Genomic DNA, 114,477 nt, shown 5'->3' with positions numbered 1-114,477 from the left:
CTACTTGAAGCCTGAAAACGATCGCCCATAAAAAAACAAAACAAAACGAGCAAATAGCAGTAGCTGACGTCCTGACTGGGTTCTACGTTAGCATAGATCCCTCCAGAGTTTTGTGCACACGGTTTAGGTAAAAATGAAAAAGGTTGAGGTTTTACATTTAGTTCAGTATTACCTGTTGCCTGTGTCTTTGTCTTTTGGGAAAATACTTTACACAAGTAATGGCTCAAAGAGGATTCCTTTTTTTTTTTTTACTGTGCTGCAATTGTTTACTGGATTATTTGTGCCGTTAATTAGTGTCAACTAATTTTTATTCGATCTCCGCACAGGATATGCTTGTGAAGATGGAATATGGGGGAGAGCAGAAGTGCGTTGAAGTTCCACAAAGGGATGAATGAAGGACATGCATATTGTATTGAAGAAATAAGTGATGAGAATGCTGTTATTTGCATTTACCATGTCAGACCTTTTGATAAACAAAATTCTAATGAAAGTGAGAACATGTATACTGTTACATCTTTCAGAAAATGTTTTGAAATTGTGGTGCACAGTTCAGAATAAATGTTTTTCAAAAACCATTGCATCTTTTTAGTAAATGTTTATTTCCAAAAGAAATTTCTAGAAGTTCAGAACAGTAAAATTCCCGCTTTTTAGAATGAATTAGAAGATAACTCTTACGTAGTTAAACTAAAATACTCTTTGAGAGTTAATATATAAACTCTTAACACCAAGTGTTAAATTATCAACTCCAGACAGATTTGGTGTTTAACACTAAATCAGAGTTAACGTACCAACTCTCCAAAAAGAGTTAAATTAACACTCTCTGGTGTGGACCCATATAGACACTTTAATAGTGTTGAAATCAAATCCGACAGTGTTAATTTGGACATGCTGGATTTGCTGTGTAGAAGAACGAGTTCACCTTAAATCTGAGTTTTGGATCAGTAGCTTTGGGCGTAATTTTGTGATGTTCACATGTATGCAGCCTGATATAGAATCATGCTAATAATGATTATTATTTTTTTTTTATAAAGTGGGGTATATTTGATGTCCAGCGTAAAGCAAAGACATTTGAATACATTTTGTTTTTAAAAGAAGAAAGAGTTAGACGATTTTTAAAAAAAATCGTTACAAACACACTAAAATTGACCACAAAGTGATCAAAACTGCAAATTTAAAAAATAGCAGTTTTGTTCGGGTGTCTCAGAGTGAGCTCAAAACTGCCTCATAGTCTCCTTATGAATTATCCTTTCCTTTCCTGCTTCTGTTCAAATAAACGTGACAGTTGTGTTGCTTTTACGGGGAAAGCTTCCTAAAGAGTTAAACATCAAGTGCGCTCACTGCGCCGTGGTGGTGGCACTAAACCAGTCCTGGGGCTCCCAGAAGGAACTCTTAAGATTCTTTCATCTCAGCGAGGGAGGCAGTGCGTTGGACTCGGACCTGCGACAGTATCGTAAAAAGAAAGAAAGGAAAAAAAAAAAGAAAAAAGGAGCCCTTCCTCCTCACGGCTCCATTCTTTTGCCTCCATCACTTGGCGGAGTACAAGCGGCGTGTGAGCATCCTCTTCCTCCCTCCGCTGGGCACCGGCCTGCCTCTGTACACTGTGACAGCGAGGCTACTCGGTGCGGCGCAGCGCACCGGAGCGCAGCTGGAGGAGAGCAGAGGGGAGAAGCGAACAGGAGAGCAGAAGAAGGGGAGGAGGTGGAGGACGGACGGACTGCTACCCTCAGACAGGCGGGATTATACCCCACAGTATCCCGTCCCTTCAACATGCCTCGAGGGAATAAAAGACTTGCTGGGATTATCGCGCTGATCGCCTCGTTGCTGCTCGGCTCTTGTGGGACAGGTGCAGGTGAGCGGCTCCGCGCGCCTCTGGCACTGTTTAGGAGAGATGTAGAGTGGGGTGTTTTCTTGAAAGTCATCCCTGTGGTTTACTATTCCACCTGGACTCACTCAGCTGTAATGAATGAGAATAATATGTTTGGACGGTTGTAAACACGCCCGCTAATTAACCTGCCAGCTGGCAAAAAAGAAAGAAAAAGTCTTCTTCGTCTTTGTTCTCATATATTCTGCAGATTGTTAATTCACAAAAAAACCCTGAAAAGGCTATTATAAATAACTATAATAACTCATAAAACACATTACAGTTTGTTTATTTGGATTTAATTTCTTGATTATTTTTTCGAGTCATTATGGTACAAATGATTTTAAAAGGAAGAAATATTTCGTGTCTGCCCTGCGAAAGCTTTAACTGATCTGACCTGTTTTTCCGGGTTTGCCAAGGAGAAGCTCAGCGCAGTAAATTTAGTGAATTAAACAGTTGACTGGATCTAATCCGACCACCACAAGGGCTTGTTGTTGAAAGGGAGCGCATATCCTCTGGGGATTTACGGCTGTCAAGTTTTAAGAGATAGTGAATTCCAATTGCCTTCTTATTTTATCATTTTTCAGCATTTGATGTTTTCTCATGAGAAGGAGAGTGGGAGAGACTGTGGGCTCGTCCTGGAGAGGCAGGGAAGCTGTGTAGGATCCTGGAGCTTCTTTAAGGTTCAGAAAAAGATCCTTAAAAAGTGATTTCATGGTGTGAGGAGATTTCTTTAAAAGAAACCACTGAACATGTCTGTATAACAGATATAGAATTTTTGTCTGCAACAAGTGTGCTACATCTCCTGTTCACTGCTGCTGTTCAGTCCATGAGTGCATATGAGCTGTTAGTTTTTGATGGGAGGAATTTAGTGAATGGTTTCAGGACCTCCACAGTTGAAGTGGTTCAGTAAGATGTCATGGCCCCCTGCTTCCCACTGTAATTACTGTAGTCTACTTCCATGATACTGTAAATAAGGGCAATCTTGTATGTGACATCTCAGATTAAAAAACAAAACAAAAGGATCAGATGGTTTTGTGCACGCAACTGGCCAAAAAAAACAAAAACAAAAAACAATCAGGAGGACGACTGTAAAGATGGGCATCCACAGGCATAGCACTTTCTCAGCTGCATTGATTGTTTGGATAGATAGTGGACGTATTTATATTACTGCCTGAAAATGACCTAAATTTGGATGAAAAGACAGTGTTGGTGCAGACCCACTTTGTTCAGGTTCATGAAGCCTAACAATCGCAAAGCCAGCAATTTCACTTTGCTTCAAATAGTTGATCTACAGAGTAATGTGTATTAGTGGGAGCCTTTATCATCCGTCTAACAATCTGTCGTCTGTCCATATTATGCTTCCTAAGCAATGAGCAGGTGTCAGCTCAGTAAAGAACTGCCATCTCATTCATCATGTTTCCTACAAGGAGGATGGGATGCTTCTGTCCATTCTGTAATAGTCTCTATCTGTCAATATACCCACTTTGTCACACAAGCACGCACACACTGAGCCAATTTCTCTAACGTTTCCAAAATGACAATATAACATACCCACATGACAAACTAAATGAACAGCTGTGTGATGGTGAGGAAGTGAACTGCTGAACTCGTCACTTTCCAGAACAGCTATGAGTCAGTTTATTTCCCAATGTGGACAGACAACATGTTACACAAACTAATTCTTTCTTTGGCGACCCAGTCCTTACCCTAACTAACTCCCAGCTCAAACAAAGACTTCAGCCTTGGACACAACAAGATGTTTCAGGCTGTGTGTACTTAAAGTCAAGGTATCTGTGATGACACGGAAGGTGCTGAGGTAGAGGGTTTTAGATGCCATTTAATGACCAAACAATGAGTTTGATTGAAATCGTCTTTGCTATTTGTGTGTAGCATCAATTTAGGCAGAACAGGTGATCTCAGTGCCAGCACACATAAGCCGGTGGCTGAGCTGCTATTCATCTTTAAATCCAATTAGCATAAGTCATATCAGGCATGGTATTTATGCTGCTTTAGCCTGCATACAGCTGCTGCACATCTGCAAGCTGCTTTGCAACCCACCTCCACCACAGCTGCTTCATTCCACGGTGCTTCTGACCTCATCAGCGTCATTATCTGATGGCTGCTCTGTTCTCTTTGAGCTCGCTTTGCGTGTATGCACAGAGAAGGACAGAGAGGTCCCAGAAAGAGCAAATGTGAACAAATGTAAATTGCTGAAAATGAAAATAAAAATCTTTTGACTGCTGTAGTCCTGACTGAAATACATTTTTCATCCACTAACTCACGATCACAAGCCTAACCCGAAAGATGGTGATACCTAAAGCGAAATTACAGTACAATACAGAGTCACTTTAAGGTGAGAATAATGCAGACAAATCCAATGATTTTTCATACCTAAGTTGGAAAGTAGGCCAAGAAAAGTGTTTTGTGTCGTGATTGTCAACAGCCACAGTGGAAATTAAAAGTTTTACTTTCTCGCCCAGCGCTCATCCTCTGCTAATCAATTCATGAAGAGGAGAATTTATTTTTAAGGCTCTCTTACCATTAAACGTACATTTCTAATTGGGGGTTTAATGACCATTTAAGAACATTATGCAACTGCTGCTGCTGCTAGTAACAAAACAGAGGTCACCTGCTGGATAAATATGTCATTTTAAACATTTGAGTAAATGACCAAGGCTATTATTTTTTCCCCAGCGAAGACTCTTCACCCCTTAGATCATTAGCATCATCAGCAGCACCACCATTATCATCTGTGAGAAACAATCTGGATCTCCTTCCTCCCACACACACCCTCACTGTTTGCTTTGTTTCATTTCACAATACAGGTAGACACATTTCTTTTTGCATTTTTCTCAAACTTGAAAGAAAACACAAATTTTCTTTATCTTCTTTTTGATTATTGCACCGACAGGGGCACCAAGGTAGCACAGGATGCATTTCATCTCTCAGATGGCTGAGGGTAGATGTTTGATTATTTAAATAGCCGAGGCTGGGACGACAATGACTTTAAGGTGTTGTTATTTTCTAAGAGTGCTGGAAATTCATCTCCACCAGTCACAGCCAGACAGAGAATAAAAAAATGTGCTGCGGGAGAAGTTGATTTAAATTTGTGGCTGGCTCCCCGCTTCATATGGGAACAGCCCTGTCTCATCAGAATTTATTACTTTTCAATGAGCTGGTGGTTTGCACAGAGTGATCTAAAACCACGGAATAAAATCAATTTGATGCGAATGTGTCTCTGCAAACCATCCCTGTCCTTTATGCTTCATGAGGTTTAGAGAGCCAGTATGTGGCAAAAGAGCAAAGTAGTTAAGTATAAATTGCCCTTATTTTTATGTCATGTATTTAGCAGATGTGGAGTCATGAAGAGGTTCTGATTAAACCAAGGTTGCACAAAGGTGGCAGTACCTGGTGGTGTGAGCCTGGAGCTGTCAGTCATGAATCTAGATTTATTAATCCAGGGACAAGTAGTTAAGCCATAAAAGTGACAGAGAACTGCAGTCCATCCATCTGCCTTTGTAACCTCTGGGATTTTGTATTTGCCCAAGGCCAGCTCCCCAGCGGACGTCTGCCTGCCTAAAAACAGACCCATTCATCAAATGGGCCTGTCATTATATCAGATGACTTGTTATCGGTTCAAGAATTGGCCACATTCTGCTGAGGTCACTACTCACTGTCACTCTCTGGAGCAGCAGGAAAGCAGAAACTGTAGTCATCAGCTATTAGCAAAACCACACTGTGATTACCATCACTCTCTACAAGAAAATCTGCAGAAAAAGCTGCTAAATGGAAGATGTGATGAGATTCTTAACTGCTGTTTCAAATGAGTGTAGTCTGAACCTTTTGATCAAACATATTTTTGAAATTAAACAATAATAAATAATTAATTAAACATCCTTTTTTTTTTACTCCAGTTTTTTTTTCCTTACAGTCCTTCTTTTATATTGCAGCACTGACCAGGAAGTTTCAACCATGGTTGCTGGAAATAAACCTACCAAAAACTCATGTTTTCTGCTTTGTTGCTAAACAAAGATTTCAAGCCTACATTACATTTTAGCCACCTGGGGGCAGTGCAACCCTCATAGACTGTATATAAAAGATGGCTTTACCATCAAAGTCTGAAAACTGAAGCCACTGCAAAAGCACCTTAAAGCTGCACTCTGTCCAGCATATTATACTAATAATAATGACACTAATGATAATTTGTTATATTAAAAACAAAATAAACTAAGTAAAAAATAGCAATACAAATAGTAATACATAGAAATAATATCAATAATATATTACACAATATGTTATTGTACAATATATTATTGATATTATATATCTGGTAGATAATTCTCTGTGTTTTATTGTATCATAGAAAGTCACAGCGTGTGCTATAAAGATTCCCTGTATCTGTCCTTGGAGTGGAGTTAATCAGTCTGTTACAGATGCTTCTCTGCTGCCCACCCACTAAGTGTTGTGCAGGGTGGTCAGGATAATCCATGATAACAATTTTCTGACTGCTTCTTCATAGAAGACTCTGGGAGAACAGCCTTAATATTGCTTGTCTATCAGCTCAGAAGGACCATAATAAAGATCAAGTTGGTTGCAACCAAGCCCATAAACTCATCAGGTGTTTTGTTAGTGACAAGAAAGGCCCCAAAGTATTCTTGCCTTGCTGTTGACAAGTCGCTACTATATTAGCACGCCGTGTACCTTGATTTGTCAGTCAGATCCACCACTCTGCTACATCCCTCACTTACATACAAAAAACTATGAAAGTTACTGTTATTGTGTTCTTGTCTGTTCTACACATGAACTTCATGTAATGCGAGTAGTTTTAATGACATAAAGACTTTCCCTGTGTCACCTCACCAGCTGAGCCACCCATTAACACTGACACGGAAGTATGATTAGGTTCCTTCAGTTATCAGGTAGCTCAAGAGGCACAGAAACTGTGCAAAAATATTGGGATGTGCTCTGCTGTTCTCGGGTAATATAAATCAAAGGTAAACATGTTAGGATTTAAACGGTGGCTAATTGTCAAAAAACAATTCGTGATTAACAGATTTGTTGACCTGGAACTTCCCAGAGAGAGCATGAACATGTATTTGGCCACTTTCAAAATGTAAACAAAATTTCTCTGGCTCGTACCTCAGCTTTGCCATCCTGAGGAAGCAGTTTTAACCATTTAATGCCTAATGAAGTGAACTGCAGGGTTTTTCTGCTTTGTTTTGCTGAAACACTTGTTAGTGACAAGCTAAGAAACCAAAACAGTGACTTAAAAGGTGCTAAAATATTCCTTAGAGCTGAAGGAAACAGCTTTACATAACTCCCTGTGGGTTTTGTCAGCATACGCAACACCTTTGACATAATCATCTAAGCCATTGCCATCTTAACAATATCGATTATTGCAGTGAGTAATGCAAGAGTTGCATCAATATTTTAGTGGAATTAATGTTTATGTGCTTGCTTTGAGCCCAAGATCTTCCCTACTGCCCTGCACAGTTTTAAGGTTTTCCAACTGCTTTTGACAATCTCATGTGGAGAATAATGTGTTCTTCCATTCAAATTAAATACATGATATGGCTACAAAGTCATTTATTATTAAAGGAAGGGTCATACGAGCTGATCCTTAGAAGAATACGCTGTATTTCTGTTAACGTAATGGAGGAGAAGCTGAGGAGATCAGCATATGGTGGTGGAAGGCACAAGAAATCAACAAGAAAGTGGAGGAGTTTGGTTCACTGCCCTGCATGGACATTCTTTGCCTGCGCCCTTCGTCTTTAATCTATTCAGTGACACTCCCAGGTCCTTCTCTCATTTCATCCATCAGTGGGTTTTCTTTGTGTGTGTATGTGTGTGTGTGTGTATTCGGATTCATTTGTCTCTCCTCATCTCACCTTCACACAGCTGCTGCTCTGTGGTGCACAACAACACAAGTCCCAGCAATGAAGTCCTGTTCAGTCCTGCATCACAATCTCTCTCTGTATGGTATTACTGTAACAAAGGCTGGGGGTGGAGTAGCAGGGTGGTAGGTGAATAGTAACCTACTTAACTGCTTGTATTATTGTATAAATCCACTTTGAACTGCCTCGAGAAAAACAAACTGAATTTTTTGGTGAAAAACAAAAAACAAAAATTTGACTGTTAATCATGTTACCCTGTGTGCAGTATCGCATGTATCGCATTCTCCTTTGTTCCTCTCTCAACCAGTTAAACAGGAAATCATCGTCACATTGAACCTAATCATAGTCGGTGACCTTCTCTGTTTTCAGTTTAATGAATATGTAAGAACCTCTTAAAATATGCTGAATACCCCAACCGGCTGTGGTAGATGGCTGCTGCTCCCTCCTGGAAGTTTTCTTCCTGTTAAAAGGCAGTTTTTCCTTCCCACTGTTGCCAAGTGCTTGGTCACAGGGACATCATCTAATTGTTGGGGTTTTCTCTGTATTATTGTGGGGTCTTCCTTTACAATAGAAAGCACCTCAAGGTGCCTGTTGTTGTAATTAGAATTATTTAGAATTATTTAGATTTAGATTAGAATGATTAGAAACTGAATTGAATTGAACTGGACTGAGTCATCAACTGAAATGATTCCTTTGTTGTTCTCAGTAGTGCCTTTTTTGTTGAGTGTGTTTGCTTTGCTTTGTAGTAGTGTTTACTCATAGTTACAGTAATGTGTGTTTTTATTAGCATGTTCTGTTCTGTTAAGTTTTGTTAAAACTGATGGAAGGCTGATGGAAGGTGAAAACCACAAAGAGAAAAAAAGATTGTGAAAGGAACCCTCAATGTCACTTTGTATGAGAAGCAATATTGTCATTGTGGGCTATTATTTATCAGACAGGCCTTGAGAAACAGAAAGGTTTTTCAGTTGCAGGATGTCATCCAAGGAAAATCTGCTTCTCACAGATCAATATATACAATAAAATATAAGTCAAAGGCATGTCGATAGAACATTTTAGTGTGAAACATTACAATAAAACGTTATTTAGAAATGATTGCCTGTCACACAAATTATTGTGCCTGAATATAAAAGAATTCACCCCTCGCTTCTGGAAGTTCACATTTTATATGTGATTTAACACCTTTTTTTTCTTCTTCTTCTTTAGGCTCCTCATATTTGGGGTCACCACAGCAGCCCATCTACCTCCATTTTGCTATATCCTTAGCAGCCTCCTCTTTCATACCAACCTGTCACTACACTAGACTCCATGACATTCGTGAATTTATTTCCACATTTTTTCCTCATGTCGGGCAGCTACCCATCCAACATCCTTTCTATTCATCTTTCAACGCATATACACCTAACCTTGCCTCTCTAACTGTGTCTCCAAACCACTCAATCTCAGCTGTCCCACTGATGTACTCTTTTCTAATCTTGTCCGTCCAATGAAAATCTCAACATCTCCAGCTCTGCCTCCTGTTATTCTTTAGTGCCACTGTCCTGAAGCCATACATTATAGCAGGTATCACAACAGACTTGTAAACCTTCTCTTTCAGTCTATCCTTCTGTCACGAATCACCCGTAGCACTTTAGCACTTCCACCCACTCCTGCACTCTCTTCTCCACCTCTCTTGTCAATCAATCAATCAATCAATCAATCAATCAATCAATCAATCAATCAATCAATCAATCAATCAATCAATCAATCAATCAATCAAGGCTTTATTGGATAGGTGGAGAAGAGAGTGCAGGAGTGGGTGGAAGTGCTAAAGTGCTACGGGTGATTCGTGACAGAAGGATAGAGTGAAAGAGAAGGTTTACAAGTCTGTTGTGATACCTGCTATAATACCATCAGCCCTTTTGCACATCTTTCTTTAACACCATACCTACCCAACACATCCTCATCTACGCCTGTTCCCTTCACCTACATGTCCATTTAAATCTTCTCCAATTCCTCTAATTTTTCTGAACGTCCAACCTGTGGGGCATGCATACTAACAACATTCAATATCAGCACTTTGATTCCCAGCTTCAAGCTCATGATCTTTTCTGTTGATCTATTCATGATCTATTCTATTTCAGTTCCTTTCTATACCATGGTAAGATGCACCACTGATGCTCCTGGCTTTGGTTCCCTCCCATCTGATCTCCTGCACACACAATATACAGGGTGGGCCATTTATATGGATACACCGTAATAACATGGGAATGGTTGGTGATATTAAAGTCCTGTTTGTGGCACATTAGTATATGTGAGGGGGCAAACTCCTCAAGATGGGTGGTGACCATGGTGGCCATTTAGAAGTCGGCCATCTTGGATACAACTTTTGTTTTTTCAATAGGAAGAGGGCCATGTGACACATCAAACTTATTGGTAATGTCATAAGAAAAACAATGGTGTGCTTGGTTTCAACGTAACTTTATTCTTTCATGAGTTATTTACAAGTTTCTGACCACTTATAAAATGTGTTCAATGTGCTGCCCATTGTGTTGGATTGTCAATACAACCCTCTTCTCCCACTCTTCACACACTGATAGCAACACCGCAGGAGAAATGCCAGCACAGCCATCCAGTATCCGTAGTTTCAGGTGCCGCACATCTCGTATCTTCACACCATAGACGATTGCCTTCAGATGACCCCAAAGATAAAAGTCTAAGGGGGTCAGATTGGGAGACCTTGGGGGCCATTCAACTGGCCCACGACGACCAATCCACTTTCCAGGAAACTGTTCATCTAGGAATGCTCGGACCTGGCACCCATAATGTGGTGGTGCACCATCTTGCTGGAAAAACTCAGGGAACGTGCCAGCTTCAGTGCATAAAGAGGGAAACACATCATCATGTAGCAATTTTTAAATATCCAGTGGCCTTGAGGTTTCCATTGATGAAGAATGGACCCACTATCATTGTACCCCATATACCACACCAAACCATCACTTTTGTTGTTCCAACAGTCTTGGAGGGATCCATCCAATGTGGGTTAGTGTCAGACCAATAGCGGTGGTTTTGTTTGTTAACTTCACCATTCACATAAAAGTTTGCCTGATCACTGAACAAAATCTTCTGCATGAACTGAGGGTCCTGTTCCAATTTTTGTTTTGCCCATTCTGCAAATTCTGGGTCATCCTCGTTGAGATGCTGCAGTAGCTGGAGTTTGTAAGGGTGCCATTTGTGAGTAGCTAAGGGACCGAAGGGATGTTCGACTAATGCCACTCTCCACTGACATGCGGCGAGTGCTACGCTGTGGGCTCTTGCTGAATGAAGCTGGGACAGCCACTGATGTTTCTTCATTAGTGACAGTTTTCTTGCGTCCACATTTTGGCAAATCCAACACTGAACCAGTTTCACGAAACTTAGCAAGCAGTTTGCTAACTGTAGCATGGGAGATGGGTGGTCTCGTAGGGTGTCTTGCATTGAAATCTGCTGCAATGACCCGGTTACTGCGTTCACCAGATATCAACACAATTTCGATCCGCTCCTCACGTGTTAACCTCTTCAACATGTCAATGGCTGTAAACAAAGAGAAACTTGTAAATAACGCATGTGTGATGGCATGCCACACATGGTAAGCTCCACACCTCACCACCCGTTGATTCACTTTAGTTTAATTTACAGTCACTACTTTAAAATATTCTATTTATTGTTCAATATCGTTTCTTTATTAAATGTATTCATTTTTCCATCACACCTTCCAATGTTTATATGGCGTGCACACATATTAACCTTGCAAGGTCAAAGTTCTGTTTTATGTTATATTAATATATCTTTCTTTGTTTGAGTTACCTGGGGGTTGGTGTCTCCTCCTGTCTGGCAAAAGGTGTGGCAAAGGGCTGGGAGACCTGAAGTACTACTGACAGCCTAATTGGATTGCACCACATGCTTCATTGCCTGGGGAGTGTTTCATGTTTGTTTAAATGTTTTGTATTAGTTGGTTATATGGCAGCCATCTTGTTTTCCCCCGTGTGTGTCATTTGGTTTAGCTAAACCAGTATTTAAGTTCCCCTGTGTGTCATTTCAGGAGGTCAGTTTGTCATATGTTTGTTTGAGGTTCTGTTAATTATTATCTTGAGTTTAGTCTATTGAGTTGACCTCTTTTATTGGTCGGCCTGTTTAAGTTTTGGCTTTGTTAAATATATTTTCATATTTTTGGGTCAATAAAACCCGTTTTTTGAATTAAAACCACCTGTGTCCTTTATGCTTTACTGCTTGGTCCCTGACAGCATGGAAGAATAAAGTTACATTGAAACCAAGCACACCATTATTTTTCTTGAGACATTACCAATAAGTTTGATGTGTCACATGGCCCTCTTCCTATTGAAAAACCAAAAGTTGCATCCAAGATGGCCGACTTCTAAATGGCCACCATGGTCACCACCTATCTTGAGGAATTTGCCCCCTCACATATACTAATGTGCCACAAACAGGACTTTAATATCACCAACCATTCCCATGTTATTACGGTGTATCCATATAAACGGCCCACCCTGTATATACCTTTCTCCATTATAACAGACACCTCTGTCACCTTACTAGTAATAAACCGTGCATTTAAAGTCCCTACTCTCACCTCAGCAAGCCTGCCTTTCCTTCTTTCTTACTACCTCCTAACACACTTTTCCTTCTCATCTCTTTTATTTTTGTCCAACAGTAGGAGATTTTCCGCTGACACCCTGTTGGCCAACAGCACCAGAGGCGGTCGTTGTTAACCGGGGCCCTTAACGATCCTGCACAGACATTCTTTATTATCTGCATGTTTGACTTGGTAAAGATTTTATGATGAATGCCCTTCTGATGCAACCCTCCCCATTTATCCAGGCTTGGGACTGACACTATGAATACGCTGGCTTGTGGCTCCCTATTGCTGGATTGTGTGTAATTTGACACTGATCAGTAAAAATGACTGGTTGAAGTAGATGAACTTTTTCAGTGAAAAAAAACTTTTCTGTGGTCAAGATATGTACTGTCTCTGGAGGGTAAATGTCCTGCAAGAACTGAGAAAACAGAGGAACATGTCAAGTAGCTCTTAGGCTCCTAGTGTGGACAGTGTTTAGCAGTGCTGCCTTGCACCAAGAAGGTTTGACCACACCAGTTGTGGAGTTTGCATATTCTCCTTGAGTGGAGTTTTGGGAGTAAAAAATATAATCAAATCAAATATGAAGTATACCATCAGTAAATGTCTCTATATTTGCAGTTAATGTCAATGGAGAAGTTCCAACCCAATCGAAGGGACTGTGCTCTCAACAAAATAATAAGTCTTGTACAGCAGTGCTTCCCAACCTTTTGAATCCACGGCACATATTTCACATTAGAAAAATCACACGGCACACCACCAAACAAAACATCACAAAAAAACATAATAATTTTCCCCGTGCACCAGGTATAGCGGAATTGGCTCCGTTTGTCCCCAGTATACCATTTTTGCTTTCTTCTGTCTACTACTCATGCTAGGGCCTTCATCTAGAATTAAATTGATTACTTTTTCTTTTCAAATATTTATCTATTGCTATTACATGCTGCATTGTCTCACTCACAGCACGACTATTATATAAGTTCTTGTTCATCTTCTTCTGTTTTACTGGCAGTTGGCAACCTATTTAATTAGAGCAGGTAGTTGTACTGCCCTCTACTGGAAGAGAATGTAATTGTTCTGCACGCTACGCTGATCGCTTAGAGCAGCGGTCCCCAACACACCAGTCCGTGAGTCGTTTGGTACCGGGCCGCGAGAGTTGAGGCTCAGGTATGAAATTTATGGTTTTCAGGGTTTTTATCGGTTTTCAGCATTCTTTTGTTATCGTTTTTATCGTTAACTGTTTTCCTGGGTCTTTTCACGCGTGTTATGAATAAATCTTCTTTTTTTCGGTACCGGTACTAGTTTTATTTTGTTGTATTTATCCGCGACACCTTAAAGGCCGGTCCATGAAAAATATTGTCGGGCATAAACCAGTCCGTGGCGCAAAAAAGGTTGGGGACCGCTGGCTCAGAGTACTAATCAGATTGAACCAGATTATCTTCCACGGCACACCTGATCATTTCTCGCGGCATAGTGGTTGGGGAACACTGTTGTGCACAGTGTAATCATCTTCTAAGGCCATGACCATATGTTTTTTTAGAAAGCTCTTCAGGTCCACTTTAAATTTCTTTTGTTTTTTTCTTTGTCCAAGTTCCACCATTTTTTTGTGAAATTCAGCTCTGGGTTTTGCAAAATCTTGCCGATAGAGAAATGAACAAACACCACAGCAGACAAACTTGTTTTGAGGCTCCATCTTGGCTCCTCATCTTGGCAGAGGAACAACAGTCATTCTAGCAGATGCCCAGTAATGATGTTCATTCAAGTGACAAAGCCTTCTAGTGGCCATAGGGACTGTAACTCTTGTCCATTGATAACTTCAGAGGGAGTGGTGAATCATTGCCACTGTAGTTTATAAAGGCAATGGTTACTGTCATTAAAATGTTACAAACAATAGTTGTTTTTAGATCTGTATGAGTTGTTGTAATACATCCAAATTGTCTGACAGAATTTGTGAAACTTCAGGTTTAGATAATGTACCTTTAAAAGGAAAAAAAGAAAGAAAAAACAATGCTTTGCAAAAATCTTTAGGACTAACTTCTTACCCAATGCTGAGGATGAATGCTGGAGGCAAAAAGGAAAGGAGGAAGCAGATAATAATTTGTAAGTCTGTTTGTTTGTTTTTAATATCACTTAATATTCTCTCAGGGAGAATGTCTATAAAGACAAGTATGCCATTCAGTGTATTTGTCCCTATTTTGAAATGCAAAAATGATCCATTAATGATATTTGCATCACATAATCCACATGTCTCCTTCTGGGTCCATTAGTAAGTGTGATGTAACCAGCAGCAATTCTTCCAATCTACATAAGACTGACATATTTCATAGTGAATGGTCTTAAGTTTTCCTGCTTACTACCAATGTGTTCATTCATTTTTTTTTAAATTACTAGTTTCAGCATGTGCTGTAATGTGGTAAGGGTTAAAGCTTACAGATACATGTTTTAATTGTGGCCTTGTTGCAGCACAGTTCCTTTTGATGATATAATTTACTGATTGGGTCTGCCTCCCATGAATCCTCACATCAATGCAGTTAACACAGCAATGCCAAACAGCAGTGATGTTTTCATGCCGTGTCAAAAAAGAGCGGTTAATTATGTTGCATGGGAAGGTGAATTTATGAGTGTTTTATAGCTTAATGTGATTTTGTAACTTTGGAGGGCTTCGATCATGAGTCAGCAGAATTACTGGCCTGGTGTGTTGCTAATAGACAGATGAAGGGCTGGTGTGGAGGAACTAACGTTTCTCTCATTGTTAGCAGTCAGCCCTGCAGCACAGCATCTCACTTGAGCTGTCAGACTGTCAGGCTGTGGTCTGCAGCCAAAGAAGACACAGGATTCATATCGTTCTCAGCCAAACTGCATTACCACGCAAACTTTTCCTTTGACTTTCATGGCCACGAAATAGTAATGATTATGGATGACTCAACAGAATAGTCTTATTTCACAACTTCTGCAGGGAAAAGAGAGATAGGAAGACACAACAGGAGAAGTGAGCTTGCTCCAAAAGGGTTTAGGAAAAGATCAATTGTAGCTCAGTTCCGTTCAATGACAGCATAAGTTGTTCTGGTATCAGTTTAGTAGCTGGAGCTTAGCAGTTACCTCGACTGTGCCAAAGAACACAGAGAGGACTTAAAGAGGTATGCTTTGGTTTGTCTGGGCAAGTTCATGATTTTGTGGATTATTTGGGGCCATCTTTAGGAATGGCGACATGCTGACCTCTCATATCGCATGTAGTGATTAACTGTGCAGAGACACATATTTAACTGAACCAACTAAAGTTCACTGAATTAAATTTCCAAATGAACTGAATACATAAAATTACAACTAAGTATGATGTACAAAAATGAGTGGGCTCGGTAGTAGGTTGGTTGGCAAACAAGCTTTTGGGCCTCTCTGTGTGGAGTTTGCATCTTCTCCCCATATCTGTGTGGCCTTTCTCCAGGTACTCTGGCCTTCACACTGTCTCAAGAACATCCATGTTAGGTTAACTGGTGATTCTAAACAGGCTGTGAGGAAAGAATGTGATTGTAAATGTGATGCTTTTTCTGTGTCCATGTCACAATACAAGCAAATATTAAATAATCAAAACCTGCAACGAAGAAATAAGAGACACTAATAAATATAAAGACATTAAACCTAGAAGTATAATGAATTCCAATACACATAACAACAGCAACTAAGCACTAGAGCTAAATACTAAGGAAAATACAAAGATACAAAAAATAAAACAAACAAATAGTGAACATGTTCAAGAACTCAAAAGCTCTGGGTCAGACCCAGGACCACGACAGAAAGTATTTAACTTGATCTTTCTTATCTGTCATTTATTAAAATGTTAGATACCACTCAGTATTCAATATCTTGAACTGAAGTGCTTTGGATGCCTAAAACTAACTAGATAGGGAGCTGTACTCTGGATGCAAACACTGGTCTCTGATATTATAGTTGTATGTTTTACATACTTACCATCCACTCCAACCACTGTGTTATCTCTGATATAGTCTATAAATGCCAGACTTCCTTATTATTCACAAGGTAATCCGGCACAAAATAGAAGAAAAAGAATATTTAATTAAAGTGTGCAAAATGATTTGCTAATGTTTTTGACACTCAGTCTACTACTAATTGCACCAATATTTAGTGCAGAAAAAAGCACGTCTTAGTTTTTGCACTTCATATTGAAATGGACTGATTGTGCTTGTGTTTAGAAAGTGGTGCAATTAATCACACCTATTAGCGCTATTCAGGGGTTGCGCTCATACTTAGATTAGTAAATCTGGCAAAAGTACTGCATATAAAGATGCCAATTGTTGAGACACACAGTGAGTAAAAGTTGCCAACACTCAGCTCTCTGGTATTAACATTAGCACATAAACTATGCACTGGGAGCTTCATGGCAAAGGAGCAGGGTCTGTAGGTGTTATGTGTTTGATTTGTGGGTTTGCTGAGAGAAACAGTGTTCTTGAAACAGCCTTATTCCACTTCTTTGTGGAAATTTACTAAGTGACAAAAACATACACTTAAATAATTAACGCTCAGAATTCAGGGACTCAAAATAATAGACTTATTTCAAGCATAGCTTTAGTTTACTTGTAATAGTGTTATATTAGGTTTCCGGTAGTACAGGCTCTATCAGTGTTTGCATTATTGTTCCACAATCAAATCCAGTTAGTCCTTCTGTCAGTTTAGTCCTCAGTAAAAGTTCTAAGCAAAACTTGAAGCTGTTTTTTAGTCTAATAAAGTTAGTTAGTGGCTGGGATTTCAAAGCATCTTATATATGATTGCTATATCATGTTATATCATGTTTGCCTGTGTTAATCAGTACTTTTTTCCCCCTCACAGCCACCTTTCAAATGTCACAGCAACTCTGAAGAAAATCAGACTTGCTTATTCAGAAATCTGATGATGTTTTACAGCACTCATGCCCTTTCGGTCATCATCTATATCTTGTTTAGTATCTCTGTCTGCTTTAGACTAAGCTAGACGCAGGTGAAGCAGCATCAGAATGATATGAAATGTGTTAGGTTGCATGGGTTATATGTTGTTTCCATAAATGAACTGAAATGAAAATCTGCAAAGATTCACTGCTTAAAAAACAGCTGAAATCCCCAGTTATTGATGATGACTGTGCACATTTAGTGAAATAGAATCAGAATCCAGTCGCTCGGGCTTGAGTCCATGCTCACCCACTGTAGGTTGGCTCGAGCAAGTATCTGCTGAAGCAGGCACACACGAGACAACTGTACTGTTTCCTTGAAGCCTCTGGAGTGTCACATGTGTGCCTTTTGCCACAGTGGATGATGACACGAGGTTATTAGGCCAAGTCTCACTGCCAACTCGTCACATATGGATGCTTGCAGAGGACCCCTGGGTGTAGGGTTGCCAACTCCCTGAAAAATAAATAAGGGACACCTCGTGGCCAGGGCCGGGCGACCCAGTTGTCTTCACCCTTCCCAGTGTGGTGAATTTTCTAGCTCTTTTTTTGTGTGTGAAATTATTTTTTTTAACCCTTTGACTTGAATTTGATTTAAGTAGATGTGTATTCTTTGTGATATGAACACATGTGAAACAAATGATCATTTAGCCATTTATTTTTAGCTCAAAATGACAACATTAACACATAAAACAGGTCTCTTTCTTAAACAGAAGCCTGTCATGCTTAACTTTTGAGAATATAAGTAAATCTTTCTTTAAAAGCACTCTGTCCTGCTTAACTTAAAATAATAGAAAACAATAGAAAGAAAAATATTCTTGTAACAGTGCACATTTAGTGCATTTAGTACAATTGGCTTCAGCTGAGGTATTATTTCAGCTTTTCTAATGCTAATCTGCTGCTCCCGTTTGAAAACCCGCTTGTTCCCATGATTACGCATCTTAACTCATCATCATTATTCATCTATGTATTACTTTTATGTATTAGTCATCTATTTGTTGTAATCATCTATCCTTGCAGTCGTTTATTACACAAAATAAATTATATTATCACACTTCTGGCCACATAGCGCTGATATTCACTGCACATGCCCATATTAACTTTTTCCAGCCAGGTGTTTTCCTTTTCCCATTCTTCCCTTTCTCTGAGGGGAACAAACATTGCTGCTCTAATGCTGGGCTTACACTGTGCGGTTTTAGGCCCATTTTGAGCCGATTTTTGAGTGATCGGACCGATTTTGGCCTTCATCGTGTAGTATACGTTGGGTAACGAGAAGTGATTAACACCTCACGACCAGCTCCCGATCATCAATCGCTCGTGAGCCGCTCACACTGCTCGCGCGCAAACACGTAAACGCCGTGAAAAAGACGGAGCAGCACGGCTGTGCAGCGTGTGATCTGGACACAAGCGATGGAGGCACAACTTGTAGAACTTTGAAAAGCTCATCCGAGCCTTTTCGATGTGGCCTCACAAAATTATCACGACCACAACAACCGTGAAAATAGTTGGATCTACATCGCTGCTAAATCACAGCTGCCTGATCATGTTTTTCATTAGCAATTTAGCAAAGTTGATGGTGGTGGTGTGTCTGTGTGAGTGAGAGACAGAGAGCGAGCGACAGATTTTCTGTTATAACCTTCATTTTATGGACGCACAGTGTGAGCTCTCAGGTCGCATCAGAGCATCGGGCGGTATAGTGTGAGACCTGCATCGTGACCTACCAACGTCTAACCCCTGCGAGTCAATCGTGCAGTTTGAGCAGGAGCTGAATAACGCGACTGAAAAAATCGCACAGTGTCTGCCCAGCTTTAGGTGTACTGTCGTCCGAGACTTGCACCGCAGTGACGGCGTTTGTTTCCCTGTTGGCCATGCTTCTTGTTGTGGTCATCTGTTGTCTTCCGGTATTTTCTCCGTAAGCGACCTTTCCTCGACCAATGAGATGAGCGGTAATCTGAATTGTCATACTCAAATTGTCATAAGTGTGCTGTCAGCTCATTGGTCACAAAGCAGGAGAGGGGCTGGGAATTATGTTTTCAAACAAAGCGTTAATTCCATTAACATTTATAGACTACTTTTGATTCTCACTGTATTACGGGACAAAGTGCGTCCCTTATTAGCTCAATACGGGACGTGTACTTTTGTTTCTAAATACGGGACGATTCCGTATTTTAAGGGACGGTTGGCAACCCTACCTGGGTGCTGCATTTAAATGCACTGAGTAAGCATCATTTTAAGCAGCAGGGTTAATGTTGTGCAGCATAGTTTAACTCTAGGGAGTAAAAACTGTAGATTATTTAGCAAGTGAAAACTAACTCAAAATGCTAAGATTCCAAACAGGACACAAACTGCAGTCTTCTGACTGACAGACTTGTGATTTACTGCACATCTATTCTTCCAAACTACCAGTCTCTACTGTTTATGATGGGATTATTGACGTTTGTTGTCCAAGAGTTCATGCTGCCACATGAACAGCACAGTTTTATCCATTTGCTAGATTAGATTAGATTAGATTAGATGAAACTTTATTTATCCCTCGGGTGGGTTTCTCTGGGAAATTCAGCTTTCAGTAGCACAGCACCGACAGAAGTTGCAGAATGTGAGCAGAAATATACCATATATACACATATACACATATATAAATAAAGATACATATATAAATACAGAGTATACAATAGGGATAAATAGAAATAAGAATATACAAGGGAATTGCACATTTCAACTATTGTGAGTCTATTGCACTGTTGGATATTAACACAAAAATATTGCACAGTGAAAAAGGCACTATAGATTAGTTGTTCCCGCCCTCCTTTGTATCCCTGTTTCCCCTCCCTCTCCCCTCCAGCAAGGAATTAAACATAGCCATGACAGTAGTTGCATGCCTTTCTTTGTACCTTTATATTACTTTATTTTGTTAAAATAACGACCTGCATAAGAAATAAGTTTGTAATATAATGGGTCATTAAATTAGTCTGCTTTGCTAACCTGACTGACTAAGATATTCATTGATTATTTTGCTAGCTATACCTAGGCTAAAACTTTAGTCTGTTAACAAGCTAAAGCTAGCTAGCTACATGTAACTTAGCTACACTACGTAATTGCTGTTCAAAATGAGAAGTTAGAAAAAGCTCTTTAGCATAACTAGCAAAATCCACATCCATAAGGTGGGAAACAACAGCTTTTTCACATTCTTTATTCAGTATTGCAGACACAAATTCTGGTATCTGTTAAGTTATTTACGGATATGTGGGAGAAAAAGGCAGTTGGAGAATGTGGCTTACTTGCAGGGGGGTATAAATATGAAAATCAAACAAGTTGGGATTTATAATAAATCTTTTTTTAAAACATAGATGTTAATATTTGCTTTAGGTGTGACAATGTTGTGCAAAGGTTTGTTGAGATTTGGCTCACTTGTTAAGGAGGACAGATGAACAAGGTTATGTAATATTAGTAAACTAAGGAAAACATCCTGGCATTTTATACTGCACAGCTTATAATCTTATAGTGAGATTATACATTTCCTGAACACCTTGTCATTCCCACTGTCATTTTATACTGCACAGCTTAATTATCTGTTCTTGAATCTTCATTTTTCTGTAGGTGAGAAACATGTTTACTGTTTCCTATGTTATGAAGGGCTTACAAGTCACTGCTGTCCATATGGGATCTGCATCAGTGCATCACGGCTTCAAAGAAAATGCCTGGATGTTTTCCTGTTTTCTGTAGTTGACTAATATTACTTTATTACTTTGTGCAACTGTTTGGTGGTGTAGTATTTTTTTTAAGTATTGCTGTTGTTTTAAAACATGGACTACTGAAAGAAATGACAGTTGTGATTATCCAATTTCTTGCACAGGGCTGCCCAAAGTAAAGAATAGATTTCCGACAATAAATTCACCTGAGCTTGAATAGAAATGCACAAACTCTCAAGTACTTGCAGGGAAGAGCGGTTTTAGATGGAAAAGGCTTAGGTGGATATGACAGGCTATTCAAAACTGTCAACAGTCTCTGGTTTATAGTCTCAGGTAATGAAAATCCCTCTGTGCTTGAAATGAAGTACAATAATGTTGACAAAGTAATCTCAGAGGAAGCCTTGTTGTCATGGTTGGGAGACAGGACCAGGCATCTCTGAAGGGATTGTGAATAATTTAGGCCGACTCTTCTTGGTGGTGGAAATCCATTAAAAAATGTTAGATTACACAATAGTCATAGAAATGAGTGAACATTTGTAATGATCTAATAGTCAGGTGTTCTGGGGAAACGGCTTCCCTGTGAATAAATGACATATTAGTCACAGCCTCTGTCTTATAAGTACTTCAGTCATGAGGAGAACAGCAGTTCTTCACTAAAGGGTTCTTCAGCATGACATATTCTGACAGACAGAAATATCGAGTCTGGGTCCTCCACCGAAGGGTAATCCTGTTCACTAATGTGTTCTTGCACTTCAAAAAAACAACAGCTGTGAAGTAGCATTGGCAGATATACGCTACAGCAATTTAAACACAGGGAGCCACAACATTAAAATCACTTCACTGGTATTGTTTATATTTCTGACATATTTTAAAATTTGTCCTGGACCACTGAATCATGGAAAGAGGATCTCTGGTTTCTTTTGGCATCTTGCCTTTGGCAGTGAATCCTTTGGGTCTTAAAGGTTATCAGTTTAGAAGCCCAAGCATTTTGTGGCTGATTTGTTGCTAGAACTCGCTAGACGCACTTGTAGTGTACGTACATCAGACAAAATGTCATGGATACCGCTTATAACTGATGATGAGAAACAGCATTTATGATGCTGTTCGTCGTAAATGTATACGATCAATTACAAATAAAAGTATGTGTTACATATGTTGCAATAACAAGACTTTTTTCTGATATGGTTATATCTAGTATTTCTACTGAATACCTGTTGGCATTAGTGCTGAATTTTTTTAATAAATTTACATCACTAAGGTTCAGTACGCCAGCATTTGACCTTGTTCGGTAACAGAGAAATGATTTATTTTCTGTGTTCATTGATTCAATATTTAAGATTCATCCTAGCAGCGTCAGTATTAAAGCAGAAAACCAATGAAATTGTATAGTTCATATGCACACTTCACTGCTGCAAGTTGTAGTAATTGTGTACACATTGTGTAATTGTGATCAATGTATCACAATCAGATTTTTCCCCTTTATTACTTTAAACCCTGTATTAATGGTCTGGTAAAATTTGTCCAGTGTTTCTTTAATAAGCATAACACTGATTATATTAAAGACTGAATGAATATACTCAAACATTTGTCAGTATTTTATATACACTTTATATTACTACTGCAGAATTTACATTTTCTAATAAAGGCCCGTGGACAAACTCTTGTCATAGTGTAGATCCTCTGATCATCAAAGCCATTCATAACATCATAATAAGCACTTCACTTTATGATATAGTTTTTGCATTGTATCAATGACTCAACTGCAGGTACATAAGTCACTAATTCATATAAAATTTGAACGTTGATGTATTGCTTGTCCTTGATTTCCATAAACATTAGAGTGTATGAGGCATGTAAACGTCTCTCCATGAAACCAAGCTGTCTTATTGCCTGAAAGAGCATTTTAAGGCCCCATATCTATCCCCCAACCTAGGATTACATATATTTTGGGTATCGGGCAATCCAAGTTTAACCTTTCAGGTGGAATGACACTATCATATGAGCAAAACACACTGAGATATTAGCCTATGAGACTGATTGAAATGGGCTAGTATAGATCACTTTTTCTAGTCTTACTGACCATACAAAGCATCCTACATTATGTGCCTCACTTACACAGCTCTAAACTCTTAATCTGTACTTTCCTTTAGGCTAACTGTTTTGGAAGAGTGGATGGGGTCCCCCCTCCCCCCTTGACAGTTATGATAGATCTGATCATTTTGTTGAGGGGATGTGACACCTTACCAAAGCCAGTTCCTGGGAAAGTGAGATACATACAGACTTTAAGTGCAGAATCTTTCCCACTTCCAAACCCACGGTGGATTCAGGATGAACATTTAGCCTAAATGTCTTTGGACTGCAAGAGGAAACCAGAGCACCTAGACAACACTAACATAGGCAAAGGGAGAACATGCAAACTCCTCACAGAAAGTCCTTATGAATGTCCAGTGAAACAGACCGTGAGTGTAAACACTGATCTCTGTCTTTTCTGCTGTGGCTGGATAACAGATGTTTGTGACAACCCACTGATGTCCAGTCTTCTACCATCATCCTTCAGAAGCTCCTCCCAGCTGTCCAGTAGTCATGGGCCAGTCTTTGCTAAGGTCAACAGGAGAGAAGGTGAGTAGTTATTCATTGTTATTGTTAAACTTAGACGTTTCACCATCTGCTGTTAGTACCCTGGTAATTGTCAAAAATGCTAACAGAGACAATCCAAGCTGGTTAGCCGTGCACCACTGCAAGCCCAAGTGAAACTGTGACTTTATTACCCAGAATTCATTACTCAAACTTAATCCCACACAGCAGTAAAGGTTCAAACATAAAACTGAACTCATTGGGAGTGCTCTCTTATTGTAAAGGCAATTATTTTGTTTTTGTTTTATTTGCTACCTTGTGAAGAAATCCATTTGGCTGACCTTACAGAGCACTCGCAGTAAAATTCAATTATCCTCATGGTGTAGTCATCGTACAGCCCACAACTGTGGATGTCGCAGAAAGATAATAGGTACACACACTGTGGGCTTCATATGTATTTTGCTATACTGTGCTTCACACACCTTTCGCCCAGTTCTTGTAAGATGCTGTTTTTGCTGGTTGATCTTTTTTGTGTTGGCTAACAAGAATAAACAAAGAACTGTATCCCCTTCTGTCAGATGGTTCTCATCATGTTTTGTGCATGTGGAAGGCATCTGCATACACAGAAACCAGATTTCAGTACTCCAGCAAACATTATGACGTTTGAATTACTGTCGCGACTGGCCGACTGTCTTTTCTTGGTCTTGATTGGATTGAGTTCTTGCTCTTGGTTTAAAAAAAATGTTCCAAAATTAAATTGCCATCTGGTAATACTAGCTTGTGTATGTGGAGCAGATGTCATCTGGCTGTCTACACTCGGTTGGTAACCAAATAAGTTGACAGTCGGATGAGACATGCATTTCCTGTTACTATTGCATTTTTTTTTTTGCTGTATGTGGAAACAATGTCAACATATGTCTGTCTGCAGTGTAGCTTGTGACATCATGCTGGGACTTTGTATGCTTCTTGAATCTTATCTGACCCAGATTGTGTGACACACTGGATTTACCTTCCAAACCGCACACGTTTTTCATGTTTTTAACCCCCCCCCCCCCCCCCCCCCCCCTTACAAAAACTATTGTCATGAAGTATTCACTTGTAAAGGATCAATCAGTGGATTTAGTTCCTTTATTTTTTATCTTTTGTTAATAATAATGTCAGTAATAAAACTTTATAAAGATCAAAATGCTATTGATGTCATGGTGAGCTATGTGGCAGGCTAGGTCAGGACCCAAACGCCAGTTTCGGAGACAGAAAGCTTAACTAAAGGCGGCAGCATTATTGCTTGAAAATGCAAACTAAAAACAAGATACATGAATACTAATGAAACAAAACAAACTCAAACTAGAACTAGGAAACTCCTGACTGGTCATTAGTCACTGGACAAGACTTGACATGACTGAAGAAAATGGAACTACACATGACACACAGGTAACGTAGAGAACGTGACAACAAACGGAAAGGTGGAAACACAGCAGGGACTAATCAGACATACCAAGACAAAGGCAAAGCAAAACTGAACACACTAACATAGGACATAAGACTGTCAAAGTGAAACGTGAAGCGTGCACAGAGACACAGACTTGACACTGAGACGCGACTGACTGGACACGAAACTTGGAACACATGGAAGACACAGTGGCTGAAACTAAAAGCTGGAACCACAAATATAACGTGAGCAGAAAACAACATGAATAACAATCATTAAGGAATATAAATTTAGCAACACAAAACACTGGGCCACTGGTCAGTGCTGTGACAATTGAGACTGAACGTTGATGGCTGACCCCAAAGCACCTATGAGAGGCCACAAAGCAACTTTCGCAAACTTTCTTAGAAGAAAGTGTATAAATAATAATATTGGGTTAAGACTGAGATAGTTCTTTTTATTAAAAAAAACAAGTTTCATTATGTACTGACCCCCCCAAACCCCCATTCAGTTAAATATCTCCTTTACATTCGTCCTGTACATCCAACTCAAACATGGTGGATACACAAAATCGAAAAGTCAAAGAACAGTAAGTTTACTCTGTGCTTTTGTTTCCACTGCTTACCTCGAGTTCTTAAAAAAACAAACTAAAAATATAACAAAGGTCATTGATCTAATCTGTTTGATCATCAGTTCTTTAAATGTTGTTGGTAAAAAAAACAGGAACGGTTTCATATTTCCTGCAACTATTCTGTCGAAAAGGGCTAAATATAAGATTTGTGTTAGCTCAACCTGCATGGTTATCATTCTTCTCTACCCTTTTCCCTTACAGCAATGACCTTTTCCATTTTTCACATTTGTGTTTGAAAGTATTAACAGTGAGGGGTTTGAGGTGCAGGCTATCCATAAAAAAGTTTTTACCTTGTGCAGCTTTACGCTTCATACATTTGGTCAGTTGTTGACATCAACCGTCAAGAAGCACCTTCAGGCCAATGAAATGGTAGGAACAGACTGAGAATTAAAAAACAACAACAACAACAAAAACAGTACTCCTTGACCGACTCTCTGTCTTTTTACTGAGATGTGCTCAGTTCTGTGGGTGTCAGTGGTGCAGGAGAGTCTTTGCCTCCCTACAGGGCACTGAGCACAAAACATCAAAGGCAAGCCTAAGCTGGATTCACAGAGTGTGAGAAATACATTCGCGTTGGCTGTAGGGATATCGAAACAAAGAGAAGAAGATGACATTTATCAATTTATCATTTGTTTTATAAATGACTCTAACATGTGAGATAGATAGATAGATAGATAGATAGATAGATAGATAGATAGATAGATAGATAGATAGATAGATAGATAGATAGATAAAGAACAGTTACTGCTAACAATTTGTACTGTACAACACACTGAAATTATATTACACTAGTACCGGTACATCAAAAGTCTCTACCGGGCCACCTGCTCGCAATAGAACCAGTGGACAACATCGTCAGTGGGAGCGGGAGACTTCTTCATCTTTTACTCAGACTGTAAGAATAATTTGATCAAGCTGGAGAAAAATGGAAGATGAGCCACCAGAATGTTGTTTTTTAAATAAGGTTGTTTGTAAACGATGTACACACATGATCGATATTAGACTGAGACAGAGGAATTATTGTTTTCGTTTTTCCACTGAAACACTAAAGCCAGGCACTTATTGGACCACTTCCAACTGCCTAGTGTAACATGTACTGTGTCTGCTCAGTTTGTAATTTCATTCAGGGCAGGTTCAGAATATGTCTTGGGAGGTAGAAAATATCTGCAAAATACATAATTCATCTGCCACATTAAAACCACTGACAAGTAATGTGAATAACACTTATCAAAGCATTATTATAGAATAAAACAGAATAGGCCTTTATTGTCATTGTACACGTACAATACATTTATGGGACAATGAAATGCTACATTGTGCTGGAAAACCTGGGCTCCTGCCATTTATGTGCATGTTATTTAGAAACCAACATTTACCTGGCGCATTGTTGCACACCTGGCACATTGCAGAAACTCCTCAGGAATGACTTGTGGGACATAATGAACCTAATGAATTGATCCAGCCTCCAGACTCCCCACATCCTAGTCTGATCAGACATCCGCAGGATTCACAAGGTGATCAACAAATAACGTTAAGGGATCCAAAGGCAACATCCTAGTGCGAAATACCACAAGGTACCATCTCAGGTCCCGTGTACTTTTAGTGGCAGAAGTAGAACTCGGTTTGAGGTATGATTACAAAGTGGTGGGAATAACTCATGAAAACTAAAACCCTTCAAAGTCAACTGTTAGGCATATCTGGACAACGCTCGGTGAGGCTATTTTTAGATTAATAACAGGAAGTCCTGTTCTGATGGCGTCTCTATGATGTGTCTCTGAATCTCCTTCATGTGTGTCAAAACAGCAACCCTTCAGCTTTTTTGGGTCTCTCCTGCTGAGTATTCTCCCTTTTTTAACTTTAAAATAGAATTCACAATGCACAATGTTGTAAATTTCAAAAAAATACATGCATACATCCTGAAACTGCTAAGTTGAGCCCCAAACTACGATCTTGAACATGGAAGTCTGACCAGTCTGACAGAGAAACCCACTGCTCATTGCACACATTTGAGATCTGTGGTGAAATGGTCATAACAGGATTGTAAAGATCCGTCTGAAAGTGGCCCAGACCTATACAAGCCAAATGTAAATAGTTTTGGTTTTTACAAGCAGATTCCAGGAAGTTCTTGATCCCACCCTCATTTGTTGTTTAAAGGAACAACAGAAACAGCGTCCTGTCATTTACTCAGGATTCTACAACAGTGATTGTCAGTTTCCACTAGTTCCCTCTTGTTGGTGAACAGGGGCAATAAAAAGTGAAGAGCAAAGCACAGTGAAGTGTCCTGTCCATCACAAAGTAGTTAGAAGTCTACTAGAAGCCAAGCAGCCGGATTAGATGAAGGTGACAGAACTCCCACGTGCTTCCTTGGGCTCCTTTGGCTCTCATTCCCACCTCTTGAGTTGCATCGTGGCTGCTCAGCCCATATGGGGACTGGTGCTGGATAGGCTGCTCACACATGGTGCCCTGTTAATCCCACTCAAGGATCACAGTACTGCCTCCACTCCCAGTACTGTGCCTCACTGTATGCATTATTTGGCTGAACATTGAACGTGGCCAATTCATTAGGCTGGGAAATGGCCCTGGCACTGAGAGTTGCTCCTTCTGATGAAGCTATAAAAAAAGGGTCTTGGGAGAGGCCAGAGAGAGGCTTTGACACAGAATTCAGCAGAGGCCCTCAAGCAGAAGGCTTTAATTTAAAGGCCAAGGAGCAACAGTCCTCAATATGTTGAGCAAGTTTGGTTTTTTTTGCCATCAGTTATGCAAGAAAGACACTTTTGTAGGACTAAGTTGAACTACTTTACTGGAGGAGTGAGACTAGTGCAAGTGGTGCAGAAGCTTATCAGAGCCTAAGTAAAAACAAAACTTATATTGACCCATGTGAGTTCAGACGCCTAAAGCAATACAGAGGCACAGAGTTGGGGATAACATTTTTGAAATTTCTGTTCATAAATGAGGAGCAGTGTGGTGCCATCTGTCCAGATTCAACCTGTTATTTAATGAAGAAATATTTTCACACCGCTGATAGCACCTGACGGAAAGTGAATCCAAGGCAGAACGGGGTACAAGGTACACCTTTCAAATCCAGAATAATGAGGTCAGTCACGCTCAAATCTTCTGTACAGTGGCAGTTTGGTTCTTGAGGTACATAAAGGTTAATAGATGCCAGGACTCTTTGTACAAGCTGATCAGTGCCTTGCTGTTACTGCCTTTAGGCTTGACTTTTTCCACCTCATCAGGCCTAGAACTGGAACTGAGGGTCTTGTGTGGAAAAAAAGCAAAGTGAAGTCCAGAACAGGGCTTTAGATTTGAAAAAAGCTATTTTACTGCTATTGGCAAAGTCAGCCAGTTCTCACTCTCACTCACACACACACACACACACACACACACACACACACACACACACACACACACACACACACACACACACACACACACACACACACACACACACACACACACACACTGAATTTTCATCTATCCTAGTGGGAGTTTGCTCCGTGACAAAGCATTTGAAAAATTTGAAAATACATGATGTATGCCTGGAAACCTGCGATTCTTCTTGAGTTAGTTAACAGTCTCATCTTTGTGTCAATGCTGTTACAGGACTAAAGAAAAGCACAGGGGAAATTTCCCACAGGGGTGATCAAGCTGATGTTAAATGGGTGCACTCAGGTGTTCATATTACAGATACTGAGCTGAAATCTGCCTCCATATAAGGGGAATGACAATAGAGTTCTTTAGCCCCTCCCTCCTCTCAAATCCAGCAGTTCCTCTCTCTTGCTGCTCTTCTTTGTACAGTGTGGTCAGCTGTAATTATAATTTAAACTCAGTCTCATTAGGACTGCCAAGAAAACATTAAGATAACTCCATTTCATCTTAAAGCCAAATGTTAATGGCCGCATTTAACATTTATAGGCAAATGTTAATGGCAGTATTTAACTTCTAAACAGTTTCTGTTTTTCAGTGGTCCATACTGATAATTGCACATTAGAGTCACTTTAATTATGCTGAAACAGGCTTGGAACACTCCATCAGTCCCCAGTAATCATTTTCTGGAAGTGCTCATTTAGAGTTCAAGGAGGGGTGCAACATTAGCAGAGGGGGGGAATTAAATGTAGAATCAGATATTGATTTAAGTGTGATATGTTTATGTGTCACCTTTGCCACCCCAGGTGCCCACTTACTGCTTACTGTTAAACACCCTATCTAATTAAATTCCACAGCTCCTCCATTCAGTTCCTTCTAATCTGAGGTAGTCAGCCTCCCCATAAATCTTATTATATGGATAAATATATATAAATATTGCCTCATTCCTTGACAAAATGCAGCTAAAGAGCCTCTAATCTTAGCATTCTGTCTACATTGCTTCTACATCCTTCAGTCAATTTACTGAAAATAGCCAGAGTAACTAATCCATGACAGCTCATTAAAAATCACATTTTTATGCTGTGACTAACCCCAATTTACTGCTGATAATAAACTATCTGGGACCCATAAGTCTTCTTTAACTGTGTTCACTCACATGAAATATCATATATTTAATAACATCCTGTATATTATTAATGGATATGCATGGCCATGGTCACACACGGTTCAGATGGCAAGTATCCGTGGATGAAGACTCCTAATGGAGTTGTCAAGAAGGTTAATTTCTGATATACACTGCTCATTGTTAATGCTCACTTCTCAACATCTGCAATATGGAAGTGTCAGTACCATCACTGCCAAGCTCAGTAACTGAGGGTCATGCTATTAATGGGAAATACGACAGTTTGAAATGAACACAAATTACATTTTAAGCTAAAAGCTTCACGTGCTTAAACTTGATCAAAACTTAAACCGCACGGCAGCAATGAAACCAGGTTGCACATGAAAAATCGTCTTACGAAATATTTACTTTTATACATTCAGCACTTTTGGGTTGATGTTACCATTTATTTCACCCAACTTAGCTAATGTTGGTCATTAATAAAGGTCTTTTAGCTCAAATTCATCCTCATCCACTAGAGAAAATGCCCAGCTCTAAATTCTCGAATATATTCAATGGTATGGAAATGATCATGAGCCCAGGTTAAGCCCAGCATAAGCCCTTCATGCAGAAAAAGTAAATCAAGAGACTTAAATATGTTTTAAAAGTGTTTGATGCATCTTGAAGCAGAATAAAGGCAACCAAGCATCGTAAGTTCTAAGCACTGTCCTTTCACAGGGAGTATTCACTTATAAAATAATAATCACAGGTTCTTTTTCTGGGAATAAGGATCCTATCTTCTCATTTTCGAGATGAATTAAGACCCCCTTAGGATTCTGTATAACTCAAAGATCAGCTTTGTTACATATTTAAAAAAATCACATTGGTTTTTATGATTTTAAGCTCTTTTCTTTGCTGCATTTGGACACTAAAAGTGGTTTTGCTATACCTGTATTAAAGGCTTTCATAAAAGATTTCAGTGACCTGGCCTCTGTATCTTTCAGGTGTTTCTTTTTTCTTTTTTTCTTTCTTTTTCTTTTTTTTTTTTACTTCCAAGACTGTTTATTTGCTCTGGTGCCCGGTCAGTTTTATATATAGCTGCATATTATCTCCCAGGTTGTCAGAAATACACCTCAAGCTCTGTCTCATATTTGACTCTCCCACTCAAATCAGTTTTAAAAACCAGACACAGACACATTTACAGATCTTGGCCTGAAATACTGCCATGCGTCTCTGCTTAGTTATCTGTGACTTACTGCATCTTTGAGACCCGCTGACTTTGGGTGACTTTTTTCCCTTGTTGTAATGGCTCGTATCCTTTCCCCTCTACCACAGTTCTGCTTTTGTCTTCTTGTTCCAACCTTCTGTTGACATGAACAACTGTGCACCAGTGCTAACCAAACAGTACATTTATCTGGCAGACACATCTATTCCTCCTTGTAAAGCCACTGCCCTGACAAGCGTTGTGTCACCATCTATTTCCCAATAGACACTAACATGGTGGAGATAGCAATTAGAACAGAGAGGATAGAAATAGATTGCAGGATGTTGAGTTCTTTTACCGTCTTATTAGCAGAGACAAAAGCTGAAGTTAATTCTGCAAGTGGAGATGGCTCTGTCTAGCACCAGGGGCACTGCTCCATTATTTGTTGCAACAAAAGCTGTGTCACCGGCTTGATTGGTCTCTCTGTGGTCAAGCCACAGACTTTGGTCATGAACATACAGTAACTGCAGCAGCAGGTATTTCTCAGTAAAATTCCTAGTGGCTACTGCTAGTTTGAAACTAGAGATTTACTAACACGAGCTTCACCATTAAAAGATAATAAATAGCATAGATAATAAAGATTTTATAGGGACATGTAATTGGGTTGCTGAGAAAATTTATAGCTCTCCAATCAAAAGCAGTCAGCTATATAAACAGGACGTGACTGCAGTATCATTAAGTCTAAGTGACAAAATGAAGGTTTTAGGAGGAAAACTGTAGTGCCCATCCTTTGTAAATATGGTTGTGCCATCAGAGATCATTGCTAGCACTCAAATGCACATAAAAAGAAGCAGGTTCTGATACATAAGCTCACATATGCATAGTTAGTTTTTCTTACATAAATTTGCAAAACCAGGCAGGTCAACAATAGCAAGCAGAGGGAAAAGCCTCTAAAAAACACCCCTTTGATGCTTTCCTTCTCCTCACATACAGGGTCTTAAATAATCAGACCCCATGTTATCTTAAAAACATCATAGTACCATATCACCCCAACGAAGGCATAGCCTTCAGCCTTCGGACTTCACTCCTGAGGAACAAGCTCCCAGTTTTGATTTGGGAGACAGATACCCTCTCTACTTTTAGGATTAGGTGACCCTGAACTCCCTTCTCAGTTACACAGCAACAGACCTCGGGGGCTTCCCATGATGCACTTAGTGTTTCTTCTTCACTCACCTGTTTTCACTCAGTACGTGTTTATACACAACTCTGCATTTAATCACTAGCTATTATTAATCTCTGGCTCTCTTTTGTCCTGTCTCCCTCGCCTCACCCCCACCTGGTCATGGCAGATAGCTGCCCCTACCTGAGCCTGGTTCTGCTGGAAGTTTCTTCCTTTTTAAAGGGAGCTTTTCCTTCCCACTGTCGCCAAGTGCTACTTTATTGGCGGTTGTCTGATCGTTGGGGTTTTCTATAATAATTTTATGGCAAACAAATGTGTGTAGATATGTTGGACTATTTCCGTTTTACTTCTTTATCCATATGAACTAAAATATGATCATTTTGACAATGTTTCATGTTTACTAATCACAGAGTAAGATACTGTACGTGCATGGGTTTAAAGAGTGTAAAGATTTTGTTTCTCTTTTTTTTTACGTAACAAGTGTTTTGCAGTGATATAGCTTGTTAATTCATATGAGGCTTTTATCAAAAATCTGTTCCACATTTCCGATAATCCCAGTCATGTGTGGTTTCTCAGTAGTTTTTTTTTTCTTATTTTGATCTAAATCAATCTTAGGCACTAAGATGGTGTTCTTATTTGGTGTGACTCAAGGACACTTGTGAAACATTTGCAGTTTCTGATGGGCACAAACTTGGTGCTGTGGGAACTGAACTTGTTATCTGTGAGTTTCTGTTCCATCTCCCACCCCTGCCCACCATGAAAAAGTCATAATCCATAGCTGACACCACGTGTCCTTGGCCTGTATCCTAGCTCTGAGCCAGGAGGAAGCCTCTAAAATAACACCCCCTTTGATGCTTTCATGCTAGCCCAAATAAAACCATGCCCGATTTACCGCAATGACACATATTAACTTATATGAAAGGATGTGCTTGTTTATGGAAGAGTAGAACTTGAATCCTACCTAAACACTAGGTACTCTCAGTAGATTATCACACTCCTAAGACAAATAGGTGGCTTTTCAAAATCTACCAGATGCAGATGAATACATTTTAATAATAAAACATTGTGCAATCAATACTACAATTTATCCAGTTTTTTATTGACCAACCATGAAGAAATCAAAACTGCACAGTCTCCCAGTCTCACCTCAAATCTAATTTCCAAGCAGACTGTTTGGCATTAACTTACTCCTAAATTCTCAAAGAGCATTGCACCTGGGTACTGTTGTTGGTACAGATGTAAAGGTGTCTGTTTTGTTTTTAAATTGTGCAATGAAAATAAAAGCTAATTTACTTTGTGACAAAAATTCAAAACTCTTGCTTGAACTTGTAGTTCTTATATAATTCTGCTGTGCGTGCATGTTTTAATTGGAAATTTGCTAATTACATTTGTTTCTTATTTGGCCAGTGTTCTACAGTAAAATCTAAATGTCTCAAATCAATATTTTAATGTAAACAAGGCAAACCATAAACTCAAAGGAATTACTTGTAGCAACAAAGTACAGCTGCTCTACAGTGCTTTTCAATCATGTCAGGATACGAGCATTTTAATAGTTGGCACCAGTACCAATAAAATACATAATTTTCAATACCCAAATGCAATAACAAAAAATAATTATCTCATGTTCTTAAATAGAAACTTCTTTATTAAAAAGTTTGTTCTATCACTCTTGGCAGACCATTTATTTATTTTGTTGATGGGACCCAGACTGAAATGTTAGGATGGCTGGTGTAGGCTGTGTATTTGTTTAGCATTAGCCACTACATTTTCTCCTGGAACATAGCTGCTTTTGCAAATAAAATACTAGCAGGTATTTAAATCCATCCATCCATCCATCTTCATCCGCTTTATCCGAGGCCGGGTCGCGGGGGCAGCAGCCTAAGCAAAGAGGCCCAGACTTCCCTCTCCCCAGCCACCTCCTCCAGCTTATCCCGGGGAATACCAAGGCGTTCCCAGGCCAGCTGAGAGATATAATCTCTCCAGCGTGTCCTGGGTCTGCCCCGGGGCCTCCTCCCGGTGGGACATGCCTGGAACACCTCACCCAGGAGGCGCCCAGGGGGCATCCTTGTCAGATGCCCGAACCACCTCAGCTGGCTCCTTTCGATGTGGAGCAGCAGCTGCTCTACTCTGAGGCCCTCCCGGATGGGGCCCGGCCGGGCACAGCCCGAAGAGGAGACATGGGCCCATCCTCCCGCAGGCCCACCACCCGCAGGAGGCGCCATAGGGGTCGGGTGCATTGTGTTCCGGGTGGCGGCCAGGAGCGGAGGCCCTGGCGGACTGACCCCCGGCTGCCAAGACTGGCAATAGGGACAGGTATTTAAAGATTACATAAAAAAGGATAATGCTGTTGATGTTGTTGGATGTGGAACTCAAACTCATTCACCTTGAATTCTTTGAACAAATCGAGCTGCTGCTGTTTTTTTAGGTGCTTTTCTTTATTTGAAGTCTTTCCTTGTCTGAAAACTATGATAGGACTATTTGCATGTCTGTTTGTTGGTGTCCTTCTTCCTTCCTTTTACACTGTGAAGCACTTTGTGCAGCATAGACTGTTGGTAATGTGCTATATAAATAAACGTGACCTTGAGCTTCCTTCAGTATAGGTGTATGGTGCCTCCTTTCAGTACTGGAAGGAATGCAGCCTTGGTACATACCATAGTCTGTATAAAACAGGCTATACAGAGAAAACAAACAGATATGCTGGATTAGAACTGACAGAAATAATTATGCTGCTGATCAAACAGGTGATATGTGAGAAACATGGTCATTAGTTTTTTTTCCCCAAACACTTTATACCCAGTTCTCCCCTCTTTTATTTAGACCCCTTCAGCGCTCCTCTCTTCCAGGTGTTTCTTCCTTTCTTCCTCTCTTCTTAAGTCTCCCTCCTCTGCAGTCCTATAGATGTCAATTGATCTGCCTTCTTCTGTCACTCTGTCAGTCTCTTCCTTTCCTTTGTTTGTGTTTGTCACTTCTTCCCTCTCCACTCCAGCTGTAATGAGTAAAGGTCAGCCTGTCTGCTCTCTCCTCTTGCGCTGTCAGTGTCCATGTCTGTTACTGAGGTACTTATTAGCTCTGGCCTTTAGCTGCTGCCCTAACAAGCAGGAAGCACAGCAAGAGAAAAGAAGATGACCTCAGACACGGTTAATTCAAGTGAAGTCACAAGTTTGTCAGCCAGGAGACTGCTGCTTTGTTTCTCAAGCTTTGCTTTATTCCCCCACATTTGCTTTTAGCCTTGGCTTTCACTCACTGCTTACTTTTTAGGCACCAAAAACAGATTAAATCTAGGAAAAAATCATTTCTTGGGTTACAGTATGCCCCTTCTAAAACACACATTGATAAATAATGATTACTCACATGGGTTAAACGTGACGCCAAGGTGTTCATTTGCATGGCTCTACCCATGAATGTGGTTTTTAAGTGCAAAAAAAGTTTATTTTTATTGATACCTGGATGCTTCTATCTTGCTGAAAACCAAAATGGGAATGACATCACACCCGAGTTCTGACATCAAAGTTCCAAGCTATCTGGATTGCAGCATTAGTTGTGGTTATACCACAGAGTTTCCTGCAACTTTCTACCAGGAGATTTTATTGCATGCTTTTTATTCATGCTTCTGTCTGCTGACAAGCTTTACTGAGATGCTGATTTCCTTTTCCAGCAGGACTTGGCATCTGCCCATAGTGCCAAAACTACTGCCAAATGGTTTGCTGACCATATTATTACTGTGCTGGCCAACAGCTCACCTGACCTGAACTCCACAGAGAATCGATGAGTGATTGTCAAAAAGAACCCACCCTAAAAATACAGAGAAGCTGAAAGCTGTTTTTAAAGCAACCCGGCCTTCAATAACACTTCTGCAGAACCACGCACTAATGCAGTCCACGCCACACTGCAGTGGGAATTTGCGGTACTAAGTACTAACGGTATAAACGAGTTGCTTTTCAGAGGTTTTCAACGCAGAACAGATTTCTCTGTTGAATTTTTTTTTCTCTTTTGGCTGATTTTAGGAAATATTATGTAAGCTATAATCACCTAAACTAAAACAATAAGGGCTTGAAATATTTCCCTTGTAATATATTTCCCTTTTAAGTTGTGATGAATATACATGTTTGCCTTTTTAAAATTAACTACAAATTAAAATAACTACTCTCTGTAACGTTGCTCAGCTGAACATTGACTTCTCTACTGTTCCTTGAGTTGAATGTTAGCATGTTGCCATGCATCTCACTTCATCTCATAGCAATCAACCAATTTGATGAAGAGATTTCAACATGCTGGCAGCGTGGATACTTTCTCATTGACACATTATACTGGGAGGCAGAATGGAACTGAGCCATTATTAAAGTTGTTAGATTTGTTTCTCCTTCAAGCTACAACTGAAAGTGTGGGCTGTTTTTTTAAAGGTCCATAATCTCTATGATCAGTTATGATGCTGACTGACATTACCAATCACTGCTGTACTTTAGCAATCTGTTCTGCAGCGTGCTATGTTGAACAATTCAAATGAAGTTCATGGCGGGTTGTGTTAACACAGTAAACTGATATAAGGAGGATTAATAATAGATGTGATAAAAAGACACTGTGTCCACTTTGGCAGTTTGAAAGAGTTTGTAGTATTGATTTACATTGTCCTAATAGCAGCATGACATCACTTTGACAACACAATCTCAACTGCTCTTCAGGGTGGCTGCGTTATTGTGTGTGTGTGTGTGGGTGTGGTGTGTATGTGTGTGTGTGTGTGGGTGTGGTGTGTATGTGTGCACCCTCAGTAGGGGAGAAATCCCTCCATCTGCTCCTTGGGCACCATGGATTTGCTTTGCCCTGACTCAGCACTTTTTATCAAGCTTACACACATGTAGACTCACAAACTCAGACACAGCCACTCAAACACACACACACACACACACACACACACACACACACACACACACACACACACACACACACACACACACACACACACATACTCCATTGAGTCAGGGATACCAGCAGCATCCAAAGTAAAATAAAATCAGATTGCAGCTGTGTTAGTTATGGCAATGTCTCTGCAAAGGTTAGCAACTGCATCAAGGCACCACTCTTTGTGTCTGTGCCTTTCAGTCCTTTTCTGCCTTTGTTTCACTTTCTGGGCTAGTTCACTTCTTCACTCCCTTTCTCCAACCTACTCATCCTCTGCGACATGTTCCTAAATTTCCCAAATACAAACCCACTTGATTAACTGCAGTATTTTATATGACACAGTTCACACTCCTGCTGTGTGTTCCTGCCATCTTTCCTGTTTCAATCTACACCATTCTTTTTTCAAATCCAGATATTTTAATCTTTTCCCAAAACATTTCATTTGAAACATGAGCTTGAGGTGATTAGAGGTGATTGGATGCAACTAACTGTACTTATAGAAAAACAAATCATGGAGGCTCTCAGACTCAAACATCCCTGATGGAGTCTGGTGCATAAATATTCAGCAGCTTATTTCAGATAAGATATATTTTGTTTATGCCAGAAATTTTGAGAAATTACTGTGTTACAGCAGGCAAAACATTAAAAACACATACTAGCTCAATAAAATTGAGTACCACAAAACAAATATGTTGTTTCTCCTTATATGCTCTTATATTCAATATTCTAATCCAGATTCATTTAGATTTTTGCTTACTATGCATGACAGTGAGTTTTTCTTCTTTGATTAAGATGCCAAAGGATATTATAATCTGTGTGTGAATACTCCACGTTATTCTTTGTGGAACATTTAGTGAAATCAACTTTCACCTACTTTACTTTTGATTTCACTTCAACAACGAAGCTTGATAAAAACACTAAACAGTGATACATTGTCAAATATACCCCAACATTTTGTGATACTTAATTGGAGGGTGTATTGCTAGCTCTACTTAAACAGGTTTATTGCATTATATATTTTTTATTTGATTAATTTACTTGGATATTAAAGGTCCTTAGTTTTGAAAAATCCACCGTGATTTTTGTTTGTAGCTAAAAAAAAAATCAACACTGGCAGGCAAAAAAAAGAAAAAAAGTCAACACTAGAAGAAATCCAAAAACGTATTTTTATAGCTGTACTTTTTGCACAAATAGCTGAGTTCAAAGGCTTCAAACTGAACAGTCATTTCCGTTCAGTTCAATTCAGCTTTGTTTATATAGCACCAAATCACCTCAAAGTGCTTTATATTGTAAGATAAAGACCCTACAGTAATAGAGAGAAAACCCCAATAATCAAATGACTCCCTATGAGTAAGCACTTTGTTGTCAGTGGGAAGGAAAAACTCCCTTTTAACAGGAAGACACCTGCAGGAGAACCATCCATCTGCTGCAACAGGTTGGAGTGAGCGTGACAAAAGATGCTCTATTGAAGAGAGCCAGATTAAAATTAAGTAATGATTAAATGTAGAGTGGTGTGTAAACACAAAGAGAGTGAGGGAAGAAGAAACACTCAGTGCATCATGGGAAGCCCCCAGCAACCTAGGCCGTTTGTAGTGCAGACAGGAGGTTAATCTGATCCAATCCTGAATATAAATATTATAAAATAGGAAAGTTTAATCCTAATTACAGTAGAATCCAAACTCGGAGCTGGTTCCATAGACGAGGTTCCGGAAAGATGAAGGCTCTCCCTCCCATACTCCTTTTAAATATCCTAGTAACCACAGGTAAGCCAGCAGTCCAATAGTAAAATGCTATGTTGGAGTTATATGCTACTATTAGGTCTTTAAGATTAGATGGCGCCTGACTGTTCAAGATTTTTTGATTCTAAATTTTAGAACATAGCTCAATAACCTTAGTTTTATCTGAATTCCCTTTGAAACAAGAAAATGTGCAGATCTAACTATAGACTATCAGCCTTCATTCTAATGAGGATTTCTAAATGAGTGCATTTAGGTATTATGACTCTGTCCTTCCAGTGTGCTGCTACCTCCACACTTGCATCTTCTTAAAAAAAATGGTATAGCAGTGTCAGACATACCACAGTGCTGATGGAAGTACCTATTTTAGACAACAGCATGAACACAGTGTGTGTTAGTCCCTTACATCCCTGAGTGTCCTCTCCAGCTGTTGCAACAGATGTTGCCCAGACAAAAATGGAGCACGTTACCCCTGGAAAATATGATAGTACTCTGCATGTCACTGGAGAACAGACAAAAGTTTCAGCTCAGTGATTTGTCTCATGTCAGAGAAGATATTTTAAGTGAAGTTGAATCACATTCACTTTCTCTCATATTGTCACCTTGGTGAGCTCATAAAAACCAGAACAGATCCATTAAATGGCAGGACAAATCTTGACACTTACTTGTGGAGATTCATAAATACCATTCTGGTGCTGCATCATCTAATCCATTTTTCTTCAAAGGGTTTGTGGCCCAGATATATCCCACTTAATGTCTTGAGGATTTATTAGTTATCATCATGAAACCAGGCAAATGTTGACATATTCTAGGGTTTTATGTCTGTGAGCATCTATGTGGACTTCAATCAAATCCAGAAAAGGGATGCACTATAATTGTACTGTGATTTGCAATATTTAAAGTTCAAAGCAGGGTCTCCTTATTATGAAGAAAATATTTACAAATGGAACATTAACTAATATACCTTTCCAGTAACTTAAACGCTCTCTGTGATGTTTCTGTCATCTCTGAAGGGATCTGCATTTTTGGCAAATAGTTTTTAAACTTCCCTTCAAGTCGATTAAAGGGAGCCAATGGCTTCTTGGCATCTTTGACCATCGTGACATTTTGTGATATGAAAAACCTGAAGATTTCATACTAAAGTGGCTGCCATGCTTGGATCCAGATATTTGAGCTGTTGAAGTACGCAGATTAGAAAACACCCATTTACCATTTTATAATCAATCTGAAGACTTAAGAATATCTAAAAAAAAATGTATTGTACAAACCAAGAAATGCTTTAAAAGACAAAAACAGAATAAAATGGTGTGTTAAATCTTAATTTAGATACCTGAAGGCATCAACAGGCATTAGCGGATTATTGGTAATTTATGTTGCTGTCTTTGATTTCTTGTTCTTTAATGATTTCTCCAAATTGGCTGTTTGAACTGGTATTATTTCCATTCTTTTCATTTTTACTACTCACACTCATACAAATGTCTCAAGTCAGTCAAAAGTCACACAGCTCAGAGTTAATCAACGCTTAGGATGGTTATAGGCTGCAAACACAGAATAACAAGTGAAATGATTTTGACACCATTTACAGAGCCGTGGCTAACCAAACAGTCAAATAACACATGCTTGGATGGAGTATTAGTAATACCGTTTTGCAAATGTGATCCACAATACTAACTTATGCATGTGAACAGTGGTCAGCTGGTCAGATTAGTTAATCACCACCTGACTGGTCAAACCTTACACCAATGACTTTTTATGCTAATGTTTTCACACACAAACACAGAGCATTTTTTTCACTGTCGACCGTAACTGCTTTTTGCCTGAACTTCATCTTGATCTTAAACCAGGTCTTCTTGTTAAAATATAATATTTACCTTATGATAACCATAGTGCCTGCAGTGTGACTGTGTAAGAGTCGTGGTCCCACAACAAGAATAATACTCACACTAAGTTTACACTAACCGCGTATACCCATTATTATAATCCACTCTTTGTTTTTGTCCCCTGTGCAGGAGCTGGAGGTTGGTCTCCTCTGGTCTCAGACCGATACCAGTGGTTGGAGGTGGACCTGGGGAGGAGAACCCAAATCACTGCTGTTGCCACGCAGGGCCGCTACGGCAGCTCTGATTGGCTCACGGCCTATCTGTTGATGTTCAGTGACACAGGACACAACTGGAGACAACACCGGCAGGAAGACAGCTTAGGGGTAACTCTTCTTCCGGTGGCAGGATTACATAGTAGTGTTGGGTGTGCAACATATTTGTGCAGTCACCTGATGGGAGTATGGATGTCCATGTCGATCCATCATCTTGTTGTAGAAAAGTACATATTTTTTAACTGATCGTGACAAGATCATAGATATTTAACAAAAAGTGCACACAAAAAGAAACCCCCCACATGTGTTATATAATACAGATTTTAACAGCTAAAAATACAGTTTGTCCAGGCAGTGACACTCTACAATCACACACAGTTGACCTAACTGTCATAGACATTATTTAACATTATCTGTGGGGACTGGTGCTGCCTGCAGCAACATGGCGTGCACACCAGGAGCCTTTCACTATTTATTAATAATACATGGAACAATGAAAGGAACTTGGGCAGGAGTCTGTTGACGGTGTGGGTCTGCTGTCAGACAGTTTAGCCTGTGCTGACAGGAGGTTGGTGCTGTTATGAGAAAGACCGCCTGGCGTAGAAAAACTCCCAGCTTTGATGCCTGAAAGCTGTCCATCACCAGTCTGCAAGCAGGTCGCTGAATGGGCGCTTTCGAGCTCAGCCGCTTTCGATAAGTGTGGCGGCTCTTAAAATGTAAATGTGCAGAAGAAATTGGTGAGAAAGCTCGCTGAGAAAAGCACGCAGTGACTTAAGTACCTAGTGTTGCGGTTGCTTTACGTCTAAATATATTCCCCATTTCTTTTTCTCTCTTTAATTTTTTATTTTTCCAGTGTTGTTTCAATAAAAAAGAGAATACTAGACTGGGAGAATGACTGATCACCAATGAGCAAAGTACAGATGTCAGAATGACAGGCAGCCATGCAAACCTCGACTGACTGAACAACATTTGATATGTCACGCGTATCCTCCCTTCTGTGTGGAAGAAAGTGCAGCTTTCACTACAGCAGCAACCCAAAGAAAACTTTTTTTCCCCTCACATTTGACTGGGTACAACTTTTTCACAGTGAAGGATACAAACTCTCCAAAGCCCTTCAAGTCATCACTAAAGAACACACTCCTTGTAGCTTAAAAACATGTTGATTTGACAGTCAGCATGAAAGGCGGTGAATCCACATCAGCTTTTAGAGCACTTTTAAAGCTTCGTCAGGCTTGCTTAGCGTCTCTGTGATGGTGAGAATTTTACTGCAAAAACAGCTGCATCAGTCACAGCTTCTCACTGACTTGTGAGGTAAAGGTAGAAACAAAGTCTCTACTCAGGTTACTTTCATTTATTTGATGGTTAGAGTCACTAACTACTTCATGGATTAAAAATAGAATAAAATTAGATCCCATCATCAAGCAAGTTGCATGTGGAGTCTTACTTTATGATGCCACATGTTTCAAATGTTTTAAAGTGTGATTCAAAAGGAGACTGTGCCTATAGAAAACAAACACAAAAATGACATTAATTAACCTTTTATCATTCACTCTTACTTTTTTGGATGTTTTCTTGAAGTCCCAATCTGACCATTTGCATTTCACCATTTTTCTTCAAACTTGAGTATGCACTAACTTGTTGTGGGCGGGTCTTCCATCCATGATCATGACCTATCCTTCCCCATCATTCTGCAACAAAGGAGTGGCTAAAGGAGAAGCACATTAAGCTCATGGAGTGGCCCAGCCAGTCTTCAGACTTCAGTCAGCTAGAAAATCTGCAGAGAGAGATGACATTTTCGGTGACATAAAAATCAAATTAGAACTTTCATGTAATGTGTTTTATTTCTAGGTTTTTTCACTGATATTCTGTCTCTCTCCATTATGAAACTACCAAAGAGACTGTTCATTCCTTTAGAAGTAAGCAAACTTACAAGTTCAGCAAGTGATCAAAGAATTGTTACCCCCACTGTACAGTATATCTCTGGCTTCAACCCAGATACCAAACAGCAATCTCAAATCCTAAAGAAAGCACATCATGTCAGAAGCATGACCAAGACAATACTTGTCATTAAATTCGACCTTTAAGGAGTTATGCACTATGAAGGCATCCCTCAGCATCCCCAGGATTTCCTGTGCCACAAACATGCTTCTGGGATGCGATCCAAACATTGCCGGAAAACCAGACCACCATAAGAGGTATATCTGATTTTGGCCCATAGGGTGGCAGGCACAAGAGTTTGGTTGAGATTTAAAAGTCAGTGCGTCATTTAGAAGTTTTTTTTAAAGCCCACTTATGATAATTTACCTCCCTGATAAAGTAAAGAGGAGTAAATGAGGTTAACAAAGCTGGCAACTCTCCTCAGAACTTCCTAAGGAGCAAAAGTCATTAGCATGGCAACAAGTATATTTCAGCAAACACCCTATTTAATTTAAAGTGAATAATCTAGCTTCACTGTGGGCAGCTATGCAGTGAAATTCCTATGTTGACTGACATGTCACTTGAATAACGTGTCTGCCAACATTATTTTACTGCCGATTCCAAACGTTCTTTTCTTGTAGCTCCTTTTAATGAAAGACTTTATTGCATAATTCAGTATTTTTATATTGTCTTGGTGGTACCAACTACGCCAGGCACAGTTCCTCTGCGATTCCTTTGTCATGCCCTCTCATCCTCTTCTTCGACTCATTCTCTAGCCATTCCTCTCTCCTTGACTGAAGGCTTGTCAGAGGCTACTCATATTTCAAAAGATGCTCAGGCAAGTAAATGAGATGCTGCTCTCCTCAGCAGGAAACAGAGCCATTTGTTGATCTTAACGCTCTGCTGGCCAGCCGGCTCAGCCCTTGAAGACGGCACTGAGATCACAATTATGCAGTGCCAGAGAAGCCAATTTCTCTCACACAGTTACATCGGTACACCCTCAGCTGAGTTTCTCACACAAACACACAGGTAGCATCACACAAGCGCTCCAGATAGGACACAAGCAAATGACATGCACAGGAACACATGGACACCTACTCTATACCGTATATGCAGCTTGTTCTTCTTGTTTTCTTCTTACACATATTATTGCAGGTGTTTCTCTGTGTGTGTGAGCCCTGCTGGATTCCCACAGGCAGCTGATTGGGAAAAATAGAAGCCATTAGTCTTTTAAAGAGAGGCTTGCTACGGAGACAGAATAGGTCCAAGTTATTGATCACTGGACAGAGATGAGGGAGAGGGAGAGACATTATCATTACTTAGGATCAATGGCTTCGGTGAGTTCAGAGTTTGAAAATGAAGATGGTCTCAGGGCAGAGGAGGTTTGGGAGACTTTTTCTTTCCACTGACAAAGAGATTTTCAGCCCTCGAATATGTAAAACTTTCAATGTATAATGGTCCTATCTAGCTTTTAGTCACCATTATGAACACTTGATGAGAAGCATATCTATCTGCTTTCCTGATAGAGGCATCACCCTTTAGTGTTTGTTATTGCTATTACATCATTATTACATTATTACATTGTTGTTGCAGCAATCAGCTGACTGAGACAGAGTGTAAGAATGAAGAAAACGGTAACTGTAACAAACATGTAACTGTATTGTTGCAGGCTTTTCCAGGTAACAGTAATGCTGACACTGTAGTCCAGTACAAACTGGAGCAGCCGGTCATAGCTCGCTTTCTTCGTTTAATCCCACTGGACTGGAACCCCAGTGGGAGGATTGGCCTCAGACTGGAAATATATGGATGTCGATATAGTAAGTAACTGTGAATTAAGTGTTATGTTATAGCAATTATAAATATATCCAATGTTTATTTTATCATAGAATATTTTGACCTTAAGTAACATATAATTATGTTATCAACAGTTAGTTGGTCTTGATTGCCTGTCTTGAAGTCTTTAATGCCCGACTGGCTTCAACTCATTTTGAATGCTAAAAATGTAAATGTGTTGTGGCATTAAAAGTGTCTTCTTTTAAAATATTACAAATGGCAGTTTTGGCTTGTTATTGTATTACAAGTATTTTGCTAGCAGCTAGTTTTGTATCTTAGAATGTAAAGTCAAACTTTAGTCAATTAATTAAAATCTTGATTTGTTGGATTAAATCTACACAGATTATCTCTATCAAATTTGGATTATGGTGTTTAAATGTGGTGCGGAAAAATAAGAAATGGTCCCTGGAACACCTTGAAAGTTATATTAATCCTGTAGCATTATATACAGAACAAGATTGTTCATTGTTTTTTAGAAAAATAGATTTAAAATACTCCCACACACATAGGCTTTGGTTTGATTTTGCTCTGGTGTGTGATGTGAGTCATACAAACCTTTTGCAGTCAATTTAGAAACCATTAGTTCTTAGAAAAATAAGCAGTGCTATTCAAACACTAAGCCATGCACTAGAATTATTGGGTGTTGTGTGTGAGATGTACAGAGAACACATGGTTTTAATACAGAGTGCAATACGAATTGAAACAATAGAAATGTACATGCAAAATGCCTTCAAGCAATCCAAGCATTTCAAGGCAGCAGCAGCAAGCTTTGCTTCTTTGTAACTGACTTAACTAAATGTCAGCCCTGTTACTTTGTGTTGTACCCTACCTATAATAAAGCTATGGTTTGTAAAACTGTACTTCTGTGACAACAGGGCTTAAATTCAACTAGTGAAGCCTACTGATCAATCGCAATCGCCTCTTTATTTTAAAATATACTAAAGAAGTTTCACAAATCGAACATAGCATTGAACATAGCACCAAAAGGAATGGTCAACTCTGGGCTAAATCATATGGAAAAGTGATGTTAATGGAGTTAAATGTGCTTGCTGAGTAAATAATTTCACCAAGAGATCCAAATCTGTCTAGAAATATCTTACAATTCTGTGAAATTCATGATGTTAGAAAAATGGTGGCAAAGACAGAGTTTGCACAGTTGTGTTAGTATTTGGTGCTAGTATGTTATTTAAAATGAATGAAATGTAAAGAATAAAACTTTTCCCTCTCCCACTTAATTTTGTTCTGTAGCTTCTAGCGTGGCAAGCTTTGATGGGAGCAGAAGTAGCCTGGTCTACAGACTGAGTGTGAGGGCAAGCTGGACTGTGATGGAGACTATTTCTTTGAAGTTTAAAACCCTGAAGAATTCTGGGACACTGCTCCATGCAGAGGGACAGCGAGATCACAGCCTCACGTTGGTGCTCGAGAAAGGAAAGCTACTACTCTACCACCTACAGGGTAGGACACCGGTCTCAAAGAGCTACAGACATAAATTAATGCTTTGTTGTGTTTTCTTACATGATAAACATAACCCCAATAATGCTGAATCATTCTGCGAAATTGCAGTTTATAGTGATATTGCCTAATTGGTTGTGCAAGATAAATATATTCACTCTGTTTAAATCAGGTCTTTTATGCATATGTAGCTTGTCATGCTGAGACACACATTGTTGGAAAGGTGTGACAATGGCACTGCCAGCAGAGATGTAAAACATACATTTTCCATCATTTGAACAGGCAGCGGTAGCATCACATATACAGAAAGTCTGTGGTCCCAAAGGACTAGCACTAGCATTAGCTGCCAAGCTCTCTAAGAAGCCTCCTGTGACAACATTAGTTTAAACCCCAGCACGAGTCCTTCTGTAGGTATTTTCCCCGAGTCTGTGTTGTCCATCTGTTACTGCTGAATGTTTGTAATTTACATATATATATATGTGTGTGTGTGTATATAGTGTGACCCCTCAGCTTCCCACTGGATGTACTGATGGTATAAATTTGACCTCTAACCTGTAAGGGTCCTATTAGTGTCCAGAAAGACATAAAGGAGGGTACGCTTTAGGGCAGTCCAACTGATTTAACAAATTACTTGTTAAGATTTACCCTTTTGGGAAAAACCGTACCTGTCAGAGGGACTTTGTCTGCTGTGATGACGTGTGTTTTGATCTTAATAGTGTGCCTGATTGTCATGTTGTCATACTATATAATCAGGGACTATTTTGCACTCCTCAAACAGTTTGCAAGCAACATATTCACACCAACTGAACATGGTAATGTTTTTGGAAGGACCAAATCAGCAGTGATCGACTTCCTGAGGACAATGACTGAAACTCTGTGCTGGAGAGTGAGTGAAACTTCCGATGTTTGAATTGAATTCAATATTTTGGAAGTTCCTTGAGCCAACTGCACTGGCAAACTCTGCAGCTCCACTCATCTGTTCATTTATTTTTCTTTCATTGTTTAGTTCTGCGAGTAAATGTCAGCTAAACACGCAAACTGTACAGCATAATTATGCACTCACTCAGGGTCCAGAGCTTCCAAAATCCCTTCTGTGTATAGCAAATTTAATATCTTGCATGTTTTGTTCCTATAATGAAATGGAACAAGCTTGAAGTCACTCTCAACCCATCTGCTGGTTCACTTGCATGTTTGTCAGAAACAATTTTGGGAAATACCTCTGATTCAATTTTGATGAAACTCAGGGGAATTATGGTTCTTTCTACATATGCCTTTTAGCTCACTACAGTGCTTGTTTGTTTATCCATATGTCTCAAGCTAATTAGAAAGAGTGCTATATGTCTAACTCTGAAAAAGTTGGGATGCTTTGTAAAATGTAAATGAAAACAGAATGCAGTCATTTGAAAATCTCAAAAGCCATATTTTATTCACTGTAGAACATAAAACCATATTAATTGTTTTCCAATAAATATTAGCTTATTTTGAATTTCATAGCAACTAATTAAAATAACTGGCAACTGATCAGTAACATGACTGTGCATAAAAAGAGCATCTTAGTAAGGCAGAGTTTCTCATAAGGTAAGATGGGCAGAGGATCACTAATCTGTAAATTGTGTATTTCACAATAATGCTCATCAACATAAAATTGACTATGAATATGTCATCATGTACAGTACATAACATCATAAAAATATTCAAAAAATCTGGAGAAATCTCTGTGTGCAAAGGAAAGGACACAAAATCAATATTGGATGCATGTGATCTTTGGGGCTTCTAGGGCACCATATTAAAAACAGGCATGATATTGTTATGGAAATCACTGCACAGCTTGGGAAGACTTCCAAAATTCATTGTCTCTGAACACTGGTTACTGTGCTGTCCACAGGTACAGGTTAAAGCTTTATCATTCAAAGAAGAAGCCACTGCCTGAACAGTAGTGATGGGTCGTTCGCGAACGAAATGGCTCTTAGAGCCGACTCTTTGACATGAACGATGCGAGCCGGCTCCTTATCGCGAGCCGTCACGTGGGGGTTTTTTTTTCTTTCTCTCAGCCTCTCTCTCGCACTTTTTTTCCGCTTCACTCTGCACGCGAGCCTTGTGCTTTACGCTGGGCAGAGGGGGGAGGGGCGGTAGTTACACTCAGTAGCACAGGAACAGAGCCAGAGGGAGAGAAAGAGAGCCAGGGACAACAACATCACATTAGAAAGGTATAGTAATCATCCACAACTATTTTCGGTTGCAGATGATAAAGGATTCAGAAAGTTTATTCATGCGGGCCCATATGACAGAGAATATGCATGTTCTTTTTGTTTTCATATTATAATTTATATTTAATTGTGTTGTGGTTTGCAGTGTTTTGTGTTGTTTTCACTTTAAATTTGTAAAAGGAAACAGCTGAAAATTTAAATGGTTAAAAGTTGAAATGTGAATAGTTGATTTTTGTATTATATGATTTATTTATTACATTTTATGTGGAGTGAATAAATAAAAGTATATTTACGGTGGCCCCTAGAGACAAAGCACATATAAACTTCAAATCACGTACAAACTCTGAAGCATGTACAAACTCCAAAACACATAAAAACATGTACAAACTCCGAAGCACATAAAAACTCAGAAGCACATAAAAACTCAAAACACGTACAAAAGACAACAGAAGTGCTCCAGGATGCTGGGCGCAGTGTTGAGCTTTTGTTATCTTGTGGCTACACAAGCCAGCAAGTACCAACGACCAGATTTGGTGTGTGATAGTAACAGGTAAATGAACTTTTTTTTAAATTATTTGAATATATATGAGTGCCTGTGTATAAATACACAAACAATACACACATGCTTTCAATTGTGTAATTTAAGTGATCTAGTAGCTCTGCTTTGGAAGTTTAGTTCATGCTAGAAATGTGTTTTGGAGATTGTACATGTTTTGTCTCTAGGGGCCACCGCATATATTTATATATAAACATATATAAATAAAACCACTTTTTTTAAATTAGTAATTCCTTTTGTGCATAATTTTATATTATTGTTAATAATAAATTAATTAAAGCAACAAAACAACCTGAAGAGCCGGTTCGGAGCCTCTTTTTAGTGAGCAGAACCGAAAGAGCCGGATCTCTAAAAAGAGCCGGAAATCCCATCACTACTGAACAGTATCCAGAAAGGTCCCCAATCTCTCTGGGCCAAAGCTGAATTAAAATGCACACATGCTACTATCCCATCCAGACAATACCTTTTCAGGGAAAATCTTGCACATTTCAGCAGGATTCCTAAACCTCACACTGCATCTATTACAGCAGCACGGCTTCATAATGGAAGTCTGGGAGCTAACCTGACCTGTAGTCCAGACCTTTCACGAACTGAAAACATCTGATACATCACGAAACAAACAAACGAACAAACAAAAAAAATGCCACGAAGAACATCCAGGACTTTTGAGCAGCTTGAACCCTCTATCAGACAAGATTAGGACAACATTCCTCTCACAGGAATCCAGCAGTCAGTCTCCTCCATTTCCAGATGTTGTTAGAAGAACACGGCATCCTACACAGTGGGAAACATGGCCCTTTCCCAACTTTTTTAACGTGTTGTTCAAAATGAAGAAATACTTTTTTTTAAAAAAAAGGATACATCTGATATGTCCTATATTTAATCTATTGTGATTAAAATATGGGTCTGTGACATTTGCAAATCAATTCTTTATTTACATTTGTTTACACAGCATCCCTACTGTTGTTATCTGGATTTGTACATATCTGGCAGATACAGTCAATCAGAATGTTGGTGATTGACTGTCAAGAAGGAACTTGTGTTTAGCTTTGTTCTTTTCTTGTCTTGTTTGTCTCACTGATTCTTAGCTATTCCCAGACTCTTCGCCTCTATCTAGTGGGGGGTCTCACTTTCTGGCCGTTTCTCTCCCAGCTTGACATCCTCATCTCTCTCTTTTAATCTATAATATATGATGGATGCTATAAACATGTGTCAAGGATGAACACTGTGGAGCACAGTGGGTTAGCATAACATAACCCACTGCCTGTGTGGAAGCTAATGAAGGTAAAATGTTGTGATGACCATGAAGCTACAGACACAGGACTCAAAAGCACAACTTAGAGAGATAGAATTAAAAGTAAAAAAAATAAAAAATAAAATAAACACTCTTCACTTTAACAAAAAAGTTTGGTAATCACTCAGCCGCTGACAGGGACCAGGCCATGGCAGTACAGGGAATCTGGGAAGTCAAATTCCCTAAAAATGTACACTGGGAACTAGAGGCTGGAGCACACAATACAGTCTGGCACAGAAAGAGAGGTACAACCATATTAAATAAACTCTGGGAATGGCACAATGAGGCACAGATGACACTCATGATGGTGGAGATGACACAACACTGAAGTGCCTAAAACACGTGTATTAAAATAAAATAGGAAACCATGATGAATGACAGGAAAATAGAAAACATGACCCAAGGTGCAAGGCGAGACATCGTGTGTGCGTATCTGGCGTAAACAAGGTTAAACCTGAGGTGCTGTTGGACTGCCAGCCTGTCGTATTATCACCATATGGCAAAGCTCTCATCAACCGTGCCATCTGGCTGCTGGAGTACTCTGCTGCTCTGCTCATCAGCCAGGCCTTCCTTTCAGTTACAGCTGAAATTAAAAGTGCAGCTTCCTGAGAATATATCACTTTCCCTCAGAAAACCATATTTTGTGGTCCTAAATGAAGTTATATTCCAAAAGTGAAACTGCAGATAATTAATCATAGAAATTAGTTTTATGTGTTTATTTATTTATTTATTTCTGTGATGTAAGATTGTGTGGTTATATTTATAACAAAGCAATAATTTGATCTAAAGTTAAACTTTCTTTGATGTAGAAATAAATGAACAAATAAATAAATAAATAAATAAAAAGCACCACTTAGTCACTGTACTTTTCATTAATCACAGTATTCTCTTATCCCAAAACAGGGGGCATGCAGTATAGTTGAAATTTTGCAGACTAGTTGTTTGGTTGCTGAAAAACTGAGTGAGACTCGGTACCTGCTCTTTGTGTGGGTGAAAGGAGAATTCAAAGAAAGATTAGGTTAGAGCATTGATGAACTAATGGTAGCACACACCAGAAGGTCAAGTAGGAGTATGATGCAACAGAGAGCATCCGGCTGTTAGAACTAATAATCGATCAAAACCTTCTTAGATGCACTATAAGCACCGAATTTCCCACAATTCCTGCCATGTTTTGATTTGTGGAAAACTGAATATTTTGACCATCACTATAAGCAAAGCTGAGTTTGCTCCATGCATATATTGCTTGAAGATTGTCCACCAGATTGGATGTGATACGAAATATGTGCTCTATGGAGAAATAAGTCCTCCAAACTGGTTGGCAAGTGGTTCCTTGGGTTTATGACAGTTCCTGGTGAAATCAGATGCAAAGAGGTTGCTGTGCAAAAAAACATCCTTACAGTTGCTTTGGCCATTAACAGGTTGCCATGGATGTCTGTAGTTTGCATGGAAGACACAGACTTGTCTGCAAACACTACCTTCAAAGTAAAAGTGTGCTTCAATGGCGCAGCAATGGCTCAACTTTTACTTTGAAGGCTAACAATTTCAGTTTTCTAGCTGTGTTGCATTTTCCACAGTTTCACTGTAACTTGGAAAACACATGTCAACTAGTCAGTTTCTTTCATGCATACTACAAGTCACACGTGGCAGTCTGCCAGCAACCAAAGCCAGGTGTTTGCAGGTAGGAAATATATGTTTTGCTTTAGTGCACAGTAGCTGCCAGGAGGGGGCACTGAGTGTCACTAGGCCTGAGAGATGGGGCTTTATTAAACTTACCCTACAGGGGCACATGTTCGAAATGACAGACAAGTCAACATCATATGTTTAGTGATCATATGATAACAAAACCTGAATACAATACATGCTGTACCATTCAGTTCACGTTTCACAATTGTCAGACTTCCTGCATCATCCATTTACTTAACCATAAAAAGCATTTCAAGAGAAGACATAATTCAACTGCATTTTAGTGTTATATTAATGTTTGAACAAGGGACCTTTGCCATGCAGACAGACACACACACACACACACACACACACACACACACACACACACACACACACACACACACACACACACACACACACACACACACACACACACGCACGCTGAAAATCCCAGATTCCCTCAGCTATTTTTCTAAGATTTTGTGAAAGCCTAAATTTGCTGTTTCCAACTCCAGGCCTCTCTCTACTTCTTTACATCCCCTCACCCTAGTCTCACCCTCCCCTTTCTGCATTCTTGAAATAAAAAGCAGAATATTGTCCAATTCCCATTATGACTGGGTGGAAGCAGTTTATTTCCCTGGTGGTATTGTCTAGTATATGTCAGCTGGAAAGAGGCGTCATCTGCAAAAGCTGTCAGTCTGACATCAGCTCCCTGAGTGACGCCTGTCACATCCCTGCTAGGCTCAGTCCGATAGTCAGCAAAGTGCTCAAAGAACTTGGCTGGGAACGACAGTAAACACAGGATTGTTGTAACGGTGCAGAGATTATATTGAGCTAAATTGAGATTATCCTAAAAATCGTACTTCGCCCCAGTCACAGCACTGACACTGCACGCTCTCTTTATTGCCCTGCCTCTCTGTCAATCCCTACCCTATTGTTTTTTTGCTATTGAAAAAAATATTTATGTTTATTTATCAAAGCCTTTTTCATATGTGATCCAAATTCTGCCTCTGCTAGTTCTTTTTTCAGATTGAATTATTTACCTTTAACAATTGCATGGTATTCATCTTTTGTCTTCTTCCTCCCTCCGAATCTCCAAGGAGCTTGGAGTCTACAGACAGTGTAATTTAGATCAATAGCTTGGAGCATCCACCCTGAGCCACAGCATGCTCCTCCACAGTCAGCTATTGGAAGACAAGAGAAGATCAAACTAACAGAGCTAATAGATAATAGCAGAAGGTTTAGATGCATTATCTAAACACTGAAGAATGTGAGAGACTCTCTGAAGCTTTTCACAGTTATCTCTCCCTTTTGCCGGCCTGATCCTGTCAGTCCCGGTCCTCTCTTTAACGGTGATTCATGTCACTTCACGAGAACAGCAAGCTGGCTGAGACAGAGAGGTGGCTGTGAACACTGTGAACTGGGTAAATGTACAGCTTATAAGGTTGCAAGTGTTTTCATTAATTAGTGAGCAACATCCATTAGCATAAGTACACGTCTGAATGGAAACACAAAGACAGGAATAACAGACAGACCAATAGACAGTGACCAAGGAGACAGACAGTCAAACAAACACATGCAGTGAGACACTTAGACCCTCTCTGTGTGCCTGTGGCTGTCCAAGCAGTTGGAATAAATTGACTGGCTCATTAAGATTTATGTCCGCTATCCAAAACCATCTCATTTCCTCTATGCTTTACATTTATCAAAATGTCAGTTTGCTGTAATGTAGCCTGCTGCTTCATAATTCACTTCAATTCTGAACTGCCATTGGAAAGCTGTAATACACAGCAGTAAATGCGCTGAGGGCTCCAGTGCCTTTTGGACAAATGGTGTTAAGTATCACTGACGAAATTAGGATGGCATCAGAGATCCATGCAGGGCAGGCTGCATGTTAAGTGAAAGGCTTTCTTCTCTCCGTATTCTCAGCAGTGAGGACATGCTGTGTTCACTGTCTGGTCTCTGGCATACTAAATGGAATATTTCAGGGTTTACAGTAGCACGACTTTGCCACAATCAGCATTTTGCTCATTGTACAGAGCAGCAAAAGCTACAACTAGATCTTCCCCCCAGGCATCTGAACAGCGCCGCTGAAATGAGATGAATGTCTTTGGACAAAGTGTGCCAATTGGCAGAGAAAATAGAAGACAATGAACTGCGGTGATTGCTGTTGCATTTGCTTACTCAATTCCACTTTGTCTACAGCGATTTACTCGTTTTGTATGCTGCCTCCCAAGAGTCCCAGAGGAGCCAGAAAATGGAAAGAAACCTCTTACTGCACTCCCCTGCTGTATGATAGGTTTCTTACTACTGAATTTTTTGGTGCGGTAAAAATAAAGAATGCATCTTTAAAATAGAATTTAAAACAATTTAAAAAAAACCCTCATAGTTCATTGTTTAAAGGCAAATGTAAAAATGTAAATGACTGCCGTCTTGTTTGCCTTTGAAGACACTGGGAAGTGAAAGAGATTTGTGGCAGAAAAAAAGGAGAACAAATGGAGGACTCTTTCTAAATATTAATTTACTGTGGATGGTAAATATTGCTATAACTTCTTGCCTTTCACACTTACTATAGGACTGATTTGGTTCATTTAAATTTATGGTAAGCTAAAATGAATGTTTCAAAAGAAGACATACTTTGTCTAGAGAGACAAAGTATGTCTCTGACAAAGAATTCAAAAAAGAATAGGAATAGCATCTTTGGGGTATAAATGCCAACCTATGCTATAATTATCTACTACTCTGTGTCTACAAGGGACTATCTAGCACTTTGATCTTGATGTTGTTGCTTTCATGTTTTCTGTTTAGTAGGTTTTTAAAAAAACAGTTAAACACTTTTATGTTCCCCTCAGGATCTTAGTGATCTCTTAATTGAGGTTTTTTGTAAACAAATGCAAGTTGTTGCCAGTGTGGTAAAGCGTTTTACCTTTAGACTGTACATTAAAATGGACATAGCCACTTTGACATCATCTATACGTTTGATACTTAATTCTCTCTGACAGCAAATGGGACGCCAATTTGTGCTATTGAAAAAGATACTGTATTTACTGGAAAAACTGAAGTATTTTGGTAAAACATCTTGATGCATTCTCAATCATCCAGGTAAGTAAATCTCCAAAAGTTGATTCTGTTCATCTGGACGTAGTGTTTTCAGTGCGAGAAACGTTTCGTCACTCATCGTTTCTCGCACTGAAAACACTACGTCCAGATGAACAGAATCATATTTTGATAAAAAATAACACAAATTGTCATTCAAAACAGCCACAGCCATTAATTATATAATCAGATTATATAACCCTAATATAAATAGGTGGGTAATAACTTATAAAAATGTATCCCATGTTGTTTTCAAGACAAGATAACAAGAGAAAAGAACAGACCCAAAACATGTTGTATCTTGATATAACCAAGGCCGTTTATGCAATACTCAATTCATTTTGGATTTTTCATAGAGGGTACTGCATCTGCAATTTTGTTGTGCAACCTTGTGTAGAATAATGATAATTAAATTAATCTTGATCTTTTTCAAAGCCATTGATCTGTGAAATGGTTTGACACCATTGGTAAGACTGTGTGTCCTACCATTCTCATACACAAAGATGCAAATACATGAAATCAACAAATCTGAAACCCACTCATAGTCAAATTCTTGCCATGGATGTCTTGCTCCTTTTCTTTCTGTATGGTATGAAATTCCTCGTAACTGTGACTAAAACTAAGAATTGGTTTTGAGAATGTGTGTTAGCTTTGCAGTGAAGTTGTATTTTAAATGCTGGCACGGTTACGGTTCTCTTAAATTGAACCTTCTTTCTCTCAGCTTCCTATTAAACTTGCAGGCAAGGAGAAGAGGAATAAGGGAATCAAGACTGACAGAGAGTCAGAAAGAGATTCATTAATGGAAGTGAAGTGTTTCTATTATTGTTTTCTCTTAAACTACTTGTTTATCCTCAGCGTAAGTACTGGATGCAAGAGGAAGACAGGCTTCTGTCGATGGAACTAAGCTAGCTGTTTCCCATGTTCCTATCTCTGCGCTAAACTAAGCTAAGGTAGTTGTGTCCTGATCAAAGCTCCATTGTTGAAGCCCCTGAAAAGTTGGTTTCAGACTGGAAGTAAGTTTGGATACTATTTAACATTAATCACGATCTCAGTTAAACTTAAGAGCATTGTGTAGCCACTTATTTGTTTAGCATTGAATACTCACTTAAATGTTTGTGTAATCACAAACTGTGTTATAAAAGATAGAGACACTGATCACTTATTGGTTTGTGAATTTTAATACTGTTTTCCTCGATTTGGCTATTTTTGGCTATTTTAGTCAGTCCTGCATTTTTTAGGAGGTAGGGATATATTTGGAGAAGCTGGAACGTTTACTCATCAGCTAACATTAGCTAGCTTCATTAGCAAGGTGCCTCTTTAGGCTACAGTAGGAGCAGAACACACAGGCGACTTAGTGCTAACGTATTAATAAAGTAATACTAGCATAACCAAACTGAATTACAATACATTTAACCATAGCACTGTAACATGAGATAGCTAACAGCCGGTGTGTACTTTTAATCCACTTTTGGTTCGTATAAAAAATACTGATGAGATTTATTTACGTACATTTATTTATTTATTTATTTTTGCTTATTTCCATTGCAAAATTGAGCATTTTAGCACAGGAAATAAATAGGAGCAACTAGCTTTGAGGAACTATCCTCAAGTTGCCTCTAGACTACCTGCAGTTTTTGTGACTTCCATGTTAGATTTATCTTTCAGATTTTAATTTGATTTAATTTGATTGTTAGTAGTGGGAAAACTGTCGTTGGACCTTTGATTCATAGCTAAAGCACAATACTAAAGACAATTTAGGATAAGTCTAATATATCTCTGTAACATTGCCAATATAGAAAAAAATGAAGTCACTGATGCAAACTTTGAATGCAGCGTACTCCCTTGTTGAAACCTGAAACTGATACCCACAGTTTGATCTATTCAGCAAGTTGATCGCTGACAGTTATTTTAGATTGGAGAAACTACTTGGTTTATGATAGTAGTGGTTAAAAACCTCAAACTGATTTGGGGAGCAGGCTTCAGATTTTTTGTAAGGTTTCTTCTTTCTAACTCCCAGCCACCAATTTTGCAGCATTTACCAGCCTTTTGCGTAGCTCTACCTCAGACCCCTAAACACACAATGAGGAGTTGGAATTCTGTAATTTGAACTGTCTTTCTATCTAGAAGAAAACACCTTTCATAATTAATGACTTGGCTTATATCTCTCCTTTTGTTGTAGCTCATTCTGTCAGCAGAACCTCGTTTCCTAACCAACACATTGGAGGACTCAAAGATAAATCCACCTATCAGACCTACTGGTGTTGGGTCTGTCATTAATTATGTCCTGGTATCATTTTGTAGCATCATCATTTCTCGTACTCTGTCCTCCTCCCTCTCAGCATACAGAAATGTGCTCTATAATGAAAGAGGGTGACCTCAGTGACCTGCTTCTTGTTTTGAAACAGAGATTAAAAAATATCCCACTGATGCAGCAATCTTTCCGTGGCGCTTTTTGTTTTGATAGATTGAACACAATCCCTTCCTATAGGTGTTTTGCTGGGAAAAAACACTGACTATTTTCTTTACAGATGTTTGTCCTTGTTAAAAATGTTTTATGGATGTTCTTCTTCAAGTGCGTTGGAGGTAATAAACTTCAGGAAAAAAAAAAATCTAAGATCCTCAGCAGGAGATGCATAATGGGATTTCTGCGTTGGCCGGGGATGTTGCTCTTCTCTGAAATGTACCATGGCACCGACATGACAACTTTTCTCCCGCTCCTCTCTCCCTCTGTGTTGCAGGTGTGAGTTCATCCTCTGGTGGTCAACTTCTCGTTTCCCTGGGCAGTCTGCTTGATGACCAGCACTGGCACCATGTAAAGCTGGAGCGGCTCAGCACTCACCTAAACCTGACCGTAGATAAAAATACACTGCAGGTTCAAATACCGGCTGATCTCAGCCACTGGCACATTCACACGGTGAGAGGAAACACACAGACACACACACACACATTCTGAAGCAAACGTGTCAAAAGCGCATCCACTCCTGCAGAAATATTCATTTGTTCAGCAGCGTGAGTGAGTTAGAGTGAGAATAAATCAGACAGGACGTTCAAGTCATATTAGTTCTTCTAGTGAATGAAAAGGCAGAAGGTGGGCAGCTTTCTGTGCCAACCAGCTTGAGAGGGTTATTCAAAGGGGCTATTCAGTGCATAATTTAACTGTGTGAGTGTACTGAGGCAATGAAGAGGTGTTTTTGAGCTTATTTTTCTGCGTTAAAAGGCAGCGTACTCTGTGAATGAACCTCTTACAGCAACCTTGATGTCATTCAGAGGAAGAAGGTAATATTATTATAGCGTGTTTTGAAATTACTGTGCAGCTGACGGTGGCAGCTGTCCAGAGCCACGGACTGCAGAAACCCATCCTGTCCAACAGGAACTTTCATGGCTGCCTTGAGAACCTGCTGTACAGCGACATCAACCTGATAGACCTGGCCAAACACGGCAGTTCACAGGTCGCGATAGTGGTGAGTCATTATATTTCAGCATTTTATGAATTAATTTTACCACAAGCACTAAAAGTAATAGTGTGGTACAATTTTGCCTACTAATTGCTTGTCACTCATGATGCCGAACTAGAGCTGTAATGTTATTAATTTAAGTTTTGCATGTTTATATTAATAATTCTGAGGACAGCTCTTTGCATACACGCAGTTTCAAAAAGTTTAGTAGAAAAAAAGCAAAAGTTTTTGTGGAGTCTAGGATTGAGAATGACTGCTATATGTCACCGTGTAGTAACTCCTTTCTTTTACACAAAGCTTTCATTGTTAAATATGTAAAAAAAACAACAAAAAAAACATGGCCTCATCTTAGTGTGCGTAAAGGAGAAAAGCTGAGTCCAAGTCCAAAGCCAGCTCAAAGACATCTGTTCTTTCAGTACAATATTCATTGTTGTGTTGGGGTTCACTTGCCAGTTCATCTTCATGCATCTCTGCTTGTGTAGGGTGTATGGCACATTCATCTGTCGTTTAGCAGCAAGTGCCTTGACTGCCTCCACAATCCATTTGTAATATCTGTAAAGTATTCTAAATATTTTATTTCAGCTTTTTGTTTTGTTTTGCAAGAACTGCAATGTTGAGTCCTATATGACATTTCAAACCTACGAGAAAAGAAGAGATTTTTGAGCATACGTTGAAATTACTTCATTTTTGTGTACTAAGTTGTATTTTCAAAATGCATCTTCAGGAATCACTTCTTTTCTAATAGGTTTGTAATGTCATGAAGGACTCAGCATTGCAGTTCTTGCAAAAACTAAACATTCAATATTAGTCCTGAGTCCAGTGACTCCACCATCTAGTCGAAGCCTTTCTGTGTGGAGTTTACACGTTCTCCACATGACACTGTCGATTCTCTCCAGATACTCTGGCTTCTTCCCACAATCCAAAGACATGCATTTAGTGGGATTCGATTATTAGTGATAGTAAATTTCGCACAGGTGTGAATGTGGTTGTCCATCTTTCTGTGTTAGCCCTGCATCATATTGGTGACCTGTCCAGGGTGTACCCAGCCTTCCACCCTGTGGTGCTCGGGATAGGCTCTAGCCGTCCCCTATGACCCTGAGGATAAGCAAAAGTGAATGGGTGGATGGATAATTATTGTTGTATTGTTTTACACTTTCTTCTTACTCTAAATTGTGTTTGGTGATGATCCACTTTGTGTGTTATTTGTAAGAATGCGTTAACATCTATCATTATTGCATCTCTAGTGAATAATTTACTGGGCCATTGCATCGATTGAACCAATGTGCAGAAGTTAAATGTACTTCATTAATTCACATAATTCACTTATCAGCTACACATTAGCAGTCAGCACTGGTTAGCTATTGGAATGGCTGCTGTGCTTTGCATGTACTGTTTTTGCAGCTAGTAATGGTCTTTATGTGGATTTTATGTGCACGCTCCCTGCCATTCTATGTTTTCTATTGGTCATGCAAATGTCACACCATGTCACCAGCGAGTGCTCACCAACCAGGAAAATAATAAATTTCAGAGCACAGCGGTGCCATTGAAGCGTTGTATGTGAAGGGCACTTTAGCAAGGTAATCGGGCAAATTTAAGAGTTTATGTTTGATTTGTTTTTGGGAAGTTTTAAAAAGTTTTTACAAAAGTCAGCCACAGCCCTATATCTAGGGTTTAATATGGATATGAGGGGTAGCATCACTGCATCAGAGTTTTTTTTTCCACCACTCTGATTATTTATAGGTCAGTCTGGCTGATCCTATTTTCATCCACCAGTAGACTGCACCTCTAGAAAATTAGGGGAAAAAAATCCATGCACATCATCTCCACCTTGTTGAGCTGTTACAGAGCCAAAAAATGTGACATAGACATCTTCCACATATCGCTGGTCTTCCATGTGTTATTCATAGAAGATTTATTCATCAGTTGTTTGTCCTATGTAAGACGTGGATGTGATCGTATATTATTGTCAGTGATCGTGGTCATTGGACCTAACACAGGTGATTAAAGATGGGAAGGTATGCTTGAAACATCACAAAGTACTAAATGCATTAAATAAAGAAATTGGAGTTCTGCAGTGTGCCAATCGTTCATTTTTTTCCCTTTGAAAATCAAACATTAGCTGCAAGTTCAAAGCAACTTTCAGTTTATGTATTTGTAGCTTAAGAACAAGTGACATTTTTATAGTAAATAAAAAGTCTTCTGTAAAAAAAATCATTTAATAGAAAAATGGTGTTTTATTATAGTGATAATAGCATTTTCTAGTAAAGCTGTGTTATCCTTCTGTCAAGGCTGTCAATTTATTATGATAGTAATTAATTATTTAGCATTTATCATTCTTCTGTTAGAGTACTTCCGTGATGAAAGTTTGAACAAGCTGTGAACTTTTATTCCCTACGACAGACTTTTAGTGACTTTTCCCCCAGCCTTCCCCTTTGCCTTTTCTGCATCGTGGTAATTATTATGCTAATGGTCACTGTCATGATTACTATTGTTATCATCATTATTTTCATCATTTGCATCATCATCCTCCCTATTTTTACACCCATCATCATCATCATCATCATCATCATCATCATCAGCGTCATTAGCATCATCATAATCTCCTTCATTATCATCACCAGTGTCATCACATCTACATTCTGATGTTACAAAGCCCAAAGCAAAAGAGCTGCATGAGACAAGTGGCAGTTAAAAAAAAGAAGAAGAAAACTTGAACCATACTAGCTTATACGTGGTAAATTTCATCATGGAATATTTGGACACACTGCTGTTTATAAAACTATATTTCTCATGTTGTATTATTTCAGTTTCCCGATGTAATTAAGAAATTTGATTATGTGGCACAAACAGGCAGTGTGTGCAAAGCCTTTCTGACTCTGATGTTTCAGGTTTCCAAAGAAAGCCTTCAGCGTTTTAGCTGTTCAGCTGATATCAATATGGAAATACAGGTGTCCTTTTTCAGAGAGGTGCTGATGAGACCTCTGTGACACCCAGTCAAACCAAGTCAGCCTCTGCAGTCGATGAATATTCATGTTTTATCTCTTTCACAATCATTTCTTTCTCTCTCTCTTCCCTCCTCCTGTTCTCAGGGCAATGTGACCTTTTCTTGTGCTGAGCCAGTTTCAGTGGCTGTGACGTTCACTGACTCCCACAGCTTCCTCCAGTTGCCTGGCCTTACATCATGGTCAACAGGGCTAGTGTCTGTGACGCTGCAGTTCAGGACGTGGAACAAGGGAGGTCTGCTCTTGACCTTTGGTCTCCCGCAGCAGGATGGTACAGTGTTCCTATACCTGAGCCAGGCGAGGCTTCGACTACAGATCAGTAAAGCAGGCAGATCCTCTCTGGACCTCAGCGCAGGTGGGTTCAGTCACGATCTGCATGTTTCTCTATTCATTTGCGTATACCGGTACATTAGAGTATGCTTAATGGTCACTTCATTAGGTACATCAGTTCAACGACACAACTATCTACTCAGCTAATCACTAATGATTGTAGCATGGTTGTTGGTGCAAGACCAGCAAAACATGCATGATTTTCCCACATCTCTAAAGTTTACAGAGAAACGTCTGAAAAAGATATCCAGTGAGCAGCACTTCTCTGGCAGAAAATGCTTTGTTGATGCCAGAAGTCAGAGGAGAACTCTGTGGATAGACTGCTTCGAGCTGACAAGAGCAGTAACTCATATACCCACTCATTACAAATGGGCAACAGCAGCAGAAGACCACACTGGCTGCTAACCTGTGACCTAAAAACAGGAAACCGAGGTTACAATCAGCACAGACTCACCAAAATAGGACAGAGAAGTTAAAATATTTGCGAATCTGATGAGTTTCTGTTTTTGCTGTAACATTAAGAGGAAGGAACAGATTTTAGTGTAAACCACATGAAAGCATGGATCGATCCTGCCTTGTATCAGTGTTTCAGACTGCTGCTGCATTGGTTTGGGGGATATTTTCTTGGCAAATTTAAGGCAGCTTTCAACACCATGGTCTACTTGAGTTTTGTTGGCCATGACCACCCTTTACGACCACAGTCATGTCAAACTGGTTTCTTGAATGAGACGGTGATTTCAGTATAATCAAATGGCTTTCACAGTCACCAGATCTCAATCCAATAAAGCACCTTGGATGTGAAGTTGACAAATTTTCAGCAACTCTGATGCTGTTATGTCAATATGGACCAAAATTTCTAGGGAAAGTTTTGAACCTTTTTGAATTTGTGGCGCAAAGAATTAAGTTCTGAGAAACAAAGGAGGTCCAACTCAGTGCGGGCAAAGTGCACCTAACAAAGTGGCCAACAAGTGTATGCAAGTAAAAAATGGAAATGGAGTAATTTATATTTTTCTTATACTTGAAATTAAAATTAAACCAAGGTCACATCCTGATTTGAACTCAATCACACCCTGTTCTGGATTTTGTATGTGTGTATTTGTGTCTCAGGCTCAGGTCTGAATGACGGTCAGTGGCATTATGTGGAGCTGAGCTTCAAACATGATCATCTAAGCATCACAGTGGACAAAGATGAAGGAGCCACCGCTCACATCAGCATCTCGGTTCCTCTCACCTCAGATAGTCAACTATTCTTTGGTGGTAAGAATACCTGCATCATGTACTACTTTTATATAGAGAGATTTTGGGGGGGATTTTCAGCGTTTCTAAAAGCTCTCTATGGTCAAAGTCAACAGATTATACATACTGTAAGCATGTGCAAGGGCTTTGCTGCCAGAGAAACTGCTGACATCGACAGACGGGGGTAGTTAAAATTCATGCAGGTACTCTGGTAATAATTATCATCTCCAGATCTCCTCTGGAGGTTTAGTGCCACCCAGAGAGGGACAAAGTCATAAAGCTGCTCGGTGGCTCTCACTCCCCACCCCCCTCTTCTTTCATCTTTCTTCTGGCTGCTCCACCCATCTTTCTTCTTTTTTTTCCTCCTTTTTTGTCCTTACTGTATCCACTATTTTCTCTCTGTCATTCTGTCTCTCCAAATCACCGGTGTTTTTATTTTAAAATTGAGGTTTTCTTCTTTTCATTTCCCTCCCACCTGTTACTGTAGCACATGTATACTTTCACTCTTCCACCCCTACACATGTAAACACATGGAGCTAAAGACAAACTTGTTAAGAGATCAGCTGCAAAATTACATCCACCTGCCTAATATTGCGCAGGTCACTTCCATGCCACAACAGATTTTGTTAACACAATTTTGTTAATGTACAGGATATCTTTTGAAATGTTTTGTTTTTAAACTTTTTTTACATGCATTATCCTTTCACACACCTTTGCCTGCAGCATAAATGTTTATATACTGCTTGTGAATGGTATCACAACATTAAAGAAGTGCTCCAGTTTTTCTAAGAGACAGCAGCCTTAGTATAATGAGCAAAGGATGGCAGTGAGTTGAGCTGTAGTTACATTCTTAACCTAATTTCAGGTGAAACTCAATTGTTATGACATTGTGATCAACACTAAACTTCCTGCTGCGTCATCTTGACTGCCATAAGCAAAACAGATCCAACAAAGTCTTCTTCTGAGTTTCTAAAATTTAAGGTGACAACGACCAGTGACTCATCTTTCCCCCCTTCCTGTGGTAAGAAGTGCCAAACTGTGTGTCTGACTGACTGTAATTAGAGCAATGCAGAGCCGCGAGCAGCAATGCTGTGTTGGGTCACCGAATGCTGCCATCCAGGATCAACCTGAAGCACGAATCACTGATGGATAAAACATGGGGCTCATTCACAGGATTGGGCAGAGAGGATTTATCTGACAGCCACCTCTGGACTGCTTGTGCTGAGGGCTTAAATCAGAGTTCATACACAGAATCCAAAGTCTGTGCAAAGGCTGATCAAAGAGCAAGTTAAGGGAGTGGTAAGCAAAAACATATTGAGGGTAACTGCCTAAGTAGATATTAGACCATGATGATATTGTGAGATGCTTTTTCAAATGAATGAATAAGATGAACATGGACTGGGACAGTAGGTGGGGTGGAGGGCCTTTGTTGGTCAGCTACTCTTTTGTGCATGAGGTGATCAGAAAAAGAAAGCTTACTGAACCTTTGTGTTAGTGCAACCAGCAGGTCATAGGTTGACAAAACATCTCAACATCTAAGTATTTGTGTTCTGAAAAGGCTGAATACTTTTGATTTTAGCTCTCCTGTAGGTTTTCTCTGCTGCATTGGGGTTTCAACAAATTTTGTAAAAACTTTGATTGCCTGGATATATAAATGTGTCACATTTCTATCTGTTCAACATTTGTGCTTTCATGTGAAAAACTGAAAGCACAAAATGTGCTCACAGGATGCTATGGAGTCTTCTGAAAAACTACGTACACCCTTATTGCTTCTATAGGAATTAAAAGGGGAAGTGGCAACCAGGTGCTGCTAATCAGTTCAGCTGGTCATTAGCAAGTGTAAACTCTATCAGAGCAGAAGACCTGGCAGTTTGCTGATCTGTAGTACAACAGTATGGTAACACGGTAACACAATCTTTCCAGGAAGATACTACAGACCTCAGTCAGCATGTCAAATGTTAAAGTTCATAACAGTTCAATTACGAAAACCCGAAAGTAAGTATAGCTTGTTTCGAAGGCTTGGAACAATGTCTGCAGGCAGGCAAGACCAAAATCAAGATGTTTGACCATAATGCACAGCAATACATTTGGTAAAAACCAAACACATTATATCAGCACAAACACCTCATACTAATGGTCAAGCACAGTGGTGGAAGTTTGATGATTTGGGCTTATTTTGTAAAAACGGGACTTGGGCCCCTTGAAGTCACTGAGATGTCCATTAAGTTTGGCTGATCTGGGTTGTGCAACAGTACAATGACCAGCAGTTATACTGCTGAACGTATTTCTTAAAGCTCGTGAATCTTGACATGTACTTAGTTTATCACAGAGTAGAGTTCTGTGAAAACGTAATCACAAATATTTGAAACCCATACCATTTCCAAACAATCTGTTAGTCTTTATAAAACCTAAAGGTGCAGTCTTCAGAGGTGTGATCATTCTACAACTTTGAAGAGTGTAAAATGACTTGAGAGTGTTTATTTAAGCTTATGAATGATGATGAATAATAAAACATAATATAAAAGTTTTTAATAATATTCAGAAGGAGCTGCTTTTTAGATGACAGCTGCAGTTGCAGTGCCTGTTTGTCCCAGCTGACTTTGTTTGCATTCATTCGCAGCTAGTCCCTGTAGTTCACTGCTAGGTTCTGTATTCTAAAAGAGTCAGGGGTACAAAGTCGACCTAACTGCAGTCACGACCTATCACCCATTGAAAATCTTTTGGAGCATCATGACAAAAAAAATACAGCAAAGGAAGCACTGAGCTCTTAAACAGCTGACAGCCCAACAGGAATGAGAAAATATTTTGCTTTTAAAACCGCGGAGGTTAGTCTCCTCAGTTCTTGCTTACAGGGTGTTGCTCAAAACAGAAGTGATGTAGTACGATGCAAAACAACCTCCTGTTCCAAAACAAAAAAACAAGGGATATTAAAAACATACCCCAAACTGTTTCTTTGTTTCCACAATGCTAATGTTTGTTTTTGTGAGCTGGATTTTATAAGACGTCTGTGGGGGTTTTCTGAATGTCTTATAACGTGCAATTTTTTTTAAAATCAAAAATGTGAATTAAGATTTTTTTGGGGGTGTATTTTTGCACCTAATTAAGATGTGAAGAGATAATTCTCAGGAAGGATGGAAATAAATATTGTTGAGAAAAACTTTGGAGAAAATCTATCTCTGAATTTTTGTATCGACATCATGTGGAATCATTTGGATAATTCAAAAGTCCAACCATTAGATTTTTTTCCCTTCTCAGGTTGTCCCACTGGGGAGAGCGCTCAAAAGTGCAAGAACCCCTTCAACACATTTCAAGGATGTATGCGTCTCTTGAATCTGGATGACCAAACTGTTGACCTGATCAAAGTGCAGCAAAGGCTGCTGGGAAACTACAGCCACTTGCAGATTGACATGTGTGGCATCATTGACAGGTAAGTCCCTATAAGTGCCACCTTTCAAATGTGGTGCCAGGCTGAATGTAGACATAGTGAAGTGACTTTTATTTGTTAGTAATTACAACTGACATACAAATGACAATACAAGAATAACACCTAATATTAATTATAACCAGTGTTGGGTAAGTTACTTTAAATTAGTAACTTAGTTACATTACTATTTACTTCTATCAAAAGTAACTCAGTTACTTAAAGTTACTCGTTACTTTCAAAGTAAGTAGTTACTAGGGAAAGTAACTTTGGTTTTACTCAGAATTCTCTTATTAATGTGTTGCTTCCCTAACTGCAATACCAGCAAGGATGGCAGTCTTCTAGCTTGCTTACATGTTAGCACTATCCTGCCACAAGTGCACTATGCCACCTACCAACAGAAAGGAAAAAATAATGTGCAGAAATCCCACGCCTGGACTGTCGTTGACCGCCGCCATGATTCTAGCCTACGTCACAGCGTCACGTGCACTTTTTACATCCAACACGGAAACTGCAGTCGTGGTGCTTTCGATTATACTTGGAAATTCTGCCTTCTGAGTAGGAAGATGTGGGAAATTCCAGACTGCAGATGAGCTGCATACAGGGCTGGACTGGGACAAAAAATCGGTCCTGGGCATTTTGGCTAGGAAATTATAGGAAAAATCATAAAGCCTTTGAATGAAAACAAACGCTGTTGTGACAGTGATGTATATCTATCTATCTAATAAACTTAAACCTATACCACCCTCCCTATTCTGGTATTCTAAACAGTACTTAGCCAAAACCCCCAAACTGCATGCTTGAGTTAACCTCCTGAACTATCTACAACACATGAGAATAAGAAAGAAAAGTATTTCTTTGTGCCCCCCTTTTCCCTTTTCCCTGTTAATGCCCTACCTGCCCCCCTGGCAAAACTTTGCTAGACTCTGTACAGTTACCAGCTGTCAGTCTAAAAAAGGATCCTGGTATTATTTGTCTCTCAGAAACAGTTCAGGGTGGCTGTAGCTCAGGAGGTAGAGCAGGAAGGTTGGAGGTTCGATCCCAGGCTCCTCCAGTCTGCATGCCAAGTATCCTTGGGCAAGATACTAACCCCAAGTTGCTCTCCGATGCATCCATCGGAGTATAAATGTGTGTGAGTATATAGTATAGTGCACAATATAGAGGTAGTGCTTGTCAGAATGGGTGTGGCTGGGTGAATGTGGCGTGTTGTATAGAGCGCTTTGAGTACTCCAGAAGAGCAGAAAAGTGCTATATAAGAATCAGTCCATTTACCATAACTTCCCTTCAACTCCTTCATGTCACGTAAAAGGTGAACCTGTTTCTCCATCACCTGTTCAGCTCTAATGATTCAGTAAGGACATCTCCTGGTTTCATCTTCATGTTTCCCTCTCATCACATATCCAAATTGATAATATGACCAGCAGCTTTTACACCTGTGGCTTCAGCAAACATCAGCTGATACTAGAAAGTAATATTAAATAAATCAAGCTCAAAGGTGCTGCTGTTGGCGCAAAGTGGGCGATAAACAAACAAGAGAGACGGGACTTGCGACAGAAAAGCCGGTCAGCTGATCATTGATCAGTTTCATGATTGAAGAAGCAACAGAAGAGGGAGGGGGAGAGAATGAGAGAAGAAGAGGCAGCTGTGTAGCGTAAAGACAGAATAAATCCAGCTTTGTGTATTTTTTTTTTCATTGTAGCCAAAGTATGGGACAAACTGTAAACGCGTAATATTTTCTCTGAATACATTTTTTAGGGGACGGTTGGCAACTCTAATAACTAACCTTATGGATAAAATAAAGTTCACTATCAGTAACATCATAGCACCCCCCCCCTAGCAGTATATAAACTCCGTCATGCTAGCTTGTATGCAGTATGAGTTATTATAACTGACTGTAAAATGTTAGCACAATGAAAATAAACTGCACCTAAACTTGGTTTATATCTGACCCACATAGACTGCAGGTCATAACTTCTTACCTGAAGTTCACCTTACACTTGGACCGGCGGCCGCCTCGCGTCGCTTCTCCTCCTACCTCACCTTTCCCTCATCCACCTGCTGGCCTCCACCGCTTGCTAATGTTACTGAATCTGTGGAAGCTCCGTGATAGCCACCCACCGCCAAACAATTGAGTTATTTTTACACATCTGCCAGCATCTGGTCAATCCACCACCTTTCATTGTTTATACCGTTATGGAAAAAAAAAAGAAAAGAAAAAATGAAAAATCTCCATTGGCTCACTGAGTCCAGCTATGGCTGCATATGTGTTTAGTAGTAATTTGTTTTTTGTAGAGGGCTAGCAAAACAACCGTTTTCGAGGGCATTGCCATATTGGAATCCCAACTTCTCTGACGAGGCTAACCAGAAAGCCGTTTACTCAAGTGTAACATTATTCCCAGGTCCGTGTCCCGATTTCCGAGGTAAGTCGAACGCAACACATGAAATAATGAATAACGACCCTATCTAAAACCCAGTAACGATTAACGTGTTCCTGATTTTGGCATAATAACTAGTTACCGTGCTCGTTACCACAATAATAACGTAGTTACTGTAATGCGTTAATTAATAACGCGCTAGTTCCTACACTGATTATAACTAAGTACTGGGTAATAATTAGAGATGTACCATGAACGTGGACAGTAATTTTCTGAATTTCAGTGTTCTCCACCCACTGTATATATCCGTGGACACTATAATGATGATGGACTTGGCTACCATGAAATTACCCATTGGTTTCTGAAGCTCCTTGAGATGTTTACAAGATGTCAGAGGTCTGATTGTGAAATTTGTGATTGGCAAGTCGTTAGCCAGTGAGTGTGCAGCAGTTTCATACTACAGATAATCCTTTAGAAACATAACATGACAGTGTATTTTTAAAGAATAGACTCGTCCCTTTCATGTGTTTGCAGCAAATGCACAGCGGCAAATATCCACTAGCACAACCACTAACACATAGTTAGCATGTGAAACTGAAATGGGAGAACCACTAGCCACTTATGCAGAGCTCTTTTCCTTTGCTGCTTAACAACCCTTTAGGAGAGCCTAAAGCCTTGTTTGCTGTGCAATTAGGGAATTAGTTGGCACTGAAAGGCAAATAATAACAGGGCACCTTGTGTAGGCGATTATCAGATTTAAAAAAAAAGAATGCATTTAAGTTCTTACCATGTTTCCTTGGAGAAAACAGACTTTGAAAGTAAGAAAAAAGCAACACTATACAATAAGGAATTGGCAGTGGATTTTGTGTGTACTCAGACTGAGCATGGTTGCCTTGCACCATGCCTGAACACAATTGTCCCTCCTCCCCACTCCCCTGCTGGCCGCTTAATGATCTGGGTCCACGTACGCATCATTTTCTCTCAGCATCTCAACTCTTCTATATGTGGATTGTAGGGGTAGTGGAGGAGTGGAAACAGCAGGTAGTGATCCAGCAGCACCAAGAGGTACTGGCATGTTGGAGGGAGAGGTGGAAAATTTTGCATCTCAAAAAGACCAAATTTGATAGAGTGAGGACTGTAACATGTGCATGATGCAGTGCAGCTCAAGCTTCGTCTAGCTTGTAGGTTACTCCTCACCTTTGTAAAGAATGAAAGAAAAAAAGCGAAGGAAAGTGCTGTTTGTTCGATTGTCAGCCTTTGGAAAATTGCAAAAGTTGTTGCAGCCCTAAAATTTTCCACAGCAAAAGCGTGGGAGGAGGCAGTTTCAAACAAACACTTTGATTGAAGCATACTGACAACTTTAGGATGCAGATGCTTTCCAAGGCTATAAAGCTCCTGAGCTTACCACCACCACCTCGACCTCTGTCCACAGCAAGTGTGTGTGTGAGTGCGTGTTTTGAAGCCAAATAGATGAAGCTGTCAGAAGGCAGTAATTCTGACCTCTTTGCTTCTGCCAGGTAGCTGACAACTCAATAATACACCATGTCAAAGCACACACACATTTTCAAATAAAAAGAAACACAGGTCACTAAGAGGTCCACTCTTCTTCTTGTTGTGTCTGACTGTCTCTGTGTCTGTCTGTCTGACAAACACACCAGTTTGTCAGCATGAGCAGGGACTCACAAACATCGAATTTGCTATGCAAAGTCACCGTGTGTGTGATGTGAAAGCATATCTAGGAGCAAGTGCAGAGCAGGCAAAAAGAGTGAAAATACATACCTTTCCCTTCTCTTGCTCATGCAATACATCACGCTACAGCTATTTGAAGTCTTTGTTGGACATCCTAGTCGGGCTGTCCAGTAATAATTTTCAGATCAGGGAAGTTTCTGTGCCGTGTTGCTTTAGCCAGAGGCAGTAATGGAAACCAGGGAGATTGGATGCGAGTCTTGTGATCCAAGCTGTGTTACAGCACACTGTCATTCCATACTATAACGTTTCAGATAAGCTACAAAGTCTTGACTGAGTTAATCCAGGACTCCTGTGATGTGGACTGTGGTTCGTGCCGTACGTGACCAAGTTTCATTGCAAATCGTCAAGCTAGGAGCCCCCTGGAGACTTGTTTGTAAATTTTCACTGGGTTTGGTGATAAAATGCTATAGGGCATCTCACCATTCGCCCCAATCTGAAGTCTCGTTGTCTGTGTTCCTGTCTGAGGCTGCAAACAACTCCCTGAATGTTGAGACAGTTGGCAGAAAACTCTAATGTTTCTGGAAAGTGTTACTCTCTGTGAATGTAAGCAGTTCTTGCCAAGAAAAGTTTGGTTTGCTCAACTTAATGAAGATAAAGTTATACTGTTGATTTGATTTGTATGGAAGGGCCATGAAAGTCCATCCAAAAATTATGGTAAAAGGATCTCATCAAGTCAATCAAGTTGGGGAAAAGAACTCATTGGAGATTGGAGACATGTTTCCCTCATAACAGTCTGCAGTCACCAAATCTGTTGTTTATCATTTAAACAGTTAGAAATCAGTTCTTCACCAAGTTTGCTTTACCTCTTTATTCCCCCTTGTTTGTTTTCCAGGTGTTGTTGATATCCAGTCCCTGTTTTTCTCTGTTTTCTCATCCGTCCCACTCGTTAGTTTCATTGTGTCCTTCCCACCTTCTCTGATTTTCTCTCCCACCATCCCATCCCGCCCCATCCTCACTCTTTTTCTTTGATCTTTTCGGATGCGTTGCACGGCTGAGGAAGATTTTTACATTATAGTACCCAGGAACTTTCGAGTAGAACAAGACATTTTTGAAATGTGGGGTTACCATCAGGACATTTGGCAAGTAGTGTTAGGGGTTCAAGTCTAGTATTATGTCAGTGAGGGTTCTTACAAGTATACAGACACGTGCTTGTGTGTGTTGACAGCTGATTAAAACTGATTTAGGGGTTAAATGCTGTTGTAGAGCTCCTTTTCACACACAAGATTCAACAAATGTAACACAGTTCCTAGTCATCATTTCATAGTTAAAAAGAAAGTCTTTATAAGAGTCAAGAGATTAGGTTTTACTGTACCAAATGTAATTTCTTTTGTATGTACAAAGTTGATGTTGTTTGCTACTGACAACTGTAACATTGGTACACATCATTCATCTCATTAATAACTACATACAAAGTAACACAGTATTCCAAAAATCAATAAATAATCCATTATTGCTGCCCGGGTGTTTAACAGCAGTAATGGAGTGATGGATGCAGCAGTGTCTGTATTTTAAATGGCTGCACTGAAAGGAGGTGAAGGGTGTGTTTTTCCTCTTTCCTGATGCTGTTTTCCTCTTATGCAGTGAGGAGTTTGGTTGTTGTTTGACTCCCATGCTCTCCATGGCCTTTGTGTGAGGCAGCCTTTTACTTCACTGACAGGCTGCCAAAACATGCTGAAATTCCACAGTGTAGAAAAGTCTCTGCTATTGTGTGGTAGATGAGAAGCACACTCTGGGCAATGAAAGAAAGAAAAAACTAAAGTCCACCATGCAGTACCATGGACACTTGAGCACACTTTTACTTCACAGACTTTCCACATTAGACTCCTGCTTTCTGTGTGAACCTCCAAGGACCCCAAGTTGACTTGTTAAATAGTGTATTCATGGGTAAGCGTTGTGGAGATGGAGTGTATTGTGCTATTTTTCGCCTGCTTGGTGTGATGAGTTAGAAATAACTGGAAACCAGCTTTTTATGGGAAAAAAAGTTCTTTCAAGGTCTTTTGTTAAATATTGACTGCTTTTTCACCTATCTTCAGCCCATTTTCCAGACCGGACCATTTTCAGAGAAATGTCTTTTGTTTGCTAAACCTCTTAACACTGGCCTATGAGTCATTCAAGCATGAAAAAAAGGCACCTAACTCAAGGGATGAACCAGAGTTGTGTCCACACATCAGCAAAGAACCAATTTGAAATTGTACCTTTAGGCACTTTGTCACTAGCAACCTGTAATAAAAACAGATAACTTTTGTAGTAGAATCTACAAAAAGTGGTTGACAGATATGAAATAGTATTTTTGCACGTGTTTCCCAAAGAACTTAGCATATGTTGGCATTTTATGCAGCATATCCTTAAAAAAAGTTGAGGAAACTGGTAAGTTGATGATAGAAGATGTGGCAGATCTAAAAAAGCATCTACAGCAGACGAACAGTTTCTGAAAGTCTTGTCCTTAAGATCTGAGAGATGGTCATTCTGTTAATTCTATTGCTCTGTCATGGTTTGGGGCTACATTTCAGCCAATGGTGAAACAATGTTGGAACTATTAATGTAGTAAAATAACATCAGATCTTGATCCACCATGGTACCATCTAGAAAACAGGCCATGTCATTGGGTTTAGGTCAGGTGACTGTGGAGGCCAGGTCATCTGGCGCAGCACTCCATTACTTTCCATTACCCATTACTCCATTGTCCTGTTGAAAAATAAATGATGGTCCAACTTAAACACAAACTGGATGGGATGGCATGTCGCTGCAGGATGCTGTGGTAGCCATGATGGTTCATTGTGCCTTCAATTTTGAATAAATCCCCAACAAAGCAAAGCACCCCCACACCATCACACCACCTCCTCCATGCTTCACGGTGGGAATCATGCATGTAGAGACCATCTGTTCACCTTTTCTGCATAAAGACGCATAAAGACGTGACAGTCGTCACCAAAGATCTCAGATTTGGACTTATCAGACCAAAACACAGATTTCTACTGGTCTAATGTCTAGTCCTTGGCTTTCTTGGCCCTAACAAATCTCTCTTCTGCGTGTTGCTTTTCCTTAGTAGTGATTTCTTAGCAGCTATTTGGCCTAAAGGGCTGATTCACTCAGTCTCCTCTGCTACTGGTACTCTGTGTGGCTTTTATCTAGGCTCTAATCTGAGGTCCTGTTAACTTGCGATTTGTGAAGCTGGTGACTCGGGTGAATTTATCCTCAGAAGCACTGGTGAATCTTCCCAGGGCGGTCCTCGTGTGAGCCAGTTTCGACGTAGTGCTTGATGGACTTGAAGACACATTCAGAGTTTTAGCGGTTTTCCAGACTGACTGACCTTCAGTTCTTAAAGTAATGATGCACTGTCATTTCTCTTTACTGAGCTGATTGGTTATTGCCATATTATGAATTCTAACAATTGTCAAATAGGGCTGTCAGCTGCGTACAAACACGTCTTCTGCACAACACAACTGATGATCCCCAACCCCATTAAGAAGGTAAGAAATTCCACAAATTAACCCTGACAAGGCCCACCTGTGAAGTGAAAACCATTTCAGGTGACTACAGAATGAAGCTCATTGAGAGAAGGCCAAGGGTTTGCAGCACTGTCAACAAAGCAAAGGCTGGCTACTTTGTGCAACTCTAAAATATAAGACATACTTAGAGTTATTCATCAATTTGTTGTTTGCTAAATAATTCCATATATCTTACTTCATATATTTAAAACAGATCTTAAAATGTCCTCAGAGCCAGTGGAAGGAATTCTGACAGTGTGATGTCATTTGGTAAAAAACAATAAAAAGCAGCACTTCTAGAGTGTGACTTTTTTAATGTAGACAGGGAGGTGTTGGAGTAGTCAAGCCTTAAGAAAGTTAATGATTGTCATTTTCCAGATGGGAATGCAAATTTTGCATTAATGTACGATTTCACAGATTGCAAAAGAAAGCTAAGGCCCATTACTGCAGTGTCCTTGTGTGTTGTGCCATGCCTGTGGAGTGCACATGCAAATTAGCTTATAAGTGCTTATAAATACAGTTTATGTAATTGCACTGGGTCCCAGCTAAATATACACAAAATTACTGTTTTGCAGCTCTCTTAATGTTTTAGGCTCACAGGAGGAAGTTGCTCATCTCACCTCTATTAGGAGCAGGACACATGCATTGTGATCCTGTGAGAAACATTATACAGAGCACAGGCTGCACAGAATGGAAAGCTTTGCTGTTGTGGCTGTATGCTGTGTTGTGGGAGAATTAATTTAAAAAAAGAGAGGTATGAGTTTGATAAATAATGTAGCCATGGCGGATTGGTTGCCTAAGCCAACAGACGAAAAGACAAAGAATTCATGGAAAATCATTATTGTGTATTTATAGGCTATATATTTAGTCTGTGAGAGACAATAACCAGAAGGTGTTTGTATAAAGGGGTGCAAAAGAGGAGCAGCTATGGAGCACCACAGCAGACTGACAAGAGAAAAATGCTGCTCCATGTGTGGGACAAAAGTGTTTCTTCTCTCTAAAAAAAAAATAGAAACGCAAACAATAAATTGTGTCTTTTTTTCTTTTTTTTGAGTGGCAGGTTTGGTGGGAGTTCAAGAGTTTTGTCTGTGGATCCTACAATGGTAGTTAACAATACTAACACAACAAAGGAAGGTTTCAAGCCACCTACATCTGAGAACACACACCTGTGCTCTCATTGACACTGAAATGTTTTTTTAAGACTGAAAGGTTTTTTTTGAAAGACTTTGTATATTCCCCGTCTCTCCTACACACCTCATCAAAACCGTCAGGCATGCTGAAGGTCTGTTGTTCCGTGCATAAACTTTTTCAGATAACTTTAGAAAAAACACTAAACATCTCTCTCTCTCTGTCTGTCTCTTTCATTCTTCAAGGTGTTCCCCCAGTCACTGCGAACATGGAGGAATATGTACTCAATCGTGGAGCACCTTTCACTGTAACTGCTCCAACAGTGGCTACAGGGGAGCCACCTGCCACAGCTGTAAGCAACCAGTTTCATCTGAAGCTCTTTAAAATGCCTGAAGCCTAAAATTTATCTAGGAAAAAGTAGTGACATTTTTTTCCCTTTAACTTTTCATTTATTATTACGTGACACAGATTTGTGTATTTACACATTGAGCAGAAATATAAGTAAATGTAAGTCCAACCCTTGCTCTCTTGTGTTGCTTCTCTATAGTCATCAACTAGCCACCAGCTCTCTCAGCATGGCTTTGGAGTGCAGACGATGTCTTTTTGTCTGTTTTTTGTTAATAACTTTTACAGCGAAAACAGTAGAAGGCTGCTCATACATGCGTGTTTAGTTATTTCCTACAAGAAAAGGTTAATATTTAGGACTTTGTACTATTTACTTAATAAAATAGAGGCCACATGCCCTCCAATAGATATTTCACTTCCCTCTTTTTCTTCTCAGGCCATTGTTTCAGAACTTTAATTAGCCATGTTCAAATGGAAATAGATCAGTGGGATTGGTGGTACTTCATTATGCTGAGTAAATTGGACTTCTATTCAAAAGTCTTAAAAGGTCGTATTTTTTGTTTTTTGACACCTGCAGATATCCCACTATCTCTCATCTTCGCTTGGTGTATTTGTTCAGTTTGAATATATGTATGTATTAATGTCACGTGAAGGTGTGTGTTTGAAGTTTGACAGACTGGATTTCACTCCCAGTGGACACAATCAGCCAGAGGTTCACGCTGAAATCAAACACCCATCCAGCATAAAAAATACATAATATGTACATTTCATAATGAATAATGTTCTCTTGCAGAGAAGTTATCGGATTAAAAAACGTGCCTGAACTGGTAAATTTTTTATATGTGATATCAGTTTATACCTAAACCATATCCAGTGCAGAGAGGGATGAAAGGTGCTCTAAATAGCTTCTCCCGATTGCATTAGGTACTTTAGAATTAAGTTAAACATGCTTTTAGTAAAAAAAAAAAAAAAAAAAGCCTAAAAAGCTGTGGTTGGTTTTCATTGAAAGTTACACTTTACCTGCAGGCCTGTGGAGACTTGTGAATAACTTTGCCCCAAATTTGATATGCTGCTTCTTAACAGAAATAGCCCGGTTGGTAATACATAATGCAGAAATAAAGTGTCATTTTATCCACCGAGGAAAAGCTGAACAAAGAACAAAGGGATGGCATCCTGCTGCAGATGAAAGCCACAGTTTTCTCCCACTTCTCACTTCAAAGAGCACGCATCAAGCGCAGCGTCAATATCCGACTGTGACTTCTTCCTGCTTCCTTAATAGTTTGATTTTTAAATGTATGAGTTTTCCAGATATTAAAAATAATGTACACTCTTATGTATGAAAATGTTTTCTCCTCAAAAAGTTTTTAAAATTGTTATATGGGATATGGGTCCCCACATATGAACTGCAATCAAACATTCAGAATAAATCACTTAATTTAATTGTCGGCCTTAAATGCGTTAGAAAAAAACTAAGGGAGAAATCAAGAAAGATACGACGATGATTGGAAAAAGAAATATAAAGAGGGGGTTAGAATAGGAGTAAATGGGAGGCACATAGCAAGCATGTCAAAAAAAGGAGAGTAAGTCTCAAGGCAAACTGTTCTTTCCACATAAATGGATTTCAACTGAGAGAGTGCCTACAGTATTTTAGGTGAGTCAGATTAGAAATTAAACTGATTTTTTGCTTTGCTTGTACCGCTGAGCATTAATTGAATCCTTCTACACGCTGGTGGTGTGAACAGCTCTGAGCTGGATTAGGGCCAGGTCTCTCTCTCTCTCGCACACACACACACACACACACACACACACACACACACACACACACGCACGCATGCAGCTATGGTAGTTGAATTTGGGTCAAAACCTTTCTTGAACTGTATCAGGGCAGTGTCTTGGGGAAAGTTAAACAAGCATTGACGTGGCTGTTGCTGCTCATAGATGGACTCAGACATATTCCCTTGTGGATGTGTGTGTGTGTGTATTCTCCGCAACAAGCATTATGTAATCGTAGGGCTTTATATAATTTGCTTTCATCTAATTTTTTTTCCGCACAATTACCAGTTTTATTGTTACAATTTTAATTGATGGACACAAATTTTAATTGATAGATGTTTTTAATTATTTTAAAATCACTAATCTTCTCATGTTTCCATGAATTTTTTATGCACATACTCTGGGTATACATGTACATATGTACTGGTGGGCATGTAGTCTGCTTGACTTTTATACTGAAAACAGTCAGTGACTCCTTGGTGATGACCGGTTGAGAGCAAGAAATGTGTAGCAGTGATAAGTAGAACAGTAATGAGACTTGAAAAACTGGAAATGGAGAACATTAGCCTTGAAAGTAAAAGCTCTGCCTCACTACTGAATTTTAAAAACTTGTCATATATCATTTGAAGGCGAACACTTTCTAGTTCCAGGTTGCGGTGCACCTTTCACAGTTTCACTACTAGTCAGCAAGTAGTTGCTGAGTGTTTGCAGACAAATGAGCATCTTTCTTGCAAACTACTGCTAGCAACGAAACCACAGGGAAGTTATGACCACTTTTATCTTGCAACTGCTGGAAATCTTCAGCAAACAATTGCATAGATGACTTGCCCATGTAACTGGTGTCTATGTAACTACAGTCACACTAGGGAAAATTATTGGGACTGTGTTTGATGAACATTTAATTTCATTGCCTTTGAAATCTTTCTTTCAAAGTCAGATATGCAGCCATTTACAGTCAATCACTGTCTTTAAAGCAACTTTAGATGCTGAGATGTTGCTATCAATATGCAATTACATGGGGTCAATTTGACAATTACATCCAACCTATTTGTGATAAATCCGAAAGCCGCAAATCCGTTGCCATCTACATACACAGAAATTCAATTAAAAAGAAATACAACTATTTTACTGTCTCCATATTTAGAATCCTGCCAGAACCTCACAGGTCTGGAACAGAAATTTAAATTTAAAAAGTCCCCACAAATAGTGAACTACTTCCTGCACAGAAAAGTACTGGCATAGGAGTTTGACAACCTTGCTTTCTTATAGGAACATAACCAGAATGCATTGAATTGGTAACCAGTTGATTTAAGTTCTATTGCAAAGATATCAGTGGATATCAGAGTGACTCAGATTAATTGCAACATTTTGGCAATCAATATGGATTTATGAATTTAATGTCTGTTGCAAATCTGTGCAATCGCCTTGCAGTAGAATGTTTTTAACAGAACATTTTGAAAATGGCTGTTGTATGCAAAAAAGTGAAAGCAATCCCCCACAATAAAATGTTTTTCATAAGCTGAAGTCTTATTTTTACTCTAGTGTGACTGAGCCATAAAGCAAGTGAGTTATTTATATGTGATGTGACACATAATGTATTAACTGGTAGTGTTGGCTCTTTATGTAGATACAACAAATAAACAAGAATGTATTTGTTGTTTGAAATTTGTATCATTCAATTGCCAATATTAGAAATAATAAAAAGGTTACATCATGTGAATTCAGTTTGACTGTATCGCCCACGTCTGCCTGCCATTTATTAGGATGCATGTTACGGTTTAATGGTCCCAAGCATAGCTAAGAAATCAATAAGTGTTGATCCAGTTTATTAAAGTTTACGTTTTTTATTGTGTTCTTTTCCTCAGCAATATATGAACAGTCATGTGAGGCATACAAACACAAAGGCAACATGTCAGGGCATTACTATATAGACGTGGATGGCAGCGGACCAATCAAACCCCAGCTGATTTATTGTAACATGACAGGTATGGTACACAAACGTATTCTGTTTCCTTTTAAAGAAAATGTGCATTGTTTTTGTTTTTTTCTTTAGTTTGAAAGATTGTTTGGCTGCCAGCGTAACTATGTTCACACCTTCTCTTGGTCTTTCCACCCTGCCTGTCTCTCCACCAGAGGATAAGACGTGGATGGTGATTCAGCACAATAACACAGAGCTGACCAGAGTTCAGTCCTCCGCTGAGCGAAATCAACATTTTGCCTACTTTGACTATTCCTCTGAAGAGGAGCAATTAGTGGCTGTCATCAGCCAATCAGAGCACTGCGAGCAGGAACTGTCCTATCACTGCAGGAAGTCCCGCCTCTCCAACACACTTGGTAACATCTGGAGAAATAGTTGTTAGTTATTATGTGTTAAATTTATCAACTTTTTAACATAAGATATTCAGAAGAAGGGAGGTGGTGTGAACTGCTGATGTATTTAATTTAGTAAGAAATTAGAAATCATATTACAATACTGCTGCACATTTGTTACTGATTTTGCAACACAAGTTAAGTGGATTTGTTTGATTTTATAATAAAGATTTAACTATCCATCTATCCATCCATCGATTCTCTTCTAACATAGGGCGAGAGGCGTGGTACACCCTGGACACATTCACACCTATGGCCAATTTAGAATCACCAGTAGAATCACCACTGACTGAGTGCTAATCACTGTGCCAAAGATAAAAATGAAATGATAAAAAATAAACAAATGAAAACAGATGAATGATAAATTCTCTACTGGGGATGTTTCCCTTCCACGCTATCATTATCTTTATAGGAATCACCGTCTTCATACCATTTCAAAATGACTGAAAAATTGATTGCATTTGCAGTCTAACTCTTCCCTGTAGTGAAAAATAAATTAATGATTAATCACGTCTTTATCTATGTGTGTGTGTGTGTGTGTGCTCAAGAGGGTGCTCCTTTCAGCTGGTGGGTGGGAGGCGCCGGACCAGGTCAGAGCCAAACATCTTGGGGTGGAGCCCTGACCGGTACCCAGCAGTGTGGTTGCAGTCTGCAGGACAGCTGTCTGGATCCAAGTCACGACTGCAACTGTGATGCCGACTACGACCAATGGTACTGTACTTTGGAACTGCAAATGTGAACTATTATGGTATCACTCCAGGCTGTAAGTTCTATTTAAATCTGGGTTTTTGATTCTTTGTGTTGTAAAAGAAAATAGCTTTTGTTACCATATCATGGAAAGCGGGCAGAGTGTGTCACTCCATTTTAAAAACACATGCATGTCTCTGAGATTCTTTTACAAACTGATTTGGTTGCTTCCCATGACATCCTGCCACACTGAACAGCAAAGAGCCATAAAACAACAAATCCCAAGATATTTAAATGTCTATTCCTTTTTGTTATCCACTCCTTTTTTATTCAAATCCTTTTATCCATCCTGTAAGCAATTCTGTATTTAGGTCACCTTCTCCAATCCTGTGACCAGTTCTGCAGTTAGACCCATGTTGTAACCCATAGGTGTCAAACTCTGGCCCGTGGGCCAAATTTGGCCCGCGAAGCCATACCAAATTACTATTAGAGCTGGCCTACTGGTATTATACAGCTAATATATATATTGTTTAGTATTAAGCTTTGCTTGTTCCATATTCAGTTTTTCAGCAAAATGTGTTTTAGTCCATAAGAAAAGATTCATTCTTAAATCTGGAGGAATAAATATATTTCAATAAATATTAACGTCAGCCCGCGACTTTGTTCCAGTTTTGAATTTTGGCCCACTGTGTATTTGAGTTTGACACCCCTGTTGTAACCAATCCTGTTGGTGCCTGCATAGCCAAAGGTCCTTCATTCTATTATCTCTTAGCCTAAATCTGTACTGGGGAACTCTATTTTTATAGACTCTTCTCCTGCCATCAATATCCCATCAGATACACGGGCGCTGGATGCTGCCTAAAGTCCCAGATTTATTTTTTGACTACATTTCACAGCAACAAAGCAGACTGCTGGAATTTGAAGCGCCACAGAGCCGAGCTCGTGTGGTGAATTTACAGATTAATCACTCGACCTGCGTTCGTTCAGAGACGGTTTTCACAAGACATTGTTTCAGACATGTTGTGTCAGCTTTTCTCAACATTCACCAGTGAGCCTCTGAGAGCAGACAAGCGCAGTCGAGAAATGAGGAGTTACTAATCTAAATACGGCCTGTCCTATTTTTTCAGACACAGTTTTGTTTGAGTTTTAATGGTGACAAGTTTTACCTTTGCTTTGCATGCATGATTATTCAGCTTTCTAATACCAATGCTTTCTCACCTTCCACACTCTCTTCCTATTCTTTCTTGCATTTCTTTGCCTTTTATGCAACCCTCCTCCTCTGTCCCCTCTTGTACCTCAGGACTGAGGACTCAGGCCTGCTTACCCATAAGGAGACCCTCCCAGTAAGGTCTCTGGTGCTGGGAGACATCCATCGGCCTGGGTCAGAGGCTGCCTATAGGGTCGGACCGCTACGTTGTCATGGAGACAGTAAATCCATTTAAATTGGTTATGGTTTAGCACAATGGGGGATGATGTTAAATATTGAGACCTCAGTTCTCTCCATGTGAATATCATACATATTGATGATGTTTTGATGGAGTACTCAAGAAGTAGGTTTTATTCAACCACAGAGTGAAGAGAATTCAAGTAATTAGTGTATCCAATCACCCACCATTTAACTTGTTAATGGGAAAAGAGTCTGCACAAGCTAATTAGTAGCTAAAATATTTTTACTCTTTAATAACAACTAACACAAAGATATATAACAAACTAATGTAAGTGATAGATTTTACCTTGTGTTAATTGCTTCTAATTTTACCACTTAGTTTAATGACTACATAAATAAATGGCTTACTGATAAATCAGCCTAAATGAGATAGCATAGCTGGAGTTATGCCTTTATTCTTAGTTAATTAGCTGAACAGTTGGTTCATTTGTTTACCATGCGATTTTCATTATATAGCCATCATAATGAGTTTTCTTTTAATAAGCTTTGTTCCAAAGTAATATATCAAGTTTTTATAAGAAAGTTTTACATCCCTTTTTTATGAGCAAACATAAAGATATGGTATGACACATTTAAGAAGTGATTTTCTTTTTCTTTGCAGAGAACTTCTGGAATGCTGCATTTTTTGATAAGGAAACATCCTACCTTCACTTCCCAACCTTTCAGGGAGAGTTGAATGCAGACATCTCTTTCCTGTTTAAAACGACATCGTCCTCTGGGGTTTTCCTGGAGAATTTGGGCATCAAGGACTTTATCAGGATAGAACTCAGCTGTAAGTGAGAACTTAATGTCCTGGATAATTGTTATCGAATGCTCAATGCTTTCTTGATTTATTCTAAATAACTGATAATGACAGTTTATAAGAGGGATTATTGCATTTCTGCTTCTATTTTGAGATTAACTGTGCAGTTTGTTTCACGTTAACTTGGCAGAGGGGAAGAGTTTCTCAGTGTTTACGAATGTTTTTATTTGTTCAGACACTGCTAACTTCAGCCTCTAGCCACAGATGCCTACAGACTGCTGAGTGACTCCCTGGCAACTGCAACTCGCTAGGGAAAATAAGTCGACTTGAATCCTCCTTAAATTGGTTGCAAGAAGATTGCGACAGTCTCCTGTATTTTCCAGTTTGTGTCAAAGGTTTTCAGGTCGTACTACTGCTCAGCTCTTTATAGAGCAAACATGTGCATAGAAGTCAGTAGCCGCATGCAAACTACAGGCTGCCAATTATGATGATTACATTGTCCCATGTTTTTGTTGATCTTCTTGCAGTTGACAGTCCAGTCAAGGCAAATAACAAAAATCACAGCAGCAGTTCCTCAAAAGCCTATTACAGTACAAGAGCTGGCTAAAAAAATATCTGTTCGTATATATCAGGAAGTTCCAACTAATTGGCCTGTAATTGCAATATTTTTCCACCCAACTGAATAAAAAAAATCTGAAAATTAAAATTAGATTACAGAGTGATTCCCAGTGAGCCTAGAAATGTATTACTGAACATTAGAATTATCATTACTTTTGATTTCAAATTAGGCTTGGTTGTAACAGTCTCAGCACACATGCAATTTCCCACACACAGACACACACAGGAACAAACAGATGTGAGTCTTTTTTTCCTGCCCTCGGCTGGTCTCTAAATCATCTCAGATCTGCGTCCAGCTGTCTGTCCATGCTGCCAACAGATGGGCCGGTGGGAGGAAGTCACTTCACACTTCTGCCAACATATGATGATGGACGAACATGACTGACTAATGGGTTTGCTGAAAGACGGCGCATTCTGCAGCCAGACTGCAGGGAGAAAGAAGTCTATTAAAAATATCACTGAAAAAAGCCACAAAAGAGTCTGATACACTTTAGCTGCTAATAGAAAAACATGAGTGAAAAAAGAGCTTTCTTGCAAGTCAAAGCTTGTTTTCTCAACTGTGTTTGGATTTTTCTTTCTTTCCTCTTTTTGAATACAAAGCAAGAATCTGACTCCTTGCAGTCATTCTACTCTGCCCACATGCTTAACTAATACAGTTTGAAATTAGTGTAATTATTTGATTTGGCTATAATTTAATTAAAAAAAAAACATAGCATACATGTGCTCTTCAGTTCATTTTTCCAGCTACAGCAATATCAGACGACTTTGGCACCATCTGATCTACATTAGCTTTAGATTTGAATATACGTACACTATCATGTGCTTTATACTGATTTAAGCCAGAGCTTCATCCTCCCGCTCCAACTACTACCAGCTTTGCCTCTACTGGACAGCCAACAATGAGAAGATGACAGTAAGGGCGTATCAGACCGGAAATGAAGCATGGTCTGGCACTGGCACTTATCATACACTGGCTCTACATTTTGTGCAGTTTTTGTCATCCATAAATAAATGATCAATGATAAACCTCTTAACTTCTTAAGCCTTAACTTCAAGAGTGTCATCAGCTTTGGACACAGTGTGATTATGGACTGATTCTTTGGAGTATCGTGGTTTGCAGTGAAAATAAGCACCCCTTTGATCATTTTCAATCAAGATTTCCATGAATCAGATGTGGTCTGCTGATGTGAAGGCTTCTTCACCTAATGTTTGTTTTTAAGGCTTTTATATGATCTTTTTATCTGTGAATAATCCTCTTCAGCTTCTACGGAGGTTGTCTTCTCCTTCGATGTGGGGAATGGGCCACTGGATGTACGAGTGAAGACAAGCCTCCCGTTGAATGACAGCCGATGGCACAGAGTGCAAGCTGAGCGAAATGTGAAGGAAGCATCGCTGCGTGTCGATAATTTCCCCGCCGCCACCCACGAAGCTCCCACTGATGGACTCATGCATCTTCAGCTAAACAGCCAGTTATTTATAGGTGAGGAGCAAAAGTTGACTTTTTTTTCAAAAAGTTTAAGAAACCTGAGGAACATTTAAAGTGAGAACATGGGATTTTTAGATTAAAATAAGTCAGGGTTAATTTAAGGTTATCAAGATTAGCCACTTTGTTAAGAAAAAATATTGTCTCGATTTTAATTTGATGGCAACAACGCATCTCAAAAGTCTCAAAAGGCCAGAAGGGCAAGTTAAACTAAAAAGAAACAGCTGACAATAGCTCAGCAACAGGAGTGGAGATTTAAGAAAAGCAACTTAGAGAGGCAGAATTTCTCAGCAGCAAAGGTGGGCAGATGGAACAACTTCAGAATAATGGCTCACGCTGTAAAGTTGTACTACAGATGTTGTTGAGAAGTAGTCACAACTGTTAGCTGCTAGAATACAATATCAGACAAAAACATCCCATATGGAAAAGAAATAGTAAAAACTTATATGTGATTACTCATGAAAGTGGCCACTTTCTCATTACTTTCATATATTGTTTTAGTAAGTATCCAAAACATACAAGTTTCATTATATAATCTTTCAAGGGATCTTATATCTGTTTTCACTCTTATATGCTTTTCATACAAGTTTCACACAAGACAGATACAAACTTTATAAGATTTATATATATCTTTTCCATATGGGATGACACTGTTCCTTTCCCACAATTCCAGGAGCTGGTCTCCTCAGGCTGAATTTAAAAGAGGATGCTGCCATCAAATTCAAAATGACCTCAAATGGGATTTTTCTTAAAATTATGTTTTTCACTTTAAACATTTGTTTAAAATGTTTTCTGTGTTATGTTTTGAATAAAATATGGGTTAATGAGATTTGCAAACCATTTGCAAACCATCATTCTGTTTTTTTATTTATATTTTACACAGTGTTACACAGAATTGGATATGTACAAACACGCATGCAAATGTGCCCACATGCAAAGACAACCTGATAAAAACAGAATTTAATTCTTGCAGTTTCTACCCAACCACACAAGTCCCACATGGACACCTGTTGGAGGTGGTCGACTGATTATCTGCATAGTGTATGTAAAATAAGAGCAAACCTTACTGTTAGAGTCCAATCCAGTTGGTGTTTAGGTATTTGGAAAGTGGTGAGGAGTGATTAGAAGAGCTGATGATTTTGACTTTACCAAGAAAGAATTCTGCTATACTGTATGCAGGACGTGCTGAATTCAGTTTTTCTAAACAGTAATTACTCTGGATAAGTAATGTCCATTTGTGTGTGATAAAAAAGTGTAATATTTGGTGTGTGTGTGATTATAACCATCACAAACCAACTGTGCATTCTGCTAGGAAAATGGGAAGTAAGTGCAGCCAGTTATTAAAATTTGCAAAAAATACCTAGAAATATAGTAAATACACCAAAATTACTACATTTCTAATGAGCTTGAAACTCAGTATTTGGTACGACCACTTTTATTCATCAGCATAGTCTGAACTACCCTAGACAAACTTTCTTGTAATTGTCTTCAAAGCTTGTCTTTAGATGTTGGCTGCTTTTTCTTCTGTTCATTGTCATGAGGTCCCACACTGCTTTTATCAATTTTGACAAAATCTCAAACACCACTGGCTGAAATGTAGTAAATAAAGTAACAAAGTCTCTAATTTAATTTAATTTAAAATTGGTTCTTTGCTAAGTTGCCTGTTATATGTAGAGACGACACTTACTCATTCTTTCTGTTAGTTGCATTTTTTATGGTTGATTAAGTCATGACTCAGTGGTAAGTGGCTAAACAAAAGACAAACTGAAAGAATATTGATGTGAAAATGGTCATAAGCGAGGACTGGACTGAGAATGTGTGAAAAAGCAACCAATATACAAAGAAAAACTTTGGAACCCTTCAGATAGTCTATTCTATTGATCAAGACCACTTACAAAAATTCCATGAGCCTGGCTTATTTGAAACAATTTATCTATAATACTGTAGAAGATCAATAATACTAGGTGTAAGAGTTTTACAAGCACAAAAGAAATGACATTTTTGTAACCTGGAGATAGAAGTCTGTGAGGAGGTTGGCTTCTACAGACACCTCTATGATGCATCAGTGCAGGAAATTGGATACCAAAAGAGACTGGTGAAATACCTAAAAGATACAGCCTTCTGCAAAAGAGTGTGAAGTCTCTGAAATTTCAATCATTTCCTGTTTTCACTTTTTCACTTTTTCTCTTATATTTTTTCTGAGCTGTGGCTCCAATAATTGAGATATATCATTATTATTCCCAGAGTTTAAGTTCACCACATCTGTTAGACAGCTGAAGATGTTTTAGACATCACTGACAAAAGCAGTGTTACATGGAAAGTAAATGCAAACAAAGAGCCAAAATGGAAACCTGTGCAGTAATACTGACTAGTTAAGTTTAAAGGAATAAAGCAACTGCCATAGCCCTAGTGAGTTAAAAGCCATGGTATGGGGATACAGGGTTGTGAGTTCAACTTCACTATCTCCACCCATGCCTGATTACTGCCAGACCTGCTGAAAGCTGTCCGACAAACTGAAGATCTCAGAAAGCAACACACTGTGCTGCAATCTAAAGAAACAGTAAGAAACAGAATGAACAAAAATGGCATCCATGGGAGAGTTCCGAGGCAAAAACATCTGCTGACCAAAAAGAATCCAAAAATTCAAAAAACATCTTGATCTCCAAGACTTTGGGGAAAATACTCTGTGGACTGACAACAGAAAAGATTTGTGTCTTGTTACATCTGCCGTAAAACTAGTACAGCGTTTGATAAAAAGAACATCATAGCAACAATCAAACATTGTATAACAAAGTATACAATTACTCTGCCTAGTATACACTAAGCTAGCCCTAGACACTAGCCCACTAACAAGCTAGCTCTAGACACTAGCCCACTAACAAGCTAGCTCTAGACACTAGCCCAGTGTCTAGGGCTGCTTTGCTTCTTCAGGGCCTGGACAACTTGTCCTAATTGATTAAATTATGAATCCTGATGGAAAATGTTTGACTATCAGTTCATCCCCTGACGCTTAAGCACACTCAGGTTATGTGCTGTTATGATCTGAAATATAACAGCAAGTCCACCTCTGAATGGCTAATAAGAATGAAGGTTTTGAAACCCTAGTCAAAGTTTGGACTAAAATCCAATTAAGATGCTTTGGCATGAATTTAAACACTTTAAACAGACTTTAAACAGGCCGCTGATGCTGGAAAACACTCCAATGAGGCTGAATTAAAAACAATTCTGCAAAGAAGAGTGAGCCAAAATTCCTCCACAGGGAAGTGAAAGACTCATAGTCAGTTATCGCAGACTGCTGTTCTGTACCTCATATACAGACGCAAAGTTTGGGGGCTTTCATTGAAAATACCTTCCCTGTTCTTCAGCCTCGCTCTTGGGACAGCCAGAGGCAACTGGTAGGTGACCCATGGGACCTAAATGTTAAATCCGAATAAATCCTGAGAAGAAACCAAAACCAAACAGATGTATTGTCTGACTTTCATCATTACCCACTCTGTGGCCGTGTAACCAAACGTCGGTTAGTTTCCACTGAAACACAAATGAAAATGGGTCACACTTTTAAAGTTACATGTAAATTCAAATGGCAAATGAAGCTATGTGATGTTGTTTTTAACGAACATTACCAAAACAACAGGAAACATTGACGCTGTCATTTGGTCTTCTAGTGAGTGTTTATACTACCAGGGGAGTGTTTGTGGGACTGAATCAAAATAAATCACTTGTGTTCAATGAAGGAGCATGTCGCCTGGTGTGACAATGCAGCTCTGTGTATTTTGAGGCATTAGCAGAGCTCAGCAGCACAGGGGAACGAGCGATGTCAGACTTTGGCTACATGCGTATACTTATTACCGTTTTTTCTTTTCATGAGATTTGTAAGAAGCAGCTTTATCCTTTAGAGGAGATAAACCTAACTGTATGAGCGACACTTACTCTTTTAAAAAATGTAATATTGCCTCTTTAACATTACAGTTTAAACTGACTGAGCTTTCTTTTATTAAATCAATAGCTTTTGGTCATTTTTAGGAGATGTTGCATACATTTTTCCACCATTTTCCTCTTAAATTCACCACTTCTGTTCCAAACACATCCAGATGCCTACACATTAATCTATCTGAACTGTGCTTGAAAATCAGTCTTGTACTGTAAGGCTTTGGCTTTGTTCAAATAACATTGGTTCATTTATTTTTGTAGGTATTACATTTTTTGAAGAGAAACAAAACCATTGAACAAAGTGTGATGAGACTGAGAGGCTGCAGAGAGATCGAAGTGGGAATTGAGTTGCTGGTAGTGTTAAGCTGATAATCCGCTCTGAACAGCTAAAAAAGAAACGAACATCAGTCGTTTTCTTTACTTGGGCGGGATTCACCGGCAACACACGGGGACTCATTTGTTTGAACAGAAATGTGATTAAAAGGATTTTGAAGGACAATACTTTTTAAGAAGGTGTTTTTGTCTGTCTTGACTCTGTTTTCAGTAAAACGTCAGTGTTTGGGTGCCTTTGCGCTCTTTCTGCAGCTTTATTGTTAATCCAGTGTTCACAACACGCCCTCTGTGGAATCATAATTCACAGTACTGCAAAGACATCTGTATTACTATGAATAATGGATCTCATTTGTAATATATAAAATTGTGTAACTTAATAAGAAATTATGTTTGCTGGTTTAAATAAATAAACCTTAATATTTCCTTGTTTTTACGCTTGCAGTTTATGAACAATATAATTCAGCAAAATTAAGCAGGATGTCACTATGGGTTATGTTTTGCATTATTGTTACTTGGCCTAGGATGTAGCTACATTAATCAATGCTTTAATAAATCATAGGTGAGCGTACTGGTACACAGCACATCTGACTTTAATGGTGCATACTGCTTCGGTGAAGGAGTATGGGGCTATTAAATCTCTGTAGCTTGATAATGAAGTGTTCATAACCCTGTTGGTCATGGTTGTGTAATAGTTTTTTTGTTTTCTGGTTGATTCTTTTAAGGCTTTACAGAGGAAGGCAGCTTTGTATTTATATGGCAGATAATCAGTAAATTCACAGGACTTAAAGCTCGAAATATTTCTGTGTCTGAATTATACAGATGAGAACATAATTATGAGCCCCCCATGTCTTTTTTAAAAAATAATTCCCAAATGCTGTTAAACCAAGCAGAGGAAACTTCAAATCCACCATCTGGCATGGGCCTTTCTGCGTGGAGTTTATATGTTCTCCCCGTGTCTGTGTGGGTACTCTGGCATGACACAGTCCCTTATAGATGGATGCCTAAAAAATCACCAGGGTAAAAATGATCAGTCCCCCTTACTTCCTGCCATTCCATTTAAAATTCACTGTGGTTACACTGTGCACACTTTTTTTTGTGTTCCATATAATAATATTTCCACATATAGTAAAACCAACGTGTGCAGCAACCAGACAACATGAAATGTGCAGAGTTTGGCACCAAGTGCAGGTGGACAACTGGATGAAGTAGATAAATCCTCTTAATGCTCAGGACCTTAAGAAGGCCCTGATTGTGATTCCACCACCTGGCTGAGGCCTTTCTGTGTGAAGTTTGCATGCTCTCCCTGTGTCTGGGTGCTCCCGCTTCCTACCACAGTCCAAAGACGTGAATCTACATTTCCCAAAGATGTGATGGTTGTCTGTCTCTTTGCATTAGCCCTGCGACAGACTGGCGACCTGTCCAGCGTGTATCCTGCCTCTCGCCCTATGGTAGCTGGGATAGACTTCAGCCCCCCCTCAAACATGACAAGGATAAGCACCAGAAAATGGATATGCATTTATTGTGTAAAGCAGAAACTTCAGGAAATCAGTAGATTTTTTTCTTTTCCGAAGCTACAGTATATATATTATCAGGCTGTTTTTTTCACATGCCCAGCTATGCTGAATTAGGTCAAAACTCTGCAAAATGACCATCTTACAAAGCCTCAGCAGCTCACTTCAGTCAGCTCACAGCCAGTATTCTAGCGGAGTGTTGATATGGCAGTATGCCCCAGGGTCTTTCGCTCCATCTGCCAATCTTCTTCCAAGATGGGAAAGTCTGTCTGTGCTTTTAGCTGCGAGGCGCTTCTCTTCAGCCTTGATCAAAGAGTTGGTCTTCTTAGGATTATGTTTGTTGCTGTAACTGACTGCTGAGGTTGTTATCTCAGCATCTGCTTTGTGCACCTGAATGTGCTACCACCGGGAGCATCCTTTCTTTGGGCAGCTGCTGAAGATGGGTTTGAATCCTCCACCCAAACATTGTACCCAAGGCGTGTTGCTCTTTCCCCCAAGAGTGAAAATTTGCAGGACTAGGCAAACCATCATAGGCTGCTTCGATCAGGAAGCACACTTGGTAAAAATCAGCCTGCAATGCGTTTTGTGCTACATTAAAAACTTTCCCCTCCATTTATTAAATGTCTGCAGCCATTCAAAGGCAGTAGGACACAAAGGTGGAAAAATACTCAGCCTCTGATTTTAGCAGTGCCGTTCCAAAGCATTAAGCATTGCAGCATTGAATACTAAGCATTGTAGTTCACTGTTCTTACTATTCTTTTAACAGCAGTACTGTGTGCAAGCTCTTTAATCAAAATTATTCTTTTTAATGCTACAATATAACCATTGTTGTCATTCGTGAAAGAAAAGAGACAGAGGAAATATGTTATTATCTTCTGATAAAGTTGCCAAATTGCAGTTATTAACTTGCATTAATAAACAGAACAATTAGTTTTAGTCCTTGATTAATTTTCGACTTCCAGGCTCAGATTGGAACCTGCAATTCAATTTTTCAATTAAAAAAATAAATAAATTTTTAGTTTTAAACAAGTTTTCTTTTGACAGATTTCTCAATTATTTGTGTTTCCTTGTTCTTCACAGATAGTCTAATACATTTGTTAAGCATTGTATAATTTCTCCAGAAGCAACCTCTCAGTTGTTGAGCTGTTGAAACCTGTGATTGTCTCAGCTGTACAGTGAGGAGACCGGTGATTGGATGAGAGTGAAATTATTAGTCACGTCATTTCATCTGATTTATAATTCACGTCAGTCAGCCCCTTTGCACTTACAAGCATGTACGAATGACCTAAAAAGACCACTCTGAGCTTGTTGTTGCACTGGAGTTAAAACAGGGATCTGGATTATTCACCATAAAGTGGGAAAGTAAAACTGCTTAAATGGCTGAAATTCATATTGTCATGCAAGGCTTTTCCTTTCACTCCTACAGGACTTCTTCCTCTGGCAGCGTGTGTCCTTTGTTTCTTCCCTTGGTCAGAGGTGGCACCCCTCAGGACCCCGTCCTTGTTCTTTTTGTGCACTGTGATCTCTTCCTTTCTTAACAGTCACAACCAGTACTTTATAGAATCATGGTGTAGATTTGGCTTTTTAAATCATCATTGAGCAGGAGCTTTCCTTTCTCTGTATTTCATTCTTTGTAGTCAAGCTTATCTTCACAGAACATGTTAAAAGACGTTAATTAATTTTCCTGCCATGTGTGCTCATAATGTGTAGGCGTTTTATAACTTTTGTTGCAGAAGGAAGTCAGAGCCACACAGAGGTTATCGATTTTGTGGAATGACAAGCCGCTTTGGCTGAACATTGACTGTGACAATAATACCCTGCCAATAACCGTCTATGAAAACAATAATAACTGTCAGGAATGGATGCAGCCAGCTTGGAACTGTAATTTTGCCCAGACCCTGTGTGAACTGCCTATATTCGAATTAGGGCTGGGACATATTATACCGTTCACGGTAATACCGGTATAATGTTAGGCAACGATAGGAAAATGAAATATCGCGATAGAATGGGAGTAAAACGCGCATGCGCGGTGCCTTTGTTTTCATACGCACATGGCCGATTGTTGAGTGAAACAGATGATCCAGAATTGGTTTGTAAAAATGGTGCAACTTCCGTGATGTGGAACTGGTTTGGTGTTTGTCCATCAGATACACAACAAAGCACATTTTTTTGCAGAACATGCAAGCGGCCGTTGTTATTGTCATATTTGTCGGACTAAGATGCTCTTAAATCTGGGAGTAATCTGGGTCCTAAACTCCGTATAATTCAGGTCAAACAACACTGCAGCATCACTTAGAGTTAAAAACTGTCTAAATTCTTTCATCTTTAATAAAACGATCAGCATTGCTGCTTTACCAGGTGTAACTATAAAGTTTAACTTCCAGGCATCCATGAAAACAAAAGTTATTACATTTAACGGAGTTAGAAGTTAGCAGGAAGCTAGCGGAAGTTAGCTCGCTAGTTTCGCTAGTTACCTAAGCATGATATTGCATGTTCTGACTGAGAGATTTCTGAATAAATTCAAACGTACAGCTCTGCTATCACTTCCAACATAAATGAAGACAGGAAACTAAACAGCAGTGATGTTTGTAGGGTTACTGAAGTTGGGCTAGCTGGTATATAATGATGTGCTACGTGATCGCTAGCGACACAGCTATGTTAGCATAACATAAACAGTGAAGCTGGAGGACGAACACTAACACTTTTCCACTTATAAAAGTTAACGTGAAGGTTCTTCATGGTTAGAGACAAATGCAATCGCATGGCAGGATGCTGTAAACGGACCAAACTTCAGTCAGGAGAACAACTGAGATAATCCATCCACAATACGAGGTTAGTCATTAATATACTGCAACAACATGGGAATAGAGCAGCTGCCAGAGAATTCAACATTAATGAATCAATGGTACAGAAGTGGAGGAAGCAAGAAGAATGAGTTTAATAAAGTTTGATTTATCTGACTGCCTTGTTTCGCTTAATGTGCCTTATAATCCCGTGCACCTTATGGTCCGAAAAATGCATACTGCACACTGCAGTTTAATGTTGCAAAGCACCTCTTTTTAACTTCAGTGGATATTATACATGGTTATGCTCAGGATATGTCAGCCCATTTCTACTGGAAATGCCTTTTGGTTAAACTTTCAGCAAGGAATTTGCATTTGCACTGTTAAATTTTTATAAAGCTTTAATGTACATAAAAACCAGCTTCTTGTTTATGTGAAAATAAATGGAAGGTTGTCTTTTTGCACTAGTAATGTTGTGGAGTTGTATTTTGTCTCGCATCAATTATATCGTCGGTTATATCGTTATCGCAAATTTTCAAATATATATCGTGATAAATATTTTTGGCCATATCGCCCTGCTCTAATTCGAATGTTAATAGGAAAATGAAAGGAAGCAGGGATTCGTCCGCGCACACCAGATGGCTCAACAGCCAAGTAGTTAGTCCAACAGCGAGGACCAGTTTTAGGCTGTGTGACTGTGTCTGCCCTGCAGTGCAGACATGGTCTTGTGCCACAGTGGCAACTTATGGCTGTCAATCATAATTTACTGCTGAGAAGTATGAAAAACTATAGATCTGCAGTCTATAGGAACTAGTCTGTACTGCATAGAACTTACATTAAGAGGTTTGAGTCTGAGTAGGCAGAAAAAGAGCAATGGTGTATCAAGTGTTATTTCTTTCCTGGCAGGAGGCACTGCATCCAGACAGAAAGGCTTTTTGGGCTGTATCCGCTCTCTGCAGCTGAATGGCGTCACTCTGGACCTGGAGAAGAGAGCTAAGATCACGCCTGGAGTCCTACCTGGATGCCCAGGCCACTGCAGCAGCTATGGCTCGCTGTGCCAGAACGAGGGTCGCTGTGAGGAAAAAGCCAACAGTTTCTCCTGCGACTGTGGACAGTCGGCCTACACTGGAGCCTTCTGCCACAAAGGTACAGACACTCACACTGACAGTGGAGACTTTCTGCCACTGATTACACAGATCCATAGACTCAATTCATTGATGTTCTTTGTACAGACTGTTTATAAAAGACTTCTTGGCCTGAAAACCTAATGGCAAACCTGCCTTCTTTCATTTTTATTTGTATGTACGCCTGTGAGAAAATTGTGCTATGGACAGTGTTGGTCAAGTTACTTGAGAAAAGTAATAAGTAACTAATTACTGATTACTTCCCCCAAAAAGTAATCCCGTTACTTTACTGATTACTTATTTTCAAAAGTAATTAATTACTTAGTTACTTAGTTACTTTTTAAAAACACGATTTACAACCTGAATAGGTGATAAAGTGATAGATCCTTCAGCCCAATTCTGCTTTTTCTGCATAATCCATCATACAAAATGTAATCAAATGGAAAAGTCTCTTTTTAAAACTTGTTTTATTAGTTTTAATCTTTTAACTTTATGCATCAAGCAAAAATTAAATTATATGCAACATTCACTGACTGGAAGAAATTTGTTTAACATTTAAACCTATTTTCTGCACATTCCAGCACATAAAATAAAATATTTTTTGTGTTTACACTCAGTCTTTCAAATAAATGTCATTGTCATGAGACACTCTCGCAAGAAAATCACGGTTTTAGTACCGCAGTAACGCAGCGTGCTTACGGGAAAGTAACAGTAATCTAATTACTGTTTTTGGAATAGTAATCCCTTACTTTACTCGTTACTCAAAAAAAGTAATCGGATTACACACGTTACTGCCCATCTCTGGCTATGGATCACTTGATTTATGAGCTCAGTAAACACTGTATCACTTTATTGTCTTAATACCTTCTTTTAAGTCTTATAAAATACAGTATGATAATCAGAGGTGGGACCAAGTCATTGTTTTGCAAGTCTCAAGCAAGTCTCAAGTCTTTATCCTCAAGTCTCAAGTCAAGTCTCAAGTAATGTCAGGCAAGTCAGAGTCGAGTCTCAAGTCACTGGTGTAAAAGTCCGAGTCAAGTCACAAGTCTGAAACTTTGAATTTCAAGTCCTTTCGAGTCTTTAAAAAAAACAAACGAAAAAATAATGTTGCAGTTATATGCTAAATGTAAATATTAGACCATGTAATTTTAAAATCTGTGTTTTTCTCAACACATGACAAAATAGGGAACTTAGAAAATATACACAAATTGTGAAATTGCACCTCTTTAAAATGCAGCTCAATTAAACTTAGCTCCAAGAATAATTTTCACCGACAGTTCTGAGATAAGCTGCATGTTATTCTTGGATGCGGTTGTAGGACCGGCTTTAAAATCGCATGACAAAAATATCATACACATTAAAAAAAAACTGCATCACCAACGTAGCCTGGAAAACATTTGCTAGTTAGATGAAGTCAGCTATCTCATTGTAGCATATTTATATGCATATTTATAATTATACGGTTCTTGTGAGTGCATACACTCATGAAGTTTAGTAACTTCCGGTCACTGCAACAAGCCCAGGTACAGTTTACCGACAGATGGGTGCAGGACCTTGAAATGCACCGTGTAGAACGAAAGACCATCGTACGTATCATAAGTTTACCAGTCTCACAAATCGTCGTCATAAATACACATTCGTTAACCGTTTATTAATATAACCTTTGAGCTCAACGGTAATTAATTAGTAGTGGAAATAATTTCTGGTAGCATCACAGAAATGTAGCAGTGACAATAATATTGTATGCTGTAATCGTACTGGGCAATTAGTGATACAAAAAACCTGTTTTATCCTGTGAATAAAAGTATATGTTTTTGTCAGTGTACCATAATAACAGAAGCGAAACGCAATATTGTGTCAGGACAATTCACTATTTATGCACAATAAACAAAGGAGCATAGCGCGACAATTTCTGTTCAGCGCCAGACTTGCTTGTAACCTATATCACCAATTATGTTAAGAAAAATGACGCATTAACTACAACAGCAGACTGACCTTCGTGTAAATGCTTGGAGCAGACTAACCTGTGAGCTGGAGTGTTCTAGGACGTTATATTTGATCTTTGAATGGCTGCAATCCAGTCGCCTCTTTGTTACTTCGGAAACATGGCTCGAACAATTTCTCTTCAACGACGTAATCCGATAACAACCGATCTCTTTACCCGTCGGCTTCCCGTGGCTGTCATGCGACCGGCTATTGCAGTTAATAATACAACAGCTTCTTGACATTTTTGTGTTTCTTTTTATCGCTGTGTGACTGATTTTAATTGAAAGCCTGCGTGCGCTAGTACCGCTTGCCACGAGTTCCCAGAATCCTTTGCGGTTCTACCCGTGAATGACGTCACATTTTCAATCTCCATATAATATGCATGTTAAATTTTATATTTGGGGTAAAATATCAAGTCTTTTCAAGTAAACCGGTTCAAGTCCAATTCAAGTCCCAGGTCATTGGTGTAAAAGTCCAAGTCAAGTCACAAGTCTTACAACATTTTTTCAAGTCAAGTCTAAAGTCATAAAATTAATGACTCGAGTCTGACTCGAGTCCAAGTCATGTGACTCGAGTCCACACCTCTGATGATAATTATTTCATACATCATGGTATCCATTTGAGTCAAAAAAAGAAAAAGAAGAAGAGAGCAAGATCTCCTTTCGAGCTGGCCTACTTTTTGACTGATATAACACCACTGTAGCAGTGCGCAGTGACCGTCGCCGTCAAAGTCCTTGACAATTCAAGCTAGGATGTGCACATTCTCTGGCTCTGTGCCTTACTAAATATATTTTAAAAGCAAATGCAAGGCTTCCTTCTATATTTAACAGATTAAACAAAAGTATTAACGTGAACTTTATTCATAACTGCAGACCCAGAAATCTCAATATCCAGCAGCCTCCAGACAAGAACGACTAATATTTTAAGATCACAAGCTGCAGCAGCAAACACCTCAGGGAGCCATGGTCTGATATCATAATGAAATTGAAAGGAAATCTCTAGAGTTGAAATTGGCTCCCTCCATATTTTTGTCCCTACTATTGCCTTGACAATTTCATTTTTTTTGTGCATAAGAGATGAAAGACTGATTCAGCATAAAATTCATTATAGGTTTGTGTCTAAGAAAGGCAGAGTACACTTTTAGATGCTGGATCTTTCATGAGATAAGGAATGAAAAAGAAATATTAGGGTGGTATTTGATCGCTTGAAGATAGTTATTCTGAAACACAGTTTTGTATTTTACAACCCTGCATAATATTCCTGTAATATTGAGAGACCTAGAAAGTGTCTGGTTCAGATCACAGTAAGCTGATTCTGTTCTTTTGGATGTAGTGTTGTCCAACATTTCATCACCTGTCCAAGGGTCGTCTTCTGACTCTCATATGTTTCTCCCACTGAAACGCTACGTCCAGAAAAATAGAATCAGCATTCTGGGATGATTGATATCTTGATTAAGGCTTTAATGGTAACATTTTATAAGTGCAAGAAAATATGTTTAGACACTTTTTCTTTTCTCTTTCTCTGTAATAAATGAACATCTTAGTACTTTATACATTTATATATTCCTGATGCTTTCATCACATTTTATAACACTTGTACCAACTTTTGAATGACTTTGAAAATCAAGAGTGATTTCCTTCTGTCTTAACAGCAGCTTATTATGTTTTTTTATGGCACTTTATTTTGACAGTTCAGTCTGTGCATCCTATAGAGCTGCTCTCCAAATAAAGGAAAAGAGATTTGCTGGCCAATTTCATATATCAGTCACAGGCATTACATTAGTGAAACTCTCAATGGAACAACATCTTCTTACGCTCACTGTTATAGTAAACATGGAAATAGAAGAAAGAAAGAAGAAAAAAGTATAAAACTTTGAATTAAAAGTTTGATTTATGCTTTGTCATTCATACACATAATGTTACACCAGAAAAGATCAGGACCATGTGTTGTCTTGTTACACTATTCAGGTTAATGAGTTTGACCTTTCCTAAAAGCAGTAGGGTAAGGGCAGCTAATATTAGCCTACAATCTGCTATGGCAGCGATCAGGGCACGCAGTGGAGAAACACTATATGCAGTGGAAGAGCTAAATGAAAACACAAACTCTGGTATTGGTAATGCTACGTTGCAACTTCTACTAGAGGACACAAACACACTGTCACGGTGTACAAGGTGGACTCACGCGCTGGACTCCGGGGATTGATGCACACAGGAGAATTAATTAATGAACAATGTCCAATGAGTGTATATACAAAAGGTACAGGGCAGTGCTATCTCCAAAGGTGTGGGGCAAAAGGTGAGAGGGGCAGGGCTCCGGGGGAAATCCAGGTGAACACTCTTGCCTCTCTCCAAACAATCCAAACATGAATCCACTCAAACACTCGTCGCTCAGGGAACACCAGGGAAAACAGTCCAGAGGGTCTGACTCTGCACACAAAGAAACACACAACTACATGGAAAAACATTTGCTAGACGCTCGACTTTCACTGACGCGATTCTCACAACGATCCAGCGAAGAATAGCCGCTGCTTCTTGGCTTAAATGCCATCCACACTGATGAGGCACAGGTGTTTCCTCCTCCGAGGGCGCGGGCCAAGGGCGTGAAGCCATAATGAGTTCCGCCCTGGCGAGAGAGAGAGAGAGAACTAGAGAGATAGAGAGAGAAATCAGCTGATCAGCGACCAGCTGACCCTCCAGGCCGTGACACACACTGTCCATACATTTGGACTGCACTTAGTTGTTGTTATAGGGGGTAATTAAAGCATATCAGGTCTGACATGCCTGTTAGAGAGAAGGAGCAAACAAGAGAAACTAAATAAAAACTTTTGGAAATTTGATATTTTATTTAGTTTCTCAAGTTTTCCATAAAAAAAATAATAAAAAACTTCAAGAAGGGGAGTGGAATAGAGCAGGTTTTAATTTGTGTGAGGCAAAGCACTCAGTGACCTATCTTAACCGTATGGACCACCGAAGAGGCATTAATATACAATATTATGCAAACAATCTCAACCTGCATTTCTTTATATACTGCTCAAAACACAAACTTAAAGGAAGACTTAGGAAATACATCAAATCTTGGTGGGGGGCAAAAAAAATCATGCCGATATTAAACAATGCTTGCCTTGCTTGCCCTGATAAAATGCCACAGGTAAAGTATGTTTTGCTGTTTAAACTGCTGATTAACTCGCAAAGCAACTTGTTGAGTTATTCATCAAAAAGTACTTACCTCCTTTGTTGTTCTCTACTTTGCTTTGTCTGGACTGTGTAGATAGGCAGTTTGAGAAGATACTGCAGAATCAGGGAGATCACAGAGAAGACCTTAAGCCAGATATTAAATTACATTTTCAGATACTGCAAAACTCAAAATTTACTAAAGTATTCAACCAGATGCTCATTAACATTTAATCAAAGCCACACTGTTTCCCTAATCTCAACCATTTGCTGCTTCGCTTTATCATATGAAGCTCAAGACGTCAACTCTGAATTTTTGCATCCATTTCGTCCACCTGGAGTTTTAAAAAATATTTTCTACTTTCTTCAGTTGATGTGATGCTTATCATCAAAACAGAATTTGCAAAGAGCATTAGTTGAATTTAGTCTTTAAACCAGCACATTCAGCTCCGACAGTGACACTTCTCACTAACTTCTTAACTCCCAGAGGTTTCAGCCACCTTTAAGTCAACAACATCCATCACCTACATCCTGAAGGAGCCCTTTGAACTAAGCAGGAACAGCAGTGGCTTGCCTTCATCCATCTACTCAGATATCACACTAAGAGGAGAAAACATCTCTCTGAGCTTCAGTACCAATCAGAGTCCTGCTCTTCTGCTCTATGTCAGCTCGTTCTACAGAGAGTACCTGATCCTGCTCATCAACAAAAATGGTGAGGACTCTCAGATAGCATTTTCTCTTGGCTGTCTTTTGTTGATAAATGATTGCGTCTTTTTAATTCTGCAACCTATTTTCTCATCTCATTGTTCCTGCAATTTGTTGAATTAAGCCTCTCCTCTCTCCTTTGCTTTCTCCTCCCTCTCTGTCTGTCCTATGCTGCTTTTTTCCAACAGAGCCTGACTAGTCGGGTTGGGTTTGAAAAAAAATATCTGGTGCAGATATAATAAAATGATCATTTATTTTTGAGAGGGGGGTCTTTTTTAAATTATTTATTTTTATTTCTTTGTTTTGTTTGTCGTGGTTGTTTTGTCATTGTATTCAAAGTAAGTAAACTGGAATAATAGGAAATACCAATCAGATTCAAAACTCCAAAGGGGCTGATTAAAATATCTGGATTTATCGTCTAAGCTACTGAAAATATCCTTTTTTGTTATGAATAGAGTTGTTGTTGCTTTGTAGACACAATATTGAAGCTTTTTAATGACACAAAGAAAGCAAGTTTAAATTAGCTGATCAAGCCAATATCAAGTATCTGAACTCTTGCTGAAGTATCCAATTAAATCCCAGGGAGAGTTTTATTTTGATTGTGCCAAAGCACAAATCAAAGCAATTTCCTAAAGGCCCCTTCTACTGCACAGAAAAAGAATTTCCCAGATGACTCATTCACTGAAATCCTGCTCCAGACACTGCTCCAGCTATAAGTCTTTTTATTATAAATATATGGCTTTATGATAAGGGAATTAATAGCCCATACTGAAAAAAAGTCAAAATGAGAGAAATAGCATAGAGTATCAAATTATATGTGTAGTACTAAAGAAATATTATTTCTTATCATTTCTGTTCATCTTTTAAGCCTGCAAGAATCTCAGAACATTCAAATTATATCCGCAGCCAAGGGATATAAATGTAACAGTGAAACATGATCAATTTTGTATCATGGAGTTTAATCTTAGATATAAAGATTGGCTCAGGGGGTTGGGAAGCGCATCTGTAACCGGAAGGTCGCCGGTTCCATCCCTGGGCTCTCTGTCCTGGTCGTTGTGTCCTTGGGCAAGACACTTTACCCTACTGCCTACTGGTGTTGGCCAGAGGGGCCGATGGCGCGATATGGCAGCCTTGCTTCTGTCAGTCTGCCCCAGGGCAGCTGTGGCTACAACTGTAGCTTGCCTCCACCAGTGTGTGAATGTGAGAGTGAATGAATAGTGGCATTGTAAAGCGCTTTGGGTGCCTTGAAAAGCGCTATATAAATCCAATCCATTATTATAAAGTGTTAATTCTTACAGTATTACGTGGTTTGTAGACGATCTATTAAAATATTCAGATATGTGGCTTGTTTTCTTCTTTGGTTTTGTTAAACAATAGTTTCTTTCATCTACTACCCGAGCTAACCCGAGTTTTTGGCCTAATAACCCCAACCATATAGCAAGCAGGTCTGGCCCGGATCTGGTATCAAGCCGGCACTGCAGGCTGACTTCTGGCATGATACGTATGTCTTTCAGATATGGGCAAGGCCTGGCATAGATGGCACTGTCTATGTGATGGCATGACATTTCTGGTGAATTGTGGTTTGGTTTATGTGGCCCAGGCTCTTAGAAAACAGGTCTGGCCCAGATCTGGCATCAAGCTGGCACTTCTGACTGACCGGTGTCATGACAGGGTGTATGTCAACCAGATGTGGGCCATGTCTGGCAATGATGGTACTATTTATGTTCCTATTTTCCTATTTTACTTAGAAGACCCAAATGCCATGTTGCAATACTATACTGCTATGGTGGCCAACGTTTCAAATGCAGGTTTGACAGGTTTGTGAGTGTACACTTTATCCAAAACCTAGTGAGGGTTTACTTGCGTTTACTACTTGGTGGCTGTAGCTCAGGAGGTAGAGCAGGTCGTCTACTGATCAGAAGGTTAGTAGTTTGATCCCTGGTTCCTCCAGTCTGCATGTCAAGAGTATGCAGTTAGGAAGCACTCAGTTTAGAGAAAGTGGGTTAATGTGGCATGTTGTATAAAACACTTTGAGTAATCCGGGAGACTAGAAAAGCGCTATATAAGAGTCAGTCCATTCATTGTCAGAACAGAGTTTTGTCATGTTACCTTTGCATGTTCTGGCACATGTTGTTGTTACATGGCTTGATTAAGGTAAACATTAGGCTGACATCTGGGGCCAGAGCGGAAATTGGTCTGGGCCAGCACAGGGCCAGCAGTGTGTCTGCAACTGGCCCGTGGCTGCACACAACTTACACATGGTCCACATACTGCAAAGAATGACGGCCCTTTGGTGGCCCAGATCAGGTTTGCCAGACGTAGTCCACACATGGGCCAGCGCAGGACCACCAGTGCGTCTGCAACTGGCCTTGTGCTGGCCCTCGTGTGGGCCACATCTGGCAAACCTGATCTGGGCCATCAAAGGGCCATCATGCTCTGCGGTATGTGGGCCATGTGTAAGCACATTGTGTGGGCCAGATCCGGGCCATACCAATTTTGCTATGTGGATAACATCCCATTAACCATATTGTGAATCAGGTGACTGTAGAACTCGACTCCGCACGTCAACTTGTTTGTTTTCAAGTTTGAGAAAATTTGCAGTTGTATTGTCTGGTCAGATTATGAGTAGTTAGAGGAGGTGATGCAATGAGAGACCATCAATTTAGTCAGACATCTAACATTTATTATAGCAGTAGAATACAGTCAGATTTAGCTTCTGAGCTCACCACTTGCTGCGTTTATAATAAGGGAAGTCAGAAAAAGATTTACAAGTGTGGGCGAGGTGCAGCACTGCCTGCTGTTTCAACCCTTCAACACGATACATAGTAGGAGGGACACTAGCATGTTAGGAGGAGGATTTTGCAGGGATAGGATATGAAGAGAGTGCGGCATGTTGTGCATGTCTGACACAGTGCAGTTAAACTAATTTACTTGAACTTTATCACAGGCTTTGCTCCATTTGTGCCAACTGCAACTGTAACTGCAGACATGTTGAGGCCAAAGATTACCATTTAAAGAATAATACGGATTCATATTTTGCATTATTCCATGAATAGATCTACTTTGTTGTTTGTGGTCTTTAGTAACATTATATTTAACACATATCTAACACAGTTCTTGTCATCGTTTGAGAACACTTTGACCAAATGACCACTTTTGACTTTCTGACTGTTTTATTCTGTATCCATTCGACTACAATTGTACTGTTGCTTTGTGTTTGTGAAGACGAGCTGGAACTGAGGTACAAGCTGCACAGCGGCAGAGATGTGGAGACGCTGAGAAGCAGAGTCATAAACGTGGCTGATGGGCGCCTGCACACAGTGATTGTTAGGAGACTGGCAGATATCGTCTCTGTGCAGGTGAATACAAACACACGGGAGATTTTTCTTACTCTCTCTTACCGGTTTCTGCTGCTTCTGCAGACATAAGCAAGCTGGGCTGTTACCACCAAATGGAATGACACACAGGTTTTTCTTCCCCCAGAACTCCACCAACATTTAAGTCTAAGAGCTAAAGAGTACATTGTTTAATTAATCTGCTGCTCACACTGCTTTAGCCGCTGGTGCTATAAGGAGTCTGCTGGCAGGCTCTGAGTGGAAGGGAAGTATTGTGGGCTGATGCTTGCAGCTATTTCTTTAATTTAAAAACCAACCCTGACCACAAGGATGCTTTCGGAAGTAAAATAAAATATAATAAATGGCAGATTTCCTCTCTGTAGTCAAGCTATGACAACCACTCTGTTTTCTATCGCTCCACTTAAGTCTCAGCATTAGCAAATGTCTTATTGACAAATGAGACTAAAGCCCAAATGTCATTGTTTCCTAGCTTGTTTTTTTTAAATAGAGAGGATCTCTCTCAGACACGTTTACTACCTCAGTATTTTCCTGCTCAGCTGCTGTGAATCGCACAGTCACATTTCAGACTGCCTCTCATTAGAATATGCAGATCAGGCTCCAGGCTGAACATATAATCCTCACATGTTATGCTTTTTCCTTCACTGTGGCTCACATAGCCGTCGTCATTTAAACACTTGACATAAAAGTCTTTGCTTAATGTTGTTTTCAGATTGACCAGAACGCCAGAGAGGACTTGAACTTGACATCTGATGTGGAGTTCAACAGCATCAAATCACTCATACTGGGCAGAGTGGAGGGTGAGTGTGGCTATCTTAGGACATGCACCAGTACCGGCTCATTTGAATAACAGTACTGAGATGTTTGGCCTCATGTGGCAAAGTGGTGTTCTGGATCCTTGTGCTGTTCTCTGGTCATCATGTTGTCTGGAACAGAGGGAAAGCTGCAGCCCAAGCAACAGCTGTGACTCTGTGAAGCAAATCAAGCTAACATCCATATTCAGCTGGTCACTCTCTTGAAGAGATTAGAAAAGGACAGCACTCTGCGAAAGTCACTGCGATGTAGATGCATCTAAAAGTATGGTAGGTTAAGATAATTGTGTAAATGGCACTAGTGCAGAAGTTCAAAACATACCTGCATGTCTGTGCAGTTTTATCTGTGGTATCAGGGCGGTGAGTAACACAGTCTTTATATCTATCTAGCTGAGCGAGGCTTCAGACAGCTGTAATCATAACAACTTCAGAAAAAGGTCCTTCACTTTGTATGGTAATGAGGAGAGAATGAAAAGAACAAATTACTTAGAAGATTGGAGTCAGCACCTTCAATTCAGCATAACAACCAAAAAAATAAATAAATCTAATCTGCTGTGGGTAGGGTCAAACTAAACCAGGAAGTCAGGAGGTGCCGTTCCCCCTATTCCTCTATGACAGAATGTTGTATTTCAGCATTGCTGCAGTAGTTGCACAGCTGATTTATCTGCAAGGAGTTCTCATTATGAAAGAAACACTTAAGTGAATTCCCTACGCTGTTTTTGAATAGCATCACTTGGGATTTTTCACTGCTGCTAGAACCTGTGGGCGTTAGAAAGGATTTTATATTGCTAAAATAGAAAATCACTGTTTCTCAAAATGTAGAGGTAGCACAGGGTAAAAGTGCTGCAACACCTCTTAACCTTTGAATTCAAGTGTTTTAAGTTCAAAAGCTACAGATGTAAAACATCAAGCTCCTAGTAATGCAGTGTCTTTACAAACATTTGTGGAAGGACTGGTTGTTATAAACAGCTCAATAAATCTGAGTGCTCTAATAATATGATGCCACCACCGAAACAAGTCAGTTTGTCAAAATTCTTCCCTCTACAATTAACTGTAAGTGCTGTTATTGCAAACTGGAAGCATTTAGAAATCATAGTAACTCAGCAATACAGTGGCAGACCATCTAAAGTAGCAGAACAGGGTCACCCCGTAAATAGTGCGTATTGCTGACTCAATAACTGCAGGGTCCAAACCTCCCCTGGCATTAACATCAGCACAAACAGTGTGCGCCAGGAGCTTCAGGGCATGGGTTTCCATTGCCAAACAGCTTCTTTAGGTGTAATGTGTAGAAGGCTCCGAAACAACCCAGTATCACAGAAAAATGTGTAAATGGCACGACATCCACCATCTCCATTCCACAGTTTGAATCTCCAAAGTATTAAATGGACATGCATGCAGGAATTGTATTGCTGCATGCAGAAGTTGCACACTAGCAGGGGTGAAAAAAAGCCAAGAGGCTGGTAGTGAACAAAAAACATATAAAGTGTATTCCAGGCTGCTTAGTCGCCAGAAAGCTAGGCGGCTAATGTGTGTAAGAATGTCTATTTAAACACTTTCCCTTGCTTCTGCATCCATGTCTATTTCATATCTATTTCATGCTTTGGACCGGCGTGTCTATTTTGCCATGATATCGAGTGGCCCAGTACTTTTATCCATTAGCCCTGGCCCTAAAGTACATGAGCCAAGGGATTAGCAACGCTTTCTGAAACCAGTTTTGACTCGTACATTTTTATTTTTTTTTTGCAAGATCAGGCCTCTCATTTCACTATTCCCTTATATATCTACGTGTAGGGTTTTTTTTTTCGATATTTTTGATGAAATAAAACAATGAGTGGGAGAGGAGGATAAATGGGATGAACATAAAATACATTTGCTTTCTGTGTTGTGTTGTGAATAAAATGTGATTAAATTACATTTTGTTTTAATTGACAATTTGCACAGTGTCCAAATTTTATAAAGCAATTGGGGCTGAATTTTGTTTTTGTCAGGAAGCTACTGAACTCCTTCCTGTACTTGGTTCACAAGTAAGAAACAGATATAAATTGATGCTGTTGCTGTTTTTAGGTCCTCCTTGTTACGTTTTAAAATTATTATTTTTAATTATTCTTGACCCAGTCTGTGTTAGTATGTAACCCCACTGCCCCCATGCTGAGCCAGAGGACTCGGGCAGTCATATCAGTATCAGAGAGGCAGCAAAATAGTTGATATACTGTCGCTCCCTGCCAGCCCTGTCATCCATCAGCCTAACTAATGGACCAAGAAAGAATGGAGAGATTCAGATGCTCACAGAAGGAGACAGAGACAGTGAAAGGAGGTGGAAGTAAAGTTTTTTTCAGTTCATATACTGTCAGGGTTTGGCTACATAAACACCTTTTGACTCTTTTTAGCATTTTGCACCCAAGGATTATTCATTGTGTAAGATTAGTATCAAAACTTTTGCCACATCAGCTGTAATTTTACTAATACATGTTGAGTTTGAGATGTTCAATTCCACATATTTTAATTTTTAATATATATTTTTATATATATTCTTTTTCTCACAAGAGGAGATGTTGTCTTCTTAATACATTAGGTGGTTAGACTTGTGAGCCTGCATGCTGTGTTAAAGAAATTAGTTTTCTTTCAAATACATCCATCATTCTACCACCACAGCTTTTCCTTTTATTTTTTTTCCTGTCCTCAGTCATACCTTGCTGACTCATGCATATATGCACATGACACAAGATACTTAAATCAAAGTCAATTTACGCTGAATTTAAAAACTCAACGCCTGATCAAATATGCAGCTGATAAACTGGCCTCTCCAACCAGGCCACTCTGCAGTGTCCCATTAATGTGGTGAAAAGTTGTTTCTCTCTGGTAATAACTTAGATGACTGCCAGTGATGTGCTGTGTAATCAAATTGCACTGCAGGAATAATTGTGGTTTGTACTGACATTTATAGCTGCTTAAGATTTTATTTAGCACCTGCTGCCACACATAGCGGGGATGTGACTGTATTAGAAAGTAAGACTCACTCCTTAAAGAGGTATGCACACGAGAAATAGGTACACTTTTTTTATGCTGGGCTGGACCCTGCTTTTGTCTTGAGAACTGTTCATATTGCCATGATAGCGTCTCACAGTTGCTGAAGATTGTTGACTACACATCCATGATGTGAATCTTTCATTACACTTAATCTTAAAGGTGGTCTATTGGATTAAGATCTGGTGACTGTGGAGGTCATTTGAGTGTAGTGAACTTACTGCCCAAGTTTAAGAAACCAGTTTGACGTGGTTTAAGCTTCGTGATATGTTGCATTATTATTTTGGAAGTAACCATTAAAAGGGCACACTGTGGTCACAAGGTTCAAGGTTCTTTATTATTTGTCACATGCATAGTTATACAAGTATAACACACAGTGAAATGTAGCCTGACACGCTCCTCGACATGTGCAAAAAAATTGGGGGGGGGTGTAGAGGAAGAACATTATATATATATATACACATATAGTATATACACTGGGTGAATGTGCAGTAGTAGCAGCAAGCAGGTGAATTCTGTACATTAATATGAATAGATATCTGACTATTTTACAGGATAGACAATATAAACATATTTAAAATTAAAGGAATTGAAATGTACATTGTTCCTTGGTTTAGTGTCTGGAAGAGTCCTGTCTCAGTCAATTATAGATGATGTGAGAGGGCGGGTGTGTGTGTTTAGGGCACGGATGGCTTGGGGATAGAAGCTCCTCTTGAGTCTCTCTGTCCTTGCCCGGAAGATGCGGAACCTTCTACCAGATTGCAGAAGTTGGAACAGTTTGTTGCCTGGATGGGACGGGTCCTTCATTATCTGCGCTGCTCTAGTCCGGCATCTCCTGGTGTAGGTGTCCTGAAGCGGGGATGGAGACAGTTAGCAAAGGGATGGATGGAGACAGTTAGCAAAAGTACTCAGGTTTGCTGTGGTATTTAAATGATGCTCAGCTGCCCAAAAATATGACACCATTACACCACCAGCAGTCTGAATTGTTGATGTAAGGCATGTCGTTTCATGTTGTTACTCCAAACTGTGACCCTACCATCTGAATGTTGCAGCAGAAATCGAGAATCACACCAGGCAATCTTCTATTGTCCAATTTTGGTGAGCCTGTGCAAATTGTAGCTTCTGTTTCCTGTTCTTAGGTGACTGGAGTGGCAGCTTGTGTGGTCTTCTGCTTTTGTAGCCAATTTGCTTCTAAGTTTGACCTGTTGTGCATTGACAGAGCTCTTCTGGATATCTTGCTTGTAACAAGTGGTTATTTGAGTTACTGTTGGCTTCCTGTCAGCTTGCAAGAGTCTAGCCATTCTCTTCTCACCTCTGAGGCATTTTCACTCCAGCAAACCACCGCTCACTGGATATGTTCCCTTTTTTTCAGGCCATTCTCTGTAAACCCCAGAAGTGTTACAAATCCCAATAATACCATCAGATCAGCAGAAATACTGAAATACTTAGACCAGCCTCGTCAGGCACCAAGAACCGTGCCACGTTCAAAGTCACTTAAATTGCCACTATTTTGTGCAGATGCAGCACGACAGACACAACATAATTTGTGTGGCTTTGATGCTGGATGCTATGATTTATGCCCCATCTCAAAAAACACAGTCGCAACCCGCCTTTTGATGCCATGTCAAAAAAGAGAAACATGCAGGATAAATGCTGAATGATCATTTAAGAAAAAACCAAACATGGAATTAAAACAAGCAGAAACAGACGAGGTGCTATTATTAAGAAAAGGAGTAAGGGTGTGTGAGTGGATGAGTGAACAGTGCTGAGGTCGAATTATCATGAGACTCAAAACCATGAAACATGTTGAAGAACAGCACTCAAAGGTGTGAGGAAGAGTGGGGTTTATATAGGAAACGCTGGGCTCAGGTGTCTCCAACTAGCCTGATCTGCTATCCTGCCCCACTCATACGCTATGCTGGAAGTAGAAAAGAAATAGAGCAGTGACAAAGGCAAGCAGACCATCACAGCCCTTTGACGTTTATTTTTTCTTTAAAGTTTGCTTCACTTTCCCAACCTTTTGATACTGTCATCATATTGCTGTTGATGTGTACGAATACTGTATAACTGTATAACTCTGTTAAAGCAATCAAAGACTTTGAACATAATGAGTGGTTGTTCATTGTCGTCAAAGTCGAGGTTTTATTTATCTGCCCCCTTTTCCCTCTCCTTGCTGTGTGTTTCTCCCTCTGGATTCAGAGCCTGATGGATTGGATGCCGAGATGGCCGAGCTGGCCTCGCTTGGGTTCACTGGCTGCCTGTCAGGTGTTCATTTTAACTCCATCAGTCCTCTGAAAGCTGCTCTGCTCCATCCTGACAGCCCTGTTATTGTCACCGGCCCATTGGTACAATCAAGCTGTGGTTCCTCTTCTCCAGCCAACACCTACGTAGCAGAAACAACACACTCCTTATCAGGTACAGGGAGCAAAGTCAGCCTCTGTATGCTCAGTTTATGTATATATTATTGGCCAGCCCTCTCCCATCCACCCACCTTCTCCTGGTGTGGGAATCTGTCTGGTACGCCTTTAATATTATTCTTATGGCTGTTCATTAGACTTTCTTATTGGCTCATTAACCATCCTCCTCGGTAAACAGACAGAGTGATGGCACAGCGGCAGATGAGATTAGTCAGACAACTGTAGTGAGGTCCTTTAAGGCTGTGCTGAGACTTTAAACAAGCACTCTCAGTACTGACTGATGGCTTTCTCAGTAACTCTACCTTCTGTCACTTTATTTCATATATATATGTATATATACATGTAGAGATATATAGAGATAGAGATAGATGTGTGTATGTTCTTGCCTTCTCATCTTTGCTCTACGTATTTTTCTCCTCTGCCTCTGTTTGCAGGCCAGCCTGGTTCAGTGGATCCAGGTCAGCCTTTAGTCAACACCATCAGAAGTGACTCCGCTCTAATTGGAGGTAATGCTATTCTTCTCAGCAGGAATAAGAACAAATCAATAGATTATAAAAGTTGAATCAAAACCTTTGGGAAGATGCAGTTCTGTAGAACTGAACACCTTTTTTTGGTTATTCGTCAGTTTTTCTTGTGACTGTGTTTATGTGGGCTTTCTTCTGCATGTGTGACTCACTGCTGCTTCGTCGTATGTGTGCTTGAAGGCAGTCAGGAACTTTGTGAACTGCCAGGTCGTTCTCTCTGTCCTGCACCATGGTTATAGAAACCAAATTTCTCATTTGTGGGGCAGCTACGATGACAGGTTGTTGTGGACGGCAGACTTTAATCCATTACTTAAGTGCATCTAAACACAGTGTTTGGCTGCAGCCTTGTTTGGCTAAAGATTAAACAAATGTGACAAAGTGAGTTTTAGAGGTGCTGGTGGGCACATTCTTCAACTCTGCAGAAAGCTGCTCTTACCTCCACCAAGGAGGTTTTGTTTTTGGTAACGCTTGCATGCATGGTGTCATTCTGTCTGTAAGCTTGAAAAGTTTCAAATAAATTGAATAAAACTTTGTCGGGGTGTAAAGTGGGGCCAACTTAACGATCCATTTAAATTTTCCTTACCCATGTTTAGGTATGTTTCCTATGTTTGTGTAATCAAAGTAAACATGTCATGCTACCCTTATGTGATTTTTAACATATGGTTAAAAATTAGAGAGCGATAATTTTTTTTCAGGTTTTTTAGCACAATTACACAACATCTGAAACAATTCAACAATTATTTTTCTTTCTTTTTACCTTTCTGTTGTTTTTAGGGGTGATTGCTGTTGTGATTTTTGTCACCCTATCCGCATTGGCAGTGATGGCCAGATTCATATGCAGCAGGAAAGAAACATATCGGAACCAGGAAGTGAAAGCAGCTCAACCTGAAGACAGCAACGAGTTCCCCTTCAGCGGCCAGCCGGATTCTCCGAGCGCTCCCAGTGAAAACCAGAAGGAGTATTTTATTTAGCAGGACTGCTAAATAACCGCTCACTGACCTGGCCCTGTACAGATCAGGAGGACTTACTCTCAGTGCTTTATAAAATACCACTGAGCTTTTTTCTTTGTTACCTTTTTTTTTTTGTAAATGTTGTATAATTTGCTAGAAACACTGGCAAATGTGTTGGACTCCATTTCCCTGGAAGTAATCGATGGTGTTAGTTTGATGTACATAATATTTAATGATGCACAATAAATGGTGATTTGTGTGCTTATTATCCAAATTCTCTGCCATTGTGAAATGCTACAATTAATTTATTAAAAAGAAAAACAAAGGTAATGGCACATTTATGCTTGATTTTTAAAGAAAAAAGAAACACTTTTCTACGAGGATGATGACTTTTATGTAAAAAATCGAGATGTCAGAGCCATAGGATGTTTTAAAAGATGGGAAGATGGACTTTACTGACAGGAGGATTGATATGCGTGGTTAACATGTGAAACCTCAGCCAAAGCACAGTGCAAGAATCAAACAAAATCCATCTGTTTTAACTTAACATAACTTCAACACCTGCTGTATATATAAATAATAAACTGTCAGTCAGTCCAAAGCTTTACGTCAACCCTTTGTCACCGAGTTGGTCGGAAAGCTTTTATGCTACTCCGTGTACTTTTTCATGAACAAAATAAAAGCTTTACAATGAGACCAAGGTTTGGGTTTTTTTAAAGTTGCCTACCTGTACCTCCTGCAGTGAGCAGCCAGCCCGAGAACTCAAGGCGACACGGACCATAAAACACCATCTCCCTGCTTTCACTCTGCAGACATTTCATCTGTTTTTGCCGTTTCCTCTGTCTTTGCCTGATAGGTGTCCTGAGGACATAACCACACTAGAACATTCTTACCACACCCGAGCATGTTTGACCCCAAACTCCAGTTTGTTTGACTAGTGAGACTGCTGTGTTCCCTCCAAAAATCACCCAAATAATCCACAAAGTTAAAGCTTTAATGCTCCATTCACTTCGGGATAAAGGAAAGGAAGCACAGGTACAAAATATGGGGAATATGAGAGGAAAAATGAAGAATACTCACTCTGAAAGTTAAGCGCAGTGTGATGCAGGCTAGCAGTGGGTGGGGTGTAGGACAAATGTACGAGGCAGCCGAGCCTGGCAGCGCCCCAGCCTGTAGATAAAAACATGTTCAAGTTTTGTGACATCTGGTGTACATTCATCGGCCCTTTTATGTTTACCCAGTGGTCCTTTTACAAACTTGTCTATTGCTGCAGAGCTATGCATCATCTCATCTTAGCCTTGCTGCAGGTGCACCCCAGTTTGAGAAAGGATCCCTTAAGGATAGTCAGAAAAAGAATTAGGATGAACTCAAGGAGACGGCTGTGTAGAAATGATGCAATGAAAGCCAACCAACTCAGTATTGATGCTTGTTACATATATATTTCACTCTTTATGCAAAACTCTGAATCATTGGAGGTTTTTTGACCAAAGAAGTGAAAAAGTAGTGCTTTTTTTTTTTCCTTAATGGTTTCATGCATCACAATGTGAAGTCATTACTGCAGAATTTAGCTATTTGTTCTTTTTTGCTCATTTCTCTCAAAAGCTGTCATTGCCATTCAAATAAATGTCTTTGTTGATGCTCTTTAGCACAGAACATCCACGCAAATGCGATGATACATTTTTCATGAAAATGGTTACTTGCTCTTCTACACATCAGCTGACTGCTGGTGTTTTTGTCTTTCCCGTGGAGCAAATAAAGAGATGCATTGTCTTTTCCAATGTAGCTGAGAAACCACAAAGTGCTCCAAATGCAAACTTTATGCTTAGAAAATCAAAGGAAAGCAACAGCAAAGCGATGCCCAATGAGTGGAGAGGTAAACAGGGGAACGGTATGGATCATGTCTGCAAAAAATAACTTAAAAAGAAAGTAATTTTTGTGGTTTCACACAGCTCCCATCAGAGGACTACTATGAATAAGTCTTCTACACAAAACAGCAGTCGTCTGCATTTTGATTGATGAAACAAAATGAAAGTGTATAAAGTGAATCCCAAGAAAAGGAGAAATGTTCTCCTGCAAAGTACCCGGTCTCAGTACGTCTAGATCTGCTGCATAGCCGAGTCTCTGCTCCTTCAGCCTGCAGTCAGTCTCTTAAAAGCAAATGTTTTTCTTTAACAACATACCAATAATAAATCTAAAAGACACACAAAAAATGCTGTACTTCTTTTACAGTTTTCTTGTTCATGGAGAAAAGTGTGATTAATTCACTGCAGACTGTAGACAGTGGAACATTTATAAATGCTGACCCTATAAATAAAATTAGGACGACTCACCAACCGAACAGTCATAGCAACATCATTTATATGCATAAGTTAATCTATTCAGTCTGTACTAACCTTTATAGCTGCAGCTACTTTTTCGCTTCAGTTCAGTTCAGTTTTATTTATTTGGCACCAAATCACAACAACAGTTGCCTCAAGGTACATTATGTTTTAAGGGAAAGCTCATATAATAATAAAGAGAAAACCCCAACAATCAGACGACTCGCCATGAGCAGGCACGTGGAAACAGCAGGAAAGAAAAACTTCCTTTTCAGAGGAAGAAACCTCCAACAGAACCAGGCTCAGGGAGTGGAGGCCATTTGCTGTGACTCACAGACAGGACAACAGGGAGCAAGAGAAAGTTATAGTTGACTATTAATTATTAAAATCCAAATAGGTGTATAAAAATGAAAAGAGGCGAGCTCCCATCAGCCTAGGCCTATCGCAGCGTAGCTAAGGGAGGAGTCAGGGTCACCTGATCCAGGAAAGTTTTAAGCCTAATCTAAAAAGTAGAGAGGGTGTCAAACTGGGAGCTGGTTCCACAAAAGAGGGGCCTGAAGTTGCAAGGCTCTGCCTCCCACTCAACATGTGTTGTGTGGTGCTACTATGAGGTCTTAAAAATGTGATGGGTCTGATTATTCACTAAGTATTTGAAAGAAAGGTTTTTTG

At 39.5% G+C, this 114,477-nt stretch overlaps 1 protein-coding gene across 1 annotated transcript; it reads left to right on the top strand.

The window, feature by feature from the left end:
- Positions 1-1,767: 1,767 nt before the first annotated feature.
- Positions 1,768-112,133, top strand: LOC308400130 (contactin-associated protein-like 4; the record flags this gene model as incomplete). Its single annotated transcript, XM_080887629.1, has 24 exons — positions 1,768-1,849; positions 23,498-23,608; positions 41,117-41,310; positions 44,786-44,933; positions 46,198-46,404; positions 57,958-58,133; positions 58,534-58,680; positions 61,764-62,031; positions 63,114-63,263; positions 66,498-66,669; positions 75,649-75,755; positions 79,387-79,506; positions 79,655-79,855; positions 80,440-80,602; positions 81,879-82,006; positions 82,627-82,797; positions 84,647-84,865; positions 94,332-94,571; positions 100,193-100,417; positions 103,636-103,769; positions 104,476-104,563; positions 109,799-110,014; positions 110,451-110,522; positions 111,315-112,133. 24 exons carry the CDS (start codon positions 1,768-1,770, stop codon positions 111,509-111,511), a joined length of 3,936 nt encoding a protein of 1,311 aa, XP_080743755.1. The 3' UTR covers positions 111,512-112,133.
- Positions 112,134-114,477: the final 2,344 nt, after the last annotated feature.

This window comes from Rhamphochromis sp. 'chilingali' (genome assembly GCF_963969265.1).
Source record: "Rhamphochromis sp. 'chilingali' genome assembly, chromosome: 7".
Taxonomy (NCBI): Eukaryota; Metazoa; Chordata; class Actinopteri; order Cichliformes; family Cichlidae; genus Rhamphochromis; species Rhamphochromis sp. 'chilingali'.
This window is presented reverse-complemented; position numbering and strand designations above follow the sequence as displayed.